General features: G+C 37.6%; 1 protein-coding gene across 4 annotated transcripts; it reads right to left on the minus strand.

The window, feature by feature from the left end:
* Positions 1–3,939: 3,939 nt before the first annotated feature.
* On the minus strand, positions 3,940–94,287 carry RAP1GDS1 (Rap1 GTPase-GDP dissociation stimulator 1). Of its 4 annotated transcripts, none has more exons than XM_021550335.3 (15): positions 94,132–94,285; positions 62,177–62,284; positions 47,056–47,178; positions 42,013–42,138; positions 29,450–29,596; positions 21,617–21,745; positions 19,185–19,310; positions 16,474–16,617; positions 16,079–16,210; positions 15,538–15,672; positions 13,840–13,965; positions 12,720–12,859; positions 9,896–10,022; positions 8,478–8,606; positions 3,940–4,602 (listed from the first exon to the last, which is right to left on the minus strand). In XM_021550335.3, exons 1-15 carry the CDS (start codon positions 94,133–94,135, stop codon positions 4,475–4,477), a joined length of 1,824 nt encoding a protein of 607 aa, XP_021406010.1. In that variant the 5' UTR covers positions 94,136–94,285; the 3' UTR covers positions 3,940–4,474. The 4 variants fall into 4 exon arrangements, with proteins under 4 accessions (XP_021406010.1, XP_021406009.1, XP_021406011.1 ...); XM_021550334.3 differs by having other exon boundaries at positions 62,177–62,287; XM_021550336.3 differs by lacking the exon at positions 47,056–47,178 and having other exon boundaries at positions 62,177–62,287; positions 94,132–94,287.
* Positions 94,288–144,179: the final 49,892 nt, after the last annotated feature.

The following is a 144,179-nucleotide window of genomic DNA, read 5'->3' on the forward strand; positions in this document are numbered from 1 at the left end:
TACTAGCATGCACAGGGCAGCACTGCTAGCTGTCTTTTGTGTTTCGGCAATACAAGTGTGTCAATAAAAAGTTCCATCTGTATGTGTGTTCATGTTCACACTGTGTACATAGTAGAGATGGACCTAGAGCTCTGGGAGGATTGGGATGTGGGTTTATTACTCAGATCCATTTCTGATACATATATTCCAGATCAGTTCCATCTGAATCTTTCTGTCTTGTTCATCTGAAGGTGTACAGCAAGGTGTCAATATTTACCCTTTGTGTATCATTCCTTTTTATACGAATGTATTCTCTTGTGTTCCTTTTTTATCAGTTGTAAAATTGATTGTAAAAGCCAACTACACTTACCAATTGAAAGTATTGCTATAGCAGAACTGCATGCCCAGTAGAGTTTGACTTGAGCTTTAGTTTTCTGATTTCAGACTGGTTCCCTTCAGTCTAGGAGAAAAGCATAGATCAGGTGCATAATGTATTACTTGTCATCTTTAGCATTAGACTGTGGTATTGTATCACATGCTGATCTCAATGGATGTAACTGGAGTCTACTTAGGAAGTTAATGCAACTTCCTGGTAATTCATTTTAAGCTATTGAAAATGGTCTTGGACATGCTACTTGTGTTCTTGGATTTTTGTTTTTTAATAGAGGCGTTTTTTAGGAATGTTTTAATACACTTATGATGGACAATACAATAGTTTTAATAGTCGTGCAGTATTCTGTATTTACTTGAAGTAAATCATTTTATATGCAATTTGTTAGATAATTAAAATTTTATAAATAAAATTGTGTGAAATATGATGTTGTGAATGTGTATGCACTCTTGATGTAGCACTTAATATAAACAAGAAAGATAAATTCATGGAAAGTTTCTCCAGGAAAAGATCACTACCTTCTTTCCTCCAAACTAACAGGGGAAATAAATCCCCATCTCTCATATGTGTTGTAGAATACTGTGTTCTGATTAAATCACAAAACATCCTTATGCCTCCAGTGGCTGCCCTTAGGTGAATAATAAGCTAAGAAATGAAGAAAATGTCCCCACATGAAGAGATCCCTTATTTGCTGTCAGCTGTTGTTGAAGTCTCTGCCTAATGAACATGCTCTGCTTCTTTCCAACAGGTTGCTGATGTTCCTCGGGCTGCAATGGCTGTGCTCTCCCCAGAATTATTCTGGTGACACTGGTGTGTTCAGAAGTTGATGCTTTGCAAGACTTAGACAAATGAAATTCCCACCTCCCTTCTCAAAAGTTTAAATAAGTGCGACATGTCCTTAAACAGAAGTAGTGAGAACTGGCTTACATTATTGTGCAGGTAAAAATGGGTAATGATGTCTTGTGCTACCTTGGATAGAGGAGCAGGCAGACTTTTTTAAAAAGTATTTAAAAACCTCTAGGTTTTGTACACAAAATGGCACTGTGATCAGTTTAAAAGCATATCTATATCCAGATTGAAGTCTAATGCCTTTTTCATATTTCAGGCATATGACATTTATCTGAATGTATGGAAATTATTTGGCAAAATAAACATCTAAACTGGGGACAGATTGACACACAAACACAGGAATGACCAAAAGTTTACAAAAAAGAAGAAAGGCCAAGGGCATTGCCTAATAGATGTGACAAACTTGGACAAGTGTTTTCATGATGGAGAGGGAGACTAGGAGTGGCTACCTGCCATCCGTCAAAATCTTAACAGACTTGTACAGTGATTCTTGAAGTTGAGGCTGGTTACCATTTTAAAACAAATTACCTTTTCCAATGGGGGCTCTGGATGCAAGGCCAGTATTGGGGTTTCTGCCAACTTCACTCTTCCAGAGTGAAGCTTCTCCTTGTAATAATGACACTGAAATGTTAAAACATGTGGATGTGTTCACATTCCCAACAGTGAGATGCTGGGCCTTGCAAAGTTTGTACAGATGCCAACGAGTGTGACACTCGAGGGAGGTGCTGCCTGCCTAGTGGTATGGCCGTAGGGATTGTTCTGGCTTGGCTGTGATGGCACTAAGACAAAGACAAGGCCCCATGTCTGGCATTGCTGTCATAGAAACAGTCTGAGCAGCAGATACCAAGGTTTGCTTAGATGCAATCTAGATAGTAAACATCTGACTGGAATTATTGTCAGCGTTTCCACTTCATTTGACTTCAGTCCAGATAGTAGTGAAATGCAAAAGTAAGGTCCTTAGATCCCATTTGTGTTTTAAAGAGGATAAATGATTTACTAACTACATAGAAGTAACCTGCAGACTGCAGCACACCTCAGGACAGCGCAGCATTTATGTGGCTAGATAGTCTGTTCAATTACCTCCTTCTACTGTGGCATCTTTGCCCTTATGTGGGCTTTCCTTCCTAGGCTCAGCACAGATTTTATCTAGAAATGCAAGTCATTTGATATTCCATCCAGGGAAACCATCTGAAAGTAGGGTATCACGATTGGCCTGTGTTTATGCTTGCTGTGACAGTGGTATGTATTCCTGATAAACATTTGGTGATGAGAATAGAGCTAATGCTTAACCACAGCTCCAGTTAGACAACCAAATGGGAATTCTGTCAACATCACAACCAGTTTGTGTGAGCACTTGCTGTTTATACCAGTGTCAAAAGGAATAAATAGTCTCTTTTGAGAACCAGGCAGGTTGTTGATAACTGGCCTTTCAAATGTTATTTTGGGTTGTGTTAAAGTCAATAGGGTTTCTGTGCCTGAGAGAACTTGGGCTTGTGAGGGCCTGTGAGCTGTGATTGTAAACATGCTGGTTATGTTCAGCAGCAGTGCAGAGGTTCTGTGTTATTTGGAGCCTGATGTCAGAAGCTCCTGGTCTGTGTTGACAGTTCTGCACTCTTGTCAGTGGTTTTACTGCATTAGTACTAGCAAATGCCTTTTTGAATGTGTGTTTTGTTGTTTTGGTTTTTTGCTGTTGTGCAGTTTGGTATTGGAGGCTTTTTCTGCATGTTTCTGGCACTGGATTAAATGGATGTGGAATCTCTGCAGTGTGAAAATTCCTGTAGCATCTGCTGTGTTTTGGTACAATCTGAGACCTTAAGCTGGCTATTGAAAGCAAGTTTCTTTTCATACCCAGCTTGTGTAAGTAATCCCTTTACCCTCATCTTCCCATCACAGTATCTGAGGAATAAGCAGTGGTTTCATGGAGCTGGGGAGTGAATACGTGAAAGTCAAAAGCAGTGGTTTGCAATTACCTGGCATGGAATCTCATAGTGTTTGGATTTTGGGTTTGCTGCCTCTGCTGATATGAAAAGGAAACTTCAGTGAAGGCTGGCACTTCAGCACTGGGGATGCTGAATTCACTTTAAAATGTTTTAGATCTTGTGACCTTCATGCATGGTGGGCTTGATCAAGCTAGGCAATGGTATTACACAGTCCAAAATAACATCTGCAGGCTTGTTGAAAACAGCTATCCTAACTGGCTCCTTGTTTTGCCAAAGTGCTGTCTGCTGGTTTGCTCGTTGGCATGTTACAGACCTACAAAAGAGCAGCTGTGAGATAAGATAATCAGACTGGCAGTTTTCCATCTCCCTTACCTAGGAAAGGAGCAATAGGAAGTCTCTTGCATCTTCCATTTCTCATTTAATGGGCTTCTGTTGAACAGCTGCTGCAAGATATTCCTTTAAAAATCCGTCTATAAAAACCCCCCAGTAGACAAAGAAGCAATCCCAAGCAAGCCCAGGAGCACTTGTATGCACATGGCTTTATAGGATAAGGATTGTATCATGCATTGCTGCTAAAATGCATGATTGTTATGCCACACAGTGCCTCTGTGTGAGCACAAACAGTGAAAGTGGTTGGAATAGCTTCCTTTGTATCTGCTCAGCTGAAAGGCAGTGATCGCATTGGGCCAGAGCCAGGAACAAAAAGAATTCACCAGTGCATGGTGGTGCAGTCACGGCTTCTGCGTGGGGTTAGAAAAAAGGACAAACCACAGGGTAAAGTGAGAGCACTGAAATTTTTATTTGTTACCTCTAGGTACCATGAGTTTGACATTAATAGGCAAGACCAGTGAATGAGCAGCAGTACATTGCATTCAGACCTGAATCTCCAAAGCACCAAAAATTGAGCTAGATTTACTTCTTAATCCTATAGTCAGTACACTAGTCTGGACCTGCTGCATCTCGTATTGTTCCTAATTTAGTAGTACATTTTTATGCAGTTAGGGGGCATGAGGAAAGAGTCAGTTGTGTAGTACCACTTCTACATCATCATAAGACTACAACATGCACATTCTACTATGTGGCCCAAGCAACAAGAATACAAGTAGAACAGTTACGGGTGGAGACAGGTTCATGTTAACACCACCTATGAATTTGTAGAAACCTTTCTGGACAGGTACCTACAGCAGTTCATCAGTTTGTGTGGGAATGTTACACGCATGCACAAGTGATACAGTGGAAAACATAGCAGGAGCAGCAGCAGGACGGAGGACAAAGGTGAAATCTGTAATGGGATGCACTGGAAACAAGACCTTTCTCAGCTTTCTACAGCAAGTCTCTGCTCTGTTAGCGAGGCCTGCTGGGCAACAGTTTTGTTCTCATGGCTGCGGAGTTTTGATATGACTTCTAGAAATGCCATGCTCTGCACTTCCTTTTGAAGGGGTTCTGGAAAAGGAAATATTAAAAGAAACAGTGCTTTGTATGAGATAAGCAGAAGAAAACTGAGAAACTTTTCTACTAAACTCTGTACACACAAGCATGCAGCTGTGAGTATGCATAATCTGGTTATTTACTTTTTTGAATTGCTTTTGATGATGGAGAGAGAACTTTTCAGGGCCTCCAGCATACACAAACTCCATGGATTTCAGGTCATGATGAATGATGAAGCTGCTGCATAGCAGTTAAGAATATCTACCTGGATTGCCTTCCAAAACAGATACTTCGGAAGTATTTTTAATGAAAACATTTTTTTTTTAATTCTTTAAACTAGCCTGACCAAATGAGCTGGCTGTGACAGACTCACTGCATCATTTGTGTGTGTCAACTCTTACTGGTTGTGTGGGGGTGTGAGATGGGTCCTTAATGGATGTGTCACCACCTGATCACTGTTTGCTGTCCCTTTACAGCTCAGCTCTGAAATTAATGCAAACAACAAAATGCAGAGTACTGCCCATTGCTGTGCATATGGATGCAGTGTTTATGTTCTACTCAAAGTAGGAGACACTGTCTGATGATTCTGATCCTGGATTGCATGTTACTTACTTTTTGTATTATTTAAGAGAGGTTGGCAGCAACTCAAAAAATTGAGCAAAAATTGTAAAAAATTTGACAAGTGTTCTCAAAGCCCTGTACACTGAACATCTCAAAGTTTTGACCTAAAATGGTTGGTTTTGTTATATGCCTCTCTAGTGAAATCCCATTCAGCAACAAATACCTATTATTTTTGCTTTCCACATGTTGCTAGGGGCCTAATCTCTGAATTTCCCAGAAGAAAACCTACCTGTTTCAGATAGCTATGCTTTATGGTATGCTATTTACTTATTTTTTATTTAAAAGCAAGCTTTAGCATTTGTTCCCATCCCTACCTACTTTCTTATTCACATGTTTTTAGTTCTCATGCAGTTTAACCCCTACCACTGGCACGTCTCATGCTGCTGTACACCTGGGAAGGTGTATGTACAGACTGATGTCAGTGAAGCTGTTGGGGTGTTCATGCTATGTATGCACTTCCTGCTTGCTGCTGAGATACCAACATGTTTAGGCAAGGTATTTCACTGTGCTTTACCATGGCTGGTAACATCCAGCTTTCATGGAGACTCTTGGCCTGCAGAAGACTGTGCTAGCTAAGAATGCTCTGCTTTGGATAATCCATTTTCCATTGTCCTCATTTTTCTTTCCCTATCCATTCACTCAGTTGCCAGAGGAACTTCCAGATGGAAAGAATCATATAAAAATAGGTATCTGTTAACTACTTAACACCATTTGAAGTTCAACAAAGGCAAATGCAGAGTTGTTCACCTGGGGAAGAATAACCCAAGGCACCAGCACAGGCTGGGGGCTGATCTAGGAAAAGCATCTCTGTGGAGGACCTGGGTGTCCTAGTAGACAAACAGCTGTCCATGAGCCAGCAGTGTGTCCTTGTAGCCATGAAGGCCACTGGTATCCTGGGGTGCATTAGGAAGAACATGGACAGCAGGTCAACAGACTCTCTGCTCAATCCTGATAAAGCAACATCTGCAGTGCTTTTGTCCAGTTCTGGGCTCCTCAGTACAAGAGAGACAAGGAGCTCCTGGAGTCGATCCAGGGCAACAAAGATGATTTAGGGACTGGCTGAGGGAGCCAGGTCTATTCAGCCTTGAGAAGAGATGACAAAGAAGGAAACTCATCAGTGTCTGCGAGTATCTGAAGGGAGGGTGTGAAGAGGACAGAACCAGGTTCTGCTCAGTGATGCCCAGCAGTAGGACAAGAGGCCACAGGCAGAAACTGATGCACAGAAGTTCCACTTAAACATGAGGAAGGACTGCTTTACTGTGCAGGTGATTGAACACCTGAACAGATTGCCCAGAGAGGTTCTGGAGTCTCACTCACTAATCTTCTGCATGTGCTCTAGGATGGCTCTACTTGAGCAGGGAAGCTGTACCACTGTGGTCCCTTCCAACTTGACCCATTCTATGAACACACAGATGTTGGCAACATCAGGTTAAGTGTGATGCCAGATACCCCGTAACAAAACATAGTAACAACAGCAGCCACTGGAGAATTAAACCAGTGGAGCTTCTTCTAGTCTTGATTGAACTATACTGGGGTATACCTTAATAACTATACAGGTCTGTTCACAGTAGAATAAGGAAATGTGGCTCATGATTGTAATGAAAACAGTTTAGAGGCAACAGAGCTGTAAGAGATAGTATTTTTCCATGTAAAGAGCAATCAGCTCCTTGATTCTCCTCTCCTTGGTTAAAATAGTAAACTTCCCACCCCAACTTAGAAGTTAATACCAGGGTTGCTCAGTTATTTTTGTGTCCTCAATGATTTTACACAGGTCTCTTCATCAGGAAGCAAAGCAGAACTCTGGGTCAGTCAAATCCTGGGCGTTAACTTCACAGCTGCATAATGCAGTGACAAGCTGCTGTCTGTTCTCTGGGAGTAGGGTAAGGAGCCTTATGCCTAGGCAAAGCTTACAGTGCAGTGGAAGACTAGACTACTAAACTCTGCCACTTGGATAACCCTAAAATACCTCCCCTAAGATAAGACTGCTCTGTACTCTGGTGGACAAGAGAGACAGTTTTACATGTCTTAGCAAGCTAAGGCTTGTTAGCAAATTTTGAGCACAATCTTTGCACACTGAGATGTCTATACTCTCTAAAACTGAGTACTTGTTCCTATAAGATGGCAGGAATACAATATTCACTTGTATGGATGTACAGGTCTCCAAAATTACACTTGCAGTAGGCATGGTGAACTCTGTTTAAGTAAAAAACTGAGTACTTGTTCCTATAAGATGGCAGGAATACAATATTCACTTGTATGGATGTACAGGTCTCCAAAATTACACTTGCAGTAGGCATGGTGAACTCTGTTTAAGTAAAAAAGCATACTTGTTTACAGAGAGCACACATTTAACTGTGGTAACTTTTAAATCTATTAAAAACTTTTAATCTATTAAATCTATTAAATGACTTGCTGTAATCTCTAGAGAACCTTCATAAGTTTCATACTTGGTAAGTTGTGCAGACAGGCTCTGACTTTCCACATTTCTGTAATTATTCCAGTTCTTTTTCATCTTAGTTGACTGTAAATGCCTAGACCTTTATGGAATGAAATCTGTTCTTTCTCCACAGATTCAATCTTGCTTAAAGAACTGAATTAACGAAACGTAGCAATTTCCTGAAACCTTGAATGAAATTTTTCCATGACATCTTGCTCTTTTTTGTTTTGTGTTTTTTGTCTGCCCACACTCAGGTGGGAAGTTGCAATATCAAACCACAGCCTGTTTGAAGAGCCTGTAAACAGCATGACCTTTAGCAGAGGGTGAACTCAGAGACATGAGAGTTTACAGTGTCCAGCACTGATGTGTCTTAGTGCACATTGTGCCTGGTGGGCTGTTGAGGGAAGGAGTCTTCCTAGTGACATAAATGTAAATAAGGATCCTTCCTAAAGTACCCATCACACATCAATTACAGGGAACTTGCAGTTAGAAATGAAAATGAAATTCTTGTGATCTGCATATTTGCAAAGACAACTTGATATTGTACAGTTTTAAATGCTTTCATTTCTTTCCTGTCAAAGTTCGAGCTAGCTGCATCCTACAGAAGTCATGGTCAAGTTTCTACAGTTAATATCCCAAACTGAGTTAACAGCTTCATCCTTGACATTATAGATAGACACTACAGAGTCAAAGTAAACTGAACCTTTGTGTTTCTATCCATTGTGAACAGAGAACCAGTCACAGTGTGTTTGCACATGTTCTATGTTCAGCTGTAGGAGAGAACTATATTGCATACATGGATCTTGGGAAGTAGCCTCTCCTGAATACTCACCAGATCCTATAAGAGCACAGATCAGCACCATGGAGTTGTATTTTATTTCTGGAGCACTCCTGTCATCTGAGAGCAGTCTGTGTAGAATCTGAACAAGCTGAGCATTTTCAAGATCCTTTTCAGCAGTGACTGAAATACAAGTGAAAATTTTAAGTCTGGAAGTGCCACTTGCTTTGACGCTTCCATGTGTTATCCCTTTATTGAAACATGATCTCTCACCAGAGTGAAAGTGAGGCTGTGGTCACCAGCCTCATTGGTATAAAACTCAAGCACATATTTGATGGTATGATGGCAAGAATCATAGGTTTTGCTATAAAAATGTGAAGTTGTCTAACTGCTTGAAAGGACAGTCACAGAGTTTAATGATGAAATCCAGTCTTAATGTTCTGTAAGCTGATGGAAAAGCCATGAGGCTTTCTAGCCATTTAGACCAACACCTGAAATATTTCAGTTTTCAACACTTCCATTGCCTGAATTTGCTTTTGGAAATTCTGTCTGAGTAAATATAGATTGCATAGTTCTTGATTCAATGGTAGAGGGAGCTCAGGGTCCATTATAAAGCCTGTGGAAAACTTTTCAAGATGTCCATTTGAGTTACTGCCTCTGTAGTTTTCTAAGATACATGTTTTGAATTCGGGCTCAACCTTTAAATGCCTGAAGACAAGACAAAGAGATGATTCGTGTGAATAGGAACATCTTTCCTTTTATTTAAAACAATTCCTTGAGGTATTGGCAGTGATTCGAAAGTTGAACAGAGCATTCCCGTAGAGTACACAATGGCAAGAGATGAAATCAAGAACAAAAATATGGAAGGTTGTTTGTTTAGTTCCTTAGTTAAAAAGTAAGTAAACAGGATAAACAAAACCTCTGTTGAACATTTACTTTCCTGTTTCAAAAGTAGAGGTACTACAAACACAGGTCAAGACATGTAATCGTGTCTGCCTTCATATGGCAATTCTTGCACTTGATCTTGGGTAATTTAATGAAGACATGTTGGGAGCATTAACCATCTCCATGTATTTTCTAGTTCTCACTTATTAGGTAAGTGCACTCTTCACTTTGAAAAGCTTTCTCAAAAGTGGATTAACATTCCAGTGTAGGAATGTGGTCAGGTCATATAGTCTCTAGTCTAAGGTATGTTTGCTTTCTGAGTTTTACCCCAAATCTGAAAGTTAAACTGGAGGGCCTATCTAGATCAATCCACCACCTACCAGAATGATGGAGCAGATCCCGTGTAACCAGCACTCTCCAGTTTCTTGTGTAACATGATGGCTTGCTCATCTCTGCATGAACCACCATGGTAATACTGAAAGGCAGGTGGAAGGAGGAGGCTATTCTACATTGCATTCTCCCTCTATGGCTTCTCTTGGGCACAGACTGGAAAGGAGACAAGTGAAGTGAACTCCTGGGATACTCACCTAACTCTAGAGCTGCTATCAATGCCAGTGCAACGAGAGCTTCATTTTGCATTATTACGTGTTCGCTGGTCGCCATGGTTACTAAATGCTTGATGCCACCGCTCTGTACAATGGTCCTAATTACATCCTAAAATAAATAATGCAAAGATAACAAAATTCTGCACTGCATACGAACTATATTAAATAAGGAAACTGTCAGGAATAGTGTGTTATCTTTGGGTAAGGGTACTCGTTGGTTTTGTGCACACAGAATCACTTTATACATCAATGTACAGACATGCAGGTCTACATATTATCTGTTACTGCTCTGCAATTGCAAGGTACAGGGTGTTAAACCAAGGCAGGTAACCCTATAACTAAGTTAAGACACACATAATGAACTCTTTTCCAGGTTATACAGTGTAAACTTAAGTTCTCATGCTGTGCCATCAATCATCAAATAATTAGGGGTTCAAAGTATCCAACAAAATACATACTTGGAGTAAGGAAACACACAAACATAGTTATAATGAAGTTATTAAATGCTTCATCTCCAAGAATTTTCAGTTTCTTCAAAATGTTCAGAGAGGTGAGATCACAAATATGACACATTATTATGTAACAGAAAGGGTGTACTTGAAAAACTGTTTAGACATACGACAGAAAAATGAGCAGTGGTATCCTGTTATGGAATTTTTCTTCAAATACAAAGGAGGTAAGGAAAAGGATGTATGGGATACCAATGTGTTGGTTTCTTTTCTAAAGTCAGCTGTTAAACTGAACTATTGTACAGTACTGCTGCCTAGTATCTAGGAACTTAAAATGTATTTTAACTGGGTTAAATGTGTCTAAAGTAGATAAAAAATACACAACTAGGATACTGTTTTCAAGTCCAAAATTTGATCCAAATTATGTGACAAGAGATAAAGATTATAGTAGACTAATACTTTACAGGTTCTAGCAATAATTTCAAAAGTGGTTTCAAAAGTGCACCTCATGTTTTCACCATCTTATATCCCAAAAATACTTGCAAAATGTTTGTCTGAAAAATCAGATAACTTGGCATGCTAAAAGGAAACTGTTCAAGGAAATGTGGAATGGTTTTTTATTATTTTTTATTTGTCCTGTGAGTGCACAACGGTTTGAAATAGCATTTATTTCTTGAAACAAGAATATGATTTAAAAGTTTTCATCTATATCTTAAATTTCCATTTAAAACACATCCCCCTTTCTTACACCAGCCACAAGCCAAAATAGTGAGATGTATAGTCTCATTACTGTGAGACTATAACATAAAAAAAAAAAGAAACATCTAAACAAACCATCTCTAATACTAATACTTTCAGTCCCAACCTTATTAAAAAAAACCACCCAAAACCACAAAAACCAACATGCCAAAGTAGTTTTCAGACTGAGACAACCTGGAACTGCTAAGTTCTATTTGAATTAGTGTGGAATTTTGTGTATGTAAGTCTTAAGAACCAATCAGCATCTTTGACATAAAATTTTTTTATATTGTAGGTGAACGTCACCCTTTAAAAGGCAGTATGAAATAGATGACAGCCATGAGGTTTGGTGCTATTGTGGCTGAAATCACAGGTACCTACTCCAGTTTTGTAGAATGACTAAAACTAACTGTTGCGTTTGTATATGTTACCCCAAAGCATTTAAAATTAAAAGCCAAATTCAAACCTGATGTTAAGAGCCATTCAGCTGTACTCATATTCAAACCTAGAGGGCAGCAAAAGCTTAAAAAAACCCCACCCTCTCAGCTCTGTTATCCTCTTCATGTCAAATTTCCTTTGTGAGTACATGCACCCCACAAAAATTAACCTCTGATAATGCTGTTAATTTCTGCCTTAATATCTATTTGATGCCATCTGTAGTGTATCCATATTTAGAATTTAATTATGTTGTCCTATAGAGAATATTTATTAAGTCTCACATCTGTGGTGGTGTTTGCCATCCATGCATGCATGTTGGAGACTTTGGGGAGGGGGGCAGAAGAAGTGAGAACCAGAAAAATGAACCTTCATCAGTTTTAGAAGTTGAACATAAAATGGAGAAAGGGTATTAGACAGAGACAGTGATATTAGCAATCAGCAAAGACTTAAATCCCTGTGAGGCCTGTTGATTTATTCTTGGAGATGCTCAGTACACATCAGGCCCCTACTATATTTTTCACTTCACTTTGACTTCAGGGTCAGTGTACAGTCCAAGCTCCCCAAATCCCACTTGCTATTTAAGTTCAGTAATGCAGCCTGTGTTCATATCAGTGAACATGCTAAAAGAAGTCTGAGCCTGAAATAGCCTGTCTCCAGAGATGTGTTTGTCCTTTACAAGGCTGCTTTGTCTAATACTCAGCTGAAGAAGAATGATGGACTTGGACTGCTTATGTAAAGATATCTGATTGATGTAAAGGTGATGAATTTTTCCTAAAGTTACCTTTTGCCATATACAAGCAAGTTTTTGTTAGAATTTGGAATAAATTATAATTTTAAACGATCCATGACAATCTTAAAACTCTGAAATATGCTGTATGAAGAGTAGGGAGACAGACTATTTCTGGATCTCAGTTTTATATAAATATATAGCAAGATCCTAACAACTGAGTTCACCGATTCTTCATATATAGCATCATTAAAACATAGAAAATACAGCATGCTGAACTTCTGCAGGATACATTTAAAATAAAAATAAGTCAAGCCTTGGGCAGAGTGATGTAACACATGAATACCCAAGCTGGCTTGCTAGAAGGATTGCATGGTGGAGGGCTGGTTACCAACAGCAAGTGCACAGGTAACTCTTGGCTCTGACAAACTGACCTTTTTCTCCACTAACTTACTTTTGATTTGCTGTGTCGTATAAGTGCAGAAAGTAGTCTGTTGGACTCTCCCATCACACCTGCGTGATCCTTGGCTTCACACCACTCCACCAATCGTTCCACCAGTTTTACGTTTTTGCCCAGCTGTTCAGCTGCTTCTGCTACATCATGCCGGAGCCAACAACACAACAAAAAGGTTGTCACTTTTTTAAAGCAAGTGCTAGGAAAACAAGGTGAAAGTTACTAACTTGGAGGAGTTAGAAGAACTTCACTAGCCTGCACTACCAATGGGAAAAGTCTAGATTGCATTAAGGCAAGTAAAGCCAGTCAAAATGAAAAGAAATTTTAAAATATCCAGACAAACATTCATAATCCAGTTTTTGAAACAACTTATCAGCTCAGTTAATGAAGCTTGTGCACTGATGAAGAGCAGGGAAAATACAGGTGATATCACACCCCCAGCTGATCTGTGAGCCAGCTCAAGAATTAAAAACCAGGAGGGACTGTTGCCAGAAGGGAGCACTGTGGTCAGTTAGATCAGGTTTGATAGACTGTAAGTCACATAAGTTTCTTTAAAAAAAAGTCTATTTCACATCCAATAGCTTTGCTAGAACTAGAATGAATCTTTTGAAAAAATCTGTAGGACTGAGTCAAAAATAAATACACAGCTAATTTACCTCATAGCAGACTTCTGATTTCATAAGTCCTCATCCTGGAACAAGCTGGTAACTAAAAGGTGCCTTTTTTTTTTGGAATTGCAGTCTATCAATTAATAGAGTATTATCCTGTTCCAAGGACCAAGGTACAGCCAGAGAATACAGTAAATGAACAGCAAAACAGGAGTGGTAGCTCATAACACTCACACCTCAATACACACTTGTAATGTGACAGTGTAAAGAAGTTAAAAAGTAAATAAGCATTTGACACCTATTTAGAGGGTCCCTGGTAGTCAGTTTAGGAGTTCTGAAAAAAAAAAAAAAATCAACCCACATTCCTTTCCTTTTTACATGTATTAGATTTATTCCATTACTTCAGGAATGAAATTTAGAAAAACTCTGCTTCTCTCTTTTAAGAATCTTGGCAGCATATCACAGAATGAACCAAAGAGAATCACTTAACATAGAGAACAGTTTATTTTTACCTTGTGCATCTATTAACATTCTTAATGTTCCCAGCAGCTTGAACTGAACGGGGGGCATCTCCGATCTGAGAAATTTCAATACAGCTTCTGCAACACCAGCTGATAGCATCTTAGCCTTATTTACAACTGCATGAATAAAGAACATGAATTGATCTCAAAAACATTTCTGGAAGATGCAGTTTATTTCAGAGCTGGTCTTGAAGCAAATTTTCAGACGTGGTTTGAAAAAGAGGTTGTGAGCACAGTCTGCAGGAATGGTGTGCACTGGTGATACTGTGTTGTGGGAAAATGTCACAGTTCCTGTGAAATTAAGTGCTTTTTCCTAGCATGCACATCTAACTTTTTGTATTCAGCTTGAGCACCACCAAAAGGGTAGACTCTTCCCTTTGATCTAGGAAAGGCATCTTCCACAAAATGCATCAGGCAGAAGCCCAGGCTAATACTTGCACCCCTAAATATGAGGAAACTTCTGCGAGTCCCAAACACACTCTTCTGTTTCTCACAGGCAAAAGAACTGAAGCATCCAGTTAGCAGAATAACCTCTTACCCAGTTCCAATACTTCACACAAACAACACTGGTCTGACATGCCTGGAGTCTGTAGTCTTTTGTTGCCTTCCTCCCCTCTCTAACCTCTCTTTCATCCCTTCCACTAATCCATGTTCTCCACTTTCACAGAGCTCTCTGAAATGCATTTAAGGTGCAAACCTTGCCCAGTAGTGCACTTGGAAAAAAATACTTATTAGGAATTTGAACAGTGTTTTGACAAAGAGCTTATACTGCTTGCTCGTTTCTTTCTAACAATGTACAGGGATGGTTATGTAGGTCTCTGGCAGACACCCTTCAGCATAGGCTACAGGGAAGCTGCTTGATGGAAGTGAAAAGAATGACTCACCTGAGAAAGGTAAGCAAATGGAATACTGCTGAACTTCAGTGGGTTTAGTATATATGCATGATCATTTATAAAAGTTATGATTTGTCAAAACCAAAAATAGTAAAATAAGGTTATATGGATGGAAGAGTTATTTTTGGTTTGGCACAAGAAACCATTCACAAGTGTTACAGATTTGCTTTGTTGTTTTGTGTGCATGGTCTACCTTTATGCTTGGGTAATCAAAACTCATACAAATTAAGTTACTAAAAATGACAAAATTAGCATTCAGCTTACTGCCAACAAACAGTAACTAATTGCAATAGGCTGGCTATTCTGCTAGTCTACCTCCAGCTCTAATTTGGCAATTTTCTGTGTCTTAAGTAAGATGCAGTGTTTTAACAAAGTGGGCACTGTTCTCTGATGGGGACCCTCAGCTGTGAGACAGACTGCAAATGAAGCAAGCAGAAATAAAAATCAATATGCAGTGCTCTGGACAAAAAGGGTTGAGAAATCATATTCAAGGCCTCTTAAGCTCCTCACCAATTACAAGGCTGCCCTTTCTTTGGTAGGGGATACTGTGGGATCAAAGTGGCAAGGGACAGTCACTATGCCTGTGATGTATTCAGAACTGCTTGTCTGAACTGGTGTGCAACAGACACAAAAGCAGTGATGGGCCAGAATGAAAAGCAGCAGTCTGACCTGCCTCTAGGACTGTCAGTCAGTGCTCCCGCCTGTGCGAAGCAACACCCGCCCACATTCCCTGGGGGGTACAGTGGGAGAACAGAATTTCACCTTTCTGTAGTTAGCAATGCAAAGAGAGGCTTACCAGGAATAGCCAGGTTTCTCAGAGCACTCAGTGCAGCGTGCTGCACGGTTACATTTCCATCCTCCACATGTCTGTCTAGCAGATCCATCAGCTTTTGAACTATGCCATTATCCACCATATGGATGCAGTTTCCGTCTGTGTGAGATGTAGCAAGTCATTTGTGAAGGGAAGATTATTACTAAGATTTTTACAATAGCTTCTTATGAATAGAAAGGTTATTTCCTTGATCCTTTTTAGATTTCATTGTTGAGAATTTGACCACCATCATCTGTGAGAACTGCAGTGCTCATGACAAACTTAGAAGAGTGATAGAAGAAATACTAAAGAAGGCAGAAATCCTCTATAGCCTTCTACAAATGCAAAATAATATTTTTAAAGTAGGTTTAATGTTTTTGAGGATTGTAAAGTTTAAAACTAGTGATGTTGTTGTGTAACTGAACAGCAGCATTACTGAAACACAGTTCTTATTTGCAGCTGTACAGGCAGAGCATGATAGAGGAGAACACATAAATTTACATAAGCTATTATGGCATGTTCTTACCATTTCTGGCAAAATTTGCAATAGCCAGTGCTCCTGCAAGCTGTAGCTGATGACTATTGGAAGGAATCCATGAAAGTACTCTTTGGAACACACTGCCTTTTCCTCCTTCAAATAACTTTTGCATGGATTCATCTGGGATAAAAAGCACAGAGAGTCAGCAAGCCAAAGGGTTTGTTTGGGAGAATTCTCTTTATATCTGAAAAGCTCTGCTGGTTCCACTACAATTAATCCAGGCCTGCAATGAGGGACAAAATCTGACCTGTTAAATGTTTGTCTGGTGGGCAACAGGTCATCCAGGTTATTTAGAACATTAATAAATAGTGAAATTCAGCAGCCAAACAGTGTTACAAGTATCTGCTGTTGCTTTGCAGACCATAGTGACAGCCCATGCTTACCTCCAAGCAGTAACAAAACCATAAGATCAGAAGCTGTTTTAAGCTCTGCAATATCATCCTCTTTGTCGCTGTCCACAGTCTTCTGGACGATCTCAAGTAAGCACTCCACCAAACCTGCTTCAACCAGCTGCAGCTTAATGACATCTGGAAAATAGCATGGATAATAGGAGTCAGAATCAGGATTTTAAATGCATCTATCACACATATGCAGGACGGACTGTAAGAAACAGTGATGTCAGCATTGATGTCAGTGTTTTCACTGACAAATTCTGTTAATAAAACCCCAAGTTCTTTATTTGAAGTTCTTATGGCCAACTTTTGTTATTATTAATCTAGCAGGCTCTCCCTGGTTCTGGATTGCCTTTAGAGCACAGTGATAAGCTGAAGGTGTATGGAGCTCTTCACTTCTAAAAATGAGGCTATTTCTCTACAGCAAATTTGTGGCACCTCAGTCACGGCACAGCAGACTCATAAGGACTGTGCTGTGTTCACGCTTTCCAAAGATAGACAGGATATCTGCCAGTTGTTGAAAGGGCTGCAGGAGGAGTGCAGGAAGGCCAAATCCAAAAGGTTGGCTTGGCAGAGAAGTTTGCTCTGGAAACTGATGAGGCAAACTCATTTCTTAGTTGTTATTCAAAACAAGGCTCGAGAAGTTAATAAATATTTTCTTCAGGTAACAGAATCTGGGAGCAATATTTTTTCTCTTGTTCCTAAAATAACAAAATATTTAGCAGATATTTCCCTCGGTATCTACATGTTTAAACTCCCTTTCTGTTAAGAGGGAATAGCAGGCTGTCTTATACTATATTAGATCATTTCATACATGGAACTGATTCTGGTAGTTTTTGCAGGCTGATTTTGAAAAATAGTCACAAAGCTCTGCAGAAGTGTGCAGAAGAAATGGATTTCTCTGATTTTTCTAAATGAAATGAAATGGTATTTTTACAAAAAGGTGTTTAACCTAAGTTAAAATATTTTTAGGCCAGGGCTTTGGAAATATTTTTTTCCTACAGTTTACAAGCCACAAGTGTGTTCTACCTCTGGTGAAGGATGTGTCTGACTCTGTTTTCTGATGTCACTAGGCTTTTTGATTCCATTAAATTCATTGTTCCTTTAAGAGTGGCTTGACTTCTCATGAACTTTGTAAGGAAATGCAAAATCTCCAGTTGGGATTTTTTTTTTAAATAGGCTCTTTTGCACTGAGATGCTTTAAAAAATGGAGTATTCCCTTAGCTATAGAATACAGGGTTGCAGATGTTCTGTGATTTGAAATTGAAATTGCTATACCAGCATGCTTAATGAACAAGTAAATTAGAAAAAAACCTTAAAACACCCCAACCACCAAAACCTAGATTCTGCAAATACTTAATTGAGATGTTTTTCCCTCCTGGCCTATTGCTAATTATCTACAATCAAAAACACCTAAACAGTACAAGCAAAGTGAACTCATTCAAGTATGCCTTGAATCCACAGTGGAAATGTTTTTCTGACTGCCTCTCAACATCTAAGCATCTGAGTTAGGGTTAGCAGCAGTGAATTTTTCAAATCTTACTGCAACTAAAAAACATGCTCTAAGAAAAATTAAGCATTTGAACTGACATATATCAAACACATAAAAAGGCCAACCCTATTTTGTGTCATTCTGAGGACAGAACTATCTTAGAGCACATTTTAAATTATTATATAATAAATTATATATTTTGGAAAAGATGTGCATTTTTAGAGCTGAAAAAAGGAATTGATTTTCCATGCACTTAAAAGTCAAAATAATTTTTTTAATTGAAGTGAAAGTTTATCCTGACCTACACTTTGTAAAACAAACACACACAGAGTGTGTATGCACAACAGAGTAGAGTGAAACATAAATCTGACTTTGTAGTTCTATCTAACAATCTATTCAATTAAAAAAAGCTTTAATGCTGAAGTGGTTAAAACGAGGTTAGAGAGCCATCAAATACTGTGATGTCTTCCCTATACAGAACTGCTTCCCACAACAGTCCAGCTCCACCTGTTAACACATTTCTTTATTTCCATTAAGGGCAGATGACACATTGTACAAGCAACCTTTGTCTGATCCTTTGTTCCTCTGGAGGAACAGCCCAGAGGGATGATCAGGGGTGCACATCAATTCCTGCTCTCACTTGAGCAGTAAGTCAAACTCCCAGGGACTGCCTGGAGCTATGTAAGATATGGCACCAAACACCCAAATTCAATTCATATGATCTCTCAATGAACAGTAAGGGCAGAGTGTCCAGCACTTAGCTCTGCAATTGACATGTCCCTAGCAAAAATAATGGTATAGGAAATGGAACTGCCAGTGGCACTGCGATTCCAGGAAATGATGTCCTGGTGCTCCAATGGTCCATGAACACCTGAGCCAATGTTTGCAGACAAATGTTGTGAAGCTCTCTAAAAAGCAGCTTTTTATATTCCCACTGTGGAGACAGGGCAATAAAATATAACATAACTGTAAATAGAGTGAATCAGTGACAGAATTAGCATCAACAATGTGCTGACTCCTGTCATATGTTTAACAATTAAGACCCATTCACTTTTCATGACACTACAATCACAAGGATCAGCTCTGGTGGCTTTGGAAGGAGACAGCCCATTACTCTGCATTTAGTGCCTGAAAAACACACTGAAATACTGAAATAAAAAATAAACGAGAGAATGAGTAAAAGATAGAGTAAGAAAAAAAAAATTCTCACCATTTTCTGCCAGAGGGGCCAAAACTTCAAAAATCATCTCTTTTTTATCATGCTCTATTTGCTTCTTGAACAGTTTCACAAGCTCTTCAGCAATGTTTGTGTAGGCAAACTGCTCCTTACTTGACTCTGTGAAGCAAAAGGAGAAAATCAGTATAAAGTAAGCAAACCACATAAGAAGGCAGAACTACTTTTTCTCTTTGTTACCAGGTTTATTCAGTAAGATGATTAACTGCTCTTCACAGACAAGAGCAATAGACTCATGCTTATCACAAAATGAAAAGATAAATCTCTAACACTTTAAATGTGCTGATCTGAATTAGTTATGGTTAAGGCTGTTATAAATATATAAATATATGATTCAAGGCTGTTTGGTCTGGTTTTGCCCACCAAAATGTAAGCTAGCTATAGAAAAAGTAATAGTACAAAAAAAAGTCTTTGATTTCCCTCATCTTAATAAAAAGAAGAGCAGGTTATATACTGCATTTTCTAAGGGAGAGATGAAGATTTGCACCAAATGCTTTAATATTTACATGGTCTCATGATGGTGACATTTCTTTTGACATCTGTGTGTGGCTGTTGCTGGGCCATCTCATACTGCACAGATACAGCATAAAGCAGTTTTACAGATGGGCAAGGTTTCTACCAGATTAGCCAACAAGTCTTCAAATGTACATTCAACAAAAGCATCTCTTATTCCATTGCCTGTATCATATTCCTCCTCACTGGCAGTATTACAAGGGATGCAGGCTGGTGTTCTGCATTCTCCAGTTGCCACCTCCTGAGGGCCATCTGTAGTTAGAGAACCTTCCAGCACCTTTGCTATTGCTCTGTCGGATGCTTAGGGATTACTTTACTGTAGAACTGACCCCAGGGACTTGGGAAAAGCATGACCTGCAGTCCTAGACACATTTTATGCACATCTCATCATTTTCTCTCACTATGCATGCTTGCATAGTATATTCTATGTGGATTTTTGATCTTTCCAGTATTTTAGCAGATCCATCACTGGTTTGTGCCCTGCTTTGACACAGAGTTGTCATATAATGCTGTTCAAGGGATTCTTGCATTGCTGTTGTCTTGTAAGTGATGAAAAATGACAAGCTCAAAAAAAAAAAAATCCCTGAAGTTACAGGGCAAAAATAAAATAATAGTTACAATGTGATTGACTATTGCTTAAGGGAGAATAAAGTATTACAAAGTAAATTACTTTTGTGCCAGTCTTAAATAATGAGCAGCTTTTCAATGTGTACGAATTTGGAAGGGAAGCAGCTGCTGTGAAATTTCTTTCCCGTGGTTCTCATTACTCAACAAGACAGAGCTGCATCTTTCCAGAGAGGGAAAGGAAATTCTCAGTGAGTCTACCATTTATTATATTTAATATCATTATGGTTTTGGTTGCATTTCAGCACTAGAACTTTCAGTGTATGACTCTTATACTTTCTACTGTGCAGGCACAGTACACAGTACCCATCCTGATTTGTTAATTTCTTTAGTGCTACCTTGATGGTTTTTTCTGCTGTTGATTTGTTAGGAAGAATTGTCTGCTGTAAATAAATTTATTATGTGTATGATCAAACTAAACTAGGTAACACAATACTTTCTCTGGCCTTGAAATCTATGAACTCAGGCCACCAAGTCCTACAAACTCAGAGATATACTTTTCATATTTTGATCTGCTGAACATTCTTATATGATATCATGACTGCTATGTATTATTTACTCCAGTGTAAAAAAAACAACTCATAAAACTAGAATTTCCTTAAATACATTAGCAAAAGAACAATATAAACCATATAAATAAATGTTAATAAAACAGGCCTTAACAACCCATTTATTTACACATGGTTGAATTCCAATGAAAACTGATCTGCTTGGAAAGACACCAGATCAAAGCAGGTCCACAAACTTCAATTTAAATGAAGTTGTAACTAAAATTAACATCTATTAATGATTTATACATGGAGGTATTTAAACTAGAATATATTAAAATTCTGCACTGAAAATAATACTGAATATGCAGATTAATGAACTGTGCCTGTCTCAATTTCATTCAGAGATTTTCATGAGCCAAATTTAGTCTCGATAAAACTTTGTGGAGCTACACTAGAATACAATATTTATATTATTAATAAATAATTCACATTTAGTAGCAGTGCTGTGGAAATACTGTTTAGATGATTTAAAATATGCTTAGTTGCACTGAAGCACAGTAACATAAAACATAATGTTGAATTAATTGGCCAAATAAATTTGAGTTACTGAAGGGAAAAAAAAAAGAGACAACTATATATTCTAGAAAAAACAAGCAAAAATCAGTGGTCTATTATTGTTGAATATACCAAAAAGACTTGAATGAGCTTTTGTTAGTCTTTAACTAAGACTTAACATTATGAAAACTGGATGTAAATTTGAGATTAATATAGTGGACTTACCGAGTTCTGCTAAATTGCCAAATGCAACAAGGCACATTTCTGTCAGAGCTGCATTTTGGCAATGAATGCCCAACAATTTCACTAACGTAGGAATTACACCCATATTGATAAGCTGTGACTGCAAAGTATCTACATAAAAAGAGAGTACAATAGTGAGTTAGCATTTCTCTTCATAGTACTGTTCTTTTAACCAAAAAAGCATTTTTCACACAAAACAACTTGTAGGCTAAGCAGCATTAAAATGTCTGTCTCCTCTACTCTTCAGATTAGGATTTGGTTAAGATTTGAGATATGGACTCATAATTCTTGTCCTTGGCAATGGAAAGTGCTTCCAGAAATATTCCTTCCTGATCTGTTCACAGGGTATAGTGAATTATGCAGCTACTGACAATTTTGTGGTTATCAGGTTCCTAATAAATGTCAGGTTTGATTCTGTGCTCACTGAGACTAGCTGACTGAAATTGATGTGAACTAGGCCAATGAAACAGAGATTTATCTGAGAGCTTTTTCTATGTACTCTTTTTAAAATTAAAGATCAAAACTGGAAAATTAAAATTAGAATGAATATAAACTGGCACTGAAATAAACATGAAAAGTTTTATAAACACAGGAAGTCACAATGTAGATTATGAAGAGCTTGAGAAAAAAGAAAGTTTAATAAAGACAAAAAATGGAAGGTTTAAGAAAAGTCCTTAGAAGCCATTCTGATAATTTCTTGCATAGAATGAAAGTTTATAGTATTTACAAGTAAGAAAAGTATTGCTCCTAGGTGTCTGCAAATAGAAAGATGCTTTGATGGTTAGGCAGAAACATGATTGGTTTAAAAGATTATTTACAACAGTATTTCCTCTTACACATTTTACCTATAACATAGCAAAGAAGAAAAACATTGTTTCACAGTTGAATAGAATGAAGCAGACATAAACACACCAGATGTTTTTTAGTAATTTTCCTAAGAATTTTTTTTTCCTTTGTTTCTAAAGCATTTCAACTATGTTTAAATGTTACAGACTCAAAAGACAAGGATCCAAAGGCCAGTGACGTCAAGAGAATTGTATTCTTAATTTAGCTTTTGGTCAAGCCCTACTGGGGAATTCTGGGGTGGTTTTTTGTTGTTGTTGTTTGTTTCTTTTTTCATTTGTTTGGTTGTTTGAGGTTTTTTTGTGTAGTTTTCTTGCTAAGGAATTCATTCTAGGCAACTGAAATCAGTTGGAATTCTTATATCTGTGGCATCAGAACCATAAAAAAATTGCCGATTTTTACAGGGAGATAAAAACATGACATCTGAAGTTTAGCAAATTTAGAATCATTTCATGGTCTCAAAAAACTCCTTGAAATTTTCAGATAATGAAAATTATGAAATATTCCAGAATGTTTAGCTCATTTGGATTCAGTATAAAATACTTTGATAATAATTATGAATTTAGTATACCAAGTAAGTCAATGGCATGGTTATTTTAGGTTACTGGGGATGAGCAGGAATCCTTATGGCTTGACATCTTTAATAAAACTGTATTACTTACCAGTAACTGAATTTCCTTTTTTGGGGGGAGGGATTACCTCTTCCACAGATTCATGGTCTTTAGTGAAATTTATGAGAACGCCATGTCAGACGCCAAAGAGCTGTTGAAGTTGTCAAATTTCAGGTAAGTACAAATTGTACTAGCGCATGCATTGAATGCCATTTTACCTCTGGCAGATGTGTGAGTCACTACTACACCCTCCTACTTCATTCCAAACTGACTGAAAAAATCTGTCTTTCAATAGGAAACCTGGGGAGAGAGGGAGATGGAATGGCTCTACAGAGAAAATTGTTGTGTAGGAGAACTCAAGTTACTGGTAAATAATCTGTTTTTGCCCTTGGTTTGTGATTGTCCCCTGTAAACACTTAAAAATTCTGAAGGAGAAGTGGTCGTTGTGGAGAGAGGGAGAACAAAGACACAAATCACAAATGCCATAGAAAATTACTTTGAAAGAAATTGTTTTGTTACTAGACTATACCTTTAGTCACTCTAAAAATCTTTATCCATTACATAACTGTAATGGATAAAGAGACAATCTCTATGGACTTCATTCCAACATCAGAAGCATAAACTCTCCATTTTAAGCAGGTTTTTAGTTCTGCTGTCTCTTTTGTAATACAAAATATATAAAAAGCATGGAGGGAAATCACATAATCTTTGAAAGAAAATAGGAATCTTAAAAATCAGATAAAAAGACATATTATTGTTCAAGAGAGCACAGAGTGCACTGACTAAAGGACCTCTAGAATTTCCAAAGTAAAAAAAATGATAAAGATCCATATACTAAGAAAGAACAATTGTATTGGGTCAAAAGTCAGGTATTATACCAGACTCCATGCCAGTCTGATTTTATCAGAGTAGAAGGATGGCACCTGAATACAGGAAATATCTACAGTGAAAAGAATGGCATTACAAGGATTGACAAGAAGGTAAACATTGCCTTAACAGCAGTAAGTGTTAATTTAAAACTTATAAATTTTCTCCTTTGACAAAGACAGGCCAACCCTGTGAGTCACAAAGCTGCACAGGAAGCAAGACCTTTGAAAATAAAAGGCTGCCAGCAGCTATTTGCTATGTTTATACTTAAGCCTGGGCTTGCCATACAAATTCTGGACCTGACATTTACATATGTCATTACCACCAAGAGGAGGCTCTTTCTCTAGCAAAGTCTGTTAAGCATTTTAAGAGAAAAGTATCAAGCATCTCACTGGTATGGAGACTTACAGCACTTTTTAGTTCAGATAAATTAAGAATATCTAAGTGGTTCAGTCTCAGCTGGAGGGACTGCCAGCAGTTTTCTCTCTGCCCTAGGAAAACCTTGGACAAACTTGGACAAACTGTGTATCTTGGCCTTTCGGTGCAGGAAGTGTTAATGCCCTACTAGAGCAGGAGACCATTTTGGGGAAACATGCATCCATCCTACAATCAGTTGCCTGACACAGGACTAAAGCAAGCTGTGAGGCCAGGCAATGTTGTGTTTCAGGATGAAACAGAACTTTATGCACAAAGAGCCAGAAGAATGAAAAACTGAATGCCTCTCCTGAATTTATTACTTAAACCCACTATTTACACTGCTATCACATATTGCACTGTCTGTGTGTTCTTTTTGAGTGAAAAGCACTGACAGTGATGCTCTACAGATGCATATACAGGTAGATAAAAGGCAATCAATACATGCGCCAGCACAAAGAATTACCTACCTAAAACTTGAATTTCAATGGCTCCATGTCCTTCGGTGACACACATGGAAACTCCAAAGAGTAAGATCTGAGGAGAATATCCCAGATTGAGAACTTTATTGGGGGCATTTTAGTAAAAAATGCTGATTTAGGCTAATTCATGATTTTGAAAAGAATTTCAGAAAACGACTCATCATTTGTGTCTCATCAATAACTGTGATAATAATGCTGAAGTTTTGTACAAATTGATGGCATAATTTCATACCCTAGAGAAACCTGCTTGCAATCCCCGCAGCTATGTTAAATCATGAGAGAACATAAAAGTGACTGTATTGATTATCTCACTATAGTAAGGAACATACTTTTTATCTGCTTTTGCATACGTTAGGTTACTTGGCAATTAGGTATATTTAGGTCTTGAGCATGCTAGGCATCTCTATCTGTGATGTAAATGAAACAAAATGACAAGCATGAAAATTAGCAAAGGTAAGTCTTAGGAGGAAGCGTTACTGAAATATTGCTGTCAGACCATAATAATGGTGCCATAAATCTCCCTTTCATTTCTTGTATATTTACATAGCTTCTGCAGATGGTCAACAGTGAACATCAGACCCCAACATTCATTCCAGTTGCTAAGAGTTTTGTGAGAATAAGAAAGGCTCAGCAGTTGCATGATTTAACATCAGGATGTCACATTTTATGAAGGTGCTGAAGAAAAGACAATCTCGACAGACTGAAGTTTGCTATGAAGTGAAATGAGGCAGCAATTTATAAGGATAATTATTTTTATCTACATATATATGTTCACATACATAAATGTACATATACTTTCACACATGCATACTGTATCCAGTTAACTTCTGATCTCTAATTTGACTATCTAATAAGCCAATTGACCTAGTTCTTCCATAATTTCTATATTTCTTTAAAAAGCCTTCATGGTTTGTTTTAGAGATCTCGAGAGACAATTTGTTACCTTATGGACTGATCCCATTGACTTGCAAATAGCCTTGCCTCACAGGGTTATGGGATCTTTAGAATAACCATTCTTATTTCTAACTCTTTTATGTGAATGTTTGCATATGATTGTTAGTTTTATTAGATTAGTTATTAGTTTTCCCCTTTTTATCCAAGCCTGTTTTGCTTCTTGCTCTCAAGCTACACAGAAGCTAATAACTGAAAGCAGGGATGAGCTATTTGTGTCTGATTGAACTTGGGTAATAAAATACAGTGAAGGCAAAGGGATGTTTTCCATTGGAAAAAACCCTCTAACAGTGCAATTAAATATCAACAATTTTTTTAAAGTTTAGAAGAACTGCAAGAAATGCCAAAGTTTGAGTTTGTTGTCTTAACAGTTGTAGTTACTAATGAAATGGTAAGATACCAAGGAAGCAAAGGAAGAATTGAAAGACAGTAAGCAAAAATAATTCCTCAAGAACCTTGTAAAAGGAATCCTATTTTTAAAGCTTAGACAACACTGTTATGACTAGAGTTAACAATTGCAAGCTGAGTGTCTAGAATCAGGATGAGATACAAGAATCCTCCATCCATTTGAATTTGCACTGTTTAGGAAAAGGATGTCTTAATTGTAGCTGATCATTAGTTGTTTTTCTTGTAAAACTCATGTGAGATAAATCCCTTAAAGTACTCAAGACTGAGTCTCTCATATTTAAAAAAATAATGCAGTTGATAGTTACTAATAATGAAGTAGTAGCTATTGGAAAAAGAGGGCAATTAGCTGACTAGGAATGACAAACTGTTTGGAATCAAATAAGACCATTTATATACCATTTTGCTCATAAAATGCTAATGATTAGAAAATATTAGGGTGTTCACAGATAATTAGAAGCAACTAAGAACCAATTGTGCTGTAATGGTCCTAATTTGGATAGCTAGTACAAATTAAAAGAGTGCAAGCCATTAAGAGCAATTAAAGAAATCTTCCAAGTCCCTACCTGTAACTTTTTACACAGCATGCTAAGCTGGAAAAGATTATAGAAACATGTAAAAAGAATGTAGAAGTGCTGTTTCAAAGACTGAAACACTTCCTCCTTACCTAATATATTTTATTTTATTTTTGTCCAATTGGTTTCCATAACTATGGACAAAGAAATCTGTGACTCTAAGCTTAAATCCATTACTGCTCATCCTTCAGCAAAACCAATGCAGTGTTTTATCTTCTTTGTAAGTAGCTGGGATCCAATCTTTGCAAGTAATCCCAAAAATGGTATTCACTAAATTGTGAGCACAATTAACTGTCAGGGCAATCTCAGTTTTGATGTTTAACAGGTCAGCAAAGAACTGCATTTAGTCAGAATATTATTCACCTGCTGCTGCAATGCGTGGAAGTAAGTGGCTGACTCGGGCTTGTAGTCAACCTTGACTGCTGTCCTGAAAATTCAGGCTGGCCCACAGGTGACGTTTTTAGACCAGCTCACAATTACAGTCCAATTGTACTCGTGACTCTTAAAACTGGCAAGACAGGTCAACTATCCGTTTCTCCATTCACATGCTACAGGTATGGTCACTAAATTTTCTTCTAAAAATTTAGTCCTCTAAATAACATTTTTTTTTAATATTGATTAGTCATATTATTTGGACTTTAATTTAATGGTTGCCCCAGTCAGTGAGCAAATTCACAATAAAACTAGAGGATACAAATCTTACACAGTCTACCCATGAATGCTGTGCCAAATATGAGCTGGGTTCCTACAAAAGGGACCCTTCCTCATGGAGACAACCAAGTGTGTGGGGTAAGGTGGAGGTTTGGTGAACCCCCAGCACTCCTCCCTGATGTGATGGTAGAACACAGGGCTGGTGAGCACCTGATCCAAGAGCTTGGAATACTCCTGCATTTCTCACTTCTGACACTGCTTATGTGGCTCCTCTGAATAGTCAGTGTGAAATGAAAGATGTCCTTTAGCATAGAGGAGAGCAGCTAGTGAATCCTCCTGGCTGTCACTGAACCACACAACTGCTTTATTGATTGCATCAGAATAAACTCTCTTACTAGATGGAATGAGTCATTTATTCAATGTTCCAAACAGTTAAGCTGTTCAGAAGCTGCTTGTTTAGGAGATTTATCTCATAATTAGTTTTCGCAGAGAAGATCTGCTGGGAGCTTGGTCACTGAAGCAAAACTGATAACAGTATCTCTACACATTGCTTTTGGATTCATCTGTCTTAAGCTACCAAGGCTACTGTATGCTCATTAGTCTTAATAGAGAGCATTCTGGTAGCTTAGAGGTGAGAATATCTATCTATTTCCTCCAAATATTGTAACAAAGAAAAGTACTCAGTTAACACTATGAATTATAATAAATGTGATACTCATGCAAAGTGGTCAAGCAAAACAATTCCTGGAAACCATATGAAATGAAGGAACTAGAAAGTTGCTATTTAGAGAAGATGGAAGAAGTACTGTAAACAAGAATTCTTAGATAATACAAAGAAAAGAGGAGGGAAAAACCCAATGTAAGAACAAGCGAAAGAGATGAGACACATACAACAATTATATTTGGAGCTGGATGAGTAACACAAAGAGCTGAGATCTCCAGAAAGACAGCCCAGAAAACACACATGGAAACTATGCTAGAAGAGATGATAAAGCAGATTAAAAATGTATACAATAAAGCCTATGGACCATCCTGAAAAGCAGAAAAGTTCTGGGGACATAGAATTGGAAAGTGAGTTACAGCAAGTGCTATCTTTCAGGAAGTGGTGAGTAACTAATAAAGAAGATATTTCTTCCTAAGATTAAACACTACAATTCAGGACATGGGCATGACTGAAAATAATGTAATTACTAACTGTATTTGTAATCTGTGCCATTGCAAGTCAGGGGAACAGCCTCGCTGTAGTCTTCCTAATGTATTCCAATTTTCTTTGCATTTTGAAAACTTGAAAATGTGTGAATGCTGAAAATATATTTTGGCACATTAAAACACTTGTGTGCAGAAGCAAGCTAGGTACTAGTTTGTACAACTAATGTAGAATACTATTGTGTTACTCTCAGTGGTCAAGGTTTTCTCATTTGATATACTTTCATGTTTTTGTCCCAGTCCCTAAGCATCTCCAATTAATGGGATAATGAACATAAACTTATAATTTGTAGACACAGAACAGTGTTGAACATACCTATAAATGATTCCCCATTTATCTTAGAACAATGTAACATATGGTTTTATATACATTTCACAAGGAGAAAAATTATTAACTGGCATACATACCCTTAAATAATTAACAACACTGCATGTCTGCAACAAATTGGTCTTATGATGTTGATACTATTTGAGAGAGTACTTAATGTAGCCTTCTAATTAGCTTCTGTAAATTTGTCTGATACATCTTTATGCTTTGCTTTTAGACATAGAAGTAAATTCCAGATGCTGATCTTAAAACTTCACACAATTTATTTATATGGAATTGTGTCAGAATATATCTAGTATTTCTGGGAACAAAATTTTACTGAAACAGAAAATTGTATATGTGAATTGAGGTTTCTGATCTCTTCAGAATAATTTAGTGTTAAGCATCCACAATGTGAACCTACAGATAATTTTAACTTTTTATCTTTTTTTGTTGGGGTTGTTCTCCTGGTAGACATAAAGCAAATTTTCGGTGTTGTTTACCATTCTCATTGCTATAGTTCATCAGCATGCCACAAAAGACAGTCAAGAGCTTCTCACTGGCTGGATCTGTTTTACTGCACAGTGACCTTAAATGGTCTACTACAATATGTGCACCACCTGCATGGTCAACTGCATTCCTGCCCTCATCTGTAAAACAAAGAGTTACATTAAAAAAAAAATGAAACCAAACTCCACCGTCGAATCCCGAACGTAACAGTAATAATACAAAATGAAGCTTTTAAACAAAGTGAAGTCATTCCTCCAGTGTTGTCAAATTGATATAGAGAGATACCTGAGGGCCAATTTTTAGAGCAACAGAGCTAGGAAAGTGAAAACACCTTCAACAAAAAGGATTAACCACCTGGCACTAATACCTTTATAAAGAAGTTCAGTGTTTGAGGCAGAGCTGCTGGAGCTGATAAATAATATTTTGAAGATGCACTGAGTTTTGCCAGAGGGAGGTTCTGAGCCCTTGACATGGCCTAGTCCATATACAGGTAAATTACTCTTGCTGTTACACAAATCATGAAATTGAAATATTGAAAATAAATTGCTTGGATTACTTAAAAACAAAAAGGAGAATAAAATGGACAAAGCAGACAGAAGTGCTGGTTCCTAGTGGCAACTGTTCATGCACTCAGTCTGCCACACAGCATGTTCTCTGCACTTCTATAGCTGAAATTTAATACCACTATCAGATACTTTTTGTATGGCTAAAACAAAAATTTACATCTATAAAAGACTACAATGTTCTGAAGGGTCGTAAATAACACATCATAATCTTTGTATGCAACTGTTCCTATGTAACAAATCAGATTTGACACAATGGCGTAAGAATAAAGGAAAAATAGGCCTTCTATTACAGTAATCATCAATACTGCTTCCTTCCCCAGCAGTAAGCAATGAGCAATAGACAACAGTCAATACATTAAATTCCAGGGCTTCCAAAAGGAGAGATTTTCATGTGAGCTACCACTGGAATCAGCTGGAAAATACTGATGAAAACAAAACCTTGTGGGAGGAAGGAGGAGGGAGTCTTTAAAGTTTTGCAATATAAGAAAACCAAAACACCCTTGCCTCAATTTCTTCATGGCCCCAAAGCCAATCTCCTCTTTTCCTTGTTATTCACCACTCTACCATCCCTCCTCTCTCTCTCCATCATATTTGCAGGTCAAGTTTTTGTCATTCAGCAACATATTTAGCATGAAACCCAAGGCTGTTCACATTTATAATATGATCTTCCCACTGTAAAGTGTTCCAGAGCCCTGCAAAAAGAAGCTGCCAAATCTTCCAATTCTTGTAAATACTATTCATGAGCTTTATATACCCCTTACACTATATATAAAAACCAAGAGTCTAAGTATTGCATATAGGGACTTAAGAAAATTTGCTGAATGGAACTGAAGGGAAGGTAATTCTTGGTAGGTCTTAAATTATTACTAAAGTAGTAAGAATTTTGCAGACTAAATTCAATGCCATGACTCTTTCCACCTTGGACAGGATCAGGATGTCAGAAAACTGCATTTTGCTGCTGGGATGTCTATTTCATTTTGACAAAGGAGAAACTGTAATCTACTAAACAGTTAAATTCAATGTAGGACTCTGTGTCGAAACAACAACTATTAAAAAAGGACAAACAGAAAAGAAATTTCTCAGCTCTTTGATGCCATAACAAACATAGCTCTAATGCTGAAACAAAAGGAAGTCCTACATCAAAATGCAGTGAAACAATATAGTCAGGTGTTTAGACTCAGTGCTTACATCTACCAAATCAGTAGAGAATAAAAAGTAATTTGGGTTGGAATATTCAAGCCTTCTGCCTTGTTTATCCTCTTCTGGTATTTTTTACTTGGAAATTTATGTAAATACATGATTCTGTATTTAACTCATCTGTCTGTGAATCAAAACAGGTATGTAAAATGAAACTGAATCACTGATTCTGGATCAGATGGACTGAATGTGGTCCTCAAATTACTATCATGCAACTTAAATCAACAAACAAAGATGATAAATTCAGGTAAGAATCACATGTCAAGCTCCACTGTGTCTTGATGTTGGTATCTACATGTAAAATATGTAAGCAAAGTATAATAGAAAGGTAGAGGTTGGTGAGTGAGAACAAGTGTTAAAACACCAAAAAAAAAAAAAAAAAAAGTTACAAGTGAAGTTCCTTACCTGGGCAGAATTTGGCAGAACTCTACTGAAAATTACTGTATGATAATATTTAACAAGAAATCTAAGTAATATATCCTGTAAATTCATATATGTCTGGCTTATTAAAAACTGCTGTACAGTCTCTCACTTCAAATACATGACAAAGCTTTTATCCACACAATGTTTTTGTTAAGTAAGCAGATCACCATCTTCTGCTGTACAGCAAAAGTAAAGCAGGAAGACTGAGAAACAAATCTCACTCCAAGAAATGTCTGACCTTATGGACTACTCAAAAGGTTAGGTACAAATGAACCTCAGAAGGTGGCAGACTGTAAGAGCCAACCTTTGGCAGGACTACAAATGCTGGCAGACTTGTAAAGGAGATGCCATAACGGAGTTTGTTGCCCTCCCTCTTTCCCATGCTGAAGCTCACCCTGCATGGCTGCTTCTCTGCCCCAGGCAGCTGAGTGAAGAACAGACCTGGGTGAGTGCTATAATCAGGATCTCATGGTGCTGCCTTCTTTGCCCAAGAGGATTAACTCAGCTCATTAATGCAGGGCCACAAAGAATCCTGCACCAGATGTCAGAGGAAAACCCTGAAGGTCCTGCCTACCCACTGCCAGTGCTGCTGTGACACTCCACAGCATCCCCAAGCAAAAAGTGTAGTCCTGACTCAGAATGCTTCGTGTACGTTTCACCAACTCACTCCTCACTGCTGCTCTGTCGCTAAGGAACAGATTTTGCACACAAGAATACTCATCAAACTCCAAATCATTTACAGTCAAAACAAGCCCACAGCATGTTGCTGAGTCTTGTTCTCAAGCCAACTATTACCTTGCAGTTCAGCAGCTCTATGAACTCCCACACTTAACGTGCTTCCAAGCCTCCCAGAAGCTGCATTGAATTTTTTTCCTGTGACCTTTTTAAATAAACATTTGCTATTCCTAAGAGAACAGTGATTGAACAGTTTAATGAGAGCATTCACATTTCTGCTTAAAAATGCTTCAGTGCAACTCACAAAGGGCAGTGCTGTTGTATAGCTTTCTTTTAAGTTCATGTAGTATGGTCTAAAGATGCCAGAATGAGAACCTAAGAAACCAGACATATTCTTTTCACTGTAAAATGTACAGTAAGGTTTATTACAGAATGAGTTTTTACTTCACAATGTTCTAGCCCAATTCAACACAACTGTCTCTAAGAATTAGTACAGTCCCTTTTTCTATCCTGAATTGCTCAAAGGAGTTGCAAAAAAAAAGGTTTTAAGTGGATTTCAAATTACTGTAACTGTTCACACTCCCTCTATGAACAGTCTTGTCAAATCTTCCTGTTGCTCAACCATGCCCAAAATCAACAACCACTTTTTTTAATGTACAGGATTGTTGAATCTTTACAATGTAACACTTAGAGTGGTTTCAATTGGCTTTTCACAAGCTGTTTGCATCACTTTCCCTTGAGTTTTTTTCCATAATTCACCAAGCCCTAAGACAAATTATTAAGTCACAAAATGGTAACAAGTCAGGAAAAAAGGCTGTGCCATAATAGAACGAGATATTGGGAAATATTTAGGCTTAAAAAATACACCAATTTCTCAGATGATCAGCTAGAAAACAATTTGATGGCATTTCTTAAAAATAAGCTTTTTGGCTTTAAGTATCAATTTACACTTTGAAATGTTCTAGTATTCTGCAACTGGATACCTGAATTGTCATTTCCCCAGTTCATGTTCTGCACAAGTTTATTGGTTTAAATAGTTGCATAAGTATAAATGGTGTAATGATCAAATCCATTAAGTGACATGCTGCCATTTTACTTTAATTGCTTCATCATTATTGCTTTTGGCTACAGTTCTGCATTTTTTGACCAAAATATTGCTTAGATTCAACAGTGCTTTACAGATAACTCGCTCTTGCTTTTCTTAATTAAAAAAATACAAACTAATCTACATTACCCCAATTTGGGGGTAGGAGGGACTGCTCTTTCTACGTGTTCTATTTCTACTTTCCCCTGTTTTCTAATTAGGTCCTCTCTACAAGACTTTTATGATGAGGCAGTAATTTGCTCCTGCTGCTTATTCTTTCACCTGAAACCATAATAGTCTGTGATAGCAAACTGGCTGCTGCAAGGAAATTATGATGTGGCATAATATTATGAACACGTGTAAGGATAAAACTGCAGGAATAGAACTCCAAAATAAAAAAAATCCTGGTAACATCTGGAAAAAAAAAAAGGAAGAAAATATTAAAAAAGCAATGGCAAACCCTGAGCTAGTGTAAATGACATTAGCTATGTAGACACTAGGAAAAATACTGCCCCTTATATAAACTGGGACTTTATCTTTTCTTTCCCTGTCTGAACACTGCAAGATTAAAACTTTCCATGCAATTCTGCCATTCAGTTTTAGCACTTGACTCTACGTTTTATCCTCAGTCTGGTTTGTGTATGCTTCTTGGTCACTGCCCCTGTCAGGTCTCTGACTGCATCACTACAGACCATAACCCTGTTACACAACACACAGTAGCATTTCCTTAATTTTATTTTTCAAGGAAAGTAAACTTCATGTGATTATACTGCACTCCCATTGTTTGCTACTTTTCCCATGTCTTCTGTGCAATCTTCTGTAAAAGAGACATTACACAGCAATACTGTATTTTGAGATTCATATTTTAATAATTTGAAAGATAATTTTTGGATTGCTCTGTCTGCACTGAAACTTCTCTTTCCTTTATTAATTCCTTTAGGAATTTTAAGGCTGATTACCAGAAGTACAGTTTTGTTTTATTTGCTTACTGGTTAAAATCAATCAATCAACATAATCTTAAAAGTTCTGGTTTATAAAGAAAAAAAAAAAAAAACCAATCTTGAATTAGTTATGCTTGCTTCAGAGATAAACAGAATTGTCCCGTAATCAGTTCATCTCAAAAAGCTGGCAGGTATCCTTAGCCCGAAGGGTAAGCATTGAGGGTACTGTTTGTTAAGTTATTCCTTTAGAATTATTGCTAAAATAATAAATATGTAAACAGTAAACTAGGAGAACACTAATTTTTAATACAGCCCCTTCAAGGACTGAAAATAGACATACTTGATCTTTTTGGATAAAACTGTTGCCAGCAATTTTTTTGGCTAATGACAACTGATGCAGCAATGTGTTGGCCCTCTTATGCAACTAGTTTATACTAACAAACAAATACAGTTTTACACTGTACCCAAACAGAGATCTAGGGATATTTTTCGTAGACTCTTCATAATATGTTCAATGTGTGAACCACGGGATATCAATGCTAACAAGCCCTAGTCTCTTTCATTATTTCTTTTGTCTACAGAATCAAGAGCTTGGCAGAACATTTGAGAGGAAAGGTAAGTGTGCAGGTATTGAGATCTTCCTAATGCTATGCTGAGGTAGTAGTCAAATGCAAGCTGGATTCAAGACCACAATGTAATTTCAGTAACATTTGCTTATTTGTCATATTCCTCTTATGTCATATTAATACAAGAAAAATAATGTGTTTCTAATTTCAGACTAAAGAACAGTGATGGATTTAATACTCAAGACTTCAATACTTTTCTTCTAGTCAAATGCTACTAGTCAATCTGATATTCTAGTATAGCAGCAGAAATGGTTTTATCAGCCACAAGACATACAACACTACTAGACTCAGTATTGGCAAGTAATTTGTTCTGGATTCCAAGGATACTTCAGTGTGCAATTAAAATGTAGTAATTACTGCTACTGAATTCTGTTTGAAATTAAAGAAGCCAACTTAGAGAAGAGAATGTTCTACATAGATATACTAAAATCAGGTAAATGTCTTCAAAGCTGAATGTAGCTTTGCCTTCCTTTTCATATACAATATGCTTATTGCAGACTCTTCAGTTGATTTTATAACTCTATGAAACTCCTTAGCAATTCCATTGCAGTCACACAAATTACGTTTATGAGAGTAAGTCAGAGCTGAAACGGGCTGAGTATTTTATACAGTACAAACTAAATCATGGAACTCAATTACACAGTAAAAGTTTCACAGAAAAACAGCAGACAGTTTTTCTACACTGGTGAATAGGCATTTATAGAATCTCATGCTATTAACAGAATAGACTTGCACACCACAATTAATTTAGAATTCCTACTCCCAGGCCTGCAGTACAATGTTGTCTCTCAGCTTCAAACTCTCCAAGAGGAAGAGTGTGAAGTGACCATGGCATGGTCACAGTCTGATGCAGAACAGGGTTGTGCTGCTGGCTGCTACTGACAGAAGCCTAAATGAGCTGTGGATCCCCACCAAAGCAGCCATAGGAGCAGTCTCAGAAAGTGGGAAACCCATGGCAATTTGGAATAGGTTGGGAAATGCCCAAGATGGAAGAAGTAAAACAAAATCCAAATAATCTACCATAAAGCATATTTGTGGATTCTACTAGGGTACTTTTCTTTCCCTGATAGAAAAAGACAATTATTTCAAGAACTGAAAAAGTAATAAGTGGACCTGGGATCTGTAATAAAACATATAAAACCGAAACTCCACATCAGGGATCTACAAACAGCTGAGGCATGTCTTGGGTTTGGGGTCAGTGCTATTTGTCCCAAATCATGAAGCCTAGGAGGAGCCTAGCCCGAGAACTCATGGGTTTTACATCACCTCTCAAATGCTTGATGATCTAGAAAGATTTCCTCAGAATTCTGATACCATTTAAGCCAGCTGTAAAATAAGAAGTTAGAATAATATTGTTTAACAGCTTCCTAAGAACATTCATGATTAATTGCTAGTAAGAAAATATTACTGAGGAAGTATATGTTGGCATACATACACTCTAGTTTCTATCAAGGACCTCTAAAGTAAAAATACTATGGTTTTCTAAGACTGTGGGCATGCCTCAGAGGACAGATCTAAAAACTATATTATTACTGTACAGTCAAAACCTTGAATTTGAATTATCTGCAAGCAAAACAGTTTTCAAGCCATAATTTAAGGACTCTGGTCTTGATTTCTTGGTATTTCTTGGGAAAAAGCTTAGTAGGTGGCATATGCATTCGGTAAGATCTATTTGATAAGTGAAAAACTGTGGTAAGATGCTGCCTAGCTACATGAATCAGGGTGACCTTCATAAAAATTATTAGCCAGTAGTGTACCATTATCAACATCAGTTGTGTTCTAGGATTCTGCTGGTTTTCCATATGGTAATAAAAAATGTTAAGCCATTTTTTGAAGAAAACTGAATTTGACTTCTTTCCAGTATGTTTTATTTTAAAGTGTCTGATTTTATGCTGTAGATATGAAATTAACTGTACCTCCTGAGAGAACATAACTGTACAATTGAGGTGTTTCTTATTTTTGTACTTAGCCTTCTGTAGCAGATGCCTGCAAGAGATCTGAACATTCTTATAAGATAGGCAGCTGAGTTTCAAGAATTTATAGCATGTATAAGATCTTTTTAACAAGAAGTGATAAAATATTCATGTTCTGGAGTAGAGGCTGAGATGAAGAGGGATCTGGTTTTATTTGAAAGGCCACGTAGCTGAAATTCATCTAGGAGGCTTGCCATCAATACAGGTAAGACTGCATAGATAACAAAGAAATACACAGCCTGGGAAATGAGAAAAGGACCCAATAAATCTCCTGCTGAGAAGAGTAGATAAGCAGCTGCCAGAGGAGATATAGAATGAGCTGGCATTTTTAGCTTCTTTCCAACTCTATAAGATGCTATATACCAAGTATGGTTGCTAAGAACACATACCCAAGCTGGCAGTTTCATGAAGAAACAAGGCTGTGGTACAAAAAGAAGTAACTTCTGGATTACACAAGGTATCTAAACACTACCTTTAATATGTATATTCTGGAAGGGCAGAATGGGAAATTTTTCACTTCCACTACAAGATATATGGAGAGCTTAATTCCCTTTGCTAGCTTTCAGAATATGTGAATGCTCTAAACAGCAAGAAGGGAATATTTTCTAATGGGTAAGAGCCTAATCCAATCTCAACTGAAGTCAATCAGAATGCCTCCTTCTAGTTTGTATGAGTTCCGAATCAGGCTCTGAATAGCCCAGCATTTCACTTCCTCTTAGAATTATCACTTTTATAGCATAAGTATGGCAGCTTCTATCATGCGCACAGCTCTATATAAAAACACAGGAAAGTAGTTTGTCAATCACTTCAGAACTGCAGTATTTAACAAGTTACCTGTGCAAAGATCACTGAGATTAAAATAGCATGTGCATTGCAAACTTCATGATAAAAAATATTGTGAGGCTATTATTTGCTAAAAAAATAATACTAATATAATATAGCATCATCGTCCATTAAAATTCTTGATAAAATTTATTTGATTGGCCTGATCTTTCACCTAGACAAACTACACTGGTGTGGGGGGTGTCAGAGTAGGAGAGAGACCTGGCTACAGATTTTGTCTTTCTGCCACTTTGTCTTGTTTATCTTGCAAGAAAGTAGGCCTAAGTTGAAAACTAGTCTCAGTTTCCCTGTCCCTCATGCACTTGATCAGCCACATGAGCCCAGTCACCAGACTCTTCCCAGCCTACAGTGAAAAAAGCTACCAGAGAGAGCCGAAGGGCGTGCTAATCACCAGGGTGCTCATTACGTGATCATGAGGTGCAATTTGGATAATGCTTTGCTTTAACTCAATACCCTAATGGCCAGAGCTGATGGTAGCAAATAATTCTTAGGCTTTATCTACAGCAGAATTAACCATTCTGCACTGACTTAAGACATTGCTTTTTGCAGCAAGAACCATATTAAACATAACCTTTTCATAAAATGGACATGAGATCTTTACATTGCACGTGGAGCCAAGGTGCAGGGAGAACTTAGAAGAGTTTGGGAGGTATCCCTTATTTGTAACATTTGTAGCTCTGTAATATCCCTTAAAGAGCAAACTTCCTAAAGAAACAGCACCGGGAGGAATGACAGGAGAGGATGGACAGAAAGACAATAGAAAGGTACCTACAGTTTTACTCATGAATAAAGAGTGGTGAAGCAACTAGGATAGCTGTTATGCTCTGACTGGACAATTCCTAAGAATTGAACTTTGATTATAAGCAAAACAACAAAACTGGTGGTTAAAAGGAAAGAATGGGTTAGGAGCTTTGTACCTAATAATACAGGTCTGATAAAATGCTGCCCATGAGTATGGCCAAGGACTGTGTTGTCTGGGAATTTGGAAGTATAAGCAGCTGTACTTGGTACAGGCTGCAGATACAACGGGGGAGAAAGCAGGAAGGAGGAGAGATCATGTCTCCGTTTATTTACTTTGCACTTTCTGCTTTGATGAAAATCTGGGGGCTGAGGTGTATGTGGCATTTACTAGACAAAGTGTCTAGAACAATTGTAGGCTGTACAGGAACATGTAGTAATGTATCTGTTCTTAAACTGTAGGGCTGCACTGAACAATCTGCATACAGTTGCCTCTGACAGTCTGTAATTCATTACTTCTGACTTAAAATCTTTTTATCTGCCTCAATTGTTTCTTGTATCTCTGCATACAAGAGGAAGGCTGGGAGACCAGAAACTTATCAGAAGTAACAAAGCTTCCTTCTACCCTGCTTTGTAATTATATTTGCTGTATTCTTGATGTTCAGAGATTCACGTAACACAGATTTCTTTGAAACAAATACTTTAAAAAGGATGCTCTCAAGGCTGCTGGGTATAAGTTTTACCTATTTTTCCTCTTTAACTCTTTATGTAATGCATTTAATTCTCTGATTTTCTCCCATGTTCAAATAGGTAATTACGTAGTGTTTTCAAGGGCTAACACATATGAGCACCCAGACAATAACATGTCTTCCTCAAACAAAACAGACAAGAAAATTTATCAGTAAGTCAACAGGTTTTCATGTCATGTTTTCTGTGAGGAAATGAATCTGTTCAGTGAGGTCTCTGGCCAGATGTAATTCCCCTTTAACTCGTGGGAGGTACTGAATCTCTTTCAGCATTGGGACTTAGTAATGAATTACCTTTCAATAGTAGCTGTTTTCCAGGAGTAGCCACTCCTGAACTTACGGGGAAATGGTCTTGCCTTCATGCAGCAACTCTGGGATCTGTGAACACTGAGGAACCACTGCCATTTTCCTTTGGAAAAACAATTCAGGTAATCCTTCTCCTCTTCAAGGCTAGTTTTAAGGGACTTTCCCTGCAGAAGCAGCTGCTTGTCCCACAACTTTCATCCTGCACCACACCAACTTCTCTCAGAAATAGTGCCCTGATTAACTCGCTTTGGCACAAGCTGTCACTAAACAAAGTGATGCATCCTATACAGGACAACTGGGTTTTCAATATAAAGAGATATTGCTATCAGCCATCCAATATGGGCTTTATAGCATGAGCATATAGGGCTCAACCTAACATTGATTTAGGACTTAGAGACATTCCTCATTGCTGCACATTATAGTTACATGGCCAGTTACATTATAGTTACATAGAAGTGCAAGGAAAAGCTAATGTAATTGGAAAAATATAGTTACTGATGTATTTCAAGTTCTTATACAAATCACAATTACCAGAAGGGTAACAGATGCTTTTGTCTCAATTGGAAAAAAAATTACTATTGATATGTAATATTTTTAATTAGAACTACCGGCTTCCACATCTTGTCTTTGTTATACTTTATATCTCCTTGTTAGGGGAAATTAATATATTTCAGTTTTTTACTATTGAATTTTCTAGTAATAAGCATAGATGAAAGTATTTGTCCTAGAGAAGAATTTAGGATAGAGTGCATAACTATTTAACAATTACACATTAAGTTAACAGAAAATGTCAGGATGGATGTGACAACTAAGCACTGTAAATAGGAACTTCCACTCAAATTCAATATGCTAACCTTGATTTTTGTCACATTTTATTACACTTTACTCATTAATTTTATTCACATACACAGGGAAGGTAGTGACTGTCCTCCCACAGAAGCACAACAACACATGGCACACAGAACACATCACTGCCTACTGTAGATTTTATCAGTGCTAGCTTTGCTCCACAGAAGGACAACACAAGATGAGTAATAAAGTTTTCTGTACAGGATAAATTCTGCAATGTAAAAGCCAGCAGCAGTCCACAAAACCTCACACTACAAAACCATTTCTATGTGCCCTTATTGTATTTAATGAAAAAATGTGGGATGAACAATAATGACATAAACAGTTACATAGATTTCACTTATATGAAATAAACCAGTGCACCTTGATTTCCTACATAATCCTGAAACAGAATATAGAAAATAAATCATGTTACAGGAAGCTTAACAGCTTATTTGTGAAGTTTCCATTGGGAAGCAGCTGTACTGTTGATTGGTCACCTTAAAGAAAACCCTAAATGAAAGAATTACATGTTAACATCCTCAGGCAGTAGTTGTCTGTAACTGGAAATGACAATATATGATTAACTTCCCTGAGGTCAAAGGCAAGGTAATTTAAAACAACATAAAATGTAAATTTTCAAACTCAGATGAAAAAAAGTAGCAAGGAGAAAGGCTACAGTCAGTATTCATACAGCTGAACTTTTGGTAAATGCAATACAGTATGCAGAAAAATTCTCACCATATAAAATAAGTCACTAACTCTCAGGATAACAAAATGATTTTACAATCGCATCTCACTTCCCATTTGCAGACATCCCTAATTCCTTCATGTGCAACATGTTCCTGGTGTCTCTGCTTCTGCACCATATTTATTGTGCACTGGCTTTTTTCAAAATTTTGAAGTAAGGGATAATGAGGCTGCATTTTCAAAACACTGCAACTGCTAGTTTGGTTTTGCAGATGACACACCCATGCATGTAATCAACACATTTGCATTTCAAAACCCAACTACTTCTTATTGTAAAAATTTATTGTGCCCATAAAAAGCTAAAAAGCCTCACCAACATCCCCCCCCTCCACCACCCTTGACTACCAAAAATACAAATATGTAATCCTGGAGCAACTGATTTTTGAATTTTGAGAATCGGCAACATAACTCAGGCATCAATTCAGCCACACATGCAGCTCTGCACAGATTTGAGACTGGCTAGAATATGAGTGTTCCATTCTGACTCTGTTCCATTCCAATACATTCTGTCTGAGGAAAAATTAACTGTTCAGTGCCTCTGCATATGTAGCATCTGCTCCTTAAAAACCTAATTCATTATGTTTGAAAAAAAACCCCAAAAACCAAACCCAGGACCAGAAAACCTTTCTATTTTATATCCAGTTATATTACAATATTGAAAACATGTTTTAACCTTTCTGTCACAAAAAGATTATGCAAGTGTGATGTTCAATTTTCTCATCCAATTAGAAGAATTGTGGGGTAAATAAAAACCAAGAAAATAGGAAAATGACCCCACAGCACACCATATACAGAACACCAAAGCACTCCCCTCCCTTCCACAAGAGCAAGTACAAAATACAGCAGATTTCAACACTCACGGCTATCGTAGCATATATTGCCCAGGGCACGTCCTGTTTGAAGCAATACTTCCTGGTCTTTGCAGTTTAACAGCTGCACCAAGGGAGGGATCAGCCCAGCATCCACACAGGGGTTCCGCATGAATTCTGCAAAGAAAGCAAAGCCTCTTAACGCCAAGCCAGCTATTCCCAATTTCAGCCATTCCAGTTACACTGGCCTGGCAACTGGGCCTTTTGTGTGCCCGAAACATGTGCACAAACAGTGTAAATTCTCAGGCAAGTTTCTAGAGAATCAGACCAAGTCAGGATTTGGGCTTAATTCTTTCCGTTATTTGCTAATTTAGAAGGAATTAAGGGCATTTAATTGACTTCCATGGAAACTAATTTAACATAGATCAGACTAAGCTTATTTTTAGCATCAGAAAGAAGTGCTGAAAAGAACAGCAAATTCTAAACAAATTTAACCTAAACTAGAATTTCTAAATAACACAAAAGATGACCCAAAACTAGTATTCTAGAGCAGCATTTTACTCTCTGTTGCCTTAATTAGAATTCCAGAAAAGCTTTTGCTTTAAGAGAATTTAAAAAAAAAAAAAAAAAGCTTAGTGATAGGCTTTTATTTGGAAGGTAAAGAAAAGAACAGAAAAAGAGAATGAGAAACACAAGAGTTTATGTGAGCCCAAAGGCCTGTAGCTTTCCACAGCCTAACTGATGCCCACCATGGAAGGAAAGGTAGAGGACCCATCGATGGGGAAGCACTCTGCCCTTCCTTCCTGCAATACCTCAAAGAACCAAAGAATTATTTTACATCTGTGCAAGTCATAGAGAACTATCCTGTTTGTGTCAGAGACACAAAGGGCTGTTCTACAGAGATACAGCTAAGCAGGCACTGTGCTACACATTTAAAAAAGGTGGATTATAGAAGGAACCACCTGATAACACCAGTGTTATTTCACAGTTTACTACAGAGGACCCTTTAGAGATGTAGTATTGTAAGGCAAATGGTCAATATGTTTTTGATTTGTTCTGAACTGCAAATTATCACAGAATCACAGAGTGGGTAAGATTGGAAGGGACTGCAATGGCTCATCTGGTCCAACCTTTCTGCTTAAGCAGGCTCATCCTAGCACAGGGCATAGGATTGCATCCAGATGGTTCTTGGATATCTGCAGTGAAAGAGACTCCACAACCCCTCTGGCCAATCTGTTGCAGTGCTCGGTCACCCGTACAATAAAAAAGTTCTTCCTCATGCATTGGTAAGGTCCCCTCTCTGTCATCTCTTCTCAAGGCTGAACAGGCCCAGCTCCCTTAGCCTTTCCTTGTAACAGATGCTCCAGTTCCCTCTCACCCTTGTAGCCTCTGCTGGACCTGCTCCAGGAGTTCCAGGTGTCTCTTGTACAGAGGAGCCCAAAACCAGACACTAATCAGGATGCAGCTTCACCAGGGCTGAGTAGAGAGGCAAGTTATGTCTCTTCCTGATCCTAGATGATATTGGATCTTTCAGAGGCAATTTACCTTTGTGTTACTTAATCATTTATAAGACAGAATGAACCAGGGTGTACAATCCCCCTAAAAACAGATGAGAAAATTTTCCTGATTCTGGATCAACTGAATTCCTCATGCCAATAACTCAAAGATTTCATAAAACGCTTGAAGTACAAATACATCTTCTCAAATACTCCATTTGTTGCATCTATTACAATGTTTTTTGATGTTTTCGTAGCTACAAAATCTAGTCTCTTTTGTATTTAATCCTGCTGTGTTATTTTAGCTAAAGAATTGTCAGAGGTAAGCAATTATCATGTGATTATATAACTCTGATACATCAACACACAGATTGAGAAGAATAAGCAATATCTATACACTTGCACAGGTCCAAGACAATATAGATGTGAGCACAATTACCCACCTTCCCAAGCTACTGTAACATTTTAGAACTGTAGCTAGATGCTATAGTATGATAGATGGTGATAGTATCCATTGTAATGAACATAACAGCTACCAGATACATCTGCTCTTTAAAATTGGTCTTGCCATGTTCTTGTAACATTCAATATATTTCTTTATCACCCACTTTCAACTTCATTGCAATGTTTATTTATTAGATGTATTTAGTTTCTTCCCATCTTCTCTGTCCCCTCAGCCTCTTCCTCTCAATTGATTGTAAAAACTCTTCCTTGTTCCTCAGCTATCCCTGAATCACTTTCCTTTACACCCATTAATGTACCATAGTCTGTACATCATCAAAGGTGGATTTTTTTCTCCTAGTCTGTATCAGGAAATGAAACTTGTTCTCTCCTCAAAGACTGAGAGGTCTCAGTCTGTTCTGCTGTTTGTTTAGGTTCTTCTTCACGTGTTGAAAAGGAGTAAGAAACCCTTCCCCCACCCTCCCTCCATTTGGAATGAACAGCAGCTTTTTCAGCAACAGAATCATTGGTCAATATTCTGAGAAAACTTGTATTTATCAAGGTCATGTAAGAGCAAGGAGTAAAAGAAATGCTGCCATATGTATCAAAATAGATCTGTGAAACAAGAACAAAGATGTGGTAACTACTTTTGCAGCTGATACTACACAGAAGTAATAGAAGGATGAGAAGGTAATTGAGAACAGAGTCTTTAAAAGGTTTTCACTAATCTGGGAGAGAAATGAAGCAGATCCTTTGAAGAAAACAGCAAAGAATCGCTTAAGAAGTTAGGAGAAAAACCACTGAGGACATAGTAAGATAAATCAAAAGAAGGACAAGATTTTGAAAGTGAAATTTAATTGTGCAGCAGTATTACAGACTGTGAAGATGATGTTCTCTCATTCCTGCACCTGGCAAAGAAGACAATACTAAAAGCCTTGGAAGAGTGTTTAAAAGGTCCACAGCAGAGAGAGAAACTCCATGTAACAAGGCCATTTGAGCCTTCGTGATGCTCCCAGTTGAAAGGCAAAAGACTGTAGTTGGAGAGACATGAGTGACTAATGGAGTTTTGTATGTTTGGGTTTTTAAAATAGGAGAAACAAATATGAGCTCAAACTGGGAGGAGGAAGAGTCATGTGAGCAGAAGAGGTAAAACAGCAAGAGCATGAAGAGGTGAAAAGACGAAACATGACAAAACAGCCACGGCGAGTAGAGAGATTTGATGTGATGTGATGTGATGTGTGTGCGTATGATCAGATGAGGGGAATGTAAGAGGAAAACAGGAAGCGTGGAAGGAAAAGATGCTCTTGTATCAGTAACACACAAAATCACATTCTCTGCTCCAATTTCTGCCAGTACTGCATGGCATGACCACTCAGGGAATGGGATTAATGCCTACTAGCCACTTGATGTTGATAACACAAATTTCTCAAAGTGTCCTGAAGTTTGTTGAAAACAGGTACAATATAAGCATTAAATTCCTGTATTTTTATGCAATAAAACAAAGAAAACAACAAAACTGAAATGACGTATTCTCTCCTATCCTGCTTAAGCAACTATATCAATGGAGTTAGAATCCAGTGAGAAATACCCAGATGATCTCAGTCTTGAAAGCACCGGGACCTTAAATAATTTCTGGATATCTTCACTTTAACCTTGGCTGACAGAGGTCCCAGTTACATCTGCTAATGACTCGAAGGAAAAGACAAAAGCTATTTTGTATGATGAAGCAGGTAAAATGCCAGCTTTTCTGAGAGCATACATAATGCATCAGTTTAAAAGCTGTCAGGAAAAAGGACACATTAGAAATTATTCTAACATTTCATGTGTGATTTCAGATACTGGCTAAAATGCCCTGTAAGGGAATCTTTGAGAAAACAATACATAGTAATCATTTTAGCTACTGTGAACATTAATTTTATTCTTAACTTTTCCCTTCTTGGGTAAGAGCTAAAAGGACCAACTGTGAGGACACAGGGTTGACAGTGCTGTTCTAAAAATACTTATTATGAATTCACTAAGTACAGGAGAAAACCCATGATATATTTACCTAAATCTCTATCATTCTGAAACACTTCTAAATTTAAATTTAGATGTATACATCTATTATTGGCTCTTTATCTAAGTAATTTTAACACTTAAAAACTAAACATATATCTTTTCTCATTAGTATTTCTGAATATCCATATATAGCTCTGTCTTAAAGCCAGTAAATTGGGTGGAGGTCACCATGGGGTACCAGTAAGAAGATGTAGTTTGTGATTCCTCAGAAAAGGTGGAAATGGAATGTAAAAAGTCAGCAAAAATGTAGCCCTTTCCCTGAAGAGGCATCAGCATGAGAATTTACAAAGGGAGAGGGATGAGGCTGCCAGGAAAGCACATAAGTAACATTCTACTTTTCTGTCTGGCCTGTGGGGAAGGAAAGTCCAAAATGGAACATGTGCCTCTTCAGCTGTGACAGCAGCAAGTCCAGGAGTGAGAAAAGTCAGCCATAAATGTCCTCTACCCACATCACAGGTTCTGCCCATAGGTCTGCTTGCAGGTATGAGGCCATTCCACTGGGCTCAAGATATGCAGGTATTGTAATTTTTTTTATTACTTCTGATGTTATATTACATATTGTATACATATAATGCATACCAAAATGGAGCTGATTCTTATTTTGGACTTTGGGTTCTTACTCTAACACATATAATGCTCTTCAGGTAATTTGTTTCAGTGTGGCATCAAAGAACTCATAACAGTTATAATCTCAGGACAAATCTCAGACCAAAGAAAAGATCTACTATCCCATAACCACCTGTATAGATGCTACTGCTATAACTTTGGGCTGTATGCATAATTGGGTGCACACATTGGGCATATCTCTTTTTCTACATGCTTTTTATATAGAAATGCATTTCATCAGTGCCCAATAAATTACATTAATGTCTTAAAAACTAAACAGAATGAAAGTAAGAGAAATTCCAGCAGCCAACTGTTTTTTTTTATTGTATTAAAAAGTACAGAAAAAAATTAGACAAAACAAAAAGAGTGAAAGGGAGGGACATGAAAGGTGTCTAATCTATAAAATGAAAACATAAATGAAGTAAAACATACTGACAAGTGAGGTGAAAAACTGAAGATGTTCCAGCAGAAAAGTTCTTGTAGAAAACCTCACCATTTCTGGCTACTTCTGCTATGATGTTAGCTACTTTTGCTGTGCAGGAAGATTGTGGCATCAACATACTCGCGAACATCTGAAGAACTCCACTTTTCTGGATTTTTTCACTTGTCTCCATATCTGAAAAACACATCATACAAAAATGACTTGTGCATCAAATTGCTTTGGGGAAGAACTTTAAGAAAAGCAGAAGGGATGTCTTCTCAAAAGTAATTATGATAGTCATTATTTCCCATATAAGAAGCCAACTGTTCAGTTACCATACTTTTTTTATCTGATGTACTCATAGAACTTAATACTTTGCCATTTCTAATCAATTGACCTTTAAAAGGTGACTGCTACATAAGTATATACAGATACATACTCATGCTTACATGGGGAAAATACTGGAGAGACTGTAAGAGTAAAGGTCATAAAGTGATATGCAGATGGTAAAGGTATGTAAAAGTCAAGGAATCACTCATTCAAGAGATGAATTATTGGAAATGTTCAAGGAATGATGGGGAAAGTTCTTACAGTTTAGGGTACGGCTTAATGCAGTGTAGGAATCAGAAACTGGTGAAGAGGGAGAGCTAAGATGATCCTAAGTAGACTCCACTTAAACTCACTTAAATACCTTCCATGCTACTCTGTTACTGAGTAGTTCCAGTATAGATTCAGTAGAAGGAAAAGGGATTTCCTGCAGTAGATACCAAAGATTTGTGAGAAAAGCTTTCCCCTTTCTGTATGTAGTAAGAGGAATTGTGCAGCTGCTCCCTAACAGGGCCCCACCTAACATTGCTGGCCAGCAAACCGAAAACCAACTTTGATCCAACTGCAGTTAAATACAAGGTACTAGATGCTTTGACACATTTTGCTAACGTTTTGAAAAATGGTGTATTTGAGATGAATCTTAGTGTGACACACAGTACAACTAGATGGCAGCTATCATTTTAGAAACCAGCATGACTTCTTAAGCCATTTATAAGGGAAGTTATTTGCATTCTTCAGAGTTTACTGTGAGATGCTCCAATGACTTTTTTAAAGCAAAACAAATCCATCTGAATGCAGTTTGCAACCACTCTTTGTGCTTCACCTGTAAATTGATAATAACAATTCTACCCTCTCTCTTCTCTTCTCTTCCTCCTTTCTTTCCCCCCCTCCCCGCCCCTCAGGGCTGCAATTGAATTTGATTTGTGGCAGCCCCAGGACCACTCTGCTGCCTCTGAGAGATCCACTCAAGCTGCCCTTGAACAGAAGCCAGCACAAGCCTGGCAGCAGCAACTCCCATGGGTTTTGTGGCTTGCACAGAGTATGTACATGCTTCAGTGTCTGAGAGCTGGTTATGTCTACATGACAGAAAACAGACTGAAAACAGAGAACTTCAAGTCTGGACTGCAGTTATGCTTCCCATTTCTGTATATAATTCCAGTTTGGGATGTTGGTTTTTGGCTAGGACCACTCAGCTACAGTATGTCAGTGATGACATCTGATTACAAACACATTAGGCATCAGTAAAGAGTAATCTCAGCATCTCATGCATAATGTAAGTGCTAATCATTATTAACCTGTTTGCAATCTAGTTAACTGCCATTTTTGAAATACACTATAAAAAACCGCTCAGAAGATATAGCGTAAAAGAGCTTATGGCTTATTTGAAAGCTTTTATAAACTCTGACATATAGCATATACTTAGTAGCAATATTTTCCAATGGATATAGGCATGCAAAATGAAAGTCTGAATTTAGAGAAAATCATATCAGGACTAAAGATGAGTCCAGACATCTTAGAAGTCTGTTAAGGAAGAGCTTCCCTCTCCCTTAAGTCCAAAACTCAAAGTACTGAATTCAAAATGCAAAATATGGATATGTGTGAACATGTATTAGTAGGCAGAAGACATTAATGCATTTTGTCCTGTAACGCTGCTGAGATATACAATATCCAGTCCTATTTTTTTGGTCTGTAGTTTGATGGACTCATTACTGTGCAAAGCATAAATTACATAAGTAGAACCAAATATATCCTGCAAGAAGTGGGAAAATAAAATCAAATGCTTCTCCAGGCAAGTTGTATGCAGCAGATATACCCTGATTTATTTTATTAAGAAAAGCAAGTGAGCACCATAAAAGCACAGCCCTAACTGACCTCTCAGAAACTGGGAAATCAGTTACCTGGGATCACACAGATGAAAACTGACCAGTGACTTGTTCCTACTCTTAAGCAGTAGAGCAGACACACCTACAGATATTCACTCATCCCTTCAAACCAAAATCCTAATGTTTCTTGTTAGCCAGTTGGGTACCAATGTCAAACTTTTGCTAGTCAAAAAAGAGGGAAGACAGATTAATTTGACCAGCAGTGAGTGCAGAAGACCCCTAAATCTACTCTACCCTGCGTGAGTGCTCAAGCGTCATTATTTTGCGGAAAAGCACATTACTCTGGCATCAGGCAGAAGAATTACTACTATCAGCCCACAGTGCTCTCTGAGGCATTTTTGCCAGGAATTGCCTTAGGTGTAAAAAATGCCACAGGGTGCTTCAGCTTATCTACTCCAAGTGTAAGTAAGCACTGCTTTTCCTCTGCAGAACACATACAGTTTACACTTGGTGTAATATACAAATTAATTCAGTTTCAAAATAGAAAGATGACAGTATGACACTAAATCTTTGCAAGTAGTTTATAGTAGGTCCTCCATATAAGGCATCCTAAGAGAATGTGCCAGGAAAATTACTCTTCCATCCTCATGTACATTACTCTGTTTAGTATCTGAAAAAAAAATCAATTTTTTCCAGGGATTCTGTGTTCATCATATGAAAGTTCTAATAAAGAAGGTGAGAAAAAAATAGAATGTGCTGTAATATAGAAATTAATTTCTTAAGTCACATGTTATTAGCAGATATTTTTGTTACAGAAAATCAGTCTTTCTGGAGTTTTGAAATGCTTAAACAAGGAAGGGTATTTAAATTGGAACAAGATGTCTTATTTATAAACCTAAAATTGCCTTTTTAAATATAGCATTTTTTATATTCTTTTAAAGAAGGAAGACTTAACAGGCAAATGATGCACAGGGCTGTCCTGCAAAGTCCAAACGAAGATCTTCAACCACCCTTCACTTGTCTGCAGAGTCAACTGTACACTCAGTTCAGGTACTAAGTGTTAAAATGCATGTCTGTAGAAGAGAATCTCAAGCTGGAAGTCTTGAAGATGATTTCAGTACAGCTGTAGGTATATAAGTATTTTTTATAGTGCCCAATGAGACAACTGCTTCACTTACAAAACATGAGCGAGTCCTGTGTGTGACTCTGCTTTGTGCTCAGCTTCACATAACATGTGTCCTGTATAAATATATAAAACATACAGGGACACTGGAACAGAAATGAAGGGAAGTGTGTGTGGTGTTATTCTTTGGAGTGGACAACAGATTGTCATGTTTATGTAGCAGTATTTTCATTATTTGTAAAAACCATCAGTTGTTTTTGATTCTGCAGAACCTGAGACTGGGAAACCCTACATCAATGCTAGCACAGGGCTGGTACCCCTACTACTGCCTGGCTCTAGGAGAAATAAGGTAGGCTTTGATGAGAATTAGAAACTGCTAGTGGCTTTAGCATAGGCAACTCTCAACTCCTGCCTTTATTTGTTCTCTTCAGAGGATGGAGAAAGCCCGCCTGGCTTCCTGACTCTCTGTGTGTATGAACTGCAGAGGTATTATTTATTAAGGACATCAATCTTCTGCATGCTAGTTTCATTCTGGGCTTCCTAGTAAATTATTAGAGGGTAAACTATTTTGAAAACTTATTTCAACTGTCATCTTTTAAATTGCTATTTCAATAGTACTTGGAACATGTAAACCAAAAAAAATTCTCCAGGAGCAAGAAAGACCTAGGCAAATCTCCACCACATAGTCTCCTCCTGTGTTTCTATACTGGCCAAAAAGTCAATCACAGCCACCACTCCTTCAGCAGAACTGCATCCCCTTAAAATCCAATAAATTTGTGTCTGAAAAAAAACTAGCAGTGTATACAGCCTGACATTAGGGTGCCATACCTCATAATTCTTTTGCTATCTGTGATGTGTCTGTGGTTTCAGATGCTTTCTTTTAAAGGCTGATTTTCAGTCTGCTTACACCAGCCCACACCTAGAGCTGTCCTGTCTTAAAGAAAGACACTGTAGGACTGTAATAATGCTGCATTAAAAGCAGCCCTTTTCTGCATAGTCTGTCACAGCATAATTGTAGGTGAAAACCCTCTAAGGTTAAGTCTGCTGCTTTAGATGCTTCCTCGTATCACTCGATACCAAGACAAAGGGTATGTTAGATCATGTAGTGTCAAAATCTTATTAATGTCATAGCTGAGTGATTAAAATGTCAATATGCTTGCTTTTTTGTGGTTTTTGCAGTGCCTGAAGTCAGAATAGTTAAGGGTGTGGGCAGGAAAATCTTTAATGCCACAGCTCAGAGCTGGAGAGCTGAGCACCATGGCTATCAGACTGGCTAATTAAGTAGCAGAAATCATAGGGAAAAAAATCTAATGTGTTTCAAATTAAAACTCTACACTCTCTTCCCTCTCTTAGCTCTGAAATTTCACTTCTCTCTATTCACTCTTCTCTCTGTATAATTTTGTACACCTTCAAGTGAAATAAAAGGCAGAAAGGGGGAGTGCAAGGCATATCTCTCAGCAGTGCCTTGCTGAGAAAGGCAAGAAAGAAAAAAGCTGTAGACTCACCACCATTCCTTATCCCCTTTGAACAATGAGTCTAATTTACACTATTTTTAGTAACCCTATAGTTGTGGTGGCTAGCACTGCAATAATTTCCATGTTGTGGAGCTTCACACCACAGAATTTTGAATAAACAGCTTTGTGAGGGTCCTCTTTATTAAGCAAACCATGTTTGCCATGTACTCTTGCAAAATGCATGTCTTTCTAGCTGCAAAGATGTTTTATAAACCTACTGGAACTACTGCAGAAATTTACCTTGGCTTGATAATGTTCCTCCTACATGTACTCTCATCAGAAAGAGAAAAATGAACACATGAATAAATAATAATGAACCACATATATCATGAACAGAATCTTCCATCTGCTCTTTCAGAAGGCAGAAAGGAAGAGAATGAAGGGAACAAGGGATATCTTTTGAACTGACACATGCTCCTAACCTCCACAGTAAGAAGGTTCATGTGACAAAGTGTTAAGCACTGATGCTCTCTCCATATACAGCCTCCTTCAAGAAACATAGTCCGTTTCTCCACAGCCTCCCACTGTATTTTTCAAACCACTAAATGAAGATTTTAGTCTGGCTACAAAAGCACAGAAAAGTGAGTTGTTAAGAAGCTCAGAAAAACAAATTATATGCTCTCATGATATACCACTGATAAGGAGGTTTTGCTTAACAAACCTTAACTAAAGAGGCTGTTCCAATTACCAAGAGTTATTTAAACAGGGAAAAAGAAATCTTTTAATAATAATAATAATTTATGTATAAAAAAATAACTGTAGACATTTGATTTCTTTTTGGCATGCTCCTCCTCACATTGGGGAATTCCCAAAATCTGCCTGTTCAGTTATACTTGAAATTAGACACCTATTAGGCAAGGAGGGAGGATTCTCCCTTAGCTGTACAATGTTTCCATCATGGTGTTTGCTCTGTTTTGTCTCTGTCAGCAGCTACAGGGCAACTTCACTTCCTATTTTTAATGAAGAAAGAGACAGTACACAGATGTTTGTAATTAAAATCTCAGCTCTAACAAGGAAGGAAGGACAGATGGAGAGACAGATTTATCAATCAACTAGCTGCATGAGTCCCGATGATTAAATTCTCCAAAAGCTACATTCAAACTATAAAAGTGAATTTCAGGATGAGATTCTCCCCACTGAATAGACTATTTCAGATACCAATGAAGTAAAAAAATATGTTACATCTTTGCCTTCAATGAAGAGACGTGCACATATACTTCCATGAATAGGTCACAGCACAAGGCAGAATATTAAAGTTAGGCAGCTTGGCACCCCTGAGTTCCTGAACTGCATCCAGTATTGAGCCCTGGCAGGTAGCTGGTGGATTTATCCGAGCTGTCCCCCCTTTCTGACTCACCCTCTCCAGGATGTAACCACTTCAGTAGCAAGGTTGCTGAAAGAGTTTCATGTCAGTGGCTCAGCTGCCAAGTTTGCTGTCTGGCATCTTAGTACAAATGTCATACACTCACATCTTTGCATTTCCTATTCGGCCTTTGTGGACATTTTCCCCTGACTCCTCTCGTACTTGTACTGACTGAACTTAGTACAGCTTGCAGGGTAAAGGGTATTCTCATGCATTAGGTCTTCAAAATGTATAACAAATGCTGGTTCTGTGGAGTAAAATCCCCCCTCCAAATTTGATTTAGCTTATTAACATCAAATCAAATTTGAAAGTTGATCATTTTATATGCAGGAAATGTTTCATGTTCCTTTTAAGCAATCCATTAAGAGTGCTCTTAAGTGAGCTGAAATGCCTGCTGTGAATTCCACCCTTTGCTTATTGAAAGAGTACGTCTACACGTAAAGGAATTTTTTAATCTGCTGGTATTTTTAGTGAGCTCTGCTATCAGAGTAGCTTAAAGTAAACCTAATCTTAAAAAGATCACATTTTTAAGTTACAAGGTACTGGGACAAAGCTAAGAATGAAACTGCAGACCTGAAATTGTGAATTACATGATCGCTAAATATAATTTTTTTGTAAAAGGTAGGCGTTTTCCTTTGCATTTTTGAAATGCAATACAGAAGCAAAAGAAAAGGCCTGCCTTTTGAAAACGCAATACAGAGGCAATCTAAAAAAAAATGTGTCAATTCTATTATCTGGAACTGCTATTCACTGATGCCTTCTGCAAAGAAAAAAAATATAATAGTTAATCTTTATTTGGCACATTGTGTATTCAAAGAAAAGCACTTGGAATTTAACACTTGGATAATCATTTAACTATCTGGCAGTAACTAAATACATCACTATTAAGGGGAATTTATGTAAAATATAATCCCACTAAGCAGCAGTGATTATCATTCAGTATCATTAGGGTAAGCCAGTTTACTGGGAGACAGTCCAATAAAAAGCAGTCACCTTGATTTAGTATAGTTATATTGTAAAAATATATTGTACACAGCTCTTAATGAGGAAACATTTCTGGATTATGTGTGTACAATATCATGACAAGGCAACAGCCCATGAGCTACAATGGAACGAACATCCTTTTTCAGCAAAAAGAAGGAATGCTTTATAACACAGTATTTGAGCCAAAACTCCCTCTTAAAAATTATTCATCAGGCTCCCCAAATTTTAGCAGGACATTTGACTAGAAATCTTTGCAGGTAAGATTAATGGCTTGATTGGCTGAGCTGGCCCGAACCCCTGCCTCTGTTAGAAGAGATTATTAGAAATTCTTCCTGGTCTGAGATGCAGGGTTTTGGTTTGACTGCTTCCTACCAACCACTCAGGTACGTGCATTTAGCTTGTTGGTTTTTTGGTGGTTTTGTGGGTTTTTTTTTTTTTGTTTGTTTGGTTTTTTTTTTTACAAAATCTTATCTTTATATCTGTTTCTCCCTTCTGCCATTTCTCATAAAAATGTTATGTTCCACTGTATCTCTTGTAACTCATCCATTTAGTTTCACTTCTTCCTTTTTCATTTCTACTCCTTCTCCCTGCCCTGGTTTGAATAGATGTTAAATGCATTATGCCCACTCCACTGAATTCCAAAGATGCTGAATCAAGGCTTAGAAGTAGCTAAACAGACATTAGTTCCTGTCTTCAATACATAAAGAAAGTAAGTCCTATGACTTACTATGATGCTTTAGTGTTACTCTTAATATTTTTGTAGTTTCCAAGACAAACCAAGATTAATAATAAAGTCCTATAATCTTTGTCATAGGCTAAGGACACCATCTACATAAAGAATACTTTAATCTCAGCAGATTAACTATAAATTTCAGGAGACAGTTAGCAATGATACTGTTTAGTTTTTATCTTTTTCAAAGAGGATGTTCTAGCTTTCATCTGTGTATTTCCTCCTCATGGATAACACCATAAATGTCTGTTGCTTGTTTGAATGTTCAAGCTGAGACATTTACACGTCAGGACGAACATGCAGGTCCATGCCAGCTGAGTGCGAGTTTACATCCATGGGTGGGATGCCTAGAGAGGCTGACCTAGAATAGAGGCTGGACAGAGTTCAAGAATAAAGTAGGTGTTTATTACAAGGCCTTAAAGGATACACCTTGGGCAGTGCAAGAACCTGGCCAGGCTACACCCAAGATGGCCACAAAATGGATGACCGATCACGAGGTCCCACACTTCTACAAGTTTTGGTCCATTTCCATATTGGGGTTAATTGTCCAATTACAGCTTTGGGTCATGAAGTCCCATCCTCCCTGCTCGCTCTCTTCAATTCATTGTTGTTTATGCTTTTTGGGCTTGAGGCTTCAATGGTTGTCCTTGATTTTCACGCTGGAAAATGATTCTTTTGTCTACCTACCCTGTGAAGACAATTTACCAACACTTAACAAGAAGTACACCAAGGCAGAACAGAATCTGAAAAATATGGAAGCTAAAACTTAAGGCACCAGGTGGCCTCCTACTCCTTTCAAGATCACAGCTGGGAGACATATACCAGGGATCATTGGAGGGCACACCCAAAGAGGATCAGAAATCCTCCTGGAAGGGAGGCTGCTACTAAGAAGAAAGGGAGATGCTAAAGATCAAAGAGGAATAAAAAAGCAGGGAAATGCTATTTGTCAGTGAACTTAATTCTACTAGTTATCAATTGTTTTAAGGCCACTAATCCAATTAGTACCACTGCCTACCCCCTTGGTTGTGCTAAGCTCTCTTGATGTGCTTATGCACTGCCTTGTCACAGCTTACATGTAAAGTGTGCTAAATCTGCAGGAATGCTGAAAGCTCTTTCTTTATTTATACAAAACAACTGTGGTCAGAATAGGGCCTGTAGACAGTTATTGTTTTAAGCTTTAATACTGTGCAAGCATTCACAATCAGGAAAGTTCATTGACCACAACCTGCATGAAAGAACAATTGCATCATTTTACTCTTATTCTATTCATAAAATTTCTTCAAAACAAAGATTAGTTTGCTGATACTTAAGAATATGTTTGCTTGAGCATGCTCTGAAATGTGGAGCTTTTTCTCCCTGCTCCATTCCACAAAAGGGAACAGTGAAAGTTTAAAATGTTTAGCTAATACGAAAAAATGAAAGTGATTTTTAGTTGTTTGTGCCTTAGAATAACTCTGCTGTGACAAAAGGCTCTACAACTTAATTTCTTCTATGTTTGGGGCAGGAGGATAGATATTTTCATGCTAATGCGAGAGGGCTGTGGAAACAATAGATGAAATGACTGTTTCTTAATCCTCTGTGGACTAAAGAGGTACAAGGCTTCACTGAAATCAGATGACAGTGTTAAAAGTTAACCAGACAGCTGCCTGCCTGACTCTGCAAAGAATAAATAAGAGTGTGTACATGAAACTATCAAGAATGTAAAAAAAAAAAAAAAGTTAATAGAAAAAATAGGTATATCTTGCTTTTTTCTTTTATTAATCAGAGGTATTAATAGCAAGAATAATAAATTTTAAAATTTCATGGTTTTTATTAGTTGAGCCCTGAACCACAGAATTATAAAATTCGCAATTCTTCATTATTTTTTTCTGCTCCAGTAGAGGAATTGTTCCATTTTCTATGGCCAAGGAAGATCAGAAAAACTAACATCCAGTATAGGAAGCACAAGTACTAACTAAATTCAGCAACATATGGAAGCCACAACTCTGAAGAACAGAATAAAATGAACTTCCAACTGAAATATAACTTCTGTGTAAACATATGGTTGTGAGAACTGGAAATCCACCAAAACAATTAAAGAGAGAAAACTAGATGCCTGTTAAAGCAGGTGCCTACCAGTTTTAGGGCATTCAATGAGAAATTCAATGAGAAATTTCACAACTGACAAAGGAATGTGAGAAATCTGCTGTGTCTCCAGATATCCCAGATTTTCTTAAGCACTCCTAACACATCCTCCTCTGGGATGCCATCAAATAGGAACAAACCCATTTCAGAAAAACCACTGATGTCTCCCAAGAGAAAACCTGAACAAGAAGCTTTAGGTAGGAGGGATAAGCCCATGGTCCCTACACGCTGGAACAGCAGGAAGTGATAACAAAACCTTACTAGAAATTGTCCAGGTAATTTGTAACAATGTTATTTTCCCTGATACAACACAGCCAGAATATTCTAAACAAAGCATGGCTCCAGCATATACATTCTGGGGCAAAGAAAAATACTATTATGAAACTATGTCCATTACGGGAAGAAAAATGGCACTCTAAAGTAGGCTTTGAATAATGCTGAGATTTCCAGTTTCAAGAAGGAATTAAAAATTTTCATGTGTCATGTGATGGTTTCTTGACTTACTAGGTATCAGCAAAGCTCAACAAGTAGAAAATAAGGCATCTTAGCCACATCTTTAAGGTAAAGGGCATTATTTAAAATATTTCCAACGTTTCTAAATCCTTTTCAAAACTGGGGCCTTGACCTCTCATGTAAGGTTATCTTTATTGCTGTGATTTTGCTTAACCATTTTTTCACACAGACATGTAAACTCATATTCTCAATCTTCTAAAAAGTGTATGTAAAAAAATATTTCAAATGTATGTGCCAGCCTTTCCACTTCAGCTGTATGTCAGACATTTTCAGAGCCAGGTGCTGAAAGCTGGGATTAGTGGGCATTTTCAGCCTCTTATGCTGAGTACAGCAGAGCCAAAAATAACATTCTCAGCAGATTTTTCAGATTTCTCATTTATCCAAACTGGGTTATGTCTGCTGTAACTTCTTGTATCTGAAACACAGCATGTCTGGACTAGCACTAACTTTTTTTTGTTGTTACTGCAATAATTATGACCCAGAGAGCCTGCTGTTTAAAAGAAAACCTCAATTTCCTTTTTGCTTCCTTTCTCTCAGGCAGTCCTTTCTTGTGGACATTTATTTAGAGATCTTAGAATAAATGTACTTTTTTGATAGGCATAGTATTTATGAAATGGCTCTTAACAAGTATAAATTTTTATATGCTGACTGAATATAATGGCCAGTATTGTTTTCTCTTGTAATTCCTTATACAAGATAATTAACAATTTATTCCAAATAGCCAATAGTAGTACATACCCATATTTTCGTTGGGTGCGAGATACAGAATAAAGCAATTATTGTTCACTTACTTCATTCCAGAAATTTAAGCACATGATCTTTCAAACTAATTTTCTTCAGCTCATATCTTACTCATACTTTTGAGGAGGTCTGTGCCTTTCCTGATTGATATGATCATTCTACACTCCATGTCACTCTAAATAGTCTGCTTCCAGATCAGCAAAATTCTTTCTAGACAATAACACATCAATCTATGTCTGTATAGAACTAATCCAGATTATATGGAGCAGACAATGGAGTAACTTGTTTTAATGTATAGTTGCTAAAAGAAAACACACATGACTTTCACCTCTTGGTTTAATATAAGTCAGTAGTTCATTTAGTGCATGGCTGGCTTTGGTTTTTTGCTGCTAACAATGCTTATGGATCATATACCTCAGCCTCTCCTTAAAAATCTGAATTACAGGAAGTTCAGCAGACGGTGAGTGCTTGCAGGTGGACAGAGATCAAGTACTTGTGGTTTTCTTTCAGAAGCAAGATGGACAGAATCTCAGTTTATGCAAATGAGGTAGATCCACAGAGGTGAAAGGAGCTCTTATGTTACCTGTGAATCTTGACTTTTGTAACCACAACTTTATGGCTGCCAAGTCCCCAGAAAAGCTAGTAAATTTCACTAGGAATGCTGAAGGAACTCCACACAAAATGAGGTATGTCATTATTCTAATGCCTATTCATGTCTCATTCTTCTGTCATTGCTGCCACTTTCATCTTCAGAAAAAAAACCCTCATTTTTCTCTAGTGCCACAAGTCAGACCATGTATGACTGGCCTCAGGCAGAAGTGCTGGTGACAGACAAGAACTAAAATATCTGAATAATATATGTATATATATATATATATATATATATATATATATATATATATATATACATATATACATATATACATATATATATACTTCAAAACAATGTCTCCTAAGGAAACCATCTGTGCAGGATTTTCAGACCCAGGTCCCAGATGTGAAGAGCCATTCAAGTTTCTCCTAACTAAACTGTAGTTAAAGCAATTTGAATTTGGCTTTCCAAATATTTACCAGCAGTTATCAAATTCAGCTGAGTATTTGACTCACTCTTCTGTAGTACAGCATATGTGTGTCTGCATGCACCTTAATTTGACTGCTGTGACAAATGGCAGAATAACTCTAAAATCAGGCAGGAGGTATCATGTTCCAGGGCATTACACCTGTCTAGGATTATCAACAGATCAGTTTTGAAAAGGAGAATGAAAAACAAAAGAATACACAGCAGATTACATAGAAAGAAATGAAAACTTACAATATTCATAATAACTTTGTTTTCTCTTCCTATACAGTAGAAAATATGTGAACGAAGTAATGTTTTAGCATAATGAAAACATAAATATTGTATGCAAAATAAACAGAACCATAATTTTCACTGTACTCTTAGAGACTAGGGAATTTAATATTCTGCAGCAGCCACAAACTGACACCAATGGATAGTCTTATAATGGTCACTAAAACATTCATGTGTACATGCACTATGCAAAACTGAAGATGTCCTTTATTGAAAATCTCAGTTTGTTGTAGTATCATTGGGTTTAACTACTGATTTTGGCTGGCAGTAGATAGGAGTGGGTTGCATTAGCATATTAGTCATGTACTAAATTTTATATAAGATAAAATAATATTTTTATCTCCAAGTCTTAAAGCAGTGAATAAAACTTTAACTTCTGTGATTAACAATACTACCTTGAACTCCCAACAAAATCACAGTCCTATAAAATTCTCTTAAAATAAACTATTAAATTTATGGCTTGTTTCTCTCACATTAATATGATGAGTTACTTAACTAAAATATATACTTCATTAATTTAATCATACACATGGAAATATACTAAAAGAGAGCAGAAGAACTGTTTGCAAAATATTATTCAAATGATTTCTGCATTACAATTAACATGTACTTTTATATAAACAATTTGATTTCTCATTGTGTAATAATTTATACACAGACACAACGGTACAGTGTGTCTCTCATAACTAGGTATTGTATATATGATAATACACACTATAATTAAAAATCAATCAGCCAAATCCATATTAAGATGTTAAGTGGATGGATGAGAGCTATAAGAAAGAGTTTAGAAAGCTGATTCTGTATCTATTTGTTGAATCAATCTACTATATGCAATTTACCTCCATCTCTGAAGTCTTTTGAATGTATTGCTGTTCTCATAAATTATCTCAAGCTGGAAGTCTGTTCTGAAAATCATCAGACAACACTGATAACTAAAGCCCATTGTCCAAAGAGACTTGGCAAAACTTAGGTATGGAAGTGTCCAGTTCCCTTGAAACAGAGTTGATATACTGGTTCCTAAATTACCAGCAAGCTGTTTAAAAAACCTCTCCTATCTGACCCATCTAATTTTCAGTGCATTATTTCAGTTGCCCTTATTCTTGGGCAAATGCAAATATATGGAGATGTGTATCACAGGACAGCCCAGAAGGGCTATATCCATGTCACTGACTTACACACATAAAGCATGGGAAATTATGCAGAGAATAAATTTTCCAGAACTACCCCAAAGAGAGAGGTCAAAATCCTAATAATCTGTTTATCTGATCTGGCAGCTATAAATCTAGAAGAGAAAAGATTTTGGAAGGAAGAGCAAAGCCCTAGACTGAGACAGAAGAGTCTGGTTGCAAGGAAGCATCAGTAAGTTTGCTGTACATTAGTAAAATTATTTTGCATCTGCCAGACTTGTTCTCTGACACAGCTATGTGACCTTCATAGGCAAAATAGCAAACTCTCTTATTTACATGAGTAAATATGATCTTGTTTTTAGTACTTATTATTTAAATATTAGGCATAGAAGTAGTGGAAGTAAATTCAATTGGAGCTTGGATTAAAGTATAGGATATACCTTATAAATAAATCCAGAATCTTCAAAAAAAGGATTGATCTAAACCCTAAAGATTTTATTACTTTCTGGCTGATAATCTCCTTCTAAAATAGTGATAATCGAAAACAGATTACTATTAAATGCAGATGCTGTTATAATCAATTTTTGACTTGATCTGGATGGTGCTTATATTCAGTTGTGAAAATCTTCATCAAATATTTTACACCAAGTAATCCAAAAGGCTTTGATTTGTAGAATACCATCATTTAAAAAAAACCAAGACTTATCAATAGTTTGTACTTTTGAGTGCATTGATATTTCCAGAGGACTAACTCTTTCTTTAAATAAAAAAGTTTTAATCATGGCTTGTACCTATCCCGAGAAGTTTTTCAACCTGAAATTGTACACATATATTTCTTCTGCCACGATCTGAAGCACTAAGAAAGCTAAACTCCAAAAAGTCTTATAAACTGCCAACTTCATTAATCTTACCTTTCTGCCTACTAGGAGTGGGGACAAGCATTCTAAAGTTTTTGGTGAAAATGGCATCTTGCTCCATTCTGATGTTATTTTGATTATAAAATACATATCAAACTTGGACTGTCTTTGGATATCCAACACAGTTCTGCTAATTGAAAGTCCTGGAATTAAGGAATCTGTGATCAGAAGTGTGAGGAGAAATACATTACAAATGGGAAACTATGCTCTTTCAACCAGAATTTCAACCTGCAACTCCCCTATGAGGAGCTTTTCTCCATGTTATGAGGTTTCTTTCTCCATCTCTGTTATTTTGTTTCTTGAATGATCAATTTAAAAAGTAAATGTTCTATTTCATTGTGGAGAAAGGAATGGACTACAGTTTGTTCCAAATATTCAGGTATTTACCTGTCACTGTCTTCATTGCTACTGGAATGTTATGGACTCATGGGTTAAAAACCTCCAAAACTCGAATAGAGTCAATCTAGCAGCCTACTGCTTGAATCAGTCTTTCTGCAACATTTTAATTCATTGATCTCAAATGATTTAAATGTGAAAGGTCCACACAACTTACTGTTTTGTGCCAGTGCTTGAAGCAGACAGTCCAAGCATCCCTCCAAGCTATCTGCTGTGCTGTCAGTGGATGTTATCTTCAGCTTTTTCAGGGCTTCACTTAAATTATCTGCTTGATAAACACAAATGAAAAAGAAATCAGTGTCCTCATCAATTTGGTAACAGCACTATAGTCCTTGAATGTAAATAGTATAAACAGTTCCTGTATCAATGAAGAAGAAGACATGCATGGTCTGTGTTCTGAGAATACAAAAAGCCAGGAGTCAAAAGTTATAGATGAAATTAAACTTTTCGAATTTATATATACATTTATCATTTTGCATCTGAGAACAGGATGTCACAGCAGGTGCTTTATGAAATGCCACTGAGCAGCAATTTATCTATCAGTATTTTCTCAGCCTCGCCATTACAGAAAACCAGCAGCTGTTTCTTTGCTTCTCCCCTTTTGTGTGGGAATAAAATAGAATAGAAATAAGCATATCTGGATCTTCTTCATCAATAGAGGTGAAGTAATTGAAAATGCCAATTTCTGCATGCTGTGTAGGCTTCCATCTTGACTATTCACAGATGCCTAGTGCTAAGCATAGAGTCTTTTAAGAATTATGCCACTTTCCACCACAATGTTAAAAGCATCATTGTTTATAGGAATTTTGTTAACTCTTTAAATTCAACTGATCCATAAAAAAGATGGCATCTTCTTGAAATAAAAAGTTCTGTTGTGAATTTCAGATATTAATTTTTCTCTCTTAAAAAAAACCAAAACACCACCACCCAAATGCAAATGAGATTACATCATTCTCAAAAGACACCCATTTGCCCAGCAAAGCTTGGGGCAGTATGATTGTTACCATTTTGAGCATTCTATCCTTTCATGAGCAAGGTTTAAGGCTGCAGATGCAGCCTGAGCCTCTGGTAAGCCCACTGATGACTAACCTCACTCTGAATGGGCTATTCTTTTCACAACGAGTGCTGATTCAGTTTCCATGCCAACTCTGACAGCAAGCAGAAAGTGCTACTCAAAACAAATAATATTAAATAGTGTCTCACTGTCTCTTGTTCCCAGGGGCTGATCAAAAGCCTTGACCCAAGCCCAACACAGCCATAGGTGCAGTTTCTTTTCAGTGCACCACTGGTATCTTCTGAGCCTGACTAGCAGCCAGCACTGCTTAGAGCTTCCCACCAGCATAGGAAGCCTCCTTGACAGGTGAGCTGGCACCTGCTGTGCTTTGCCTCCTCTTCACTTGCCTATGTATGCGATGGTGCAAAGGAAGAGTGAAGACTCAGCAGGCATCCCATGAAAAGCGTGGAATCTCACTCCTGGAGTGCTTTGCTTCTCAGCCAAAGCTGTGGCTTCTGTTCCACCTCCAATTTTTATTAGCATATGCTTTTGTAGTTCAATATTCCATACAGATAAAGGTGAAATACTTAACTTTCTAAAGTGCTCAGTATTTATATGTGAAATTGCTTATATGTTTCTATGATCAGGCATTTATTTTGTCTATTCAGTAATGAACACATTCTTAGCAACACAATAGTGAGGAGTGTCAATACTCCTTAATGCACCCACACTTCATTGTGGCTTCTCAAGATCTTAAAAACCTCCCTCCCTACCACCTCCTCACTATGCTGAACTGCCACCTTCTGGAACAAGCTAAGTGGGAAAAAAAAACCCAAATTTGATTTCCCCTCATATTCACATTACTCTCTAGCAGGCTTACCACAGGACTTTTCTTAAATCACCTTTAGACAACAGTAAAGTTGAACATGCACTACAAAGTCTCATTGCTTAAATACATTATTCAGGATATACCACTGGAATTTGTCAAAAGACACAACTTGTCAATGACCAGCCCCAGTACTACAATTTTACATTGTGCACTCCACCTCCTCTCAAACCTTCTTCACCTGCCTTCTCATATTCTTCTCTTCAGTTTCCTGCTAACATAGCACTAATTCTCTTCCTTCCTTACAGGCATCTCATCTTGTATATTCACACACTTAACTTTGAATCTATAGCAACATTTACAGTAAGAAGACTCAATCTACTATATATATATGAACAGCAAGGGTTCCTATAATCTGGGGAAGAAGAAAATGCAAAGATAAGAAATTCACTGTCACACTAGATTTTGCAAACTATTGTCAGAGAGCACACTCAGATTCTATTTCTCTTTTACAGCCTCTTCTACTTCACTTGTGCTCAATAAATCACAAGATGCCACTTATTATTTCATTTTTCTGTGCAGAGATGAGTGCTTTATATAAAATACTTGTTATTTCTTTCACTCTATTCCATATCAGAACCTGCAATAGAGTTAGAAGTCTCCCCAGTCTATTTTCCTACCACTCCTTTCTGCTCAGTGTCATGTAGGTTTTCTGGGGAAAGTCCACTATTTTAATACTACACCATTACAGATTATATGCAAAATTGTTCAAATGTGACTATCCAAATATTTCATTCTCTAGGACAAAGAACTTAATTTTTCATGGTACCAAGCATGTGCACATCCCACTGACATACATGGACTATGTATATTCTGTATTAAAGAACAAAATATAATAGGAATACTGTAGAAACAACTGATCTCTGGACACAATGCCAGAAGGCCAAGAGCCCAGAGGGAAGAAACCATCCTTCAAGAAAGAATTTATTTGTTTACCTTGGTTCTTTCTGTCCTAGTCCATCTCCTTTCTAATCTGAGTTGATACCTTGAAAGAGACAGTTACTTTTGAAACCCAAGAATCTTGGACATATGGAAACAGATCTTCAACAGATACAGATTTTTTTTATATTTTAAATTTTTTTTCTTTTGTTGTCTTGAAAAGAACAAACCCCTATAGTGTGAGATGACAGTGGCAGGGATAATCAAGACAGAAGTGCTGTAGTGTTCCAGAGGGCTCTCTGGAGCCATATAATCACATAAGGCTTCCCAATCCTGCTGTTTCATCATTGCCCTAAACCTGTTGTTTAGGGAAGAAGCTGCAAATGCTTTTTTTCCAAGTACAAAACCCCTGTTGTTTTCTTGTGATCATCTCCTGCTTACTTTTGTGTCTCCTCCTCTCAGAAGCTGTTTCCAACAGGCTTGTTGCTGCATAGGCTGATCAGAATGTCAGCAATAAAATCCCATCAAAAAAAGCAATATAAGGAATCTTTTTGGCTTAGTATCAGAGAAATGTGAGTCAGTACATTGTGTCAACATGCAAGTTGTGTGAAGCTCAAATTAGGAAGATCTAAGGGTGCAAGATCAGGATGGCTGAGGTAAAAATTGGCTAGTAATGTTCCCTGTGGTACAGTTGGTCAACAATATGGTATCCTGTTGTGAATATATGTGGCATGAAGTAGTCTGAAATTTAATACAAGTATCAACTATTTTGTTGATGACCTAAGCACAGGGAGTCTCTCAGATCTGGCTTACTGTATTACTTTCAGAAAGATTAGTTATCTTATCTGGACATGACGCTCTGAATTCCACACACCTTAATCCTATATATCCTAATGTTACAAACTAGTAACTTAGCAAGTGGAGTCTGCCAAGAGCTGTCAGACCTGTCTGGCCCATTCCACCTACGGATACATTTTGTTTTCCCCAATAACTACTCCTGCACAAACACTCATAAAAAATGAGGTTGCATAAATTCTTTGATTGCCCACATTGCTTTTTGGTAGCACAGTATTGCTACTACCAGCTCTTGCAACATTTTGCTTTCTCTTGTGCAGGCATTTTTACAGAGAAAATTAGTCAGAAACTAATATTAGTGAATGTTTTAATATTCCATTTCACTTCACTGTACTCTTTTTTTCTAAGAGCTTTTCGGTGACTCATTCCTATTTGCAGTTACTGGCTTGTTTTATACATAATAACTGTACTTTCATCTAGTAAAAATTTGGTAGTTCATCGACTTTGTTTAGGGTCAGGGCCACATGAGTGGTGGTTAGACTATAGAAAGTTTGAAAAGGTACTCAATATTCTTCCTAGTAATGCAGCTTCTGAGGATAAGAACCAAACTGCCGACTTTGCTCTGAGTCCACAGCATCTTCACCCAAATCACAGGAAAAACCCTGTTCCAAGACTTATATTAATAAAGTATGTAGAATGTCTTAGCTGAGTACTTAAGGCAGTCAGCTTTTGTCTGGGCTGTTTTTTTATATATCTTATAACATTTTATCCAGTACAGATATTTTCTCTACAAAACAAGGATTTTGAACATATCATTAATATTGACTGTCTCTTTTGACTGACACTTTGTAGATGTAGATATGTTGTTATTAAACAGACTACTGCATTATACATGCAACTTAACAGATAAGGAATTCACAATTAATAGATATTGAAATGGGACATACTGAAACATGCTGATCAGATAAGAAAAGAAGTTCCAGTTCTGCTATTACAGGGATGGTGGCTGTATTAACATCAGAGTCTTTTGAGTCTGTCCCACTGCCTTTCAGGACACAATGAGACATCAAAATTGAGCAGAAGGAATGGTGCCATTTTATGGGTCTCCTTGTGTTATAACAGCATAAATCTCTTAAAAATGTAAGTACATACAAACCCATGGGCTAGACTGAATAATTTACTTAATTTTCTTGTACAGACTTGAACTTACTAGACTTCCAGTCCATACTAACCCATATGAGAATTCCAACCCAGGCTCACCACAGTTTTTGATGCAAAGTGTATTCTGATGTGATATTATTTGAGAACCTGACACAAAGATCAGATATGCAATCCATTTGGGTGAGAGTTATATATTTGGTCTGAATGACTTCTTGCAGCAGAAATCCCAGCAGCTGGTGAGACCTGTAGCCCAACTTTGGTCTTTAATGACCCTAGATGCCATTTCCCCAAAGAAAACAAAAGACTGGTGCAAAATCCCGAGAGCCTTTTATCTCCCAGGACATTGAATAAGCTGGCAGAAATGTACAGAATAGGTCCTTTTTGAACCTATATTAACTGAGGCACATCCTTGTGGTAATTTTTCAGAAGATACCTAGTCCCATACAAATATTCACATTGACATGCAAAATACTTCAAACACAGAGTTTATTGATAACAGAAGAATCTTTTTCTCATAATAAGCCCATTGCAAAAAAGTACTCTATCCCCTTCTTTCTTTATAGCAGCTGCTCTCAAGCACTCCCAAGTGTACAATATTTTCTGCCAAACCACTCAAACCCATAATTAGAGACAACTCTTTGCTCTAGCCCATCCCCAAAATTTCTAAACCTGGCATCTAATCAGGAGGTCAGAGGGCAGCAGTGAAGAATTAGCTTTTGATTAGTAATGCCAGAAGACCTGTACAGACATACAGGACCAACATCTTAATCAGAAAAGACCTTTTTTTTTAAAATAGAAGCCCTGTTTTTTTTTGTCCTACCATGTTCATTGAGGTAGGTTAATGCTTTTTTCTCAAAAAATTTTCTAGTTCCAGGGATATAATGATGGATCATTAACTGCAGGGCTCCTTCTGCAACCCGTTTTTTACTTAGGTACATTTGCTCTACTTTTCTAGCATAGTAACTAATTTTAATGAGAGTGTCTATTTTTGACAGCAGTTCAGCTGCTTCATTCTTAAACACTTTCTGAATCTTAGATATATGCCATCTGGTCTTAGAGACTTGTTACTCTTTCATTTATCCTCTTGCTTCTGCATCTGTTCCTCTAACACGGGGCTACATTTTTATTACCTGAAAATACTGACATGCCATAACTCACTGCCACCTGAGCACTAAGCTACCTAATTAGTTTTTGTAATTATCAGGTCAGCTTATACACACTAACAGCTACTTAGTCAATCTGTATTCAAAATTAGGATAGAAACCTACAACAAGTGGCATCAATCAGCAATAAGTACACTTGGAATCTCTTGCCAAGGCAAATTTTTTGTTTGCTTCCCCCCCACTCATCCCTCGGAGGACATTTGATATCTTTGAAAATAATTTCATGTATTATTTTTACTGTAGACACAGATAAACAATAGATTCTTATATAAAAACATTTACACTATGCCAAGGTATATGGATCTATAGCTGTTGTAATGGGTTTCTGCACGTTAATGATCCTCTATTACTTAAATCATTACTTTCAAAGGCTATAAGAATTACATTTCAGAAGATTCTGCAGAACACTGGAAATTTTTTTTTCTCTTTCCCAGGAAAACATAGTACAGATTTAGGTATCTTTATATCTCATAATTAAATGCTGCAGATCTGGAATTATTTCAAGGTCTAAGGAAACCAATCAAAATTCAGTGAAATCAACATAACTTTACTGCTTTACAAAAAGCCTTAAAAGATTTTGCTTAAAACCAGTCCTAGAAGAAGAATGAAATAGATTTTTTTTTCATTTAATAGAAAGCTGCTTGATAAAGGGAGTCTGTAGTGGATAAATTTTATTTAAAAATCAGCTAATGATAGAAAAACTAATTATTTCAAATAATTACGTTCTCAGTTTATGGAAAGATCTTTTCTGGTACTCTATTACTAGCAGTAGTTGAAAAACTATCAAGATGGCTACCAATTTGTAAAGAATTACAATTTAATTGACAAGACTGCATTTGTATTTGCATATTTTATTTTCATATACTTTTTTCCTCCACGTGCCTGATCTTCACTGAATCATATTATCAAAATGGTTTTAAACACACCAAGTTCCAAAATTAAATCAACCCACATATATTTCACCATGTAAAATATTTACCAGTCAATACAGTGCATGCCAAGATGTACACATGAAGAATACCATTTTATCCAAGGGACACCTCTCTTTCAGGACAAATGTTCTGTCTAAGAACAGCTGAATGTCTTTTCACACCTTCCTTCGTGGCAAGTGGTTCTCCTTTTATTTAACAGGTACTACTGAAAGATGAAGGATCATTTCCTGTCTCACTGGCTATTATAAAGTTACCATCATTACATTATGTCATCATGATTCAAAGACATGAACGTGCTAGCTTTCAGGAGGTATTTATAAAGTATGAGGGAAGCAATGCTCTGTGTAAGTGAATGGGAGAACTGGACATTTAGGGTTAAAAGTATCTGTGTGGGAATTGTGGTTTTCAAGATGAGATTTTCAGGTTCCAGAATTCCTGCACACTCTAGATTCTGTGGGAGTCTTCAGATGCAGACACAGATTACAGCCAACACTTCTATAAAGCAGACCACAACACATCATGGGCAGGTATCAAGAGAGTGTCAGGTATCACACAGGGCAGAAGGGGATCCCTCTCTTTGTGGAACATTCAACTATAAATGTTTCTCTATACATGCCCACCCCTCCTTAGTTTATGACATGGCTTCAAAGTACTGCAACATAAAAGGCAAGAGAAGGTCTCCTTCACCAGATTCTTCTAGATTACTGCCCACCTTATGCACAGAATAAAAAAAAAAAATAGTGGGGGGAAAAACAACAGGACTAAAATAGTACCCTAAATGACTACTGTTACTTCAGAGTAGTCCAAACCCATTTCTTGCTCATGTAAGAACTCATCAAGCAAATTAAAATGGACAGGCTAAAGCAAACAGTGGGAAAAGAATATAGCTCTTCCTGAAGAGTCAGTAAATTACTGAAACAGGATCTTGGAAAAGAAGGAGTAACCTTAATGCTAATCAAATCTATCATTCCCTACAATGCTGCACTAATAATCATATGGAGCAGTATAGAAGAGACAAGCTGCATGTGTCTATGTACAGGCACACACACAAGCAGCTATCAGGGCTTGCATCTCTCTACTGGCTCTTTTAAAATTTATTTTAGATGGTTTATTATGTTCTTTTGTCTTCTTTCTTTTTCTTTTCTGCTCCTCCAGATGACTTCTGCCTGAAGCACTTTTAATCTAGCAAGCAAGAGTCACTTTGTCAAGTCAGGACAGCAAAAACAGAGAACAGGTGCTAGAAAACAAACAAAAGAAAATTAAACTACTGAAACAGTATAATCTAGAAACAGCACATTTAAAACTAAATGTATCAAGCTTTTCCAGCTTTATCTTTTCTTTGAGATGATCTCTGCCTACACTACTGTGTCCAACTTTTTCTAACTATACCTGCTCTAAAAGTCTTGATCTTAATGTGACTCATGTTAGCAGACTACAAATGACAGCCTAGACATTACAGAAACAAATAAGAGGAAAATACTTTCCTAAAGAGCTTTTTAATTTTTTGTTAAATTATTTTCCATACTATATTAGAACACTGATTTATTTTGTGGCATAATTTAACAAGGCTTCCAATCCTCTGTACTTTTTCCAAGTTCTATACAAAATATAGCTTATTAACCAACAAAATAACACATATGCTACAAGTTAGTCTGAGTGGACTTCTGTAGGATGTTGTAATGTGGGACAACAATTTAGACTTGAAGTATACATTACTAGTCAATTTAATCAGCTTACTCTAGTGTTAGCTTTTTTAGATAAACAAGTTAAAATTACTTTTTCTTCTTACTGAGCCTAAAAACAAAACAAACAAATAAATAAAAACCAGGTAATACAAAGCTGAAGATACAGAATTCCAGAACTAAGAAAAATTCTCTTTGACTTCAACAAGCTCTGGTTCAGGTCTTTGGCCTACCCTCTGCAAATCCTGTATAAGTACATGGTGCAGTAGCTGTCATAACTATACTTATACCAGCTTGAATTACTGAACAAATATAGGATTTGATTCTGTATAAAGCCCTCAGGCACATCTTTCACCAGCAACAGTGAGAATTTTGTCCAGGTAAGATACCTAGGTTCAAAATTTGTACTGCTAGCTCTAATTGAATGCCACATCAGTGTTCTTCTGTCAGATGTTCTGAAATATTATTCTCTAACTAGACAGCTCTTTTCTAGCTACCATGAGTTCCTAAAAACCTTACATATGGAAAGGAAGCACCTGAAAGGAATAGGCTGAACCATGATTCCACAGAGTGTTACAGATTTTGTTTCTTTTCTTTTAGGCTGCCTGGTTTGAAGGTCATAGAATTATGGGCTCTGAGACTAGAGAAGACCTCCAAAATCATTGACCCTACCCTTTGACTAAACACCACCATGCCCACTAAACCATATTGAGAAGTGCTATATCCACCCATTTTTTTAACATTTCCAGGGACAGTGACTTTACCATTTCTCTGGGTTCAGTGAAGAATTTTTTCTTAATATCCAACCTGAGGCTCTCCAGCACAACTAGACAATAACTTGTTGTCCCTTGACTGGGACAACATTTCCACCTGTCCCAGTTATCTGGGGGAAGAGGCTGATGCCCACCTTGCTACAACCTTCTTTCAAGGAGTTATAGAGAGCGATGTGGTCACCTCATACCATTCTTTTCTCCAGATCTCAGGTCCCTCAGCTGCTCCCTGTAAGGGCAATCGTCATCCTGTCATTTACTGGAGACTATGGAGATTCTCAGTTTTCAGGCATTTCTTACTGACAATAAATAAATCCATAATGATGCCAGAAAAGGAGGAGTCACATAAATTCACATGGTCTTAATGTTTGCCAGAATTCTTAAATGGAAATCTGACATCACTATTACCAGTGGTTACTGATATCAATAATAAAGTCTTTTTAATACTTAGGTATATTTTGTTGCTTTTTATAAAACACATTCTTTAAGTCTATTAATCAGAAAGTTCTGTTTTTAATATGACCACAAATTGTGCATATAAAAACACCTCTCTGAAATTCACTAAAACGCAGTGATACCCAAATTACCATACATCTCACAACTCTCTTCTTATCTACCTTACAGAAATGACAACCTCTGAAGCAGTCTTCATCTTCACATTAAGGGAAGGTACATGTGTAATTTTGCGTAGTATGAAAGTACATCAAGCTTTCTGACACATCCTCTACAAGTGTTTCAAAAATAGTAAGTTAAGAAACAAAATCTCAGCCCTTGTCCTGTTGGCTGTTAATAAAATTCCATCTGGTCACTTAGGAACTGTGCCAACATTACCACACAAAGAGCTTTTAAGCTGTTTGAATGTTCAAGAGTAATTTGACAGCTTTTTCATTTACCTTTTTTTTTGTCAAATATGCACCTAATACTATACAGATGGCTAGGTTCTAACAAGTTTACTTGTATGCAATCTTGAAACTAACCTTGAAAGTAAACTGCTGAGGTTTTGCTTTGGGGTGTTGCTTGGGTTATACATTTTTCTCTAACATTTAGGATTGTTCAGTCTACTGCTGCTCCAAGTTCCTTATTAGGCAAATACAAAGTGAAAGTGAAAACTTGGTGCCTGGTTTTTCTAAAACTGCAAACATAGTAAGTATCTGCTCAACCTGCTCAGAGCCAACAGAATGGGAGCAGGGGAAAGGGAGCTGAAGTCTCGGTAGACAGCAAGTTAAAGAAATGTTCACTGACAAAAATCTTCAAAGGGAAAAAAATCCCAAGAACCACTCTGGGCAATGAGAGAGACTTCAGCAGCAGATGGAGACTATTCTCAGTGTATATTATCCTTACATCTTTTAGTGCCAAAATCTGTTCTAGATTTATTCTTTCAACACTGTGATACAAAATGTGTATTTAATACAGAAAAATAATTTTCACACTGTAATATATATTCAAATTTGTATCGGAAAAATCAAAATTGCTTTGCCAAAAAAACCCCATCCCCCATTAAAAAAAAAAAAAAAAATTTCTAAGTGACCTGATCCAGCTTCAAAGTTACCCAGCTTGGTACAGGAGGTTGTATTAGGTGATGCTATCAATTATTTATTAATTTATTGCATGAAGCTGTTAGTCCATATGATGGGGCTGTGTAAATCATTAACACATAATAGTGAATTTGCTTGACCTGGTCTATTGCTTCAACGATCATTATAACAGCCAAATTATCAGGAAGGATTCAATATGTTACAACTCTTGCAGGGGTAATGTTGGTCATCCACTTCTGCATGATACTGAGCCAAAACGGACGGGTGAAACAACATTGAATGGTCTACCAGGCTCTCAGCTCCAGAATCAATTGTCTGGGATTCAAGAAATCCAGTCAGACAAGAATGCTATTTCAGTTACCTGAAGTGGTTTAGTAACGCTTTCTCCTCATTCATATCCCTCAACACCTTTTAACTGAATCAAGTATAAAATCTGTTAGTTAAGGAAATCAATTTTGTGTCTTAAATTTCTGTAGGATAAGCACTCACTATACATGTAAGGGTCTGATTCTGTCACTATTTATAGATGGGTAACTGAGTAGTCTTACACTTCTGCATACACTCTAAGGTCCTGACATACAATGAGATAATAAAGGGAATAAACATATAAAACATTTTTACTGTTTATTTTTACTGTTGTTTAAATTGTGGGCATTTCAACCAAGTGAAGTGAAGGATCTGAACAGAAAGAACTTGGCTTTGACGTTCTCTTTCAATTCTTTAGTTTGCATTTAATTAAAACTAGGTACTCCAATCTTCAAAGCTATAATATTTGATTAGAATCCAAAGAGCAATCTACTACAGAAAATAAAATGGATCTGAGCAGTGGAAAAGAGACACTAATCTAGGAAAATCCATGAAGATTTAAGGAAAGACCATTATAGATCCAATAACAGAACATAATGATGTTTCTATGCATATTCTGTGTGCTATATTTTTGTTTTGTTTAGTGCTGTATTTTTAAAGGTATCTTGGCACCTTAAATGAATATGCAATTGAAAGAAATAATTTATGGAATCTGCCTTTGTACTCCTGAGATCTTAAATTTTTATAAATTAATAACTTAAATTTCCCAGTTCTTTTACGGGCAAAGAAACTGTCTTGTTTGTTGGGTCTTCTAGCAGCTCATTTTAAATTCAAGGTTGATCAGAACAGTCTAGCAACCCATTTTCTCCTGGTCCAGCTGTCAACCTGAGTTTCTCTGTGGCAGCTGCTACCACCGTGTCTGGTGCTGAAAGAGTCCCCTTCATATATCTGCTCTGTGAGAAACATCTCTGACATCCAACACAGAACTGATACCAGATATTGAAAAGCCTGGGGCTCACACAACACAGTTCAATGAAATCTCAGCAAGGAATGTAAGTATTTACCCTGATATAATTATAAAGGTCATTTTATATTCTATTCTTTTGCATTTAACATATAAGTATAAAATAAAATAAAACTTAAAAGGTAGCAATTAAATTAGCTTAGCAATTCCTAATTAAAAAGACATAAAGCATTCTGTTATGCAACACACTCATGCAAGTTCCATTTTCCTTCTTGACAAGATACATATCCTAAACCAGCTGATCTACTACACTCATCCCCGCAGCTATCTTTTTATGGAAACACACAGTTTTCCCCCAGTTCTCTATCCCAGCAGAAGGCTGAATTGCAGCCTCTGCATCTTGTCAGACTGGGGGACTTCACTATGATGTTCCAAAGGGTACATATTCCTTAGATACAAAGTCTTATTGGTGATTTATGGAGTACTCAGAGGACTTCAAAATTTGTATTTAATTTGGTTTTATTTATTTTCCCCCAAAATTTCCCCAAAATTCCCTACTTTTAATTACGAGCTGCATGATAAGTTCAAACCATGCATGAAAGCTTTTAACCCTGAAAATACACTGTTTGAATTTGCTGAATATGTACAAGTAAGTTCTTAATAGAAGTGATTTGCCATTTGTGTTATTTTTAGGTTTTCAGTGAAAGTTTCTTAGAAACAGATTAGTTACAAATCTAACAAGTGCCTCTAAAACCATTCTATCTACAAATGTCTGACAATCAAACACTCTTATGGTTGTAAGTACTTGTTTGTCTGTATTATCCTACCTAACATTACTCTCATCAAAGCACTTTTGTCCCAAGGAGAAAATCTGAGAGGGAAAGATAGCAAATAAAAATGCACTTTTCCACCTAAACACACAACTGTTAAGACCTGTAATTAAAATATTCCCTTTGACCACAGAAGGGCCAATAGATGTGTGACAGACCTCTCATGCCTTGGAGCAAAAGGCTTTTAGTATTCTCTAATGTCAGTGAAGGATACAGAGGAAATTAAGACAGTTTTGGAAATCCCTGCTTCTTGGCTGGTGAAAGGCCACTAATCCTCCAATTTAGCAGTTTAGTGAAAATTACTAAAATGGCCCAAAATCAACAATATGCACTTTGTAGGCAGACTGTGGTGCCCACATATCACAAATTGAAGGTGACATTGTCAGCATCATTCATCTATAAGCTTTTAGGGCCAAAATGTACTCTAGAGTTTTTAGTTTGCTTTTATAGATATCATGTATGGCTTTAAACCTGGTATTATTAAGATTAGCAGACATCTGTGGTTAGTCCCTCTAGTGATAAATAGCTGCCTATTAATGCAGTTATTTATTTTCACCTAGGAATGCAAAGGATGTAGAGAATCAATAAAAACACCTCAGTGATGGAATCAGCTCAGATCCTCTCTAAAGGAAAAGGATTCAACTGAGTCTTCATGTAAGACTGACACAAAACTGCAGAATCAGATGGCAAAATTTAAATGGTGCACAAACTGTTCAGTATAACCCCATTTTAAACAACAATTGTCACAAAATCCACTAGTATTCTGCATGACTGCTGTAGTTTCAAGTGATCATTAACCTCTGCCCAGCCTTTAAGAGATTTATTTAGTAAAATTCATACAAGAGTGGCAATGCAGTAAACATGATACTGATGTTCTGATGCAGCACGTTACAATACATGGGCACAGCTGGGTAAATTACAATCCAAATGTTACAGTCCTCAAGTATTGCTTCAAAAAACTGTGATGAGCATTTGAATGAGTGAGATGATGCAATAGGTATGCACTGAAAATATGGTTTTGGAGAGAGAAGATCTGACAGCATAAATCAGGGGGGAAAAAGTCTCAGAAAGAGAGGGCTACTTTATATGTCTAAAATCTCTTAATTAAACTATTAATCCCCCATTCAATCAACTGTGTTTGGGCAATATCCCAAAAACAAGTTAAATGCTCCCAAGAGATACATATTTACAGGAAGGTCAATAAAAAAGACAAGTAAGATTTCTTCTCTTTTCAAAAAGAAATGTATCTTTTAAAGACAAAAGATTTCTGCAAAATGCCACTCACTAGATTAAATTGCAAGTCATTTGCTTCCCCCACAAGCAGGATCTGACTGTGTGCAAAGTGGAGGAGTACTTTGCTTTCTCTGCTTGATAACCATCTCTCAGACTAGGTAAAGAGTCACATCGACAGAAACTGGAAGGGGTCAGGCTCTGCACACAATCTGCAGGTCTCAAGGATGAAGGGCAGATGGAAATACAAACAAGTCCTTGGGATACATTTCACAAGCAATGCAAGGATCTGTGTCAACTTGATACAGTTGCATATGCTATGTCCCCAAATCAAGAATGCCCACTTGTACTCTCAGAGACATTTATCCCTTTGATAATCATGAAGATCTTGACTGATCCTTAAATCACAGGGGAGGAAAAAAAATCAAATTTATCTGCAGAGATAGATGATTGTAGGAAGCCTACCTCCCATGGACTCTTTCACTAGGCACCAGATTCTGGAGAAATATTACCTTTTTTTCCTTTTAAGTTCCACATGCATATAGCTTAAGCCCAAATCTAGAACTCTCTTAGCTCTCTCAGGCAGCTTATTAACCAAATTCACATATTACTCTTATTTGTGTCTCTGAGGGTAAGGCTCTTCTAGGTTCTGCTTCCAGTGTGTCCTATCAACACAGGCAACAGAAGAATTCTTGGGAGAAATAATCTCAATACAAAGCACATGACAACAATATCAAAGTTCCTTTTGCACATTAGTGTGAACATGAAAACAAACCAAATGCTATCCTCTACCTGGAAGGATTTAAACAAAATTTCTCCAAAACATACTCAAATCAGATTTTTGTATTTTTCATGTGAGGACTGAAATACCTCTCACTTTTTCTGTTGAGACATATTTTATATTTGATGGGGCTTGAGCAACCTGTTTTAGTGAAAAGTGTCTCTGCCCATGGCAGACAGCTTGGGACTAGATGAGCTTTGATATCCCTTCCAACCCAACCAATTCTATAATTCTATATTAAACAGTCATTGCATATAACAAATGAGTAGTCACATGAAAAAGTGCTGGAACTAAAACCCTTCACCTTTAAAAAATATGCCTTATCCAAGACACTATGAACACGTATCATTATTGGGCTTACATCCTGGTTGGTTTGAGGGTACAGCTTCAATTTCAGGCAGAGGAAAAACTTTGACTTTTGGGGCTCTTTCTTCCATAAAGATGTGCCTGTCCCAAAGAAGCAAAGTTGGTAACCCACTTGTGTCTCTTCCTCCATTCACATTTGAAAAGAAAAAGGTTTCAAACTTCCTTAGAAAACATGCAGGCATCCAGCTCTAAGAAATAATTTCAAGCCCTAGGCTTAAGGCAGAAATCATGCTGATCAGAAAATGGCATGCATATTAATTAAGGGTGATTTCCTGCTGAGCTTGGAAGTTCATCCTATTCTGGACTCTCCAAGCACTTTTTATTTACACAGCCAGAACTCTTGGCTCAGGTTTCTGAACGTCACATTGGAAACCAGCACCTAAAATTCAGAGCATATGCGAAATGCACCTAACCAGGCACCTATAGAGAAACTGCCACTGCAGGATTCCAGGATATTCATGGTATTTATTTTATGCAGACTCTTAGGAGGACTGAGCTACTGATCAGTTGCCAGTCCTTTTGCCAATAGGAAGGAAAGATGCAGTGATACTTCAGAAGGAAGACACAAACAAGAGAAGTCAAAACCCAGCATGATTTTTGAGGCAATTCCTGACCAGCTTAACAAGGATGTAACAAGGATGTTGCAGCCTTTGGCATAACTGAGTGCACTTATTTATGGACTGGTATATAGTCAAGAGGCACTAAAAATCTTTGCAATGGTCTGTCAGTAGTCTGAAAAACTTCACCAATGTGCCCTAGGCCATCCTCCACTTGTATCTTGCACCAACATTAAGGAACAGCACAGTCCTTTCTATATCCTCTGCTTAGAGTGTTTACACCATGGAAATTCCTCTTGTTCAGCATATATAATTCCCACAGATTCCAGCCACAAAGGGACCACAGTTGAGAAAAGAATCTCTCCCCTAGTAAGTTTTGTGGTTGTTTCCTTTCACCTGCATCTTTTTGTTCGCTACTATAATTTCTCTGGAAGTGGAAGAAAGGGGAAGTAGAGAAAACAATAGTTCAGAAGTTGTCACACTTTACAGGGTAAAGCTTAGAGATATTTAATGGAATAAATGTGTGGATTATGCACAAACCAAAAGCTGTTGTCAATTTTAACTACTGTAGATATGCTGATATTTTAATGAAATGAATAAAAGAAAAGAATGTTTCTGTATCAACAGACACATAATAAAGCAGCTTTGTTGCTGGCCATATCCTATTTAGTCCCAGAAGCTGCATATAAGAGTAAAAACTTAAAAGAACATTTGCAGGTGAAATAGTCTTCCTCTTCATTTTATTAACACATAAAAGCATAATATGGAAAGTTATTGAATGTTATTAATTAATACAGTAAGCAATTGATCCTTAAAGCAGCATTTATCAGGAAAATTGATAATTCAGCTATAAGAACAAGATATAAAAAATCTTTCTCCTTCCTCAGGTCTCTTTGAACCAAGCAGCTGGGCACAAAGCTTGGTTACTGCTGATAATTTCAAATGTGCTTTAAATCCAGCACTAGAACTCACTTATCTCCTTCTATATCATATCTAGGTATCAGACCTTCTCAGACTAAGTACTCCCCCACTCTATGTCAGCACTGTCACATGTAATCAGAGCCAGACTCATCCACAGAAAAGGATATAAGAAATCCCAGAGAGAGAATGAAAAACTACTAGTGCTAAAAAATCTAAAATATCCCAGGAAACACATCTGATCATCACTACCTTTTTAGACTGAAGTTTGTCTTCTGCAATAATCTCTTGCAAAACAGTCCACTTATGTCCCACTAGAGAAGTATTAAATGCCTCTGTCAAAAGGAACTATCTTCTGATCTAGTTGAGCAGAACTTTTGATTGTTCTACTATCAACACCATAGGCGCTCTAGGAGAATAAAAACTGGAAGACGCTACCAAGGAACTTCGCAAGGATAGATTCATCTATCTTGGAAAAGCTTCCTTTTCCTCCAGGTTGCCAAAACTTTATTACAAAAGCTAAAAAAGTAAATTAGTGGTATTACAGACGTAAAACCACAATGTGTTGGGATTAATGAACCTAATTTGTGTAAATGCTTTTACCTCTCTAATTAACACAGATACGGCAGACGACAGAATGTGGATATGACTGAAGTGTGGGACTCAGGAGTGCTTGTAAGTACATGTTCTGGCTCATCATATTTCATCTCAGAGAATGAAAGGCATGCACTCTCCCCTGCTTAGCTGGAAAGGAACATGGTCATGTCATAGAATCATAGAAACAGCACTGAAAGGTGTATTAAAATCCAAAAAGATTACATCAACAACATGTAGACAAGGCAGGAGCTCAGTAGGGCTTTCATAAGAATGACTGGGAGATCTGGACCCACTGGATTCCCATTAACTGCTACTGCAAGTCAATCTGAATGCATTTCTCATCAGCTAAATAAATAATGTAGCATAGAAAGAGCTGAAATCCAATTTAGGCTATACCTGATAATCCATCTTTCATCCCCAGTGTGATTTTGCAAAATTGAGTATGTTGGGTGTGTACAGACAAAGATTTGCCATCCTCAAGCCACTTACATTAACTTGTGTTTACTTGTAACGCTGGTCAGTACAAGGCACAGTTACTTGTAGTAACCAACGAACATTCCTAGGCAATTTTTCAAGTGTATAGACTTTAACTATTCTTAATAAATAAATAGATTTTCTATTTTATAGATAATAAATAAACCTTAGTTTTCCTGAAGTCACAGTTATGAAGGGCTCATCATTGCTTTACATACTATCAAGAAGTCAAACATAAATCTGCCAGCCTTATTCAGACTGACTGAACAGCAGATTTTGAGTATGCAGTTTGTGCTTGAAACCACTATAGCCTAAAGGCAGATACACATTTGTAATCTTTGCAAACATCACTGAATTTGGAGAAACAACTGGCATTTGGAGAAACAGAGGCACTGTCCAGAAACCTGGGGACTGGATCAACAGAAGCCTCCTTTAGTTCAACGGGGTAAGTGTCAAGTTCTGCAGCTACAGCAGAATAATCCCAAGCACCAGTGCAGGCTGAGAACACACTGTTGTAAAGGGTTACAGGGGATGCCAAGTAAAATATGAGGCAGCCACATGTTCCCAAAGTAAACAAAGCAAACTGTATATTGGTTACATCAGGAGCGTGACCAGCACATTGAAGCTCTGCTTGACGCCTGCAAGGACTTGTGTCTCCCACAATTTTGTGTCTGGGTCTCTATGTCCCAGATGAAGGACACTGCAAAACTGCTCAGAACTATCAAAACGGTCATGTTCCCACAACTCATGATGTGCAAGAGCTTGGACACCTCTGTAGTCTGGCAAAGAGGAGGCTAAGGAGGAAGTGTGGAACTACCTGAAGGGATGTTACAGAACCCAGAGGTTTCAAGCAGTAGCTGCACAGTCATAGCTGACCTGGTTCACCGCCTCAAAATCCTTCCAAATTATGGTTCTGTATTTCTTCTATAATTCCATGAACCTGTTTCAAATTTCATCTCAAAACACTTTCACTGTTTCTACCGCAGTGTCTCCAAGTAGGACACGCAGGTTTGCCTAAGTCTTGCTGTGTCACAAATGTAACTGCTTGGTCCTTCAAAAAATTAGCACAGCACAGATGGGAAACTCCTCATCTGACTATTCCCACTATCTAACTTTCATTTAATAAATATTTTTCTTTTCTTTCCAAACAGGTTAAGTACTCTTTTGCTCTACAAAACAGGTAGCAGTTTGGGGCCCATGAAGAAAAGGTCCCAAACACAAGTAAAAAGTGCTCATTTTACATCTAAAATTATTTCATTTCACTTGCTAACAATATGTTAATTTTTAGTATGAGATTTTTATTATGACTCATTTATTATGGTATTTACTCAACAGTGTATGAAGTTTTGGTACTGCTTGAACTCCCATATATATAAAGATAGACTGTGATTGTGAAATACCATGCAAGCTAAGTCTTACTACTAGGAAAAAGCAACTTGGTGACTATGATGTAAAATTAGCTTGACTTGGCAAGTCCTTCGTATTATTTCAGAATGGTCTAAGCACAACTTTGAAGAACAGGGAAGATGGACTCTCTTTTATTGCAGTCTTCAGTTGTAAAGGCAAAATAAATGGAGTTTGAATTAGGCTTGTTTTTGTTACAATATTTCAATATTGAGGAAAAATTATTAATTATTTATATATTTGAAGAGAAAAAGAATGCGTTAAAAATATGAATTCAGGCTTTAAAAAAATCCCACTGAATTTGTGAGATGACAGTATACATGACACAAATGGAATGCAATAACCTTTAACACAGAGGCTATTTTGTGAACTGTTTACTAGTTCTGCAAAACTGTTTATTAGAGCTGCAAAAGTATATTAACTCTCCACTTTCCTATTAAAACAAGAAGTTAGAAATCTCACAGCTTATTAACTGCTAGGAGGTGATGCATATATAATGACATAATACCTAGAAACTTTATATTTTGAAGTGAACAAGAAGTTTTGGCCTGAACATAAGCCTTTGAAAATGCTGAGTTAACCTCTAGCTGTCATTGTGACACATGCTACATCTTGAAATGTCTATTAATGATGCAATGTCACACTACAAAACCACATTTTAGGAACAAACGTTTTCACATGTATCAAACCAATATTTCTGTTGCATGGCCTGCCTCTCATTTGTTATGCTACTTGTTTACTTTCACATTTCAGAGTTCAAGGTAATAATCTAGTTTTCACTTAATTTCTATTTCCCCATCTGGGTAAATCACAACCTTTTGCAATATGTTAACTTTAAATCCTGCACGAGAATCGGAGCAGAAAGGAAAACAACTTTTTACAATCCATCATCTTGGTCTTGTTTCCTCTTTTTGAAAGAAAAAGATAGGAGTGGGATGAATTGAAGCTTGGATTTATTTACTTGCTTCACTTTCTACACAACTAAACAATATTTTCACTCTTGCAATTAAAAGGTTATTTAGATGAATTAATGTTTATAGATACCTCTTCAGAGGACTTTTTTTTTTTTAAGATGGACCTGAGTTCTCTTATCTTTTCAGCAACTGTTTGTCACCCTTTGCTGGCATGTCTACATTTTCTCTCTAATACATGAGAAGTCATATTTTCTCATCTTTATCTGACAACCTGATACACTGAACTGTCTTGTCATTTGAGAATACAACTAATTCCCCCGTGCCACAAATTCTCCAGGGTATAAACATCTGCAACTTTTTCTGGCTTCCATAGATGTGAGTCACTGCAAATAAAAAAAAACCAAAAAAAAAAAAAAACCAAAAAAAAAAAACCAAAAAAAAACAACCCTCTGTCTGTAGATCATAAAGGCATTAATTCTACTAAACCATGATGAGTATTTAAGCATGAAACTTTGACAAGTCATCTCAAATATGAAGGCACTATGGGCATAGTTTTATTATGCATCACTTAATTACCCATTATCCTATGGTCATATATGCTCAGGCAGAATACAAAAGCTACAATTTGGGCCCAAATACCATCGTAAATCAAATCTGTAGCCTCTAAGCATAATACAGGGCAATAGGGAACTGAGGCTATAATCTGACTAGACTGTGGTTTCATCAGCAAAGCTGGTTTCAACAGATTACCTTTTCTAAATGCTCTGCACTAGGTCATTCAAGGCATTGCAATACAGCATCACTTAAGCCTACAACACACATGTAAACCTGTCATTTGATAAGAGTTTTCTGTATTCAATTTAAAGAAGTCGTGTCTCAGCACTGAATGTAAGTTTTACTTTCATTAAATTAATGCCTCAATGCCTCTTGCTAAGCTGTGTTGAGCATGCAGATCTTTCATGTCAAAGCAACCACACTTTTTTTGTCTGATGGTTTTGCATTACCCTTAGATTACATTAGATGAAGCAGCAGAAACATCTAGAATGAAAAGATTCAGATGATATGCTGAATTCTGGGAACAAATTAGTTCCTCAGATACAGAACAGAAGTGTATGCTCACCTAAACAAGGAGAGCTGGGCTTCTAAACTTTACAGAGCCTTGGAAAGTTAGAATTTAACCGAAGTCCAATACCAACATGGGCTACATGATCAAAGCCCAAGTGGTACAGAATCTGTTACATAAACACAACACTACAGTGGACATCAAAGCCCCATTCTGGTTGTTCTTTGAGATGCTGGCAAATGAGTGTTAAAACAAATATTGTTAGAACATAAATGTTTTCGTTCCAAATTGTGACCTAGCTCAGAAGAGGCCTTTTAATTATAAGGCTGCTTTTGCAAGAAGTCAGAGAGCTAAAAGCAATTTAAAAATCAGGTGCTTGCAAGAATTTCTGAGTTTTCAAATTTGGTATCTACTCCTCGATCTCAGATTTACATCTTCGCCCAAAGACAGTCTAATATTAATCTGGAAGCAGGCTCCTCAGCATATCTTGGACTGTAAAAAATAAACTGGTGATGGGAAAAAACTAATAGGATTATCTATATATTTTTAAAAAAATAAAAATGGTCAAGCAGAAGAGTCTTGTGTTTCAAAAACCTGCCAAAACAAAGCAATTTTAAAAATGTGCCTATTGACCAGCTTTCAAAAATCCAGCAAGTTCTTTATGTACAGGCAAAGATGCTCTTTTGTTGATAACAACTTCTGATTTTAGAAATAAAGTAGTTCAAGTAGTTACTAGGTATGCTCACTTCCCAAAGATACCTCACTACTGTAATCACTGAAGTACAGAAAACTATTTAGAAGTGGAAGAGCTAAAAGTAGGCTAAAAACAATCCAGTAGTCCACAGCTGTTGTTTTTTATTAGAAAGTCTATTTAATATCAATTTAAAGAAAAAAAAAAAAAAAAAGAAAGCATAAAACAGGCCACCCCTTGCTTAAGTGCTGCATTATCTAGGGCATTTCTCTCTCCAGCCATCTGTTTTGAGCTGGGTGCCTGCACTGAACTTAAATTTTATGCTCACAAGAGAACTCTACTAGTTTCTTCCGGAGACTGTGTGAGAAGTCTCAAATTCTACCTTGTTCTCAACAGCAGAAATAAAGAACTGTCATACCTTGTAAAGGGAGAAGTTATGACCTTCATAAAGATAAGCAGACATTTCAGATCATATCTGGGATGAAGCTGCATTCCAAAGAAATCTACTGAATTGCTTTTTGTTTGTTTCCACCGTTCTTGCCTTCGGAAAAGTAAGTGTCCAGACTAATGTGTGTGTGATTAGAAGCATAATATGTAAAAGTCTTGCAAAGAGAGATTCCTAACATTTTCTGGGAATATCAGAAAACATCAAAAGCAATCACCTAATGGCTACAAAGTGAGTTTCATTCTGAAAGTGCAGTATTTTCTCTATGCTGCTACAAGATAGAACAAAGGTCACCGTATGTAAATTAATAGCTTGTGGCACTGTGCTTACTGTTCCTCTTACAGGATGATGTTCTAACATTATGATCTCCATGTTAAATTGGTTTCTTCTTTGATATAACAAATTACATAAACTACATAATTCCATCAATTTGTAAGAAAAATCGAGTTTACCAAATAGTTTTTTCTATCATCAAATATAGCTCTTCCTTCATTTAGGAAGTTCCTTCAGAGGCTATGTATTAGTATAGCACATTTCTAGGAACAGAAAGTTCCTAGAAAACAGTGCTTCTGATGGTCAAAATCAGTCCAATGTCTGCATTCCTCCCCCAGCTGCATCAACTGGGGAGCCAGTATTACTATGCCATGAAAGGGTGGTGTGACCCATGCCATTTTACATACTTTCGCCAAAACAGGACAGTTGAAGCTGTAGCACAGCCAAGTGAATAAAGCAGGAGCCCAATGACTTCAGTGGTGCTCAGTGTGGGCTTTGTGGGGGTACAAGAATTCTGTATAAATAGCATTTACACAAATAGGGCTCAATTCTGTACAGTTTCTTTCCTACAAGATACATTCTTTTATATAATGTACCTATTGTACATTAGGCAGAACTAAAGTATGATTTTAAGCTAGTTGTAAATAACTTGATATTTAACAAGAAAAAAAGAACTAAAAAAAAAACCAAAACACACAAACAAAAAACAAACAACCCAAAACACTTCAAACGCTTGAAATTACAAAGCTGAGCACCAGTTTTTCAATTCTTTCCCTAACAAAGATGGTGAAAAGGGTATATGGTAAAAGAAGCTGTCATATTTTTAATTAATAAAGAACCTGATGAGGAGAGAATGTGAGATGGAAGGGAAGACGGAAAAGAACAGGAAGCAGACAATATAGAAAACTGGGAAGTAAAATAAAGAAGTCTGAAGGAATAGGAATTCTGTGAAAAGAAAGTACAAAGAGGAAAGAAAGAGTATTAGGCAAACTAGAAAAGAATTGAATAAATACATTATAACATCAGCTAGAGATACGTGGGCTTTGCCTGGAAAGTGTACACTGTATTTTGGGCACTACTGCACATAAATGGATTATTCTCTTTGATTCAATGGAGGTGCTATCTTGCTGTAAATGGGTGATGGGATTTTCATTGCAAAAGCTTAAAAAAAAAAGCCAACCCTCTTGCCCCCCCAAACCTGCCTGATTCCTGCCAGCATCTCCTTACATACTCATTCCTCCTATTTCTCTCAATCACCAGTGCTTCCCTGCTTTTCCTGTAATTCCATATGGCAGGAGCCAGCATGTCTATATGTTCTCCCTGAGCTTTGCAGAGAAATGGGTAAGAAAGGCTGACAAGCTTTAGAGGATGAGAGCAAATTTGTATTTGTATAAAGTGTATTAATTGATTTCTAAATTCGTTTGATTGTACCAGACATTTCTACAACAAATGTGTTCACAGACTAGTTTTCTGTTCTGGTTGTCCTTTTTTCCCTCCCAGAGAACAACACCGTGATCCTAAAATCATTCAACAGAAGCAAGGAAGAGGAAGGAGGAAAAATTGTGGCTCCCAGTCACTTGAGGGAGAAGGAAAATAAGAAAGAACAGTAAGTATGGAAGTGCCTCATAATTTTACACTGCTGCTGCTGCCACTCCTCTTGAGGGTCACATTCACACACTGCATTGCCTCTTAACTTGCTTAGGCAGTTCAGGCAGGATGTCTCAGGTATTTAAACAACAGAGCTCTGCCATGACCAGCGATCCAGTGATGCCCAGAGTGCACATGAAGGACTGCTGAAGGAAGTGGTCAGACACCAAAGATGCTATCACCAATAGAGTAGACCCAGAAGACTGACTTCAGTCAGTTCCTCCACAGGCCCAGAAGGGGTAAGTTAAACATTCTGTGGACAGGGAAGATTTAGATAAGAAAGATGTGTACAATCCCCCTTTTCTCTTCCCATGCTTTGTTCATGTTGCCAAAATAAAACAGCATTTTGATTTAAGGAAGCGTTCCAAAGCCTTCATGTAACAAAAGCAGCTATTTGGCAGTACTGAACTCAAGCTTTGCCTGTAGGGTACTGGGTGCTATTGACAGTGAACATGATGGAATTTCTCCATCAGAAAGGGATATGAGAATGAACTCAGCAAGGAGAGGTAAGCTACTGGTCCTGTAAATAGTGGCATGTACTTGCAAGGTTGCATTTAAGGCTAGGAAAGTTAAAATTGTCTAATTAAAGTCACTGAACCATCATATCAAACATCAAAGACAGGAAGCATTTCTAAATATGCTCCCAAGAGGAGCTCCCAGCTGCTGGAGAGCAAGCAAGGCACCCTCAGCAACAGGCAGAGCTCCCCAGCCAAACACTTCACTTACCCTAGAGATTACCAAGACTTGCAGGTATTCATGTTGTATGATTTTGATATTTATGCAAAAGATCTAGGCTGGCAGCATTTTCAATTTGCATTCACAGAATTAATCCATATAGTATGATTTTAGTTCCCAGCCTGGGTATAAATAAGGGCAAAAGGGGTAGAACAGAGTTTGCCAAGTGCTGAGTATGAGAGCTCTCTTCCAAGTGTAGACCTCTAATGTACAGAAGACAGGATGAGAGAAAGGTGAGTACCCTGCTGTACATGGTGTTCTTTCTGGACGGATGTATTCTAAGGTGAATGCAATTACTGAAAGATAGAGAAGGCAATAAGGACACGGTTTTCAGATGCAGGTTTTGTGCCTTGATGCTCCATGCTAATACATCATGAAGGCCATAAGTGTACAGGCAGTGGAAATAAGAACTCAAGATGACCAAGAGATGCTGAGCTGCCACCTCCCCAGGTCTCCCAGGCACAGGTCTGTTTCCCATAGGCTCACTGGAAGCCCTGACAAATTCATAAGGGTTTTGTTCAATCCTCATTAAACCATCCATCCTATAACACTTAGCTGCTTTCCTCCTTCAATCCCAGTCTCCATCCCTCTGTCCAGTCTTACTCCCAAATACATTTGCAGAACATAGACAGGAAATCTGAAAGAAAGGCTGTGATTCACCATGTGAATTTAAGTACTTGATTAACTGGATTTAATCAGATGCTGAAAAGACTTGTCAAACCTGAGTCACCAGATAGGAAGAGTCAACAAAAAATTTAAATTATAGATAAATTTTGTGTATGTCTTCAAAATCACTGTGTCCATCAGGCTACTAAGTATCAGTGGATGGAATCGACTGATGGATTCAAACACGGATTAACTTCTGTAAACCTCTCTGAGTTAGTGCTAACACAACGAATAGATCAGTATTTTGACAAATGCCTCAGATGTTCCTATAATACACAACTAGGAGGCAGTAAGTTTGTAGAATTGTTAAATGTGAAGGAAATGGGACCTACTGTTGAAGTAGATGACTAAAAAAAATTCCTTTGCAAGAGTGTGATTTTTAAAAAAATTATTTCCCCCGATTTTTAAATGTGTAAGTGTAATTTTTATAATACATTTGTCTGACCTAGAAATAGAAATCATGAAAGTATTTAATTTATTTTAAACTGCAAAGTTTAACACAACTTTATACATGCATCCATGCTGTCAGTTTATGCCTAGTGTTAACTTCAACTACTTCAGACATACACACATTTTTTCCCTGACAATTCTTATCATAATTTGTGGAGCTGTATCTGAAAGTGCTTCAGGTCCGAGATATTTCTAAGACACATGCCTGGCCTGTGCACACTTACACTTGTACAGTTAAGGCATGCTGCAATTATTTGCAAGTCCCAAAGCATCATGGACTAAATCTGTCCTCTACCTGGAGATAAAATGAACAGCAGTTATCTGGTTTATAGATTTGACAAATTCTTCTGGGCATCTGCCAACTTTGTAATCTACTTGAACTATAGCTTAAGAACCATATGAGATCACCAGGGTTTCTGCACAACTTCAAAGCTCCCTAAACCAGAGCTGTGCAGTTCTCAAGCTGAACAAATGTGGCCAGGCTCTGTGCATAGCTTTGAGGCTCCTTGAACACAGCCACTTGTTCCAGAAGGTTTACAAATTATATTAGGCATATCTGGAGCACACATAAATTCTAATACACATCAGCTATATTTCTGCTCTAAAAGGAACTTCAACATTCAGAAGTACATGGCTTTTAACTACCATTTTACTCTACCACAACAAATTTCATTTGGTTGCCACTATAATAAAATCTGTAAATAGAAGAAAATTTCTATACCATATTTAACAAAAAGAGGACCTGGGAGATTGTTCTTGCAGTGAAAGCTGCTACTTATAAAATCCTTTAGTAGGAAAAGCTCCTTGTCTAATTAAAATTTACACTGCCATTAGAAAAACTTCTCCATTAGCTGGAGAACACATATTAACATTTCAAGACACTTAATTTCCAGAAGCTTAGATGTAGTTTCTAATCTATTTTAATCTGGAAACAAGTTAGCATCTAAAACTTAATACCTTCAACAGTATCAAGACAGCAGGGATGGTAATTTTCTTGAGCACAGCATGTGCACAGACCCAGGTGGACCAGTCAGCAATGAAAAGTGGGTTTTTTCTTATATAAGTAACTAGGTCACTGTCTAATGCCCATGAACTTCATCCTGTGACAGAGTTACGAAGGGATAACAACCAACCTCCTTGACAGATGCCACAGAACAATCTCCATAGCCTTCTCTCCTGTCAAACAGTAATCACATTATTTTCACTTTTTTTTTTTAACAAATACTTGTTTATGCTGATCTCCTCGTTTTGTTTTACATATTTATATATAATTAAATTCAGAGAATTTCCAGAAATAATTCAACTTTACTTGAGAAAGATAGAAAACTATGAGTCTTCTCAAGCACTGTCAGCAGCATACAATTGGAACTATAAAAAAAGAAAAAGAAAGTAATAATTATCTTTTTATTTTATTTACATTATCCTACCTATTGCCTTTATGTGGAGAGGGACATAGAGTAGACCTCCTTCTTTCTTCCTCCTATTTCTGTCCTCTGTTCTATTCATCCATCGTTAGTACTAGTATTTCTCTCCTTTCATGCATTTCCCTTAAGGGATTTCTGTTCTCTTCTATTCTTGTCTTGGTAGCCTTCTCATTTCCATTATTACAGCTTTTGTTTCCTCCAGGTTTCACTGTTCTTCTGCCCTTTCCTCTTTCAGTTTGATGCTACAAAAAGCCAGAAGTTCCTCACAGACTTCTGAAACTAACTCTGATTCTTCTGTTCTCAGGAAACATACTTGTGAATGAAGCCTTTAACCTAAAGCTAAAGACAAAATTGGTTGGTTTCAGTCTGAAATAGTAACAGAAGAATACAAATACTGGCCTGATCACAGGAACAGTTATTCAATGAGGAAGGTCAGTCAGAAGTAACCTAACCTTTCTGGTGGCTTTAAAAGCACACTTCAAGGAACATTACTGAAGCAAGAGATGTAGTCTAAAAGCAGCTTCTTCTCTGTTTATATCTAAAAAAGAAGACTTCTACTAAAAGCAGCCTCATTTTTTCAAAAATGCTAACAACCCTTTATACTGGCTTAAACTGGTGTATTCTTGATAGTAAAAAGGTTTAAAAATCATGGGGATTTAGGATTAAAAGGAAAATTAAGCTTAGTAGGCCCTGGAAAAATAAATACCTTAAGCACGTGAAGAACTTGTACTCGCTAGAACTGCACTGTGTAGCTAGTACACGATAAATGATATAATTGTTGGATGTGATGATTGTTTAGTAATTAAATATAATTTATGTTTAATCATAAGAATAATAATGAGAAACTGTGGTCAGGGACCTAAGAAAGATCACGAGAAACTCATGTCAATGTATACAATACAACAATATAAGTTTAATAATTAATATGTAGGTTATATAACGATAGAATATAAAATATGTTCAGCTTGAAAGCCATGTCGGAGTCAGATTTGGGTTTGTACCCCTGATTCCCAGAGCTCTTAATAAAAGCACCTGCATATAATCATATCCTGTGATTATGTGCGTTTCTGAACGCTAACATTCTGGCTGGCTAGAATTAAAATGCTGGTGGTATTAGAAGTCTCATTGTTTTAGTGAAAACTGTAAGAGAATTACAAATTATCTTTTTTGCAATTGACATAACTATTGTCAGTTTTGCATTTCATGAAAGAAAACTAGCAAAAGAGCTCAAATTTTCATTTATCTCATCTGAAGCTACTGATTACAATTTTTTGATCAAAAGCAGGTTGGTCTACTCTATCTTCCCAAAAGCAATACTGGATACAGCCATGCCTGAAGCTTTACATCCTCCTGCCTTCTCTATTTCATGAACCATCATCCTGAAGATAGGCAATGGTTTTTTACACTTTGCTCTATGGTTCAGTTTCAATTTAGTGTTTCACAACCACGAGACTGGTTGCATGTGCTAATTCTTCAGGGAAAGTGGGAGGGAAAATTGAGCATATCTGGGAGGAGAGAAGTAATATATATCTGTGTTCTGACAACTAAGTGGACACTACTAAAATAAATTCATCTACATTATGGACTGGGAATCACATATTTTGTCATTTAGCCTTTAATGCTAACCATTGTAAAGACAGCTTAGCAGGCTGCTTATGCAGTTTGTTGCCCAAGTGAACACCTGTGTCTGAGCAGAGGCTACCTTCCATTTCCTGCTAACAAGACCAGGGCTCTCAAAATGGAAGAATATTTTTATGAGCTTTTACTATTACAGACTGTAACTGACACTTCAAAAAAGGTGATAAGTGACATGAAATCAACTGTATCCTGTACTTGTATTCTGCATACAAACTCTCATACGTGGTGTTTTTCAATATTCTACTCAATGGATTACTACTGAGTGGTTAAATTGTAACAGTTCCTAAATTTTATTTAATTAATTTACATCTGAGGAATAATTGCAGCCTGCTTACAATAACCACCACAGGTTACTGCTCTAAAATGGAAAGATTTTCTTGGATACAGTGTGATTGTACAAGTTTACCAGTTGTGTTTTTCGAGGTTAAAAACAAGAACTGACTGAGGAAAGGGACCCTTCACAGTGAAACTGCAGCACTACATTAGTAACTGAAACGTAAAAGCCTTGTAATTGTTCCTGTAACAACAAAAATAAAGTAGTGGCGGTGCACGTCACCTAAAGTATTCTAAGTTCTCTACTGCCAGCTGTACTTAAGGCCACCTACCTCTCAAAGCCAGAATTTGAATAGTGTTCCAACTCTACTCACACACAGTTTTACAAACTATAAATGCAAGCAACAGAAGCAACAATTTTGGAAAGAACCCGTGTTACTGAGAGGAAAGAGCAACCCTCCTGGAAGAAACAACTGCCATGGTAATGTCTTCAGAGGAACGCACACACGGACACAGTGTAGCAGAAGACTGATTTCTATACAGTAAAGAAAAGGCAGATCCATGTATGTATAACAAGTATTTTTAACTACAGAAATCTTTTGATTAGACTTAAGAATACATCTGCTTGGGCTTTCACATTATATCTTCAGTATAGAAACCAATTAATACTATGCTAAACTGCACACATACTGAAAAGACTGTATGTTTAAATGTAAGATATCACTGCACTCTTTGCCAAAAACACTTGTTTGTTGAACATGATTTCTGGAAAGATATAAAAGCCATTGAAAGAACAAATTCATCCTTGATTTAATTCTAAGGATTTTCAGCTTTTATGCTACGTGCTACCAAAAAGAAAGCTATAACCTGAATGAGGGAATCTACTGCATTGACTGTGTAAGCATAAACATAGATCTAAGACACTTAAAGTCACTACAGTTGTCAGCCAAGGTGAAACTGATTTCAATCTTTGCTGCTCACAAGAGCTGCTGCAGAGGTTACTTACAGTTTGCTTTGATTTTAGAGACAGTGGAATGAGACCCTGATATGTGAAGAATAGAAAAAGCCCCAAAAAAACCCTTCCTTGGTATTTTCACAAGCAATCTGTCTGGGCAGTTATGGACAGGTGCTGACAAGAGTCTACAGGCAAGTTATTTCAATCTTCCTGTAAATAATTATAAACCCTCTTAGTTTTGCAGCAAGATTTTGTATCAGATTCTCAAGCTGTTCACAAACGTGCCTACAACTGAAGTGTAGTTTCCTCCAAAAAGAAGTGACGTGCTCATTCTGCACCAGCTTTTCTGAGCAGGTTTTAGCTGATGCCCTGAAGTTACTATTTTTGGAAGCCAAAACTGCTAGACTTTGACCAGAATGATGAGACTAATAGTCTTATTGTGAATGGAGACCGGAAGCATAGGCAAACTAAATTTTGGTATTTTGCCTTTTCAACCCTCATGAAAAAGAGATCTTCACAACATTGTTAGAGTTTAACCTAACTGATGAAATCTGACAGTTATTCCTCACGTCTGACCCTGGCAGCTTCTAGTACGAGCAATTCTCCAAAGGTTTTCTACTGTTTTACAGGGAGTTAAATAAGTATTTAACCTCATTTCGCAATCAGAAAAACTGAGGCACAGCAACAGCTTCCTTCCACAGAAACTTCTAGTTAAAAGTGAAAGATGCGTGTGATCTGCAAAGAAACTACTGATATACCTAAGGCCACAGGAAGTGCTGATGTCAAATCCCCGAGCCGAGTTCAGGAGCTGCCACCTCCTTGGGCTGGTTGTGAACCACAGTTCCTCACCCTCTGGACCTGCAACCTTGATCCCACCATCACGTTTGGCACACTGGCTGGGTCTTTGGCAGCTCAACGTGGGCACCTCCTACCCATCGCTAGGATCTACATTACAGCCAGGTTTCTGGAAAAACTGTTTTATGGTGGCTGTTTCATACCGGGTGGGCTGCAGCTTTGTGCGACAGGATGAGGTGGGGAAGGCAAGAGAAATTCACCAGCAGCTCTGTTGTGAAAACCCAAATGCTTCCTGGTCTCGTATGGCATTTGTTGGGCACTCCATACAAGTGTCAATCAGCGTGCAACTACTTAATTTATAATCTTAAGACAAAAAAGGGAGAGGTAACATGGCTGCATTTCTAGGCACGATTAACGCTCTAAAAGACGGAGAAATACGAGGACCCCTGTCTTCCTCAAACAATGAGCAGAGATTATAAAACAATCCAAACGTACTTATAACCCAACTTATCTCCGTTACGCAAACAGTAACTGGGAAAGCGTCCTGGGGGTGCCTTACATAACTCCTTGCTCTGAGCCCCCCTTGGCACCCGGGGAGCTGCTGGTTTCTCTTAACCCCGAACGCAGCCCCGGCTCCGCGAGTGCCGTGCGGACGCTCCCCGGGCTGGGCGCAGCCGGCGGGCGGCGGCAGCGCAGCGGCAGCCGAGGAAACTTTGCGCCGCAGGGGCCGGGCAGCGGCCGCGGCAGCGCCGGGGGAACCGGGGGGACTCGGCAGAGCCCCGAGCCTCCTCCCCGGCGCTGCCGACGGGAAAGTTGCACCAGCCGCCTCTTCCCGCCCGCCGGAGAGGAGAGGGCGGCGGCCTCCGGGGGCAGAGGGGCGGCGGCAGGGGCTGCACGGCGCGGGGCTGGGGCGACTTACCCATGGTGCCGCCGCGGCCTCCTCCGCCTCCTGCTGCCGCCGCCGCTCCTGCAGCCGCCGCCTCTCCGCCGGCGCGGAGGGAGGCGCGGGAGGCGTGTGCGGAGAGCGAGGCGCGGCGCGGAGCCTGCGTGCGGCGGGCTATGAGTCAGGGCGGCACATCCGGGCACGGCCGGGAGACACCCCGCCCGACAGCCCGCCCGCCCGGCCGCACCGAGCGCCGCCGCCGGGGAAGGGCGGCAGCCGCGCAGGGAGCGAGGAGGCGGCGCGGGGCCGGCGGCAGCGCCCCCGGCTGGGGCGGAGGCGGCGGCGGGGCGGGTCCGCTCCCAGCGCCGTGCCGCCCCTCGGGCCTCCTTTGTTACAGGGGCTGGGGTGGGGCCGCCCGCCGGGTCCCGGGGGCGGCTGCCGGGGAGGTTGGGAGTGCGGGCGCGGCGTGGTGCGCCCCGCACATCAGCGCACATCCCGGCACATCCCCGCACCACCGTCGCTCTGCGCCGTTCCTCCGTCCGCCAGGAGCGTGCGGTGGTTTAAACACGGCGCTCGCCGTTTCAAAGTTCATATTTAATGATACGGACTCAAAGGAGGAGCGTTTTCCAAGGAGGGGATTACGCTGGATGGATAATGTTTGGTGGCTTTTTTTTTTTTTTTTTTTTTTTTTTTTTTTTTTTTTTTGAGGTGATCTGTGTGAGGAAAAGGGTCAGTGGAGGAAGCGGCAGGTGATGTCCAAGTACTGCACGTTTTGCTGAACCAACATGACGGGTTTTACACCCGAAACTGAGAGGCACGAGGTAGTTCTGTGTGGAAGGCATTTTTAACAAGAAAACAAATGTCTATGTTCAGTGGTCCCTATTCCTTTCTGCCCTCGAGTTCAGTATGTGTAAAGTAAGGAACAAAAAGGAGCTGTTTGCTGTTACAGTTCTCATAGCATTTTCAGTGGGAAACATTTGAGGAGGAAGGAGATGTTGAGTTGAGTAGCTTGTGTGGCATTTTCCAAATCTTCTCATGGTTATGTATTTGTGGTTTCACATGAGTAAATCCTAAAGTATGGTTAAATAGAGTAGGACCACAGAGTGTGATAAGAAGGGTTAGCTTGCTGTAGAAATGGATAGGCCAGGGACTATTCTGATGAGAGATGCAAAAAGAAGTTTTAGTTGAATCATCCCCCACAGTGGCTTCACAAGTGACACCAGTAGTCCTTCTCACCAGCAGTCAGCAGCTGCCAGGGATTTCCTCTCTGGAACACATCCCAGGAGCTTTCATGCCTGTAAAAGGGCAATGTGATGTGACAAGCAAAAATTCATCAGTCTTTCTGCAGAGTCCAGACTGAGCATGTTGGGGTTTATCCATTTACTTTGCTGTAGCCCTACGATGCACCACCTCTTTCCATAGGACAAAGTGGAATTTTGTAGTTGACTTCAGCAGGGTTAACCACTGTCCCAGTATGCCAAACTTGACACTGAAGATATGTAAATTTATGATCAACTAATGCTGAAAATTACTATGTTTTATAATATTAGTTTTATAATCTTAGACAACACAACCAGTTTTGTTACTGTTTTCATTGCACTGAGACTGCAGGAAATTCAAACCAGAGCATGTGGAATTTTTAACTGCAGGGTTTATCTAATTCAATACTTAAAAAAACCCACAGGTTTCTTAAATGAGTCTAAGTGGTGAAAAGATGTATTTTTTTCTGCTTTCCTCTATTTTCAAACCTTGTTTGAAATTAATCTTTGTCCTATGTTTTCACCTCCTTATTTCTTTCAATCAGCAATAAATTTTGCTTTGACTTTGTAAATGTGTCCTAAATGTCTCCTTTATTTGTCTGAGGAAAAAGGCACTGAAATTCTCTTCTTACCGTTCTGTCTTTGAGAGGTCATAGAAGACATATTCCACGTATTATTTAATGTGGGATAAATTCCACATAGGATAGATTGGAGAAACTGTAAAATGCCCAGGTTTCTCTAGCTGACTTTACATGCCCTAACTGAAATGCACACGTATACCTTTGCAAGACCAAGAAAGGTAGGACCATTACCTGCTTCAAGAAAGGATTTTGATGGCAGTGACTTCTAAAGAATTCTGCTTTCACAAACACTGCCAGAAGGAGACCACAGAATGTCTTTGATTTTAATTAGTTTCAGTGGATCGAAAAGAATCATGTAAATCTAGGGAGACCTTTTGGTTTTTTTTGACTGAATACTTATTAATTCTAGAACAGAGAGAGAAAGCTCCAAACAAGCTGATGACTTGATTTTTGTCAATCCCTTAATTCGGTACAAGATTACAACAGGTAAAAGGGATGTTGTTGAAAAAACCTCCAAGTCCTGCCATTCTTATAGTTGAATGTAAGATCCTGCATGTATGGTTATACATGGAATAGTTCAAAAGGGAGCAGAATCTTCATGAGAGGAATGTCCATCCCCAAGAGACTATATAGAAGAGTTTTGGGCCCTTAGGCTTAGATAACATATTTATAGAAGATAATACACAAAATCAGTATGCTGATTTTTTTTTTTTTTTTTGAGTGATCATCCACCTGCAAAGTGTGGTCCAGTGATACCTGCAAGAATGTCTCATTAAAAACAATGAAATTAGGATGGTCCTGATGTATTAATGAAGGAAAAAAATTAATTAAAACCCAGTTTTTTGAGAAAAGCAGGCAACTAGAAACAATGTATTGTGTTACTGGTGAGGTTTGCAGTAGAAATTGGGAAGGAACCTGTACAAGTGTATTGAGTGGTTTTCAGAAGTTGTTAATTTCAGCAGTGGGGGAAAGACTGAAACATTCGTTCATAAAAATATCCTTTAGAACAACTTATCAATGCTTTTCTTTCTGCACTTCTAACACAGCTGTGAAAATTGAGTTGTAGACTACAGAAATTAGGAAGTTATTAATAAGTGCTTTCTCTGCAATCCAAGACGTTGACTGTGTCTGATGTCCTGCAAGGAAATGGAGAATTTTCTTTGACCAAGTGACCTTCCAGTGCTTACCACTTCATGAATGTTCTTTCTCAGAGCTTGCACCAATTTCACATTCTCAGCACATCTCCTTGAAAATCTTCTTGCATACATTATACCGTTTAATTTGGCATAAAGGCACATGTAAGGAATATATTTAAAATTGCCTCTGTACGGATACTAGAAGGCTACACGAGCTACAGGAGCATGCTGGGATACTCAAATGCATAAGGAAAAATGATATGCTACTGTAATTTAGTGGAAGTCACATCATCTGATGGGAATGGGCTGTCACAACTTATTCATTATTGAAGGGCAAAGAAAGCAAAAGTGTGGGCAGCACTTTACCCCTGTTAGAGGCATAGGCAACCTTTTGAATCCTGGCTCCTTGATAAATCTCAGTTCTTGTAAAACTAGAGGTGAAAATGGTGCAGGGCTACTTGCAAACTTGCATGTGGAAAATAGAAACAAGCTACTTCTTGAGACCTTCCTGCAGTGAATATGAATGGGGAGACAATAAAAGTGTGCAGAGGGATGGCTGGCAACTGGCTGGCAGCCTTCTCCCTGAAGGTAAGCTGCCTCATGTGGTCCATGGGATAAGAGCTGTTATTGCTTGAGAAGTGAACGCCTTAACTTTTTATATGATAACTCATTCACATTCCCATATCTACTGTGTATGTACTCATGATATAGCCTTTCTGGAAAGCTGAAATTAGAAAAAGGTATCTAAGTACATAGTTTGTGGCAACTGGGAGTGAAGCTGTGACCAGCCTCATCCCCAGTGGGCTACAGCTGTGAGCAGCAGGTGAGCAGCACTGACAGCAATGAGCCATGGAGTGCCCCAGGGGCACTGACCATCACCAGAGGGAGCAGAGGGCACACAGGTGCCACGCAGGAACAGGGGGGTATGAAAGGTTGGGCTGAAGAGCAGGAAGGGCAGAGATCTGAAGCCTTCTGCCGTGGTGTGGTGTTACTCTGTATGGGTTGAAGCCTTTTGAAATTGTTTGGTGATACTCTGTATATTGTGGCTGTCTCAACTGTGACATGTGCTGGGACAGGTACCTTTTCTATCTGTGAGTGCAATTTAGATGTGAGAATGGCTGACCTTGGAAAATGAAATCTGAGAAACTAATTGTTTTTTTAATTGCAAGCTTTCAAAAAACAATGCTTAAATCTGTCTGAAGACAAAAACCCCTATGTGAGTTTATATGCATTGTATGTTATGCTGTAAAACTGTGGTAACCTTCTCTCGCCTAAATATTTGGGGCATTTTCAATGACCATGTGTATTGGGAACAGTAAAAATGGCATATGACATTTGGTGTATTCATAACTCATGAAATTACAGTAGGTGTAGGCTTGACTCACACTCTAGAGATGAAAAAGAAATTTCTTCCTCCTTGCTCTCAAATTTAAGTTGTATTATGTTTTGCTTTCCTGCTAGGGTTTTGTGTTTGTTTTATCTTTTTCTACAAACTTCAAGAAAAAGATGGGAGAGCAACTGGAGGGGAAAATTGTTCTAAGATTATGTTGTCTGCTTGAAGTCTCTTTGAATGACCTAGTCATAAGATCTGGGCTTGGGAAGGACTTTTCTTCCAGGTGAGATTGGTAGGGGCCTTGCCAGTATTTGCCTTCACTATGGAGGTGGTTTTCCAGCTGCACTCCTGTCTGTAAATCTCACCTAACCAGCATTCAGGTGTGCAGCTGTCTTGGCTAGGAGAATTTGGGGAGTGATTGCTCTTCCTCAGTGATGGCACATAGTTGGATCTGACTAAATCCCAATAGGGTTCAGGTGAGTATAGTTGGACTAATTATGAGATATCTAGGTTAAATTGTTGGCCCAATGGTCTCTGCTGGCATTGTGCTTATTGAAGTTATTCTCAACAACTGTAAGACAAAAAGTTGAGAAGGATGAAGGAGAGGTCTGGAGAGTTTATATTTCCTCTTAAGGCTGGTGAGAACTTGACTTCTCTCAGCAAACTTAAATACCATAAAATGAAAGGGGTTAAAATATTCACCAAAAATGAAGTTTGTTTGCAGATATCTCCAGCTTCACTGTAAGTATATTCTTCCCCATATGGGCTGACTATAATCTCCTAATTTTAATAATTTTCCTACTTAAATCAGAGGTGTGTGAGATGAGTTGGAAAAAATCCCTTTTATTGATTCACATTGCTGTTTCTGAGTAAGTGCTAATACATGATCATGTTGTTGTATAAAGGCTTATTTGGGGGTTGTTATATATACAAAGCAACTATACAGTGCACTTTATTTTTGATTGTGTACCTTTAGTACTTCATTTGCACATAAATATTTTTAGACATAACATAGTGAAGGGAATACAACTGCAGTGGTGTTTGTTATGCTGAGTTTTAGTTTAGTAATATGAAGCATTTTATACTTAAATATTTTGTTCAGCACAAACAGTACTTCTCCATTAGGATAATTATGTTTTGTTTCTCGGCTTCCATTAATTTCTCTAAGGTAATTAAAAGTAAGCTCTAAGTAACTTTTAATTTGTGAAAACTACTTTAGACATGATAATACCAGTGGAAATAATTTGGATTCTACCTGAGCAACAATAATTATAATAGCAAAGCTGTTGTGAGGTGCTGCTGCTGTGTTCAACCCTTAGTGATGCCCAAACCACAAGACTGCAATACAAGGAAAATCACATTTTAAAGTAGAGTTACAAAAAATTCTGGTTTGAAATATTGCCCCTATACTACTTAGGTGATATAGGCAAATTACTTTGGTCTATGATTGTGTGGTCATGGGCATGCCCATTTCAGCAAATGATGGGTAACATGTGATCTGTTAACTGCCTGTATTTTGCTAGAACCAAATAGCCAAAACCCCGAAAAATCCTACTATTCCTCAGTGCCAGGCAAAATACTGCAGTGCTTTAGTAACATCGCTAAACTTTCAGAATTTAAATAAGACATCACAGATATTTTCTATAGTGTTTTTTACTTAAATATTTCTGAGTTTTTTCAGCATTGCAATTCAGTGAGCTTGGGCTTCCTTGGTGCTCTTCTTTATTTTGACTCCATTTGCTTTTTCCCTGTCAGGAAATAATTTTGCCATGTGTGATGGCTGATTTAATTCTGATTGAAGTAAGGAAATTAATAGTGTATTTGTCAGATAACTCTCTTCAGAGGAATTCGCAACTCTGAAGCAGTGACTTGGCCTTGTTTTTGTCCACAACATTATTGTTAGTGTTAATCTGGAGAAAGGAAGATCCAGTTTAACACAACCAATCTTCTTCTGCCTGGACTGTGTCCTTTTAAAACCTGTCTTCAGTTGAGACAGGTAAAATAAAAACTCTAGTTTATTTTGGTTTTGCTTCCTTAGTGTAGGAGTTCAGACAAAGGTAGCAAAAAATTTCTTAGTATGTTCATGTGTGGAGGACCCTGTATGTTTGGTGGTTCTTTAACTGTAAAACTGCCATAGATTTCATTGAATTTCATAACACTAACTTTCAAAATATGCATCTATCTACTTATCTTCACAAATATTTAATGTACATGTCTATATAAATGCACACAAATATGCATTTGTATATAGATATTTCTGGGATATCTTAAAGTAGGAATTGCATATGAATGGAAAAAAAAGGGTGGTTGTGGGAGCCTGAAATAATAACTTTGAATACCACAGACAAAATCCCTAGGCTTACTTTTTTCTATGCTGCAGAATTAGTCATTTTCCCAAAGAAGTTGGTCTTCACATTTCTGTTGAAGATAGCATTTTGCTGCAGCTGCATGCCTTCCTCCTTTTGGTTTTTTTGTGGGCTTTTTTTTTTTCTCTATGCCTTAAGCTGCTGCAAGTCATATTTCTGACCGAATTCCAGAATGTAAATAATTAGTTGTGTCTTGCTTGTTCTGGATCTGAGCTAGAACCCCCTTTACAACCAGGCAACTCTGGATACAACCTGGTGATCAAAGTAACTTTTTGAATTGTCGTTTTTCCTGGGAAAGCTCTCCAAATTCATTATGTATTTGAGATACTGCAAGAAATTTAGCCTGCAATAGCATCTGTCATTTCTCTAGCTGAAATTGTGCAGCTGGGCAAATCTGAGAAGACTGGATTTTCAGATTGATGTGGTGACGCACCTGGGTCCTATGACCTCTAGGCACGCCACAGGGTCAGGTCCTCAGGGGCTGGATAGTGTACAAACAGCTTCCTCTCGATGGCGGGATGACACGCAGGCGGCTTAGTTTCCAAGAGGGTTTATTGTAGGAAAAGCAGATTGGGGAGCAAAGGGGAGACAACCACTCTGGAAAGGAGCTCGCACTGAGAGCCCCGAACCGAGGGCGGGGTGAGGATTATAACTGTGGCAGAGAAGGAGGGTCCGGGTAGGAAACATCCAACGAGGGAAGGGTTCAGGGGCGGAGTAGAGGGTGAGTGATGGGGTTACAACCAATAGTGACAAGGGGAAGGAGTGGTTATAGGGGAGGAACCAATGGGGGTACAGAGAATGAAGAACTTTCTAGAACTGGGGAATGGCTTACATAATGATGGACAGGAACGAGGGGAAGGTATAACGAAAGACTGACAACAGGGGAGGTGGGAAGTCACACACTTGTCACCTCCCATGCTAGCTCAGGGGGACTGTCTCCTAAGTCCCCTCCCACAATGTGGAATTCTGGTCTGAGGTGCTGGCTCTCAAGTGTTTTTTTCATTAGTTTTCTTAGACCATTCAGCTGAAGAAGTTGGGGTGGGAAGGCACCTTATGCTGCAAAAGTGATTAATGTGGATTAGCAAAGGCTGGGGATGTGTCTGTGCATGTGCAAAATGTGCAGGATGGAGCTATAGCTGTAAAGTGCTGCTTTAGGCAACTAAGATGCTGGTTTCTGAAGGGTTGGGCAAGTGCCTCAGATTGTGAATTTTGAATTTGTTTTTTAATGTTGAAATCTCTGTACCATCCATGATATTACCAATAAACCTACAACCATTATCGCATTAACAATAAACTGTAACATTTCTAAAGAATTTTCCAAAACTAGAATTAGGGAAAATCTGCACCTAGGCACCAGCAGTAAGGCCATTATCTTCTCTGAATATTTTAGCAAGCGCTTAGCAAGCTTGCTTGTTCACTGAGGCTGAGAATATCAGAAGGGCAATACTGAGACACTCAAATACCCACAAGTGCTACTCTCAAGATGTTGAAGCGTGTCACTGTTTTGCTGCTTGAAAAGTTAAATCTAGATATTTGATTCTGCAGATTTCTTGAGTTTTGCATCCATAGAGGGCTTTATATCTCAAAATGTTAGTATCAGTTTCTCTTTTCTTAATGCCTTTTGCTTTTCCTCAAAAAGGGCATTAATATACCTATACATATATAGTGTATATATATATATATATAGGACATCTCAAAAGTTTTCAAATGTGCTAAACCAACTTCATTGAGCTGGGTTTATCACTTCTCGTTTGTCTTTCGAAGGTTTGGCCAATGTTAAAAACTAAGCATAATGATATTCCAGTGTCAAAAAATAGTCTTATTTTCCCCAGTGGGAGTAGAAATACAAAACCAGTATTGTTAAAGATCATGCCTATGGGAACAGGTTCGGTTGCCTTTAAGTTCCTTGGGTTGTACATAAGACATTTGTCTTGGGAAAGATGGAAATTTTAATACAACAAGCTGAAGAATAATACAGGGCATCAGGATTGAGGATTAATGTGAAAGAGGTGTTGCTTAGTCTAGAATCTTTAAGATGATACTTGAAAGGTCTGTGAGGATAGCTGAGCTTGATGGATGATGATTCAAAGTACATGACAGTGCCTTGATAGCTGATGCAGCAGATGGACTTTGAAGGAACTAGAGTAAGACAGACCATGAAGAGTTTACAATTGTAGTGCAAACTTAAACTTGAGTTCAATAAGAAAGATTATCTATTATACTCCAAGCTGTGGGAGAAAGCTGATCTGGTGCATCAAGAGAAAAGAATGTAATAGAGACACTAAAAGAATCTGACATTTATGAAGCAAGATGGAAAAGGATTTGTGGTCAGCAGTAGTCTTCTGACATGTAGGGAAAGCTGCTAATCTAGAAGACGTCCAGGCTAGCAGTATTAAGAGAGGATCAGATTATAGGCAGAAGTGAATGCTAGTGCAATTAGCAATGCAGAGACTCTTCAATATTTCCATTCATTGCTGCATTGTCTCCTGGACAAGTTACCCAAACCAAATAAAAAAAATTTAAATTACAATTTATTCAAATCCATATTCAAATCCATACTGTTGAATCATTTAAATATTATTTTCATCAGTGTAGTAGGCCAAAGTCTGTCTGACTCATGTGGAAGCCTTAAAATTGACATAAGACGGTGCAAGAATAGACAGTTTCCTTGTTCTCTTTGTTACTGAGGAGAATATTCTGTGGCAGATTTGTATTCTGACTTCATGTGAAGGAACTTGGACCTTGTTTTCCAGGAACTGTATGGGTGTGCTTGGGACCACTTCCAGGCAATGCTGAGCATGACCCTTTAACAGTATAGATGTAGGTTTTATACAGGTACGTTTGTCTTCACAGTCACAGCTTTATTTCTAAAAACTGCTAGATACATCCTTTTCCTAATAACAAGTATTAATGTACTGGGTTTGCTCATCAGGCTTTCTAATTTTAAAGCTTGGAGCCAATTTGAAGCTGCTCTGTTTTAGTGCTATATATCTCTAATAGCATATTTTTCCCACCACCAGTGTTAATTTAGCCTGTCAGGCATTGTGACACACTGCAAGACCGTGCAGGTACTTGTCATGCCTGAAAACATTATCCTGAGCACTGCAGGTGGGGGTGGAAGTTGCAGCAAAGGTAATTACCACGTATCTTGATCTTCAGGCAGTGGAGGTTGTGGTTAGGAGGGGCTTCCCCCTGGGGAGAAGGGGAGGTAGAACTCAGCAGTGCTGACTCGGTGCACTCTCAGTGGTTTTTGCCATGGTGAGGAGAGCTGCAGCAGCACAGGAGCTGCCATCTGGAAGAGGATGTACAACCCATCAGCAACAAGGGGGGACACACTGATGTTGCAGGGGAGGTGATGGGAGGGAGAGCCTATCAAGAAGGAGATTTAAAAATGAAAGGTTTATAAGACGTGTGTTGTATTTTAGCCTGACAAAGAAAATATTTAAATGGCAGTTTTTCAGTGCTATCTACTATTGCCTTTCCTAGCTCTGCATTACAGCCCTGAGCTCCCAATAGCCTCAAATGATACTGTTGGCCTGTTGATTGTTACTGTATGAAAAAGTTTCTTATTTGATCCTAGTCTATATACAGGGACACCTGTATGTACCTATATCTTAGTATTTTTAGTTATAAGGACCTCTGGAGTTGAAACAAAAACACTGTTGTCAACAAACTCAGAGGACTTTGAAAAATTAGCTTTGAAGTCTTAAAAGTTCTTGCTGCAGGGCTGACTACAGCTGTACTTCTTGATGGCAAGAACTGCAAGAATGTTTAAGTGAAAGAAGGGGTTTCAAGTAACGTTTTGTATTTGTATTTTGTATATCTGCTTTGTGTTGCTGGATTTTGGATTTTTTGATGTTATGTGTGAGGTTATGTCCTTTTGCTTTGTGCATGAAGCTGGTAACTACCCAAGCTTTAAATTTTAAATTAGCTTTAAGGGCTCTTAATTAACAACCCTTAAAACAATTTTTTTTAACAGACCTAGATAATAAATGAAAAGTTAGCAGGGAAAAAAGTCATGAACCAGTGTAGTTAAAATGTCTGTTTGCTTCTGTGTTTACTTTGATGCATTTGTCCTGTATGAGTCTTTACTGACTGTTTTATTAGAGGAAGTTTTCTAAGCTCCTGTGAATGTTATTGGAAGTGGAGGCCCCAGTGAGACTGCTCCTTAGTGGAAGCATTTTTCCCTTCTTTCTTGGGTTTGCATTAGTGATAATGAGTTTCTGGAGCTTTCAGAGCTCTTGCCAGAAAGATAAGGCTATCGTGTCTTTGCTGTTGTCAGTCATTATAGTCACTGCTGCTTGGTGATATGCCAGGAATAGTTCAGGGATTAGCTGGAGCTGGGCCTGTGGGTACACCTGTGTGTTATACTAATACTGTGAAAAGAGTGGACTTGGATGTGTAATTCACAAGTATATTCAAGTGAAGTCTGTACAAGTAAAATGTTCAAAATCTTGCCTGCAAATTACATGGACGTGTAGGTATGAAAACACTGGAAACTCTGCTGCAAAATGCTTAAAATTGCATAGCTGGAAAGCTGTGCCTACCTGACTGTGTAGGGAGACAACCTCATCTTTTTGTTCCCTGTTTTCCCCTGCCCACCTGGCCCCTTGTACTGTCTTGCATACACAGTAGTTTTGCTAGTTCACTTCCCCTGCAGAGACTGTAGGGCTGTGTGTTGTGCAGGGAAATCTCTCCTCTTCTTTGTGCTTATCTGGCTCCAAGTGACCTCTGTATTTCCTCTAGGACTGACAGTGAGACCTGAGCCTTAATGGGAGCAGCTGTGTCTTCTGACAGCATCAATGCTCACCTAAGTCTAAGCTGAGCCTCCTAGAGCCCACGTGGGCTCCTACTCAGACTCCTGTGGGATCCAAGGCAATCAAAATTCAGCATCACAAATGGCTTATCTACATAAAGGGTCTGGAAGTGAGAGCAAACAATGACCAGTGAATGGTGTAGCGATAGCTTATTACCCTGATAAATTGGAAAGCTTGCAAGTTAAAAGTCCTTGGGTAATTTTACAGGAGGGAGCAAACATAAATAACTGGAGCCTTCAATAATTGTAACTCCTGCCTCAGAGTTTCAATGGAATATTTCATCTTCTTTCCCCTGATACCTTATTCTACCAAATTAGAAGCATTATTTATTAAGATGGTTGTCAGAGAGTCTAAAATAAGAGTAATGTACTTCGGTTCCTTGTAGGCTTTTGGACCCCTAGGTCTTTATTATGACAAAAATTCTGCTGTTCCTGAGGTTGTTTATTTTATTTTTGCTCTTGTTGTGTAAGGCAGATAGGATACAAATCACTTCAATATGAACAAAAAAAGTCATAGATAATATTTTAGTGGAAGTTAAATATTTCCAAAACTTCAAACTTTAGAGAGCTGATACTGCCTCTCCAACAGCCCAGCTCTTTTCCACAGGGTCAGGCTTTTGTTCTCAAAAAAGATGAGTCAAACCCTGTTAACTGGTCTTATAGAACTCTGGGCTCTAGGAATTGTGCTGTCGTGGACTTTTTTGCAGAGCTTTTTATTTCCCAGGCAAAAACTCATTTGCATATGGTATTGTTATGTGTTTTCCTTTGATCTCCTACTTTGGCTTCCTAAGATTGAGTGCTATTTTTTTACTTGCAAATCTGCATTGCCCCAGGATATGAGAGGTTTGTTTGAGCTCTTTTAATTGGCCAGTGATGTGAAAAATGATTGTTTTCTATATTGAAAATGAGCTCAAATAACCCCTTCAGGGGAGCCCTTATAACCTACTGTAAATTTCCATGCATTTTTACTGACTTGGATTTATTTTGTCTGGAAGGAGAATGAACTCTTCTAATCTTTTCTGTGTTAGCAGCTATGATTTTTGGGTTTACAAGACATCATCATAAAATATAGAAAAAATAAAAGAAAATTAACCATGCTTTCCAGTGTTCTTATTTCAGTGAAAAAGATAAAATTCCAATTAAATCAAAGATGATAATCTGAATAGATATGATCTGCCTAAGAATAAAATGGAGTTTGCTTTCTAAGATTTCTTTCATGCTGGTTTTTATTGTAATTTTGAAGAGCTTACTTTTTATTTACACTGAGACTATATTTTATATGGTTTTTGGACAAGAATAAAAAAAATATTTTTTTATTCTTTGAAAAGCCTGAATGCAAGAATCTAACCTGTAGTGTATAAAACCCCCATGGCTGGCCTCAAAAAAAGAGGCTTTATGGAGATATTTTTGTTAGTATTCATGGATCTTAAAATTGCTTGTTGATTTTTACTATCTTAGGAGGAAATTAGAAGTGTATAAATGAAACTTGACATTTTCAACTGAAATTAGAAATACATTGAACTATGGACTGTTTCTTCTATCACCTTTATTAACACTTGTTGGTTCCCCTACCTTCTCTTTTGTCTTGCCCTACTACAGAATCCTTGCCTGTGACATTTTACTTTGTTCACAATTGCTATGCCCTGCAGCCAGAGGTTGCACATGTCCTTTGAGTCCTATTTAAGAGGAATTTGTCTCTGCCTTGTAGGTGGGAGGGTGTTATCTTGAGATGGAGGAAAATATGGCAATTTACTTGGCTGCCATGCTGTTCAGAATCATTAGCTCCAGCTTTTCTTTTTCTTCCCACTCTTTCTCCACTCTGAACTTAAACCATGTACCAGAAATAAGCTTGGTTATATACATATTATTTTTTTTAAATCTTTAGGTATAGCTGGTCTGTAGAATTCTAAAATGTTTAACCAATGTACTCAGGGAAGGCTGAATGCATAGATTTGCTGTTGGATCTTGTAGCAGTTCTTTAATGGAGTTACTGCAGACTGGAACTTGTAATTGCTGAGTGAGAGGAATATTATAATGACACAAGTGGCTGTGTGCATTAAGGTACACTGGCTATCTTGGGTTTTTTTGACTGCTATGCCCTTAGAGTTGTGTTTCAGTGTTGAAAATAATAGTTAATCTTCCTACTCTTCAGTGCAGTTGCTGAATTATAGCAGTTTTGTTCAGTTGGGTAAGAACTGTGATAATCTTTCATCATGTAGGCTTAAATTTCTGTAAGGGGCATTAAATGAGCAAAATGGTGATGAACAAGTCTGAGGAAAAAACTTATTTTTAACTCCTGAAACATGTAGGGAAGTTATGCTATTTCTCTGTGTAGTGTAGAGCTAAATTAAGATAAGAAGGATGGCCAATGTTTATTCTTCTAATTTTTGCCTTCTAAAACTTACCAAAGAAATGCCTGGTCAGTTGTAAGGCTTGGTGGTCTTGACTGAGTTCTGCCAGCAAGGTGTGGGTGCTGCCTGGCTGCCCTGCCAAGGCACACAGAGATATTTTTGAGGGCTTTGCAAAGTGTTCAGCAGACGTTCTGTATAGCAGAATTAACTTGTCATGCTTGGGCTTTCTAAAGTGAAATTCCAGACTGAAACTGAGACTGTCACTTGTGTCTCATCACAGATAGTGCATGAAAATAATTAGGAAGGGAAAAGAGCAGACAGACTGCGTTCCAGGCATTTTATGCTGTCTGCCTCTATTTTAGGGTGAACGTGCACCACAGATAGAAGTATCCAGACTGGGAGGGAGGTATGCAATGCCCTGTCTCCTTTTAATTTTCTTTGGAGGAAAAATCTAGGCCTATAGATTTAGGTTATCAAATTATCATATTTCATGTTGCACTTCTCAGAGTTTATTGAAGAAGAAATACCCCAGAAAACAAGCACAAGAATTGTTGTGGTTTTGCTTGGCTTTTTTTGTATGTGATTTGTATTTGAAACAATCTAAAATAAATGGTGGCAAAAGATATACAGGAAACTCTATATCAAGCTCAAGCTGTTCTAAGGATGGCTGTCTTTCAAATACTTACAGCCTGTTAGCTATCCTATATGTCCAGAAACAGATTCAACAAATATTTTGCATGTAGTCCCCAATAAAACTTCTCAGTCATTCATTTTAATAAGAGATGTCTGTACTGTTGCAAGCATCTTTAACACCATAGGTTATACATTTCAATTAAATGTATCTGTGTTCTCACTTATTTTGGTGTTCTGAATCTATCGAGTCTTAATCTGAACATATTATTTTAATTTTTTTATGTAAGTACTATATTTTTCCCCAATGTACCCTGTTAAAATCCAGAGGTGGACATAAATAAGACATCAAATATGACTTAAAGTTGACAAAAATCAGAAAAATACTGATGGCTTTCACATTTGTCCTTTGTTAACAAGGAAGAAGGATAAAAGACCTGCCATGGGATATCAGTTCAATGCAAGCTCCTGGTGTGGACAGGCTGCATTCACAACCTTGTGAGTTCTGGGATAGCGTCTCTTGGCAGGCAAACCCTCAGATCAGATGACAGGAATGATGTCTCAGCAATGTATGTGTGCGTACCTTGATTAAGGGTGCACGTTGTTGGAGCTGACAGGAATGTCAGGCTCTTTAGATTCCCAGAAATTCTCTAAGCCTGGCTTAGATATGAGGATGGTGTTGGCTGAATACATTGAGATAATTTTTCACAAAGGACGAGTCATTATTTTTCCTATATGAATTAGTACCTCTTCCAGAGTCTGAATTTACCACTCCTCTGTGAGATGATTTAAAAAAAAAATTTACAATTCAGAGACAGAACTGTATATATTATACTACCTAACAAACACTTAAATGCTAGAGTATGCCATACTTTTGATTCATACAGAGAATTTTCTTTTAGAAAAACCCACTAAAGTCTTATTGAGTGTTACTGAGGACATATATTGAGATGCAAGTATATCTAGTGGAAGAAAGTCTGTTATTTTTCTGGGCAGAGGAAGAATAACTATCAAAGCATGACTAAACCTTGGAAAATGTTAAGTGTTCGTAGCTGAGGGAAAGGGTGTTTATCCTTGTCTTTCTAATTGCTTCATTTAAGTTATATCTTATTCAAAACTTTAAAGAGCAGATCCAAATATTGTGTGGTACTATGAGTTTAGTAAATCAGGATATGATTTTTTTTTTTCTTTTAATGATAAAACTAACATACTGATCAAATCCTCTGTGGAAGAAATTTTATAAGGAAAGGATACTTAAAACATATATAGCTAGCAGTAGCTCTTACCTTTATGCAGGTATTAGTGTGTCAGTAAAATAGGTATTGTTTAACTATATCAACTGCATATTAGGATGTAAACACACTCTTCTTTCTCAAACTTGGTTCATGTAGTCATTTAGGTCAGATTTGCACTACAAAGTTTTGCTGGCATGGCTGTTGTTACTTTTGATAGCCACTGATTTCCTTTAATCTTTTATTCATAATAATACTTTTCTTTGTATACAGTTGTCAATAAAATAGCCTTTCAAGTAAAAGACTGTGGAAGACTGAGATCTACCTGCTGGAGTGGGAATAAATACTAATGAGTTTGGTGGGGGAAACAGACTTGTGCCTCATGAGACTGGCAGGGAAATTAAATGGACTGGCCATGAGGGTTTAGGCATGGGCTGAGTGTAATTATGGCCCTCAGACAATACTGCATCTTGGACTGAGAAGGAAAGGGATCTAAAAGATATCAAGCACTCTGGTACTGATGATAGTAGTAGCAATTTCCATAGTACTTGGGCAGTAATTGCTGAGATTCAGTATTTTGGTAGGAACAATGGTTGTAAGCTAAAGAGTTGTGCAACAGTTCAGTTGTGTCAGTACCAAGTAGAGTTTAATATTTACTAGTTCAGTGTAAATTTTCTGCCAATATTAATTTTGATTACAAGCATTAGAACTGGATGTTGCCCTGGCATAGATAGAATCCTTCTGCATGTTGTTTTTGTATCTCTTCTGCTGCATCTGGTCCTTGGTTAAAGCAGCACAAAAATCTGTGTGGATAAGCTAGAAAAGTAAGTATAAACATTAACAAAAAATTATTTTAAAATTTAACTCGGTGTTCTTCCTGAGCCTACTTGCATTAACCTGAAACATGAGCAGCAAAGGGTTAAATATGCAGAAAGTGGCAAAATGCAACTATTTTAGATTTTTCAGACTCTCTATTTTAGTGAAACAAGGGAATAAATAAGGGCTGCATTTTGCACTTCTTTCAGTCTAGCCTCTAATCAAGGATCTGGTTTTTCTTATGCAGTGGATAACATGGGGCTTAAGAGACTTCAGTTAAGAGGGACATGTGCATTAATCCAAGGCTTTATCTCCCCTTAGGTTGTCAAATATACAGATCCTTAATAATACCTCCTCTTTAGCATCTCACTGATGTCTTGATCTGTTTCCAGCATGAAAATTCAAGCTGTAAATTGTCTCCTAGTGGTTAGATCTTATTTAGGATCTCTACATAACTATGATTGCCCATGTTCAGGAAAGGCAAATTTAAATTTGCTTTACAGGAGAATGGGGTCTCTGTATTAAAAGTGGAGTATAACCTGCACTGTTGCAAATAGATGGCAGTTGGACAACACATCTCTTAATTTATCAACATCAGGAAGGTGAGGTACTCAGTTTTTGAGTGATTAGGAGTTTGTAGTGTTATAGGAATGATAAGCAATTAGAATTCTGTTAGTTCCTTCCAATGTCTGATATCTTGTGGCACCAATCCAAACAAGAGCTAGTCCTTAGACTAGTGCAATTTTTCTTTCTGTCTGGGCATGCTTAGCTTGATACTGTGTGGTTGTGGTGTGGGGGGTTTTGTTATTGTTTAAGATTTATCTGACACCAAACAGGAATGCTGCCCTGCAGATGAGGAGTCTCTGCTCTGTTCCAGACAGGAGGCAGCCCTACAGGTGCCTTAGCAGGAGCATCACAGCCCAGGCAGGATGCAGAGTTATGGGATGACTTCTACATTCTCCAGCTACCAGAAGAGAGGGAAGTGGCAGGTAAAGCAGGTGTGGATGTATCCCAGTAACTTTAGGCTGCTGGCTTTGCACGCTGATGCCCTCCACAGCCAGCCTGCTGCTTGGGTGCTGTGTTAGTGACAGACAGAAGGCATTTGGACAGGCAGATGGACTTGTCCACTTGGACAGTAGTGGGCCTTGCTCACCCTGTCCCTGTTCTTCAGTAACTTCTAAGGGCCATAAGATATAAGAAACAATCCAAGTGCTACCCAAAGTGTTCAACCTACACAGAGACCCTATAACTTTCTCTGTTAGAGAAAGGCTAAAATTTGTTGTGCTGGTGTCAAAGAGACTTTCCAAGAAGAAAGTTACTGAGTTATCCTCTCAGTAAGCCTAAACAGAACTGTAAGAGATGCTGAACACACTGAAAGGCACACACACAAAAGAAAAAGCTAAAAGGACTTCAAGAACTGAGTCAAGAAACTAGAGACTTTGAAAAATGAATTAAAATATTCTTTCCCAGTCTCTTCTGGGATGCTTCCAATGTTTTGTTAGGGGAGATAAAAACTCTGTTGCCCCTGTAATTTAAAGTGTCTGAGTGAATATGGAAGCCAAACCACAGAGCTCTCTGTAAGAGCAAGACAGATTGATGAGGTGCTGAGTGACCTGGCTGCCATAGACCAGAAAATTTTCCAGGAAATGAAGGAGACATGGAAGCTGCTGGTCAGCTTGGAAAATGCTGAGATAAGATGCTTTAAGTAGTGCAGGAACTAAATAATTAGCTTGCAAACAAAAAAAAGGTTTCAGACTGCCTTCTGCATAAGATGTGCTGAACATCCAAAGGCTTAGGTAAGCAAGGGTGTAAAATAAGAGCAGGCTGGAAAATATCCTATGTGCAGAAGGCAGAGCCAAGAAATTGGATTGCCTCAGTTTAAATGACTTTATCTTTAAAGAGAGAACTCCTTGTGATGATTATTTTACTGCAATGGACAAAAAGAGGAAGTTTGGTAGACAGCTAAAGTGACCCACTTCTGAGGATGCTGCAGAGTTTACCCACAGGAAAAGAAACCTCATTATCCAAAGCTCATACAAGTCTGTAATATGTGCCTTAGAACTACTCATCCATCACTGTTGCCCAAGAGACAGTAGAGAACTAGAAGGAAAGAAAAAAGAAATTCCATTTGAACTATTAAGGGTATGAAATGGTATTTGCTCCCTACCTAGCCAAAACCCCATGAGGCAGTCTAGAGTAAACTGGTAGCACGCCAATTTCTTGTTCATTGGAATTTAAGGCTGAAGATGAAAAGCCCCAGCATAAAACAAAGCAAATGCTAGTGAGAATACTAAAGAGTGTTTTGTCTCTGTGAATACTGATGTGATATGGCCTTGCTTGAGAAAGTCTGAAAGTCAGTGTTCTCTAATATCTGGGCTAGAAGAGTATTTTATAAAACAATTGGAAATTGTGCCATAAGGAGTCAAAAACATTGTAACACTACCTCAGGTGTTCTTCGCTGCACTTGAGATTCTGATTTACAAATATTTAATCCTAAGTAGGTAAAAAAAAAAAAGGATTGAAATATCAGCCATCCAAGCTCGTTTCTCAAGTCAGCAGAGAAATAAAAGGATGTGTTAAGTACTGTTTCTATTGATGACATACTCAACTGTCAGCATTGTGGCAGACTATAATTTCTTGCACAGTCTGCTCTCAACTTTTGAGAGTAGCAAAGAAATAGTGTAACTTGGCAAATAAAAAAAGCCCTGGCTAATTCAGGTGTTGGGTGTTGAAATACAGAGACTGAAGATGTTGCAGAGCTGGCCAAGAGCCAAAGCTTGAAACCTTGCCCAAATTTCCTCTGCTTTCTCACCATGCAGCTGAGGTGCATGAATATGACTTTGCCATTAATCAGATTTTTATAAAGACCAAATTAGCTTGGTTGCAGTGATGGATCTAAGGTGACTGATATGTGTGCCTGATATGTGAAGCCTTTGATACAGGATAGAGCCCCAAGGAATGGGCCACTTAAGCACATAGTAAGAAATTAGTCTGGAAAGAGCCAGATATGAGCTTTCATTCCATAATTGTTCTGCTGAGTGCATGCCAACCTGGCAAAACACCTTCTCTAGAGTTCAGTTTCCATTCGGGGGCAGGCTAAAGACTGCTTTCAATTCTCTAATGAGATGGTAGCTTGCACAAGGAAGTGCTGGAAGCTTGGTCTCTTGTGATTTGGAGAAGGAAAGAACCCTGTGTGTGAGGAAGCTGGAAGGTGTTGCAGAATGTGAGAACTCCCTGATTCATTGTGTGTAATGTCAAAGCCAAAATAGCCTTTGGACACTTAAGAGAATTCAGCAGCTAAAACTGCCCATGCAAGTTCTGGTTTGATACGATCACCACGGATATTGTACACTGCTGATAGGGTGCCTGTCAGCCTCTGTGGTTTAGGGCACACAGTAAGTAGCATTTGATGAATTTTGACACAACATACATGGTCAATATACCAACCTTTCCATTTCCAGAGGCCTTGCAAAAGGCCTAGTGAACCTAAGGAGAATATACTTTGCTAACCGAGTTAGTTGTGAGCTAGAATTGCAAAGTGGGGATGAAACTGCATTATGTAGGAGAAGGCACTAGGAAGCAATTGTGGACTTCATTTAAGATAAATTCAAGTGCATGGACATCCTCCCTAAAAGCTAAATGGAAGAGACAGTCCATATTATTGAATAAGATGGCTAAAACCTCAAAAGTCTTTGCCTGGGATCCTCTGTCATGAATGCTTATGTGAGAGGAATAGAAACTTAGTTTGAGAAGAAGAAAACAGACTTCAGGACAGGCTGGATGCAGCTGTGCTTGTCCATGGTAAGTTAGGCACAGAAGGCAACCAGAAAGCAGAAAAAAATGAACAAGAAGTAGAGGAGAACTAAACATCAATGCATATTTAATCACTGGGACACTCATCTCCTTCCCATGTTTAAAATTGCCCTATCTTATGCTTGAATTTGTAGGGTTTTTATAAGTTTGGGGTTTTTAAAATATATATAATAAAGTGGAACTAAGTTGGATAAGTTTCTGGAGAGAATTACATATATTTTGCTGAAAACTAAATAACTGAAACAAATCCAACTGCTGAAGGTAGGATTTGAGATCAAAACTGGAAGTGTTCAGAAAAGCTTTTATCATACAAAGTCAGCCACCTGGCAAAACATTTGTATTTTTAAAAAAACATCAATAATTCGAAAAATATTTGTAAATGTTTGATCTTGTGTCAGAGGAAACATTTACATAATATCTTTTTCCAAGTATAACAGTAGAAGTGCACAGTTGTAAAACAGGAAAGGAGCTGTAGAGCCTATAGTGCTTGCTGTGCAACATACCTACATTGCTTGCCACTGCATTTTGGGAATGATCTTTACTTCTGTAAAGTGCTGCTTGGACTTATCAGTCACTACTCAGATTTTATACTTGAACTGTCTTTATAAGTGTGTTTAAAACAAAAGAAATACTTATTTCCCATCTCATCGGTAACCTTCAGGTGTGTAGGCTGGATCTTAAATTCTGTGCCATTGCTGTGTCTTAATCCTTGTTTACAAAGCAGGTATTTTAGCAGCATATATAGACCTCAGCTAAGGTCTTTCATTCCCTGAAGAATTTAGAGTTTTAGAGATGATAATATGGTGTATCCTCTTTTCCACATATTTTTTTGTAAATGTATCAGTGGAATAATAGCATATATTATTTGGTAAGTGTTCTGTTAAATCTAGTGCATTACTTTTATTTCTATATTTATTACTATTGAACTGAGATTTGCTTGGGAGAGATCTGACTTACACTGAAAGACAAAGGGAGGATTTACATTCTATTTTCCAGAGAAGGGGAAAGGATGGAAGCAAATAAATGCAGGCAGGGCAAAGCCTAGGAGCTCAGAAAGACAAAGTCAGCCTTTTGCCATCCCACTGGATTGATTCACCATAATGCTGTTTCTACTCTGCTGTAACAGACTCTTGCCAGTAGATGTGCATGTGGCTGCTAGATGGAGCACACTGAAATATTTTTGAGCCTCACAAGCCTTTGTCCACAGTGATCAGGCAAGTTGTGCTGACTTGCTCTTTCTTTCCTGTTACTTTTCCAGAAAAGTAATTTCTAATGTAACTTTTGCCTGTACTTAAGGGCTCAATTACCAAATGGTGCTATGCATTCAGAAATGGCAGTGAGAAGCTCATTTACTGATGAGGTGGAGGGGGGCTCATGCACAGGAAAAGGAGTCTCCTAAAGTGCTGTTTGAGTGTTGGGGGGGAGAGAAGGGGGAGTTATGGAATGCAGCTGTAGAGCCTATAGTGCTTGCTGTCTAAAATGCCTACATAGTTTGCCTCTAAATTCACAATACAGCTGGTATGCTATCAAATATCCCAAAGGGGATTAGCAGTGGGATTTTAGTAAAAGCCTCTCTGTAAAACAAACGAGTGCTTTTTTGAAAATAAAAATGTCTAGCACTAAGTTCAGGGAAAAAAACTAACAAAACCCCAATTGTGCAAGTGCTATTTCAGTTATGTACATGTCTTTGCAGAACAAAGAACAAATATTGGATTTTGCTGGTGCAAATGTTGCTTCTGGAGATGGGTCACAGCTCTCCATCTTATACTCCAATTAGTTTTTCACTTTTGTGGTCTTAGTTTTTGATTTTTTTTTCAGCTTGTAATCACTTTTTGCTTAGCTTTGGACTCTCCCTTTTCCCTTCACCCCTGACATGTTGATCTAACTTCTAAGGGCTTTGAGAAATACATATCCATGAAGTCCTTTCACCTTGACCCCTTGCTGCCTGCTGCTGGAAGTGCACTTCCACATGGCATCTGTGCATTCCACCTGGCTTTGTGGTTTCCATGGGAACAGGTCACAGGCTGCATAAAGCCACTGATGAGACAAGGAGGAAGGGAGAAGCCTTTTAGTTCCTAAAATAGAATAATAAGTGTAGGACTGAGAACAAATATCACTCTAATTGTCAAGGACACACACACAGAGCCAAGTATGAATTCTGTGGTGCTGTGAAGTAGAGTTTGATGGTATTTTAATAAGGGAAAGTTTGGTCTCTCTTGCATTTGTGCAGGCTTGTGCAAGGGTCTCTTTTGGCTTGGTGAACAAGATTGAATTCGGCTTCCTTCAGTTCTGAGACAAAATCCAATTTTTCCTTTGAAAGTGGGTGATCCTAAATGTCCTGCAGCTTTAGGGTGTGGGTGATTGTTTTCAGCTGGGTGATGTGAATGTTGAGCACAGGTGTTTTGCACCAGTGGCAATTTGTAGAGGTGGTGTGAGTGACCAGATAAGGTGTGAGTGGAAGCTGCAGGCTGAGGAAAGCTGCAGCCTGGCAAACCTGTAGCTGGGGAATGTAACAGCAACTCAGACATCCAAGCTCAGGCTCAGCAATCCCTGCTGCTTCTGAATGTGGGTGGGATCTTGGGTAGCACTGAAGCAAAAGCTCTGCCTGCCTAGAACACTGAGGAGCTGGAAGCTTGAGTCATTTTCCTTCTGCATCTTGTCTTGTTCTCGGGTTCCTGTTTCTCCAGTGGTATGAAGTTACTGAGAGAAGGCCCACTTTGGATTTATTAAAGGCTCAGTTTGGTAACTTCCGTATTTAGCAGGACACAGATTTAGTTAGCTATGTAACTTTAGTCCTGGATTTTGTGGATGCCCATTTAGCAGAAGGTTTAATGAACGAAATGCTCTACTTACTTGACTGATTTCTTGATGGAAGGTGATAAAGGGTGTCCTGGGGTGCCATGTACCATACACACCCACAAGGTGTGTTACAGGCAGCCATGGGCAAGCACAACTTGCTCTTAAAGCCAACCAGAAGTGATGTGACAGATGTGACAGTACCTGTATGGTCCTGAGATGATTCTGAGACTTTAGGAGGGCTGGTTAGTTCAGGGCTGTTGTGAGGCTTACTGCAGTCATATGGCTTTGGCCACTGCAAAATAAGGACAGAACTGCTGAGTTTGTCTTGCTGACAGTGTGTGATGCTGCTTTTTTTTCCAAGCCAGGCAGCTGTTCAGTGGCAACTGGAGTAAGAACACTGTGCTCTCTGTTCCCACCAGCTGCTGAGCAGCTGTCAAGGGGCAGCTGGTTTCTATTGAGACTTGTGACTGCAGCAGAGTCAGGAGTGGCTTTGGATCCCATTACCTGCTCTCTGTGGCTGCTGCTAGATCCTGGTCTCATTCATAGCTAGGAGTCTGAAATTGTGCACTGATTTCACTGTGCTTGCTTTTCACCTTGTGGCATTATGAATGAGACAAGACTGACTTCCCCCTCCTCCCTGTACTAGTCAACCTTCCTCAAGCCTGTTATATCATATTTGTGTAGCCCCCATGCTATGTTTTAGTGGGTCTTACTCAACCTAATAAAGCTCATTAGTAGCTGTATTTTCCAGAATAGTTTTATTTTTTTTAGAATTACTATAGTTCAAACATAATAAAGAAAAATTCCAACATCCTGAGTACAGTGTTTATTAAACCCCCACCATTTTAACAGTTTATCTATTTTGTAAGACTATGGAACTGAACTTGAAAGAGAAGTTTCTTAGCTATCAGGTGAAAAAAGTGCCACCAATTTATTTACAAACTCAAACCCCCTTCTTTAGTTTTTTCCCTACTCTAGAAATTGAATATTCAGCTTTAGCAAGTAACACAACATGGGACCTTTCACACCCTCCACAGCATGTCTTAGATGTTGTGCAATTGTCATTGACATATTGTGGCAGTATGAAGTGCAACTATGGGACTGCACTCATCAGAGCAACTTGCTTATTTTAAAAATTGTTCTGGTGATGGTATTGGCATTTTTCCATCTGCAGAGGTCTGTGTTTTTCATGTGTATGAGCTGTACTTAACTGCATGGAGAATTTAATCCCGAGTTTGATGTTTTGGATGCAACAAAAAAATAGATATAAATGATAAATAGAAAAGCTGCATGAAAAAATGAGGAGACAGTATTGGAACTTGGGAAAACAATTGGAACAAATATGTCTTTATACCAGACCTGTCCTCAACCAGAGCAGCAGCATCTTTTGTCCAGACAAACACTATGCATGGAACTTATCCATTCAGTAACCCAATAGGTAACACTGCTTTCAGCTGCAATGGGAAAAGAAAATGAATAAAAAAAAAAAAACAGAGCAGATTGGAACATGATAATGTGAGCAGAGTGAGGTCTGAGCTGCAGGAAGAATTCTGGTGGAAAGCTATGGCTAGATATTTTGACATGACAAGCTTGAAAAATTAAACAGATGCTGAATTTGCAGCAGGATGTTGAAGGAAACGCTGGGGTAAGGAGAATCATCTCTTGGGAATATTCCCAGCAATAAAAAAAAACATCTGGCCCAGGATTAGAAATCTGGACTACTCCATCTGCAGTGTCTTAAAATATTTATAATTTATTCTCACAGTGGTTTGATCTTCAGCTTCCCTGATCACTGTCCTTTTTGGAATAAGCCATTTTTCCTGTCTCCCTCCTCCCATTTTTAAACTTTGAATGTACTCATCTCTCACTGATACATTCTTTAAAAAGCATCTTTGTGTAGTAGATTAAATTCAAAGTATGCATGGTCTTATGTGCATCAGAAATAGTAATGCAGCATTACCAAAGCATCTTTTCACACTGCTTGGGCATATTTTTAAAATACATTTAGTCCTTTATCTTTTTAAATTGTTGTTTTAAAAGTATTTATTTACATGACTTTATTTCTGCAAGTTTCATAAAACACTCTTAACTAGGAAACTTCCTTCATGTGTCCAATGACTGTCTCTGATACTGAATTTGAAGCCTGGGACTTATGTAAACCAGCCAAAATACACCTACTTTTTATTTCTTTATTCTGATATTTTAGCAGATTTTTTATCTGTTAGTTTCATGCCGTGAAATTGGTTTTCTATGGGAATGTCTGTGTGAATTGTGTAAAATTTTCACCAAAGACACAAAAATACTTCTATTTTTACTGGCTTTCTGTCTTTATGAGATTTTTATATTACAGCAGTTTCTTCCCAGCTTCAGGTGGGTATATATGGCTACATCCAACTCAAATAAGGGTGATAGCAGAAAAAGGGAGGAGCAGGAGTCTGCAGTTTCTGTTGCACAAAGCCTTCTCCAGGGATGATTGGAGAAGCAGAGGTTTCCATACCCTGAATGCAGTTACTGGCACAGGGCCACTGCCTGTCCTGGATCAGAGGCACACTCTGGGTGTGTGATCCATGTTTGCGATATTTTTCATGTGAGAGCTCCATTAGCGTTTCACATATGTAACCCAAATAAAAATCACACATACTTCACTTGAGAGAAGGGTTTCATTATTGAGTTCCACTTGCAGCAGCTCTTTAGAGTGATCCTTACTGTGTGCAATTCTTGAACAGATGTTGATAGAGTGATTTCTTCATGTGGGTGCAGTATGGATATGTTTATTCTTGGCGTTGCAGTAGCCTGAAGATACTACTTGTATATCCTTTGTTCTTTTTTCCTGATGGCACTGGAAAGGGTAAATCTTCCTGCTGCATCATGTTTGCAGAGATGAAATAGGCAGAATTCAGTTTGCCCACGTAGGCTGAGAAAAATTGGGGAAATGCGCCATCTGTAGCCACCTCTGCAGTACTTCCTTTCCTGCGGTTGTCTGCAGCTTTTTCAGTCTTTTCTACAGATCCATTGTTGCAAACTTTGCCGAGAAATTCTGCTTCTTAGTACCAATGAAGGGCAGCGAATATTTTTAACCTTTGTATGTTGCCTTCCCCCCCCCACTCCAAACGCCTCCAGTCTAATGGGAAGGAAAAATAATTCTATGGAGCATGAAATCCCTCTGAGTTTGAATTGAGTGTCAAAGGAGAAAATGTATTCCTTTGTTTATCTCCCCCATATTTCTCTGTGGTTTGTAAAGATGCGGTTTCAGCTGCCTTTAGGAAATAATCTCTTTAATGGCAGGCCTTGTGCAAGAAGCCAGCTCATCCAGCTGTTCCTGGGCTGCAAGCAGGAAGGGGGCAATGCTTGAGCAGGGCCCTGAGGCAGCTGTCAGCAACTGGAAATCAGGGCTGGGCAGGCCTGGAAGTGCCCGTGTAGCTCAGCCACTGTGGTGTGCGAGCAGAAAATGTCACGTAGTCAGCATCTGTCACTTCAGTCTTGTTGGGAAACAAAGATGGAAGCAACACATCTAATAATAACTTGTAACCATTAGCAATAATCATTCCAGGTGATAGTTCAGCCTCTTTTGAGCCTTGTTGTAGAGTGATAATTATCACAACAATCTGTTTTTTTCTTGATTTCTTACACTTTTACTGCTTGTTTTTAATGTTTAGAAATAAAGTGACAAATTGACACTACTGCAGCAGTTCTCACTGTTACTCAAGACAATAACGTAAGCACACAAAATCTCAGCTGAAAATAAATTTGCATTTAGGCATTCCTTTACTCACAGAGAAACAAATTAAATCTTAAAATTATTCTCAGTATTTTTGTTGATCTAACAATTTATACTTATGGTACCATATGTGATCAGTGATCCCAGTTTAACCTGTTGAAGTTCCCTTGCAAATTCAGGGGTAAACAATAGTGGGGAGTTGGAAATTTAAGGCTTGAAATCTTGTATTTAGAATGGCAAGAGTCATCAGTACTCCTAGAACAATTTGATTAGAATATCCTCTTCTTTCAAATAAGTTGGCCAACAATGGGAAGGATGTAGGAAGGAACCATTTGCTACAATTATTTCTCATGTATCTTGTTTCCCTTAGTTTCTTCTTTTATTTTTCTGTAGTAAGATTCTTATAATGCAGCCCCGAAGGTGAATGTTATCTGATGTTTAAAAGTCAGTTTTGCATTTGTTGTTTTTGATGGCTGTCATATTTCCTAAATGATTTTTGCTCCCTATCTGAAGTTAGATTTTTGCTGTAGCTAAAAATGTCCTTGTAATCCAATGAAGTAACAAGAAAACAGTTTCCAAAGAAAGAAGTTGTGCATTAGTTTTGTTAATTCCTTGTTTCTGAAAGAGAAGTGAATTCAAATGCTGCTGAGAGACCTTTCCAAGGTACACAAGTTTGTACCATTTTATTTTACACATACATCTTAAAAGTAATATTAACAATCTAACAAAGAACTTATAAACTAATTGTTTTAATGAAACTTACTTATGAAACTACTGACTTGAGTAACTATGGTATGCAAATTATTACAATTTAGTTAGTAACAGGAAACGAGATGAGGATGTGTATGACACAAGTTTTGTAAATTTTTTTCTGACAAACAAGAAGTAATTTTGATTTAATTAATCAATTCTATGAGCACTTTGAAAAAGACTTTGGTGTCATCAGATGAGTTTAAAGAAATTAAAGTTCTATCTATCAAGGTTCAGTAATTGTCAAAATTGTCCTGACTTTACTGTGTAAGGGAGTCTCAAGGAATTTATTCTAGGTTCACTGATATTTAGTATTCCCATAAGTGATCTGGAAAAAAGGGATGATCAAGATTGTAAAGTTTGTGCTCTGCACTGCTTTATTCAAAGTAGCAAAAATGAAAATGTAGTTGCAAAGAGCTGTAGAAAGATTTCATGATAATGCATGACGGAGTGGTAAAATGGCTTGTGAGATTTAGTGCAGGTAAGTGCACTTGGGATCCAATCTTAATTTTCTGCATTAAAACCAGTGACACTGAATTAAATTTTTCTTCAAGAACTTAAAATTTTAACACTGTTCTAAACAAATACTACTCAAAGCACAGCAGCAGTTAAAAAAAGGCAAGTAGACTATTACAAAGCATTAAAAAGGAAGGGAAACCAAACCATAAAACCTTATGCCTTTGTATAAGTGCTATAATTTGCCTGGAGATTCATTGTTACCTGTAGTGCTGGTTTACCCATGTCCTGAAAGTGTATTTTAAAATTCAGCTATGTACAAAGAAGGACATTAAGGATGATCACAGATCTGAAATGACTTTTGTTTTTAAGGATTCACTAGATAGGTCAGGTTTACTCATCTTGGAAAAGTTAGAACCAAGATGGAAGTTTGTGTAACGTAGAACAGATGAATGGAAGTCACTGTTGGCGATTTATTTTTTCTTTTCAATGCAAAAAGCAAGGGCTGTTGTGAAATGTTCAGAACAAAAGGTTGCACAGTTATGTGATCAAAGATCAGAGAGAGTGGCTGAAGCAGAAATTCTGGCTGCTGTGTGATGTTTTCCTCTCTCATGCCTTGGAGCCTGACCTGCACAATGTAATTTTGGGAAGTCTTGAGGCTGAAGGTCCCATGTTGGTGCCACATGGACTTGCAGATATTTTGGCTGTGGAGAGTGAAGTGGGGATCAGGTGGAAACAAAAACCAGAACAGATGTGACTCTTGTGTAATCTGATGCATTTTGAGTTCTTCTCCCTCCTTCATCCTTGCACCACAAAGTGCTGCAATTGCAGTCCTGTTCTTGGAAAACTGGAATAATTTATGTTGGAAAAGACCTTTAAGGTCACAGAGTCCAACCCCTAACCCTACACTGCCAAGTACACCACTAAACCATGTCCTTAAGTGCCACATCCACATGTCTTTTAAGAACCTCTAGGGATGGTGCAGAAGTCTGATCTTCCTCATGCTTTCTTGAGTGCTTCTAAACATTGTGTGGAGTTTTTTTTACTCCTTTTCCCCCCCCTAGCTCCTAGCAAAGATAAGTGTTTGGGAACAGTGTTTCTTGTTACTGGGAGCTGAGCAGGGATGCTCTTTGCCTCAGGCAGTACATCTTATTGCTCTCAAAGAAGAGTGGTGCTTATAACTGGAAGTGAAACCCATTTTAGATGTATAATTATGTTCTTCTGATAAGAAGAAAAATGTGAATTCAGCTTTTGGAACTTCAATATGTAGGGTAAACATTACAGATCAAGACCATAGCATGACTCTGAAGAAGCATCAGTGCCCACAGCTATAAAATCCGTAAAACAATGCAACTACAGAAAGAATTAGGCTGTCTAAAGCATGGAGCTAAGTGACAATGAAAATTTCATATTACAGTTGTGTATTTAATACACAATCATTTAAGACAAGCTGACTGCTATCCACATTCCTAGGAGGGAAGAGGTGATAAAGCTGTTTGCATTGAACTTTGTGCTAGAATGATTTAATCAATCATAATGTATGACAACAATGATGATTAATAAAGATATTTTCTTTTTTTTCCTGAATCCTCCTCCATCTTAAATTATGATGAAAAAAGAACAAATAGCTCATTAATGAATGAGGGTTTTCCTCCCTTTAATTCTTTCATAAGAAAGGGAGTAACAGATAAAAACAAATGTACGTAAAATATTTTGTTTTGTCTGTAATAAAGTCATGCAGTATTTTGACTTTTGGTGCTGCTTTCTAAGCTGCTGGAGGGCTGTTGCAGGGAACTCTTGAAGTTCTAGCATTTAATGAAGAGTTCAGTATGTGAGATCTGTTGAATCATAGGCATTCTTGAATTATTTAAATAAATTTTTTTCATAATTTGACTGGGGAAGTAATGACTTAAAGTAATGTGCTTTGATAGTTCTGTTGTGTTTTCAGGATGTCAATATATTGTAGTAATTGTTATTATTGTCAAAAGTGTCAGACATTACACTAATGCTTGGAAACTTTAATATTAAAAATACATGTTCCAAATTTAAAGCATTTTGCAAAGAATCTGCTTGCAGAATTGTTTATACTACAATCAAAAATCTATCAGTGATTTCTTTCCCATTTATAACCTTTATCTCTTCATAAATTTTGACATTTTCATCTTTAGTTCAAGTGTATCCTTGTAGGTCAGGGTAGTGATATATTAATGTCTTTTTTCAAAAGGTATTGGGGTTTGATTGTGTGACTCCTGCTGATAAGTGGTTGGCAGGTCTGTATCAATCTGTGGCAAAAGCTAATTTTCAAAGTTTTAAAAGTTTTAGATTGTTAAATCACTTTTAGAGCTGATATGCTGTAAATTTTCTCTCAAATCTACACTGGAAAAAAATATTCTCATATTAAGAGAACTTTCACAAATTAGGAGTTCTACTTTAAAACCATTTTGAGATGTGACAGATTCAAATTCTGTAACCTCTGGGTAATAACTCTCGAGTTGTGTTGTAAAACAGATTTTTACAGTGCTGTCATGAACCATACTCTTTAGTGGTTTTGTCTCATCTCAAATTACAGCTTAAGGGTCCCTTAGAAGGCCCTCAAGAGCTGCTGTTCACTGGTCCTTGTTACAGATGACTCTGAAGTAGCAACATCAGCTGTACATTGTCATAAATGCTAAGGGGATGCTTGAGTAGCAATAATTGCATACAGTGAGTGGTAATATATATATAAAATATAGAAGAGATTTTATTTATATATAAAATATAGAAGAGAATAAGGAAATCCTTCTTTTTTGTTTCTGTTTTCCCCTATAATCATTCTTCCAAGAAATGCATTAGGGGGCAGCAGAGCCATGTGGAGACCAAAGTCACAACTGTATTCCACCTTTTTGTTAGTAATTGTGTTTTTTGTGGATGCTGTTGGCCACACACAAGGCGTAGTGCTTTCTCAACACTGAATGAGCAAAAGGAATAGTATAATCAGAGAAATTCTCATTATTGCTGAACAGAGCTTGCACTCTGCTAGAGGGGAGGCTGGAGGGTACAAGGGATTGGGAGGGGACACAGCTGGGACATCTGGCCAAGGGGATATTCCATCCCATATGGAGTCATGCTTGGTGTATGCAACTTGGGGACATTTGGGCTGGTGGCATTTGTCTTCCCAAGCCCATGGGACACAGGATGGGGCCCTGCTGTCCCAGGGATGGCTGAGCACCTGCCTGCCCATGGGAAGAGATGAATGGATTTCATGTTTTGCTTTGCTCATGTGGTGAACGTTGCTTTTCCTGCTAAACTGCCTTCATCTCACCCCTTGAGTTTTCTCACTTTCCCATTTCTCTCCTCGATCCTGCTGGTGGGGGAGTCACTGAGTCGCTCTGTGGTACTTAGTTGACCCCTGGGGTTAAAACAATGGAATACTGAAAATGTGGATGGGGATGTGAGAATTTCTATCTGCGGTAAGCTTTCCATTTCTAGATTAGAATACTTTCAAGTGGTATTTTAGCACGTGTATGCTTCATCTCTTAGGAAAGGAGATATGAAATGTAAAGGGAAGTCACAGAATAACTCACAGAATATGCAACTGAAATTTTTTATTGCACATTTGTGTTCATTTTGCATAATTTATTAAAAAAGCTTTTTGAAATCTAGATTTAATGGGTGATGTTGAAAGACTTCTTGGAGTATTCTCTTCTGTATTTTGGTGTATGTGAGTGCATTATAATTTCAGTACTCTTTGGTGGAGAAGTCTGTATGAATGCAAATTACTTTGTAAATATGATTGTTATAGAAGAAACATTATCCAGCATTGGTAGAGTGGAGCTTAAAACTGTAAGAGGAGCAGGAAACTTGTATTGGATCTGTGGTCCCAGAGACTGTAAGGTGTCTCAGTCTTGATGATGGTATCTCAGTATCTTGATCTCAGTCTTTCACCATGACAGCTTTTAGTTAATTTTTTTTCTAGAATGGTAGTATTTAAAGAAGTTTGTCTACTTCTGAGATAACTATTCTGCTTAAAAGGATAAAAAAATATAGCTTTTTAAGGATTTTAATTTACCTACAATATTTATATATTGATTTTTTTTTTTTTTTTTTTGAGTGAGACTTTTGAGGATAGAGGGATTCTGTTTCTGTCTCTAGGGAAATAATAAACACCTTCATGTGGAAAAGATGGTCATCTTCCAAAGCTCTAATTATTAGTTTCTATTAATGGAAGTGACTCATAACCAGACCGAAGTGTTTAAGTGGGTCACTACTTTATTCAGAAAAGTCCTTACTGTAGATTATCTCGGCAGTCATTGCCCTTTCTCTAACTACTTTCTTTCTCATGAATAAGTTATAGAAATTCAACAGCACAGATTTGATTTGCCTGTGTTTCTTGTTCAGTTCCTCTTTTCTGTTTGTGTATTTCATAATTTTTTTTTTATTTCAGATCCATTGCCCTGTTTTAGTTGGATTTCAAATAGAAGTGCTAGTCTAGTTTAAGATTTTACTTTAAAGAGGCAGAACTAACGGTAGAAGGGAAACATTTAAATGATTCATTGGAATCTATTCAACCTTTAGTTCTTTATCTGTTTGTTTTAATAAGATATTTTATTTTTCTTAATACATTTCTGGTTCTACTGTGGGTAGAGCTAATCATGCCTGAGTCATGTCATCTTCCAGTTTCTTGTAGAATTAGACAATTTTTCATTATCTTCAAGGACTTCTTTGCAAGGTTATCTTTATCAGCAGAAAACATGCTGCAAATCCATGTTTTTCTTAAATTATTACAGAATCAATGGGCTCAGGTAATACTTTTTGTGAAACTGTTTATGAGCAATAAGAGCCATCAAGTGTATCAGGACACAGAGAAAAAAAGTTTTGTGATCCTAGGAAAGAGCTTTCAAATAGTCTGAAATCAGTTCTGTTTTCTGAGGGTTTTGACAGTGCTTTCTTGTTAGCAAAACACTATATTTTTGTTTACTGTAAATTAACTTAAGTAAAAACAACAAGTTAACTTTAATAATTTAAGGAATTTTCACAGTTAAAATAGAATAGGACAGCAAGAAGGAACATGAAAAGCAGATGCAATAAATAAGCTTGTAAGTGGATCATAAACTATGTTGAGTGTTTTTATAGCACTTGTAACAGCTGTTTTGGTCTTATCTTCTCCCTGGAGAAGTGACAATATGTGATGTTGGGTTGAATCCTTTACACAACCATTGCTTTTAAGCCAGAGCTCCTTCTTTGTGCCTTCGAAGTCTAATCTACCTAGGTGTCCCCAGGCTGCTGCTTTTTTTTTTCTTACTGTGAATACATATTTTTGTTAAATCATGAATGCCCAAAGCAAGTTTTTACTGTCAAACAAATGTAGACCTAAGTCCAGCAAAACACTTAGATGTTAATAGTTAAATACATAGTTAGCTGTTGTATTTGACTGCCCTAGGACTGCTTACATATTTTAAGATTTAGACATACAGGAGTGCTTTAGTAGATTGGTGCCCACATGCAATGACAAGGAAGAGCAAAAATTAGCATTATGTTACTGAGCTAGGCACTCTGGTACAGAGAAATATCTGCAAAGCCTTAACGTAAAAAAAAAAACCCAACTAAAATCCTATTTTTAAATGGGTAAAATATTTGCATTACAACATATGCACTCTATAAATATCACAGAATTAGCTTAAAAAAACCCCAACAAAACAGCTGTTCATTTTCACTTGCTCTTATGGGAATATTACTGTGCTTTGATAAGATTGGCAGCTGATTTGAAAATGTGGAAGGACTGATGTATCAGGCTGGGACCAGGGAGCTCTGCAGATCTAGAGCTTGCCCATAAAATGTGGTTTGGAAGGGACAGCTGGAAGAGTGAATAATTGTGGCATAATGTGAGAAAATGGAATGTGTGAACAAAGCAGCAGCATTAAAAGGTCCGTGCTGAGAGGAACTGCCTTAGTTAGAGTATTATAACCCTTGATGGCATGATTGTGTTAGGGAGTTTGTGATGTATTGTGCTGGGAAAGATGAACAACATGCAAATGAGGTTATTTTACCTGGTGTTTTATTAAAAGTAGTATTAAAACTCAAGCCAGTGACAATTGTTATGCTAGAGGTTATTGAGGTGGCTGTAAAGGCTACATAATCAGTGTATCAGTAATACAGCTGCACACATCTTCAGGCAATGGCATCTTATTCCAGCTGTTCAAAGCTGTTCAAACTTAAATTTCCAGGTAGTATTTGAAATAGTGAAAAATACATCCTTTTAAAACAACATGTTTTAAATCAGCCTAAATCTACTTTACAAGGTTGGGTATTGAAACTAAAAGGTGCTGCTGGAGTCTGACACTGATATATCAGCAAATGCTGGCAACATGCTGGGAACTACCTGTGTGCTGTAACAGTGGAAGGCAGTCCATTAGTGCCTGAATTAATGCACTCAGGGGCTTTTCATTCTTCAAAGAATCTATTTCCATATTTAATTACGGGAAAGTCAGAGAAAAAAGTTACAAAGCACCTTCTTCATCCATTTCATTGTCAATGGGAGTGGTGATTAGTAATTCTTCTTCAAGTTATATTGCAGGGTTCACTTAAAATAATGCAGCTCCTTGCTGAGCTTGCTCCAATTAAACCATATTTTATTTGCTAATGACTTACCAAGTTGACAATGACCTTGAAGTTGGTATTGTCAACACTTCTTGGCATAAAGAGCTGGATGATTTACAGTTATTAAAAGTGCATCAATATATTCTTCAGTCTTTATCAGTATTTTTATAAAGATTTTTAATTCCATTACAGGTAGGATATTGTACCTGAATAATGTACAGGGTAGTAAGTTAAGTAACAGTCAATTTATATTGTTCTTACTGAAGATTTTAAAACAACACTTATAGTGTTTCTGAGTTTGCAGAAGTATACCTTAAAACCAAGTAGCTTTAATAACTAGAAATGCAGTTTATCTCTGTCACATTTCTGTTGACCATAACTGACTTATATAAAGAAATTTACATAATGTCTTGGTTTCAGAAGGTACACTTTATCATGGTCAAATTTATTTCACTGTGGTATCCTTGTACTGGTAGTAACATCACTAGTACTGTATCAATGCAGCATCACCCCTAGTATTTCATTGCTAGTATTTCACTCTGTCATTGAACAGAGTAAGGTATTCTTTATAAATGTTTCTTGGCAATTTAAAATGAAGGTGAATAGTAAAATTATATTAATACAGTTTAGAAATGCTTAGACCATCATAGTTACAACTAAGTAATGTGTGTGCCTTTTAAAGGGATTTGTGTGGACTAGATTGAACATTTTAGATTGAACAGAATTATGCACAACTGAGTGCACTAATTAACTGTTTTGTCACTAAAAGTATCACTGAACTTGCCACTTTCCTGTTTTTTGTCATGTTTGTCCTTCTGGAAGCTGATGTATGTTCTCTTAACCCAGATGCATACATGGTCACTCTACCAATTCACGAACATTATTTTCAGAGAGGTATCATTAGTTCTTCACATTTTCATATTGCATCATATCTAGCTTCAAGGAGAGGGGAAAGAACCTGGATGACTTGAGAAAGATGTCATTACTTTAAAAAATACTCTATCATAAATTTTGCTTTCTGATTTGATGTATTTAATTTTGATGTCTTACTTGTTAAGAACATTTTATATGCAAAAATATGATTTACTGTGTGCCATTTAAGAAAGTAATCAAACTGCCATCTTACCTCAAGCAGATCTTTGAAGAATATACTATACATATAAACTTAAGTATATAAATGATTATGTCTTTCTGATAAAAATGCCTTTAAAATATTTTTTTCAATTATACAGTAAGTAGAGTAAATGCAGAGTGAGAATGTGCTGGACATTCTTTTTCTAACATCTGTTAGAACATGGCTAGAAATGCCTGTCACCTGACTGGATATTTTTATGGCAAGGTTTTCTCTGACAGTATTTTTATTTGGAAACATGCTCATTTAAATTAGCAAGGGATTCAAATAAATAAATTTCCTTAAGAATACATAGTGTGACCAGTGTTTAAAAAGCAGACATGACTTCTGATGTTGGGCATTACAGTTTTTAATCAGAAAAATCCTTATTCTTCAGTGCAGTCAGCTGTGATATTTGAAATTGCTCATAATTTTAAATTCTTTTTTTCACTTATGTAAGGTTTACTGCTCTGTCATAGGGTACATTTTCAAAAAAGCAGCATATGCATAAAATGAGAGAATTACTGTTTTTTCCCCTCTATTTTAAAAAAATTAGATTTGCAAAACATAGAAGGCTTTATACCTTGTGGAAATACATACTTTTCATTACTATGGAAGCAAATACTATGCTAATAGAAGTGTTTAATGTATTTAAGATATATTGCTAAACGTACTACTCTTGTTCTTTGTAAAGTTCATTTACTTTTCAAGTGCTGCCCCCCCAGAAGAGAGAAGCAGAAAGTTCAAATATTGTGGGTATATAGACAAATCTCATTATAAAATGGCAGTCTACACATTTTAATCTCCATAGCAGGGCTGTATAGTTTTAAAGTTTATTGTTAGCAATTTAATCTCATTCCTTTAAGCACAAAAATGACTTATCTTTTTTTCAGAGCTGATGCCCCTCTGGGTGGGAGTCAGTTTGGTTTCATTTCAGTTTTTTAGCTGCCAGAGCAATTAGGTCTATCTGATGTGGGGCTGCTCTCCCCAAAATCTTCCCTGGTTATAGAGGAGGTGCTGGAGATCAGGGCCCTCCAACCCTTGGAGACCCCCATCAGTGTGGTTAGAATGTACAAGACTTTTCCTCCCCTGAGAAAAGTTCTGTTCCATTAATAATAATATTGTGTTCTTCCTTTATTAGTATTGTGATCAAATGTAAATAAATCCACAGAATTAACCATATAAAAAATTCAATATGCTTATCCTTATTATAGACTTCAAAATAAATTATATTCCTACAGAATTTAATTTGTCACAATTAAAGCTACTTTAAAAAATAACATTTTGTATGTAGCTGAACAACAATATTTTTTGTTCTGCCATGCATTAAATGGGTAATAAATAATGCCTCATAGAACCACTTGATGGTGCTCTCACCCTTTTGCTCCAAAAATTCAGTTTAACTCTCATTCTCCCTTTTTAACAATGATCATCTTAAATTTCTTTAAGTGGTGAAGGAGGATGAATTGTATAAGCAAGGAAATTATTTTTGATTTTCTTTCTTTTTTCCTTTTTTTTCTTACTAGGAAAAGGTGGCATGTTAAGAAAGAAATATGTAAGCCTGTGGGGGGATTTTTGTTATGGTGAAGTTGTGAGAATGCATACACTGGAAATACAGATGCTACATATCAATAAAAAAAGCATCTAAATGGAGGATGAGGCTAGCTGTTATTTTCAAGATGCTGATGTAATTGGTGCATGATGAAGGAAAAATGGGACTGAGTTGCTTTTCTGAAATGGGGCTGACTTAAATGTTAAAATTACTGAATTATAGAAATGTACATGCTGATCCTGGGTTCAAATTCTCTTACTGGTAGCAAAGTGTTTTTGGTTACCCCCTGCTCCCCCCACAAATACTAGAAAGATTATATTCTTTCATAGCCTGTTATTCCCAGCATGTAACTGAGAATGTTCCCTCTGTAGTCAATATATCAGATTTTTTTAGAAACCATGTAAAGCTTGCTGTGAATAGTTTTGATATATTTAGAATTAGTGAGTGAAATTTTAGATACATATTGAATTTACTGAACTATGTTTTCTGATGTTTAAAGACACACTCTGTCTACAGGCCACTGAATCTCAAATGTGTCTGTAGAGTTGAACATGGAGCTGAAAAGCTTGTAATGAAGGGAAGGGAAATATTTGCACAGATCTTTGTGATGGGTTCAAGGTAGATGCATTCTATCCTGCTTAGTGCATTTTATCCAGCTATTTCCAACCCATGACTACTATTAAATGTATTCATGTGGAAACCAGGAATTTAGGCTCCCACTTGGGGAGGGGAAAGTATGACACAAGCACGTGAGAACAAAATGATGCTACATGAACATAAAATTTGTGCATTTTCTATATACCTCACACTACAGGATTGTTTCTGCTGCTCCAACTTCCATAACATCTGTTGAATGGACCACAGCTGGATGTGTGGTTGACAGCTGGAAATGCCACAATGCAGTTGTATGCAGAAAGTGTAATTGGACTAATGCGAGGTCCATTCATTGGGCAGGTTTGCAGTGCTGAGGTCTTACTGCTTGATGTCTACAGTGGTAACCTGAATGTTTTTACTCTTGCCATCTTTATGCATTCTGATCCATCTAGCTTAAAACTAAATTGTTAACCAGTACTGACTTTTCTATGACAATCACTGATGCATCTCTGAGAGCTATATCTGTGCTCTACTTGATGTGTTGTGCATGACTTAAGAAGCAGCTCTGAATAAGAATTAAAATGAGAACTCTAACTTGATTAAATAAGAATGTTTCTTAAAAAGTGGCTGTCCTGTCTGGAATTGCAATCTGCTTCCCTGCTGGACAGCCTCTGTAGCTGTAAATCCTCAATGGCCTCTTAGCTAATAACTAGTCACTGGTCTCTGTGGTTTCAGCATTAGCCATCACAATGCTGTTAGCAAAACCAACTTGTTACTATTAGGGAATTATTAGCTTAACAATTACTATTTGTTTGCAGAGAGTAGGGAGACTGAAGGTGGGTTGAGGGTAGAGATGTGTGAGTGAGAAAATTGGGGGAAAACCTGCTTGAAGACCTTTGGAAGGGAATAAAATTAAGCTGCAGTGTGGTTTATATGGTAATTATGGTATAAATAGCAAAGAAATCCCCTAACAAATAGCTCTATGAATAAGATTCACTACAAGCCTTGAAGTTATATTTATACAATGATTTTAGCTGGCAACTATTATATATTTTAGCTGTGTTTGTAGATGGCTGAGAAACAGCAGATATGGCCCAAACATGGCTGAGAAACTGAAAAATTATTTGACAAATTAAATTTTTCCTTCCTGTTTCTCTCTGTTACTTATTCTTCCCTGAAAGATATGGGATGCTTTTCCATCATTTTACTGGAAAAAGGTGTGAATTTAAACCTCAAAATGGGCTAGGTCTGGGCAATGTAATGTAACTTGGTAAATAGCAATAAGCCAGGGTATTCTATTTTTTTAATCTTCGTTCAAAAAGCAAGTATTTATTCTTTAGAATAAATTTGTTGTTTTTTTTGGTTTTATTTGTATTGTACTGGTATAGGTGGATTGTCTTCTGCTTTTTAGCCTTTGAGTTTGCAGCAGTCAGGCTCATTTGCTGTGCCTGAGCTCTTATACTTCATGAAGACCTTATTTTCATATGTGCAGTCATTGCTCCTTATTTTACTGGATATCTAATCCTTACAGTTATTAATTTTGCTGTGGCTTCAGAGCAGTGAACACATTTTTTGAAGGTTTCCCTTACTGAAAGCCAATTTACTTTATACTTGACGGCTTGTAAAAAATATGATCTTTTAGTAACTTAGTTGAGCTTTTGACCCATCTATGTTGGTCTTCTGCCACACTTGATAGCTTTTTTGCACATTGGAATGTGCTCTGGGAAGAGTGCTCCTGAATATCAATCAGCTCAGCTCTCCAGTCAGCCCTGTGGGATAGTCAAAAAGATCCCCAGTGAGTCAGAGCTGGGAGAGATGCCCCGTTGGGCTTGTTACTGGTGGAAAAGGACAAATTCTTAAGTCATGTGAAGGTCGAAGTGATGGCGAGATCCTGAGAGAAGCAGAAATAGTAAAATTAATCCCCATTTAACTAATCCTTAATCTAGGCCCTTCTCTTGGCTGTTAAATGTGTCATAGTTAAATAGGATGTAAGGAAGTACTTTTCCTCATTGAGCTTATAGCCTTGTGTTGAGAGGAAGGTATCTCATTTATGTCTGTAACTTCCTGTGGAGGTGCTCATTAAAATACTCCAGACTATAGATATTTCTACTGCTGGATGAGTGGTCATTAAGAAACTAGAACATGTGTGTATGACCATTGCGTCCTCCTCTGTGTGTCCTGCAAGTATAAATGACCAGCTCAAATTCCTTTTAAAAGCAATGATGACAGAAAAAACTTCAGATTGTTCATCCTACTCCCAAATCAAAAGTAAAAAAGGAATTTAGTGTGAAAGGTTTGGGACAAACAAGACTGTAGAATCTTCCAGTGACTCTGCTGGTTGGTTTAAGCAGCACAATGATCAATATGCTGCCTGGTGTTGGTCGTGTTTGCAGGTAAGCAAATGCCCCGCAGGTAAGCAAATGCCCCTGTGTTTATTATAAATGGCACTTTGGCACAAATTCCCAAGCATTGCCAGATTTCATTTGTGTGATTCTGACCTTCAATGCCTGAATTGTCTATTTCTCTAGTAGGGTCTTACACTTTGTTGGTGGTTTTTAAAAAATGTAATGTTAATTAAATGTTGATGTTTGCCTGAGCAGTTTCTGCACGTATTTTGGAGACCTGGGTCTGCATAACTTTTAAATAAAATTAAAAAGAAGGATTAATTATGTCTGTATATTTAATTACCAAGCAGCTGATTTGGCATAAGTTTTCAGGCTATAACTCTAAATTCATTATAAGTTGAAAAGAAATTTTAAAAATAAACTTTAGTTTGCATTATCTGTAGCCTGGTTGGTCTTAATTTGCTGTGCAAGTATCTATCATGGTTTAAATCCTTTCCAGAGTCTTGGCCAGATTTATTTGAATGTCATTTGAAGTGGTCATAAAAACTACTTGAATATTTAAAATTATTTCCTTTGAAGATTTTTTTCCCCCTGAAATTAATAATAGAAGGGCTTTCTAGAGAATTGCTTAAACCAGGACAGTTTTAAAAATTTGTGATATAGCTAGACCTGTTTTAGCTAATTACAGTGCTAAATCTCATAATTAGTTAGAGAATCGCAACTTGCTTAAAGCTTTGACATGTGCTAGAGTAACAGCTGAAAAATTGCATGCTTTCTTTAAGCTTTATTTTTCTCCATTGATTGGTGCTTAGAATCATCCTGTGATAACAGCTACATGATTTTGCCATTTTTGGAACAAAGCTTGTGTTGCTTCTTTGAGTTTGCTGCATATTTGTACAACAATATTGTGGGGGCTTCTCCCTTTAGTGAGTAATCTTGGTTTTCATTTGTTATTGCAAAGAGCAGCTGTTTGTAATAGAATAGGCTCCCACTAAATGTATTTAGATAAGCATTTAAAAATGAAGACCCATAAATCTTTCCTTTAACTTTCTAAAGGGAAGCTACACTGCCTTATAAAAAAGTCAACAGCAAGAAAAAATGAGACAAGAAAAAATATGACCTCTTCATCCCACAGTAATAGAATTACAGGAAGAAAGGGAGGCAATGGCACTTCAGCTTTTTCCTACTATTTGAAAACAAATTTATACCCAGATTCCAGGTGTAAGGCTTTTATAAGAGGATGTAAAAATCCCTGCAATTTATATTGAAAATGAAAAAAAAACCCTCCAACTGGTTAAGAATGAAAATCCATAAGCTTTTTCCCCCCACCTCTTTCCTGCTTTGGTGTAAATCTTGTGAAATAATTTAAGAGCATAAGCTTTTCATATTTAGATGTGGTGAGGCTGGAACAGTCTGTCCAGAGGGGAGGTGAAGTTTCCAGGATGTCCAAGAACTGTCTGGATGCAATGTGCTCTGGGGTGGCCCTGCTTGAGCAGGGAGGTTGGACCAGGTGACCCAATGTCACCAACCCACTGTTGTCCCTTCCAACCTTACTCAGTGTGTGATTCTGTATTTTCACACTCCTTTGGAATATGTCAAAATTGTAATCAAGTGACTCGTGACGCTGTCCTGGGTTGTAAGATAAGCTTGTATTCCATTTGCCATCTGTCGAAGGCGAACCGGTTGGACAGGTTTTTGTTATCTCTCTCAGAGACAATGGTTTGTCCTGTAGAGGCAATGGTTTGTTTATACACCATTGACTGATTCAATGAAGGGCTGAAAAAATGTAACACCGTGAGGGGTCCCACCCAGAGGGGGGAAGCAGCTCTCTCTCTCTCTTCGCGGGATTCCCAGAAAAGCAGCTCTCGCTCTCTCTCTCTTCGGCGGCACTCGCAGCGAAGCAGCCGGCGCGCGCTGAGCCGACGGCGGCGGAGCTCAGAAGCAACCCCGGCGCAGAGGAAGACCGGCCCCCACTGCCACCAGATCTTCAGAGGAAAATTATACCCTTCTAAAGATCACCACTTCAGCTGCAACTCATCAACTATTGCAAGGGAAAGCAATTGTCCCAGCAAAACTGATACTGGCATTCCTCAGGTTCTAGACTTTTTCTTTCACTGGTTTTGTTTGTACCGATTGCATTTGCCTTTTTAAATTGTTGTCTAGTTTTCTCCTAGTAAAGAATTGTTACTCCCACTCCCATATCTTTGCCTGAGAGCCTTTTAATTTAAAGATCCTCGTAATTCAGAGGGAGGGGGGTTTGCCGTTCTCCATTGCACAAGAGGTTTTGCCCTCTTTCACAGACTCCTGTCTTGTCTAACCAAGACAGACGCCTATGAGAATTCATCAAAGTTTGATAAATATACATGAAAAATGTATTCAGAATAAATTGCCTGTGCTGCTGTTCTGCTTTGTTTTTAACTGATCAAATAAAATATTTTATAGGGTTTACCTTGTTTTGGTAGAATTTTGGACCCTTTGGGCATGCATGCAGGGAGAAGACTTGAGCTACAGGCAATAGCTTAACTTCTCTATATTCCTTCTTTAAAAATACTTTATTATAACGTTTTAAATATATTTATGTTGTTAGAGATTGCAGTTAGAAAAATTTTAAAAAATCAATAATTCACTACATCCCACCTGTATTTTCTTTTTTGACTGAGTTTTCCATATCTCCAGCAAAGTGTGTTTTGTGGGTAGAACTTGTCATTGTACATTTACATTTTTTGCTTTCACCTAGTGTGGCTGTAAAGAATGGTAAGGTAAATTGAAGAGGTACTGCCAGCTTACAGTGAGAAGTGATAGAACACCAAGCATTGTTTTTGAAATTTGAGCACTAGAAGTAACTTACAGGGTTCCATGAAACAATAACAGATATTACTGGTGCAAAAGGTAGAAATGCTGGTAGTTTTGAGAAAAGTCTGCAAATAAACTTTCACATACATGAAATTAATTTTCTTAAAATCCAATTAACTTTATCTATGAGACCTGTCAGTTTTGAAAATCTGTGTGTGGATGCAAAACTCAGGTAAGATCACTATTTCTGGCACACAAACCTTGCAACTGAAGGCTAATATTGATGCCTCAGGTTTTAGCTGTTACATTTTTCAGGTTCTGTGCTGCTTTAGTGTGTAGTTCTGAGCTTCATATTAAGGGATGGTAAGCTCTCTTCACAGAGTAGGTAGACAAAAACAATTCCTTCTCTAGCTGGGGACCAAGGACAAATGATCCAAACTTCAGGCCCAAAAGCATAACCAATGGTGGACTGAGGAGAGAAAAACAAGAAGGAAGGGACTTCATAACCTAAAGCTGTAATTGGACGATTAACTCCAATATGTCAATGGACCAGAAGTTATGAAAGTGGGAGACCTCATGACTGGTTTTCCATTTTGGTTCATCTTGGGTGTCGCCTGGCTGGGCTTTTGTGCTGCCCAAGGTGCATCCATTGAGGCCTTCAAATAAATACCTACTTTATTGTTTAAACTCTGTCTAGCCTCTGTTCTAGGTCAGCCTTCACAAAGCATCAATATAACTAAGATTATTATGTTGCTATACAGAGAATCCTGAGAGTATTTGTATTAATATGGCATAAACTTGCATAAGCTGTCTGAGAACTCTTGAAATGACAATGATGTCTTTCAAATATATGCTTTGAGCCACAGTTTCTTATTTGGAATAGTCTCAGGTGATAATTAATGGGGAATTTACTAGCTTGCCTCCCTAAAAAGAAGATTAAAGGGCTGAACAGTGATGTAGATGGGGAGAACTGCACTGGTGGGAGGCAGCTGTTCTCTTGGCATGTGATGGGATGTGTGCCATGCTAAGGACTTTAAGGGATTTAGGTGTAACATTTTACCACTTTGGCTCTTTCATGTTGCATGCTTTAGTTCAGTTTTCCTTGAGTGTGTAAATCTGCCTGTGACATAAGACGAAACAAGGAGTGATGTAAAGGAGTAAACAGAGAGATGACATAGCTTAGAATTCCTATTCTTACTATGGAAAAAGCAAAGTAGGAAACTAGATATATTTGGAAGGGAGGGGAAAACTGGTCTTTGCAGGCAGGAATTAATAAAAAACGAGGTGTCATTTACTGCATGTTAGGAGAGGAAGAGACTAGGGGGTTTTCCCTCTATTTTACTTTAAAATTCAATAAAGAATTGATGAATAAATGTTGCCTCATGTTTTCAAATTACAGAAAATGTCTGATTACAATATTCTTTTCAGGTTTCTGTTACGTGCTAATCCATACAAATCTGTTATAAAAAATTATGAGGAAAAGAAGTGTTAAGTGAGAATTAAAGTCAAGAGTACATCCCAGTAATTAAAGCTGATGAACAGGGTGTTGTAATTAGCTTAAATGATCTCGGGTCTTTGTGATATGGAAAGCACAACTGCCCAGGTAAAAACCAGCTTTTTGTCCTCAGCTGGAATGAGAGCCACAGTTCAGATGAGTGTGTGGGAAATAGTCATGGGAACACTTAGCTGAACTCAGCCTTGTGCTCTGGGATTGAAGGCAGGAACTGGAAACCTCATTCTTGGAAGCAAACTTAACCCTGAGCTTTGGGACTCGATTTGCTGGTGCCCAGGAAAGGCTGCATGCTAATTTAGGCTTTTTTGTATTTTAAAGGCATTCATAGCACTTTGCTGCAGATCCACAGATTTATGCTAAGACTTGAGCTTACAGTGCAGCCCATTAATCAGAGCAGTATCTTTTTGCAGTCTTTCTTTTCTCCAAACTTTAGTTTAATGTCAACAAGTCTGTAAGTTCTCAGTCAAATTTAGTTAAGACTGACTAATAGGTTAAAAATTATCAAGAAAGGATGAATTGATTCCTGAACCTGAAAGCATATTCATTTTTTCTTCTAATGACTAGGCTGCAAATTACAGTGTTTTAATCATCAGTTCATTCTAATTTAGTTTCACAAATATTTAAATTTACAGCTGTAACTGTCTATTTGTCATAGTGACCTGTCTGGAAAAGACAAAGGGCACAGATTTCCCAAATTACCTCATTGAGGTTTTGATGTCTTAAAATATTTGGATTTATTGTTTTCTTTAAACTGGACTTAGGATTTCCAGAGGTTACAGTGTTTAGTTTTGCTGTAATGTCTGTATATTGAGTTTTAAGTGTTGAATTTTTTTTAATACTCAATAAAAAATTTCCCCCTTTTTTTGATGACTTAATTTCTAAATGCATCTTAAGGAATAAAAGAACAAATGATGGCAGTGTGGTTTGCAGGATTGCCCTGATTTTAGGATGTGATTTCTGCCAACTGTAACTTTGCATTGAAACTTTGTTTCATTATTAATTGCTTCTCTGTCCCTGTTCCCCTACTCTTGAAGATTTCTTAAGGGAAAAAAATTATAAAATTCTGTAAGAATCTGTAGCTTTTTGATAAAGCAGATGAAAAATATAGTAGTGCAGTTGGGGAGGTACAACAGTCTTGCTGACAGTGCTGGAAAAAAGATCTCTCAAACTATGGATGGACTTGCAAATTTTGTTTTGCTTATATTTAAAGTGAAAGGATAATAAAATCAGGCAAACTCAATCTAAAGAACACTTTACAGTGACTTTTGTCCATTCATTTGTCATACCTCTCTGTACTCACAATAATATCCTGAAAGGCAGATCTATTTAAAAAGAGCAGACAAGAGATACTTTAATACATCTACAGTGCAAAAAGAAAAAAAAAAAAAAGTAAAAAGACTTTGACTTTTTAAAGAATGGTTTATGCATGTACATTAGTATATTTTGCACTTTAAAGAATATATACACTAAAACTATGTGAAGGGTTGAGAGAACAGAGACATCCAATCTGGCCATGACACAGAATTTCCATGTAGAGTTTGGCAAAATAGATGTTTATATCTATATATATATATATAATGAGGTATAATTGATTCTCTTGCAGTACAAGAAAATCATAATGCAGTGAGAGTTTTGTACGTGTTTATTGTGAGGACTTAAATCAGTTTGTAAATAGTTTGTTGGTCTTAAAGTATTTATAGCCAATTTTTTGTATTATTAAATGCTTAACATGAAATACTATCACCTTGAAATTAATGAAATGGCTTATAACTTTAAAACATGTGTAGGCTGTTTCCCTACTAAGAAGTAGAAAGGAAAGGGGCTTATACCATCTTGGGGGGAAAAAAGAAGAGTTGAACTAAAAATGTGAAACATTCATCTGAATACTTAAAAAAATTTGACACATCCCATTTTGTGGTGAAAAGTTCATAGAATTGGGTTCTTTTTTCATTTATAATAGTATCAGTATGATACTTTATCTTAAGAAAATTAGGCTTTTAAAGATACTTCATGTAACAACTTTCACTGTGCAAATGCAAAATAATATTTTTTTGAATAATTTCAGAGAAAGGACTGGAGACTCAGATTTCAGTTGGTAGTGATGCTGATATAGTAAAAAGAAAAATGCATGCAGCTTGGAAACATGTTGCCAGTTTCTCATTTCTTCTTTAATACAGATGACCTTATAGATAGCTTTGATCCAAATACCTTGAAGGATGCCAAGGAGCAACACCTAAACTGTGTGTAAAAATTGTGATGATGATGTGAAAAAGGGAGACTGGACAGATGCTGTGTTAGGATGTGTATAGAGAAGTTTGGCCTTCAAGGAATGTGGAATAATTCTTATGAGCAGTGCTACAAAAAATAAACTTTACTTGTAGTGTGTGGTGTCACCTCTAGCATATTTCAAGTAGAAAATGTGGAGGCCAATCGCAGCCACTTTAGAAGAAAATTATAAGAGTAATGAGACACTAAGAGAAGGTTCCTAGACAGAAAAAATGAATGAGTTGTATTCATTACTGTAAAGAATAAAAGGAAATTTCTTAGTAATAAACTTACTACTAGTCATCTTCACCTATGCAAAAGTTTTCTGAAAAGAGGCAGAAAATGATGTGATTTCTAAATCCATCTATAATCAGAATTGGAAGATAAAATCTTTGGTTTAGCACATATTTGTGCACCTTTTTAAAGAGTTCTTGTCGAAGACTTATAAATTTAATCAACTTCTTTTCTCCATGCAGATTTTGGCTGGATTTTTTTTCAACACAAAGTTTTGAAAGGTTTTGGAATAGATTTTGTTCTTTGAGAAAAGGCAGGTGGGATATAATAAAAATTTGTCAGTTTAGTTGCTGTTTCATTCCTGTGTTTCAACCCTATGGGATTGTCTTCTCTCTGTGGACTGTATGTTTTTAAAGCTATGGCAAAATTTCCTTTAAATGTATAATTACAACTGACAAAATGGATATGCTGGAGAAAAATAGAACACAGGTTAATGTGTGCTTAACAGCCAGATTTTACTGGAATGGCAAGCTTTTCTCATTAATAAATTAGAGGTCTTCATATGGCAAGTGAGCTAAGTGACAAACAGCAATTCAGCAATTCTCCTTAGACTTTTCTGCTCACATGCTATCATGATGATTTTAACACTTGGGGTTTTTTTTTAAATGTTAAAGGGCATTTTTCTAGGCTGTGGTAGCCTTTATTTGCTAGTGAAATTGTGAATAAGGCCATGAATACATAATTACTGGTTTTGCCATAATTCACCTATGTTTGATGCCCCTTGCTCCCAGTGGTTTCTTTTGTTTTGGTAGGGTTTTTTCCCCATTTATCTGACTACTTTTAGTTTTATTTCATAGGATAAACCAGTGAAATCACTTATCATAAATGAATTCATTATATAGAGTTAGTTTTATCTTGTATGTAACATTAGTAGTTTCTCGCAAAACAGAGTTCTCATGTTTGTGTATATTGGAGTTAGTGGATCTTGAAGAGCTTCTGTTGCTTCAGGCAAAATTCTGAGGCTGCTTAATCATTTATCTTCTGGGAACAACAGTAAATCATCTGTGAATTTAAATCTGTTTGAAAAGGTAACTTACGCTGGAGTCACTCTTGGCATATATTAGGCAAAGCTGTAATTTATACCCTCACAGAGTAAGCATAAATTTCCTTATATTTGCTAGAAATCATTCCTTATATGCAATGTAAGTTTTTGAGTGTCATCAACTCATTAGTTTTATATGGGTGTAAAAACAACATAGACCAGATTTACAACTATGTCCAATTCTGCAAAAAAAATTGAAATGGCTTTTTTTTTTCCCCTTATTCTGGGAGTTAAAGGTTGTTCAGTGCTAGCTTTTGTTTATGGAACCTTTCAGAATTTCTATTAGGTTATGACCTAGATAAACATTAGATGATTCTTATCAAGCCATATCTTGACTTTTATTTTTAGCCCAGGATAAGGATGTAACAATTCTCTTTACTTCTGAAATAATGATTTTCCTCAAATGCCAGAGTCTCCCTTCCTCTAAAGAATGTATTGAGCATGTAAAATGAAAATGCTGGGATCTTGATGTTCAAGTTACAGACAGGAGTGCACGTGCCTAATGAGGTTACTGGGTGTATAAAAGATTATTCAACAGATGAGCATGGCAAGAAATAAAATGTTGTTTTCTAGTAAGGATGTCTTCTGCTTTTTGATAAGACCCGCTATTGATGCAATGTGTTATTTAGTTTTATGTTAGTATGGGATTGTATTTTAATGTACCATTACTTGGTAAGAAAGCTTTCCCAGTCATCCCATCTTTCTGGATATTTTGCAGCCCTTGGTAAATTTGTACTTCCTATCTACTGTTAGTAGAGTTAAGTACAAAATTAAGTGGGTAGACTATTGTGTGGTGTTCTGAATGAAAATTAATGGATTCTGAAAGCAAGACAGCCACTTCTCCCCAAAAGCTCTTACATAAAAATACTTCCTTCTTGTTTTAGCTTTATGAATAATTTTATTACCTCTCTGGACTTCTGAATAGTGCTGTTACTTTGCTTGCAGCTGGTTAACAAAATCCTGGTGAATCCTGGCAGATGGCAATGTGCTCTGTGGCTTTCACTCCACACTAGCTCAAAGTCATAACATTTTTCACAACAGGCCGGTTTGATGTGGTATATATTTTTTTTTTGTTTTGATTGTGAGTTTTTTTTCCTTCCCCCACCCCCCCCTTTCTTTTATCTCTAGAGAACTTCACTCTCTGGAGTTTTCCCCATCATAACTCTTCCTGACATTTGCTCACTGCTTGAATTGATGAATGGTTGGATCTACAGCAATATTTTGTCACAACTATCTGGCTTTTGTGGTGCCATAACCTTCATGTGGAAATTGACAGAATGAGTCAAATCCTGCCTTGCTTCCTTTGTAACTGTTACTTAAAAAAACCCAAAACCATTAACTTGAGGTCTGTGTAAGTAGAGTTCATTGTAAGAAGTTTTTCCATATGCTTCTATTGGATTATAGTGTTTAGAAAGAATGAATATGTGTAGGGTTTTACAACTAGTAGCTATTTCTTTTAAGGTTTTTGGTTTTACTGTTCATGTCAGAGGTCATGTTTATAAATTCCTATGAATATTAGCAACTTTTATTTCTCTTGGTAATAACAGCTGTGAATCTTTCATGAGATCTTTTGCTGAGCTTTTCAGGTTACTCCATGTTGTCTAAAGTAAAATAATAAAAGCTATTTTTTTAATGGGAGTAGACAACATTAAAGTATGTGTGTGTATTAGGCAGTGTGACAGAGATATGCTAGAAAGACTAATGATTACCTGAAATACTTGTCTGTGCTTTTGAAGCTTAACCCTTTTGCTCATCAATCAGTCAGCAGAGGCAGGTAGTGACCATTAGGTGGATTCATTAGCACCCTGCAGCCTTCTTGTACAGGGTGACCCACATCTGTCTTCATTAGAAGTTTGCCACTTGCCAGTAGTGAACAGATGGGTCATTATAGCCTACATTGCCCTCTGGGCTTACCTGGAGGACAGACAAAGTCGTCCAGCACA

This window comes from Lonchura striata, chromosome 4 (assembly GCF_046129695.1).
Source record: "Lonchura striata isolate bLonStr1 chromosome 4, bLonStr1.mat, whole genome shotgun sequence".
Classification (NCBI taxonomy): domain Eukaryota; kingdom Metazoa; phylum Chordata; class Aves; order Passeriformes; family Estrildidae; genus Lonchura; species Lonchura striata.

Excerpts from the sequence above, each read along its gene's own strand:
- RAP1GDS1 (XM_021550334.3), bottom strand. Across the intron at positions 47,179-62,176 it reads TCAAGCACTGGCACAAAACA|ATATGGAGACAAGTGAAAAA; the intron begins GTAAGTTGTGTG and ends TGTGTTTTTCAG. Across the intron at positions 8,607-9,895 it reads GATAGCAGCTCTAGAGTTAG|TCACTGCTGAAAAGGATCTT; the intron begins GTGAGTATCCCA and ends CTTGTATTTCAG.